This window comes from Sminthopsis crassicaudata, chromosome 1 (assembly GCF_048593235.1).
Source record: "Sminthopsis crassicaudata isolate SCR6 chromosome 1, ASM4859323v1, whole genome shotgun sequence".
Classification (NCBI taxonomy): Eukaryota; Metazoa; Chordata; class Mammalia; order Dasyuromorphia; family Dasyuridae; genus Sminthopsis; species Sminthopsis crassicaudata.
In genome coordinates, this window is record NC_133617.1 from 693,582,314 (window position 1) to 693,726,492 (window position 144,179).

General features: G+C 36.2%; 3 protein-coding genes and 2 long non-coding RNA genes across 12 annotated transcripts in view; 2 read left to right on the forward strand and 3 right to left on the reverse strand.

The window, feature by feature from the left end:
• The first annotated feature begins 20,304 nt into the window (after positions 1 to 20,304).
• On the forward strand, positions 20,305 to 89,998 carry PTPDC1 (protein tyrosine phosphatase domain containing 1). Of its 4 annotated transcripts, none has more exons than XM_074283661.1 (10): positions 20,305 to 20,433; positions 67,143 to 67,229; positions 75,062 to 75,233; positions 76,417 to 76,497; positions 76,712 to 76,830; positions 78,274 to 78,411; positions 79,938 to 81,208; positions 83,994 to 84,179; positions 85,175 to 85,285; positions 87,653 to 89,998. In XM_074283661.1, exons 2-10 carry the CDS (start codon positions 67,151 to 67,153, stop codon positions 87,767 to 87,769), a joined length of 2,274 nt encoding a protein of 757 aa, XP_074139762.1. In that variant the 5' UTR covers positions 20,305 to 20,433; positions 67,143 to 67,150; the 3' UTR covers positions 87,770 to 89,998. The 4 variants fall into 4 exon arrangements, with proteins under 4 accessions (XP_074139762.1, XP_074139763.1, XP_074139761.1 ...); XM_074283662.1 differs by lacking the exon at positions 20,305 to 20,433 and adding an exon at positions 20,818 to 21,107; XM_074283660.1 differs by lacking the exon at positions 20,305 to 20,433 and adding an exon at positions 20,824 to 21,025.
• LOC141551716 (uncharacterized) lies at positions 70,722 to 74,209 on the reverse strand. Its single transcript, XR_012484941.1, has 3 exons — positions 73,941 to 74,209; positions 70,903 to 70,981; positions 70,722 to 70,769 (listed from the first exon to the last, which is right to left on the reverse strand). It is a non-coding gene; the product is annotated as an uncharacterized LOC141551716 (long non-coding RNA).
• On the reverse strand, positions 89,962 to 98,149 carry LOC141551715 (uncharacterized). The gene is made up of 3 exons (XR_012484940.1): positions 98,067 to 98,149; positions 97,037 to 97,110; positions 89,962 to 90,109 (listed from the first exon to the last, which is right to left on the reverse strand). It is a non-coding gene; the product is annotated as an uncharacterized LOC141551715 (long non-coding RNA).
• On the forward strand, positions 97,063 to 112,467 carry LOC141551714 (E3 ubiquitin-protein ligase TRIM63-like). The gene is made up of 4 exons (XM_074283663.1): positions 97,063 to 98,416; positions 100,301 to 100,459; positions 106,656 to 106,826; positions 111,722 to 112,467. Exons 1-4 carry the CDS (start codon positions 98,243 to 98,245, stop codon positions 112,370 to 112,372), a joined length of 1,155 nt encoding a protein of 384 aa, XP_074139764.1. The 5' UTR covers positions 97,063 to 98,242; the 3' UTR covers positions 112,373 to 112,467.
• Positions 112,468 to 138,535: 26,068 nt separating this feature from the next.
• Positions 138,536 to 144,179, reverse strand: part of FBXW12 (F-box and WD repeat domain containing 12) — a 71,998-nt gene continuing 66,354 nt past the window's right edge. For all 5 annotated transcript variants that reach the window (XM_074283667.1, XM_074283665.1, XM_074283666.1 and 2 more), the window contains 3 exons: positions 140,231 to 140,409; positions 140,018 to 140,145; positions 138,536 to 138,994 (listed from right to left, as the gene is read on the reverse strand). In XM_074283667.1, the coding sequence (XP_074139768.1) occupies positions 138,895 to 138,994; positions 140,018 to 140,145; positions 140,231 to 140,409 (407 nt within the window). In that variant the 3' untranslated portion in view covers positions 138,536 to 138,894. The remainder of the gene's footprint in view (positions 138,995 to 140,017; positions 140,146 to 140,230; positions 140,410 to 144,179) is intronic.

Genomic DNA, 144,179 nt, shown 5'->3' on the forward strand with positions numbered 1-144,179 from the left:
GAGGCTGAATTTGAACTCAGGTCCTGTGCTCTATCCACTGCTTCATCAAGCTGCCCCCTAATTAAGGATTCTTGGTCTCTCAGAAGATATGATAAGTCAGAAGTGTGAGACTTGTGGTAAACATGCTCAAAGGAAAATTCTGCCAATTCATATTTCATAGTTGGAGAATATAAGTACCAGCAAACAGTTGGAGCTTGTCTGTAGCGTTCTGCATTCCTTACAGGAAATAGGAAAAATATGAACAACATCCTAGTGATAACAGAACACTTCATATGGTAGATACAGGCATAGCCAAATGAGAACCAAAGTTTCTATAATTGCCAAACTGTTATGGAAGATGTATTACTCTACGCAAAAAAAAAAAAGAATCTTTCCATGCCAGGATTAATTTTGACTAATATAGAAAATTTAAGAGCAAGCTACTTAAGAAGGTGGGTTTGTTTTTTTTTTTTTTTTTACAACAGTCAAAAAATCCAACACCATGCCTTTGTATCCTCCAGGTTACCTATCGTAAGCATTTTCACTGTGCAGTATGAAATACATCATGGATTTTGAAAGTATGATAATGATGATGAGCATTCATATAGCACTTCAATACATGCAATTTAACACACCATATATCTTAACATCTGATCCTCACAACAATCCTGTGACGTAGGTACATTATCTCCACTTTATAAATGAGAACACTGAAGCTGGGAGACATTCAGTGACTTAACTGAAAACGTCACAAAGCAGATAAGTACCTGAGATAAAATTTTAATTAAGGTCTTCTTGACTTGTAGTTCAACATTCTATTCACTGAAGCACATAGATGCCTCTCAACAAAATCAACATGTGGTTCCTAGTGAAAGCACATAATGTTCACAAGAACTTGATGTTATTTAATATTGATAATCATTATTATTCTGCTTCAGTTTTTTATTTGATGGTGTTTGTTTGCTGAATTTTCATAGTTATACCGATGACATGTAAATTTCCCTCTAAAATTAGTCTATGGTCATCTTCTAAGTAGTTTGATTATAGCCTGATTTAGTTTATCTATAGAATCTATTTAACAATGTCTCAGAAGACATATGAGACTACGAATGCTTTTAGTTTTTGTGCCTCTCATCCCACTCCTTTGATGTCCTTTAAGGCAGACTATTATTCCATCCAGAAATCTCTAATAGATAAAGTGTTTAAATAAGCTATTGTGGGGGCTAAGCACCTCAGGATCAAAGGGGGAAATGTTACATTAAAAATAGTATGAATAACTCTATTTTGCCTTAATCTACCATTTTGTAAAGTTAAGTTCCAACTTCTTGTAAGTCATCTGATCATGAGAAAGTCACAAGATTACCTCACCTCTCACCTCAGTGTCTCCAAATTCCCTCCAACAATAAGGACGAAAGAGGTTCAATCATGTTTTTTTACTCCTTTAACAGTATATTAACTGTGTAGAAATCTTCATGCAGACTGAGCACTTTGGACCCAATTTGTTTCTGCAAATGCATACATTGTCAATTGTTATCTGGATGTTTTTTGGGGGAAGGGAACAATGCTATATCTTACCTGATACCTATTTATATTTGATCAAAAATCATCTTTGCCTTATGACTCAGTGCAACCTCTAATGAATTGATTGGATTATCTGATAAGCAGAAAGAAAAAAGTAATGGGAATTAATTCTAAAAAGAAGGATCCATTCATAAGTAGCACAGAGAATAATTAATTTCTCAGGAGATTATTCTTGATGTTGGTCCCTATTCATTGGTCAGAGTTGAATTATTTCCTTCTTAATACTCCAGCTAGTGGCAATTTGAAATTATGCCCAAAGGATTATAAAACTACATATCCATTGGACCAGCAGTGTCACTACAGGGTTTATATTCCAAAGAAATCATAAAGGACAGAAAGGACTGACGTGCAAAAATGTTTGTAGCAGCTCTTTTTGTGGTAGCAAAGAATTGGAAATTAGGGAATGGCTGAATAAGTTATGGTATATGAAAGTAATGGAATGTTACTGTTCTATAAAAAATGATGAACAAAACTGATTTCAGAAAAGCTTAGAAAGATTTATGTGAATTGACGCTGAGTAAAATAAGCATAACTAGGAATACACTGTACAGCAAGACTATGTAATGATCAACTATGATAGATATGGTTCTTCTCAATGGTTCAGTGATCCAAATCAATCCCAATAAACTTTGGATAGAAAACTCCATCCACATCCAGAGAGAGAGAGAACTATGGAGACTGAGTGTAAATCAACACTTGCTATGCTCACTTTTTTTCTTTCTATTTTCTTTTTCTTTCATGGTTTTTTATTTTTGTTCTGATTTTTTCTCTCCCAACATGATTCATAAGGAAACATGTAAAACCAAACCAAAGCAAAACAAAGAATATACATGTGTAACCCCCCCAAAAAAGGTTATTTTTACAAATAACTGGGAAAAAATATAAATAAATACATATTTTTTATAAATAAGCCAGCTAGTGGAGGTCCCTCAGTGTAATGTTCAGGCTAGTTCCCTGGAGGGCCTCAGGATCAGTCAGAGTCAGGATCAGTCAAAGTCCTTGGTCTTTAGGAGAAGTAAAAAAGGCAGACAAGCTTCCATGTGGCTTGTCAAAGATGTATCCTGGGCTCTGAAGTCTGAAGCCTGAAGTCTTCCCTGCTGATCATGCTGCAGCAGAGAGATTCTGACTCTCTCCCTCAGCCCTCCAATCCTTCCCTATGATTATCCCACCATAACACATTCATCAGGTGCCAATTGTGAGGAGAGCCATCACAATCACCATATTATCTAAGTATATGTTTATAGAACCATTATCTCACATTGAGTAAGTACTTAGCCTTAAGTACTCTGCTGTCTTAGATTCAAGTACATCTTTTCAGAGTTCCAGCCCTCTGCAATCATTCCAGCCTTCTACACCTCAGGAACAAAGACTAGACTTAGTGAATGAACAAGGACATAGCTCATTTAGGTAATTCACAAATTCATGTTTGATAAGCCAGTGAGACTTAGAATGGAGGAATCTCCTTGGACTATCAATAAACCTAAGAGTAGGACTATAGACCAACAGATATGATGAAACTAAGGGTACATAATTGACAACATGTCATGATAGGAAAAATAGGTAGACAGTGTTTTAGATAAAGTGCTGGGCTTGAAGTTAGAAAGACATGAATTTGAACCCTGCCATAGACACAAGTTTTGTGAAACAAAATATAGATAATAATAGCTCCTACTTCCAGGAATCAAAGGAGAGGATCCAATGAGATAATAAATGTAAAGTTATTTATAAATCATATAATAATATGTTCATATTAGCTTTTGTTGCTGTTGTTTAAAGTTTTAATATTTTATTTTCCAATTACATGTAAAAACAATTTTAAGTTTGTGAGAAAAGCAGAATTATAGTAGCTCAAAAGAAATATTTTCTCAGTTTTTTTTTTGAGCTAATGCAATTCTGCTTTACATATGGAAGCATAGCATTTATTATGGACTCTAGAATTTCAGTTTGGCAAGCAGTCTAATTCTTCTCTCCCATACTTTCCTTTGGGAGCCTTCCAAACACTGATTTAGGTTTAGCACCTACCACTACCAATGCTTTAGTACCAATCTTACCATTTATGTGTGTGTGTGTGTGTGTGTGTGTGTGTGTGTGTGTGTGTGTGTGTGTGTGTGGAAAGTTATTGCCATGCCAAGTGAACTTATCCACAGCATTAACAATTTCTGCATTTGCTGTAACCAATGGTTCCACATATGGATGGTGTGGTGTTGACTTATAAGAAAACCTCTGTTTTCTTGATGTTAATTGTTTTGGCTGAAATTAGCACAAGCAGCAGAGAAGTGTTCTATACTTTGTGGCAACTCCGCTTCAGACTGTATTGAATACACAATCATCTGCAAGGAAAAAAAAATGCACTAATTCTCTTTTTACTTTAGTCTAGTTTTGCAGCCTTTTCAGGTTAAATAATTTACTTTCACTGCAGTAACTGACCTTGCTGTTATTTTTCTTCTTATTGAAAACATCTGACAATACTGCTAAAAGCATGATGCTAAAAAGCAAGCACAAAGCCTTGCTTCACTCCATTGATCACTTGGAAAGTGTGAGAGCATCATCTATTATCCAAGCAATCAAATTTTGACAAAAATTTCCAGAAGCCTTCATTACTGACAGCATCAAAGTCCTTGATCAGATTGACAAATGTTGTATTCAGACCTTTGTTCTGCTCCTGGCATTTTTCCTGGAGTTGTCAGCTTGCAAACACTGTATCAAACTTTCCTCAGCCCTTTCTAAAGCCACACTGGTTTTCCAGTAGATGACTATCTTCCAAGTGAAGGATAAGCCTATTAGGAAAATTCTAACAAAAATCTTGCCAGCAATGATTAAGAGAAAGACATTCTTGTGATTTATTATAGGACAACCTTTTCCTTTATAGAAATGGACAATGGAGGCATCCATGAACTCCTGAGGGATACCTCTTCCAGCCATAGAATGCAGAACATTTCAGCCAGTTTTTGTATAAGCAGTGAACCACTTGCCTTATAAATCTCAGCTGCAATAGAATAAGATACTTTGCAACACAAGAGAAGCCTAATTGCATGCAAAATCTCTTTTTTCAGTTGAAAGTTTGAACAGGGAGAGACTGGCTTAAATCTGAGTATTTTATCAATGGCCTCAGCATAATTGATGATGGTCTGCTGAAAACACCATGAAAGTGTTTAGCTCATCTGTTTAGAATCACATCCTTATCACTAATCAATGTGGCTTCAACATCATTGAGTAGTTGAGATGCACCATAAGTCTCTGGCCCATAAATAGTCATCAAAACATATAAAAGCACTTTAGAATATTACTATCAGCATAAAACGGAATTTCATCTGACATCTTTTGACCCAAGCATAAGGTGAGTTTAACGGAGGCAGAATTGCATTAAATTTCTGGTCTCACTTTCTTTTCCAGAGTTACCAGAGTCCAGTGGCAAGACAAAAGTCAAACTGACTGGGGTAGCTCAGGATGCAGTGCATGAGTTTGCTGTCTTTAATATTTGACCAAACTCTTAAGCATCCACAGTGCTTCCTTCAGCAATTTCATAGCTGTTGGAACCAACTGTTGTTATCTGTCCATTCTGCTAAGGGGAGGTCTTCACATGTTTGGGGTAATCACCCTTCTAACTCAAGGATGGGTTTGAGAATCCTCAGTTACCCTCAACCTAGGTTAGCTTGTCTGCTGAAACAGTTTTATTGGAGTGTTGTCTTGGAGCCACTGGTGAGAGTTGATTAAATCGGGTAGACACCAAAGGTGGAAAGCATCCCTGAAAAGTTCCTGGAAGCTTTCATACCAGAGATACTAGTCTTCTCTGAATACTCCTACACCCCATCCACCACCTAACAAAAAAGGGATGGACTCAGAGTATAGATTGTGATGTGTGTGTGTGTGTGTGTGTGTGTGTGTGTGTGTGTGTGTGTTTTGATATGGCTAATTTAGTTTTGCTTGACAATACATGTTTATAACTGGAGGATTTTTTTTTTTTTTGTTATTCTTTTCCAATGCTTGTGGAGAAGATTTTGGTAGGCAGCAGAAAAAAACAGATTTAATTGAATTTAAAAATTCATTTTAAAAAGCTCAGAAATCATAAAGGTGGATTTTCAGCGTTGCTGCTTAGGTACACCCCCAAATTGACATTTCACTTATTCAGTGAGAACACATAAGTCCTTGCAGTGAATTTCTTCCTCAAATTATCAAAGTTGAGTAAATCTAAATCCATTCTAAATGAAGACTTAATATTCTTTTGGTGCTTGCTGTCACCATTAACTTCTTTTTGATAATTTGATGCTTATACGGAATAATTTTAGATTTGGCATATGAGAGCCGCAATGAGTGCCTCTTTTTTCTGAAGGAGCTTTAAACTCATACTGATGCAGCCCAAATGTGGCTAATTCTTTTCACCAAATTTAGAGGCCTAATCTCTACATGTTTTGTAGAGGCATATTACATCTTTCATAAAGTAAATGGAAAGAATTGTCACTTGGGAACCAGACTGCAAACTAGTCATACATGGCTTGGGAGCATCTCTAAATTTAGGCAGTATAGTGCCCTCATAATTTCCAGAATAAAATAATATCTTCACTTCTAGAAGAGTTCCAAGCCAATCTAAGTATTCATCTACCTAGGCAATTAATGGAGTATATAACTCCATGCTACAGTTTGTCATACTCTCAAATTACCTCTCAGAGTTTCTCCAGAATGCAAGTCCTGTCATTGATATCAATAGTTGATACTCCATTTCAATTTCAAAAACTGTAATTTCATCAATGTAGATATTTCCTCCAACAACCTAGATTACAAATATCCTAAAATTTAGCAGGTGAACAATTTTTAAGCTTTTACAAAGGGATGTTTACTTTAAAGATTTAGCAATAACAAAAGAACAAATATTTACACACATACCTAGGGGACATACTCTCTTATAACCAATCTCAATCTTTCAGTAAATCAGACTGAGATTTAACACAGTTTCTACATAGTCTAGCCTTCATCCCACCAAGTTCATACTCAAATCCAGCATGGATGACTTTTTGTTCCATATATACGTGAGCTAGTTCCAAAAGTCTCATTGATGTTAAGCTAAATTCAAAATCTATCATTCAGGCATTTGGAGCCTTGTTTTCCTAACCTTTTAGAACTCAAAAGACTGAAGCCTTGTTAATGAATTAGTCAATTATTTAATTAATAAACTTAACCACCTTCACACAAAACAGAAAAGAACAAACTGCAAAGCAAAAATACAAAGGTCCATCTTCATGTGGCCATACATCAGCCTCAGAAGAGACCTTCTCTCTATTCAACATCGTCTCTCACCAGATGCTATCAGTAATGAGTTAAGTCAAGAGAGAGTAGTCAAGGAGATTTTAGCAGATTGTCTTTGAGAATGGCTGTGAAGGAAAAATTAATCACTTCACAGTCAACTTGATGATGAGTTCCTCCATATCTGACTAGGCTAGTTTATGCAGATAAGAGACATTCAGTCTGTCACTGAGCCCATATTTGAAACCCGTCTAGTGAGACACAGCTTTTCAGAACTCTTCAGGAATAGCCTTAAAAGAATCATATCCCCATGTCACAATGACACTGTGGTGATATGGAATCCAATCATATTGTTCTCTTATTATTGAGGTATTTAGATATCTGTGTTTCCTAAAGAGAAAACAAGAAAATGCCTCAGGATCAGATATTATTCCCAATACCTCAAAAAATAAGAATAATTCAATTTGCCACATAGATCATCTCCTAAAACTCTCATATGATAGAAAACTCCTTTCCTTAGAGTCATGATGAGACCAAAGAGTCATAGGGACAGAAGTCTTTAAAAGTTCTCCTAAAAAGAAAACTCCTTGATAATATACTCTAATATTGTATAACTCTAACCTAAATTCCTTTTACTGTAATATAAATCCACTGTCTATATTGAAATAAAGGTTCAAGGGGATGGAGTACCAATTATTCGTTAGAAAAGTTCTTCATCATGCATTAGGGGCTTTATTGTATTTCTTTACAAAATTCAAAAACTATATTTGACTATCTACATGATGTCAAAAAAGGGGATAAAAATGATGTAAAACCCAGCTATTTTTAAATTTCTACACATTTGGAATTATAGACAAAACACTCAGATTATTGGATTAAATGTTTGTATTTTCTAAATGTATGTTTGTGTAGACATGACTATTTAGTACTCCAGCTCCATTCATTTGTACTGAAATTAGGAAAAGTAATAGTAACATTTTTCTTGTCTTTTACCCTTCTCCATAAAAGAAAAAAATTACTTTTTAAAGAAGGAACATCTGTGAAAATACAACTTAGATACATAATATCTTTAATGGAAGCATAATGAAAGCCTCAATCAAGTATGTGCCCACAACTTGCAAATATCATTCAATGATTTAATTCATTCAACCCCCCCCCAAAAAAATTAAATGTTTCCTGTATACTTTGTACTAGGATCTCTCTTAGTTTCTAAAAAGAAAAAAGAATTTGTATATAATTTAGTTGCCACAAGGTGGCACATGTTTCTACTATCGAATTCCCAACTGTATCAAAATGTGACATTCCAAGTAATTCATTTGATTTTTCTTCACTCATTATTCTAGTTAAGATGTTGCATTTTAAAACATTTTATAAATATCATTTAATTTGTTAATATATTACATATAGTTACACGATAACAAAACTTCAAATCAAAAGTACCACAGAAATCACCTAGTTCAACTCTCTAAAGAGTCCCCAGGGTGTGCAGGCCATAAATAGAACTGGGATTTCGACCCACATTCTAGGGCTCCAACTACAATGTAATGTCAAAGCTGGATCATCTCTTTTGGCTCTAAAAATCTAATCTAATAAACTAATCTAAGAAAAAAAGTCTTCATGTACCTATATCTACCTCCCTATGTTATCATCTTTTACTTGCCAGTAATATTTACAAATGATTAGTAAAAATGGGCAAGCAGAACTTTTAGTGAGATTGATGACAGCAAAAAGAAGACTGGAAACCTGGTCTGGGAAAAGTCCAAGTTCTACTTACTGTATGAACTTGGACAAGTCCCTTCTTCTCTCTAAGCTTCAGTTTCTCCATCTGTAAAATGAGGTTGATTCCCATATTAGCCCAAGACAGATAGAGAGCACATGTAATTTCCTCTATAGGATCAGAGAGTGATAATCAAATTAACATAAGATCTGGGTCCTGTTCTGTTGTCCAGGGAGAGTAAATAAATCAACTGTCTCCATAAGCAAAATAGATCCAGATACTAGGTCTCTTGCCACTTGGCCCATTAACCCTCCTTCTCCTCCCAATGAGAAAACTCATCATCCCTGGCATCTGAAGCACAAACTCCTTTGCTATTGGATAATGTATAACTCTGAGGAAAAATTATGATTTTCATAATTGTAACAAGATGAATGTGTAATGAATATGCTAAGAATTTAGATCTCTCAGAGTTGCCTTTTCTGGCTTGGGAATCAAAGTCTTACAATGTGACTTGAAATGATCAATCAATTCTTGACAATGTTCTCCTATGTATGTTAAATAAAGTGAATCAAAGATTGTAGAACTTGTTCCCATAACAGAACTATGGTCTCATCCCCCCACCAAGCTATGACCCCTGCAATTTGAAACAATCACTTATGAACTATTCCACAGGCCTGGAGAATAGCCATATTGTCCTACATTCGTGGGCTGTCAAGGGAAACCACTCAGACTCTGAAAATGATTTATATTGTAATCACCTTCCCTCTTCCTTCCCACTTATGATTTGTGTATAAAATCTTTGCCTTTCCTGCAGCAGAAAGAGGAGAACTTCCAGTGTGCAAACTGTATTCCTCGCTCTGAAAAATGACTAATTAAACTGCTACTTGATCTCTAAAACCTATAACTTGGCCCTGCTTTGTTCAGCTTCAGCTAGTCATAGTTTAGAGACCAAATCAGTAAAGTTTTGTTAACAAAATCTATTTTGTCATGGCTCACAAACTCTCCTTTGTAGATTCAGAAATTAAAGCTGTCTAAATAAGTCTCCTTCCTATACTACCATTCCCTATTCCTTCATTCCCAGCCAGCTCTTCCATTGCACCCTCTGAAATTCCAACACTATTAATAACAAATTGCACTTCCTATGTAACACATCTTCCTTTCACACTCCTTCTATATTCTTCCAATCAAACAATTTTAGCTTATCCCAGACGATGTGTTCTTAACCACCCTTTCCAATACTGGATACATCTTCTTTCAAGTCTCCCACACACTGGAGCAGGAATAGTTAATATTCTCCTTGCTTTGCATAGTTAATTCCCATTATATCCACAGTTCTGCTATCTACTTTTGTGAACTCCGGCAAGTTAGTTAGCTTTCAGGGGCCATATTTTCCTTGTCTGTAAAATGAAAAGTTGGATTCTGTGGCTATTAAGGTCATTTTAGACAGGGGCGGAATCAGGATGCTGAGAGCAGGAAAGGGACTCGGACAGGGTGGGGTGAGCCACTGGAGATGGGGGGAGGCATCTTGATAAGACAGTATCTGATATTCTGATAGCTTGGGATGGGAAGAGGCATTATGTTTTTCTAAAATATAAGATCTTTTATCCTTATCAAATATTCTAATTAAGAGGGAGGGATGGTTTTGCAAAATTGAGTAAAACAGTTATAAACTGAGGCAGAACAATTAGGGAAACCAAGGCAGGACAATTTAGGGAAACTGAGTCAGGACAATAAAAGAGAACTGTGGCATAACATTAGGCATGTAAAAGCCAGAGGGAATACCAAGGAACTAAGAGATGGAGTGTCCTCTCCAGTGTCACTGATTCAAAGAGTACATGTCAGAGTGTAAGGTATAAAAAGATTGGAAAGGTAGGAAGGGGTTAAGCTATAAAGAGCTTTGAATGCCAAATAGAGCATTTTGTATTTGATCTCAAAGGCAACAGGAAGCCACAGGAGTTTATTGAATAGGGAAGTGACATGATCATATCTAAACTTTAGGAAAATCATTATAGTGGATAATTGGAGAAGGATGAATTGAAGTGGAAAGAGACTTGAGTTAAGCTAATATACCAGTAGGTATTTCAGTAGTCTATATGTGAGGTGATGAGGGATTGCACTAAAATGATGGCAATGTCAGAGGGGAGAAAGAAGTATATTCAAGAAATACTTTAAGGTTGAAGCCATAGGCCTTGACAACAAACTGGCTATGAAGGGAGAAAGATAATGAGGAATTCAGGATGAGTCCTAGTTTGAGAATCTGAGAGGCTGAAAGTAAAAAAAAAAGTTATAGGAGAAGTAGGAGTTATAGGAGAGTTAGGAGGGTAAGAAGGTTTAGGGGGAAAAATAAGGGGTTCCATTTTAGATATAATGAGTGGAAGGGTTTAGGGGGAAAGATGATGCTAATAGTTTCCCACTCTTTCTCCCAGCCCTGATCCTGTCTCATTCATCTTTCACACAGCTGTCACATGCATATTCCCAATGCACAGGACTGACCATGTCAATTTTCTGCTCACAAAGCAAGATATACATTTTGGACATACTGAGTTTAAGATGTCTCCTGGACATCCACCTCAAGATGTCTGAAACGCATTTGGAGATGCAAGATTGAAGATCAGCCAAGAGATTGGGCACAATAAGATCTGAAAATTAACAGCATTTAGATGGTCATGAAATCCATGGCAACTAATGAAACCTCAAATAAAATAGTATAGGGGAAGAAGAGAAAAGCATGAAGGACAGAACTTCAGAGACACTGGAATCAGGAAGGTCATCTGGCCTCAGACACTTAATTAGCTGCATAAACCTGGGCAAATCACCTTACTCTGTTTCCTCATCTGTAAAGTGAACTGGAGAAAGCCAGTTTCTTTGCAAAGAAACCTCCAAATGCAGTTACAAAGAGTTGGACACACATAAAACAATTCAGCTATAACAACATGTATGAGGCACCATATGTATAAAGAAAAAAAAATTTAACAGTCCCTGGCTCCATTTTGCTTATAGTCTATCAAATGCATCTCAGCATATAAAAACATACAAAGTATAAGGGACTCTGTGTCTACTATGTGCCAGGCATTATGTTAAGTGCTAGAGATATATAAAAAGAAGCAAAAGACAGTCTCTGCCAAGAAGCTTAAAGTCTAATGGGAAAGACAATATGCAAACAAATATATTCAAGGCAGTTATATATAGGATAAATAAAACATAGGCTGCATCTGGGCCTATGATATCACTGGTATAGGAAATCTGAAGAGAGGAAACTCCCTTTACTAATGCAAGTTAGCATCTTTTTTGCAAGGTATAGTCTTAGAAATCTGCCTAGGAAAATCAAGTCTAAGTGACTAGCCCCAGGTCATACAAGTAATATCAAAGTTTTGAATTAGACCTTCTTTGTTTCAAGCACAATTTACTATCACCTTGGCAATCTGTTAAATAGGATACAATTTTGTTAGGATTTGAAAAGGGAATGAATCAAGAAAATCCCCATGTAGGAGAAGAGTTTAGAACAGAGGTGAAGAGGGAGGGAGTTCTAGACCAAGTTAGGGTGGGGTTAGCTCTTGCAAAGGCATAGAGATGGCACATGGCATGTTGTACTCCAGAGTACATAAAGGAGGAATATATGACCTAAGTACAACAAGGCAGGCTAACCTCAGGTTGGGAAGGGTTTTAAAAGTCAAACAGATGAGCCTATATTTTATCTAGAGCTACAGGAAGCCAGTCACTGGAGTTTTGTGATCAGGAAACTGACATGGTCAGGCCTGTGCATCAGGATTATGAATGTGGCATTTGTGTGAAAGATAAATTGGACAGAATTGGGGCTGAGAAAAAAAGTGGGAGGCTATTACAATAGAGCAGGCTAGAGGTAATTAGGACTTGAAATAAAGTGGTTACTATGTGAATAGAGAAAAAAGGGAGAGATGTGTATAATTCCATGGAGATGCAGGAGTTCTGAGCTAAAATGGGCTCAGCCAATCAGGAGGGACAAATTATCCTAGGTCAGAAATTAGAGCAAGTCAAAGCTCTGGGAAGGTCAGGAAAGGAACTGGCAAAATATGGCAGACACCCCTCCCCCATCCCCTAAATCAACAGCAAACCCCTTTTTCATGTGTTAAAAAGATAAAAATTAACGATTTTATTTTACTGATAAAAATGACCCTGATTAAAATGGGTCCCAAGAAAGTGTAGTCTTTAAATGCTAACTTCTATTTACAGGTAGGATGCAGGTTTGTTTTCCCATTTTATTTTGTATTTGGTGTTAATGTTGCACTTGTTCACCTCCTACAATGTTTATGAGATCCTATCATCAGGATGCCTTTTTTGTATAATAAAGTTTTTTCTGTAGGGAAAAAAATGGAATCTATAAGGAGGCATAATTAGGCTCATTGAGGCTCAATCTAAGGAAAAATTTCCTCATAGTTAGAACTTCTAGAAATGGAAATGCCTGTGTTGTAGGACAATGAATACCTCTATTATAAAATATTAGAGGAAATGTTTAGGCAATTACTTGTTCAGAAAGTTGCATTCTCTCTAAAATTCCTTTTCAGGTTCTAACAACGCCTGTCTGTGCTGTACACACATGACTTGGGATGTGTGATGCCTGCCCTGCTAAGAGTATGACTGACACACATGTTGGGAATCACATAAGCAAAGACAGACAGGGAGTTAGATCAGGCTCCATATGGGAGAAAGCTACTTTTGTCTGCATTTTAGCTTTTCTGAGGACTCAAAAACTCATGTCTTGGCTCTGGGGGAGGCTAAGTGTGCCAATTCCAACAGTCTCTGGAAATTCCAAGCTGGCTCAGAATGTTGCTGAAGACATCTCCAGAAATAGTACAGCACAGGAAGTGAGCAACAGATTAGTCTTCTGTCTCTTCTTGAGGGAGCTGGATTTCAAAAGATTCCAGGAGACCAAAAATTTCTCATGCAAATGGTCTTGCTATCTTTCAGCCTGGTCACAAGTTACTGGTACAGCACAGGTTACTGTAACTAGTTAATGGTTACAGTTTCATTTAAGAAGATTAAATGCCCCCAAATACTTACAGAATAAAAAACTTCAGATCTGGAAAAGACCTTAGATATGAGAAATAGTGTGGTGGAGTAGAAAGACCAATAGGATTGAAATCAGAGGACCTTGAATATAATTTTGGCTCTGTGGGCTTCAGTTTCTTCATCTAAAAAAAGACATGGGTAGACTAAATGATTTCTAAGGTCCTTCCCAATTCTAAATCCTATGATCCCTCTGGTAATTTTATACAAGCTCCAGAAGGCTGAAGCAAATTACCCAAAATTATATTTGAATTTATAATGTATTTATTTGTTTATTAGTAAGCAGTGTGGAAGGTAGAAACAATGCTCTTGTTACTATGTATCCATGTCACCTCCCTGAGCCTAAGTTTCCCTATCTATGAAATGGGCATAATAATATGTGCAGCATCCTACATGGTGCTATCTGGGTCCAATGAAGTAGTATATGTAGACACGTGCACACATATAATTTTAAAACTTCATCAATAAATTCAATAACACATTATTGCACCATTCTAGGGGCTCAAGGAATGTACATTTTTCTTGGAGGGAAATAATATATACTCTCATAAATACAAGGTCATTTAAGAGAAACTTCTAATAATTTGAGAGACTTAGGGAAGCTCCATGAAGGAAGTAGCACTTCAGTTGAGCCATGAAAAATATGTTAAAGATTTTAAGAGGGAGAGATGAAGAAGAAATGTAGGTCAGGCAGAAGGAACAGCAGGTGCAAATACAGAGGTGGAAAACAGACTGTTCACTTTGAAGAATAGTTATTAGACCAGTCTGGCTGGAATGCCAAGCATATAAAAATGACCAGTAACTCAACAGTGGAATGGCAAATTGGAGCCAAATCGTGGAAAACTTTAACATTTTAGTATTACATAAATGCCAGCTATTAATGTGTTACATATCTTAGATTGCCTACTAGATTATAAATTGTGAGGGTAGCAACTGTGTCAATATTATTTGCTCACATCTGTATAATATTTTTTTTTTAAATTCATCGCAATCCTTACATGAACTGATGCTTAGTGAAATGAGCAGGACCAGGAGGAGATCATTATGTATTTCAACAACAATACTATATGATGATCAATTCTGATGGACATGGCCCTCTTCAACAATAAGATGAACCAAATCAGTAATGAATTGAACCAGGTACACCCAGCAAAAGAACTCTGGAAATGAGTATGAACCACTACATAGAATTCTCCATCTCTCTATTTTTGTCCATCTGCATTTTTTATTTCCTTCACAGGTTAATTGTACATGATTTCAAAGTCTGATTATTTTTGTTCAGCAAAATAACTGTATGAACATGTATACATATTTTGTATTTAACATATATTTTAATATTTTTAACATGTATTGGTCAATCTGCCATCTGGGGAGGAGGTGGGAAGAAGGAGAAGGAAAATTGGAACAAAAGGTTTTGCAATTGTCAATGCTGAAAAATTACCCATGCATATATCTTGTAAATAAAAAGCTGTAATAAAAAAATTGTCTCAATATATTTTTGAATTTCTTCTAGCAATTAGAACCTATGTTAAATAGGTACAAAATATATGTTTAATGGATGAAAAAACACTGACAGACTGCTTGCTAATTTACAATGTGGTCATGAAATGAAATAACTAATGAATTTCATCTGCTTACTCAGGTAGAGGGGCAAACTGGACCAAAATAAGTAGCAGGTAGGTTTAAGTTTTTAATCATCAAAGAATGAGAAACCAACTTAAAGTTGGGCAGGACTTCTCTTATCCCTCCTTAAAAGCCTCCATCTTGTTTATTCATTCAAATATTTCTGTGATGGCTCTATCATTATATGGAAAAACAGAATTAGAATTGGAAGTGACTTTAGAAGTCATGTAGTCCAACTTGTATGTCAGTTTAGCTAAGTGATCATATAAATCTTTACTTAAAGACCAGACAGTCCTAAGAGCTAGAAAGTTTTTCCTAATCTCAACTCTGCATTTCTTCTACTTTCACCACTGTTTTATGTTCTGCCCTTGAGGGATAAGCAGATTAAGCAAATTTCTCTTCTACAGGATAACTCATCAGACACTTATATTTTAACTGTGCCATTTACTACTTGGTGAAATTCATGTCCAGCTTTATAAAATAAAACAACGTGGCATAACAGAAAAAGCAATGGATTTTGGAGTCAAAGGATTTGAATTAAGAATCCATCTCTGCTATTATTAATAGTGTAATCTTGGACAAGTTGTTTTCTGCACTCTTCCTTCCCCCACAACATACTCAACTATTTTTGCTCAAAGTGAAAATATTCCATTTACAACTCTGACAAGCACTTCATAAATGTTTGTTGAACAGAAGCACATTGTTGAACAGTGAAAAATGACCATGAATACTGTAAGGACAACACTCAAGTTTGAGATAAATCAGATTGGGGGAAAAAGATATGGCCTATATTTTTGTCAATACAGCATATCTCTGTTTATAAGAAGAAACCTCTGTCTGTGTATATATACGCTCGCGTGTGTGTATGTATGTTTAAAAGAGACATATGCACAGAGATATTAGGGACAATTTGTCAAAAAAAAAAAAACAAACTACTATCAAGGTCAAGGATCTGAGTTGACAACAATCTTGGAATGTATCTAGGCCAAGGGCAGCTAGGCATTGACATACTACATAGAGTACTGGGCCTGGAGTCTGGAAAACTCATCTTACTGAATTCAAATCTGGTGGCTTCAGACACTTCCTAGCTATGTGATTCTCTGCAAGTTACTAAACCTTGTTTGTCTCAGTTTTCTCATCAATAAAATGAGCTTGTTCGGGATGAAGATACCTACCCAAATTGACTACTCAGAAGTCATTCCAAGTGAAGTGCAGAAAATTTATTAGAATCTCAAGAAGTGGACCATCCTGTTCTGTGAGCCAAAAGGACAGTAAAGATGCTCACAGCAGGAAGGCCACTTGCTTGAAAGTGCTCACAATTTTTATACATTTCAGGCAACCCCCCCCCCCCAATCCCACCTTCTATATGTTGTGATTGGTTACATAAGTCTCTATTCACTATTTGGTCAGTTGAATGCAATAGATAAGGTGATGGCATAGCTTCTTTGGCCATGTATACTTTTTTTTAATCCCTTCTTTGGACAATAGAATGTAATCCAGGCCTTATCTAAAATCTCCAGTTACTCCAGGAGAAGCAGAAACTGAATCCTTAAGGCTTCAACTAATTTAGCTAACAATCACTGATCAATATGTGGTTGATCTGTAAGGTCTTCACCTTTTCCACACAAGCTGGAGAAGGAAATGGCAAAGGACTCATGTCTGACAAAACAACCCTAAAATGGGGTCACAAAGAGTCAGATATGACTGAAAACACACACAAAATGGATTTTGTAGGAAAAAGAAACATTCAAACTTGTCTTTCTTCCTTTTCACATCTAGTACTTCTTAGTAGTTATGAATTTCTAAAATTGGTTTGTGATTTGAATCTGTACTATCTTTAATATAGATTAGCTATTTCTTCCCAGGATAAGATACCAATGGGGCAAAGCATCTTCTGCAATTTACCAAGTGCTGCCTGATTATCAGGAACATAGAAGAAAAACTGAGCAGAAAATGAAAATGAAGTAACCAGGAAGCTACCCTTTGCCAAGATTTTAGATGATTTCTCTCTGAATTTGTCTGCCCTAGGGCAGGACAGAACAGCTGAGTCAAGAACTGACACATTAGTCAAATAAGAACTCAAGTTCATTCCTTTATCTTTTATGACAATTCCAAGTGTACATCTTTAAGAAGAGATTCCTCAGGCCTTAGGGGACTTGGATCTCAACTGTAGCTCTTCAAAAAATAATATCATTATGTGAAGAGATTAAGGGTAAGAGCCCAAGTGTTTTTAGAGCATTCTGTGCTAGTTTCCTGGCCAATCATGCAAATTTAATCCTCCCCCACTGCCACCCTCACCCCATAAATTATTATATTACTCAAAAGCCCTCTTACAGAATCTTATGATGTGATTACAATGGGAATGAATTTTGATGAAATTTTAGGCAAACAGGATATTACAGAAAAATACAGCTCTTGGGAGAAGTATGTAAAAAAGAAGATACTTTGAAGTTGTGATACTTTGAAATAGTGATCTGTTCATCCCAAATTCCCTATGATTAAAGTACTTGTTTGTCAGAGAGAAAGATTTGGGTTTTGTTTTCTTTAGTTCAAGAAGTTCACTTGTAGAATAAAAATCAAATTAAGAAACACTTAGCATTCATGGTCACCAAAGAATCATCATATAATTTCATTTAAATTCATCCTTTCAATAGCTCACATCCCACAACATTATGACTCAACAGCTCTAAAACCTTGAAAATCTTGGAAATGAAACAAGAGCCAGGGAGGTCAGTAAATTCAAACTTTTCATGACAACTAAAATTAATCTTACCATTGAGATTACTTTGAGATTTACTTGACTTAAAGTGCCAGGTGAACAATAATCTGAGAGCAAGAAGATTCAGATTCATAGGATTATAGATATTGAGCTAGAGAGATCTTAGAGGCCATCTAGTCCAATTGAGGCTCAAATTTTAAGTAATGTATCCTAGATCCTATAGTTAGTAAGCATTAGAGTTGGAATTTGAATCTGGATCCTTTGGCTCCTGTATCAGTGCTTTCCATTGCACTCTACTAGAAAGTCTAATTCTCTATTTTGTCACTAACTTCATATGATATTGAAGAAATAGCTTCATTTCCTGAGCTTCATTTTCCCCATCTATAAAATTAGTCTGAAAATAAACTTTAGGTTCCTTTCAACTTTAAAATGCAATATTTTAGATTCAAGACGAGGCATAACTGCTTTATAATGCTGTATAATTTAGCATTTGGGGACAATAATTAGCATTTATATAACACTTTAAAGTTTGCAGAGCGCTTTATATATGTTGTTTCATTTGACAAAGAACAAGGTAGACATTATGTCATAAGGTTGTATGAAATATAGTGAGAACAATTTTATCCTTAGGACAGGTTTGCTGGCGTTTGTCTAAGATACTGGTGTTTGAGCCAGTCAGTTCTGCTTCCTCTTCGTTCCCTTTTGGATATTTTTTCCCCAAGCAGCTCTGAGATAATTTGCAAACTCAACTTACTCAAGAGAAGACAGGTGAAGGTAAGACAAGGTAAAGGTGAAGGGAGAAATTCTCTAAACTCAAGGTCTCAATGGGACCCAACCCTTCTTAATTCTCCTGGTTCTTTTAGCCCCATTTGGAACTTAACCCCATTCAATTGGCATTACAATTACAATAAACTTTGCCCCTCAACTTGGAAAAGGGTTCAAGCCTGCAATTCTTTTGAGATATCTTGTAACTCCTGTCTTTGCCTCAAACTTTTGGGTCTCCTTTTGAACCTCAACACTCTGATTGACCTGGATGTCCCCCAGCATCTCAAATTCAACATCCCTAAAACAGAACCCTTCTTTCCCACAAACCTAACCTCTCTTTTAAACTCTCCTATTACAGACCAGGGCATACCCATCCTTTAAGAACCAGCTTTTTGTAACTGAAAGTGAGGGTCTTGAAATTATGACATTGTATGTCTATTTTATATATCTGTATGCCTAGGGTCACATATAAATTTCTTGGGGAGGAGGGGGAAGAATGAGTCACAAATAGAAAAAATTTTAGAAGCTTTGCTTTATTTAATTCAGATTCTAAAATACAATGTCATTTTCAACTCACACCCTTCTTCACCCCATATACCCAAAGTTGTCAAATATTGCCATTTTTTCTTTATTTCTAAAATACATATTTCTTTATAAATCATGTTGGATGAGGAAAAATCAGGACAAAAAAGTAAAACCACGAGAAAAAAAACATAAAAAATAAATGAACATAGCACGTGTTGATTTACATTCAATCTCCATAGTTCTTTTTTCTAGATGCAGATGACATTTGTGCCAGAATTTTTTATTGTTCTTCCTCAGTTTCTTTAAATGGTACTGCCTCAGTTTCCCTAAATTGTTCTGCCTTACTTCCTTGAATTGCTCTGCCTCAATCCCCCTGATTGCAACCCCTCCCCCTTTCCTGTTCATTTGGGCTGAATTAGGGCTGTGGAGACCTGGCAACTCTGGCATTCCAAAAGATGAAACTCCAGATGTCCTATCTCAGATAGGAAGGGCATCCTCCATCTCTAAGTTCCAGACTTTCTGTCTCTAACTACTCCCTTCACTCCCACTTTATCCCTCATTGCAATCTGCAGTGCAGTCTATTCCTCATATTATTCCATGCAGTCTCCTTTTCAGTGGCTTCCACATTTGGAATGCATTCATTACTCTTTACCTAGGACTCTAAATACTTCAGTTTCTTTCAAGACTTGGCTCAAGTGTTACCAGAAATATCTTCTGCTGCCTCCCTCAAGCTTCCACAACCTGTCCTATTTTAGATATATTTGTTGTCATTTTCCAACTGTGTCCGTTCTTTTTTTCCCTTAGGTAATTGGGGTTAAGAGACTTGCCCAGGGTCACACAGCTAGGATGTGTTAAGTGTCTGAGATCAGATTTGAACTCTGGTCCTCCTGACTTCAAGCCTGGTGCTCTATCCACTGCGCCACCTAGCTGCCCCAACTATTCTTAACTCCCCATTTGGGGTTTTCTTGGCTGGGTTAGTTTGGCTGTGACCACGTGCAGAATTAAGTTCTAGAAATAGCGGAGCTGTTCCCCAGAGAATGGCCCGAGTCTTCCCGGGCAAAGCTCCTTAAGCCAAGCATGATTTGTTATCAGTAACCGTTTCATTTGTTAGCCTGTCTAGCGGGGTCGCGAGGGGCGCCAGTTTGAGAAACCCTTCTGTGGGGCGCATTCCCTGGCGCACACACTGGCACTCGAATTCACTCTCAAGACCCAGGAAACAAGCTCGGATTAGCAAAATGTTGGGGTCAGTAACGCACATTTAGATTGGAGACCCAATCGCGGACGCCCCAAAATACAAGTACGAGCGAAGGGGCGGGGCCAACTCCCGCCAAAGAGAGGGGGCTTAGGTTTGTTGTAAGAATATTTGAGTTTGAATCCTGACTCTGCCACTTACTAGGTGTGTGACCTCAGACAAAGCCCCGAACTTCTCTGGGCCTCAGTTTCCCCATATGTACTGTTTGAAATCGAAGACCCTCCGAGTGCGACCCCACGTTAATTTGAAAACACCGAAGAATCCAGAGCTCGCTGTCTCGAGCTCGGCTGCGGCGAACCATTGGCCAGAGTGTAACACGTGCCCTTCCCCGGGGCCCTGATTGGCTACAAATTACATCATCACACCGTCCTGCCCGCTTTGCTCCCCGCCTCGGGCCCCGAAAGGGGGGGGCGGGCCTAGGGCCGGCGGGGACCTAGCTTCAAATGCGGGCGCTGGTGGCTAAGCCTGCGGGCGGCAGCTGTGACGGCGGAGACAGAGGAAGAGAAGGAGGAGGCGGCGGTGGCGGCGGCGGCGCCTCGCCGGTGGCGGCCCTGCCCTATGTAGCCCAATTGAGGCCGGGCGGGTGAGTCACTCGGCCTCCCGTCTATCCGTCAGTCACCCCGGCAGTTAGTTCGGCCGCACCCCTCGGGGGGAGGGGAGGGACGGTGCGTACAGTCTATCCGCCGACCCGGCGCGCGAGCCCCAGGAGGCAGAGAGGGAGGGGCGGGAGACTCCGGGGAGGGGAGAGGGAGAGAAGAGGTAGTGTGTAGGAGGGAGGGGCAGGGGGCGGTGCGTACGTCACTTGCCCATCCCTGCGCGCGATCCCGAGAAGGCAGGAGAAAGAAAGGCCCGGGAATGTAAAGAAAGGAAGGACGGGGGCGGGGAGGAGGGGGTGATCGGTACTTTTATCCCGCCCGGCTACGCTAGCTCGAAGAGAGGAAGGGAGGGAGGAAAGGAAGGAAAAAGGGAGAAGAAGGAGGGAGGGAAAAAAGGAGGGGGCGGAGCCTTGGCCTTTATGAGGACGCCGTCGCGGTACTCCCCTCTCGCCCTCCGTCCGTGCGCAGGCTCAGTAGCCTGCTCCCAGCTGGAGGAGATCAGCAGGGACAGCTCCTCCCGTCCTCCTTCCCGGCGGGCGGGGATTGATCCCAGAACTCCATCCCAACTGCGAGCTGCTGCTTCGGGCTGCAGGAGTCTCCGAGCTCCCGAGGGCCGGAAAAGCCGCCACCGCTTGTTTAAAAGCATAATGATCAATAAAATGTAATCACCGAAGTTCGCCCAATAGCCAAGCGGTAAATCTGGGCTAATTTCAGTAAGCGCTTTAATTTGTCTGTTTAGATAGAACGAGGCAGCGAGAATGTTTTGTCTAAGCTGTGGGGTCCCCCTGTTTATTGATGGGCCGAATCGCGGTTCAAAAATACGAAAAAGTCCGCTTCCGGGGCGCTCGTCTAATCAGACACCCTCTCTTTTAATATGGTTGTTCCTATCTCCCCTCCCCCGCGTGTGGAGTGGCCCCATCCTGGAGCTCGAACCATAGCTTAAAGAGTGGAGACGCTTTTAAGTGGTTACCTCGGTTTACTGTGGTACCCGAACTTTTCGTACAGCGAAAAAGATATATATTTAAATCATCTTCTACAGGAAGTCTTTCATTCCTCTTAATTCCAGCCCCTCTTAATTTCTATTTGTTGTTTGCAGTTAGGCCATCCTCGGATAGTTTTTTGATTTGTTTGTTTGTTTTTTTCAAAAATAACTAACTTAGATGTGCTAAGCAATGGCAGACCCCAGAATCTATTACTGAGAATCTCTTTCATCTCCATAGATTCATTTTCTGTTGTTGAGTCGTGTCTGATTTACCCATTTAGGGTTTTCTTGGCGAAGATACTGGAGTAGTTTGCCATTTCCTTCTCCACCTCATTTTACAAATGAGGAAATTGAGGCAAACTGGGTCAAGTGATTTGCCTAATATCACCCCAATAGTGAGAAGCTGAGTCTGGATTTGAACTCAGGTCTCTCTGACTCCTGCTCTATCCATTAGGTCACCTAGCTGTTCCATTTTTTCTTTCCAATTGCAGACTCCGCAGTGAATCATAGAAAGAACTGAAAATAAAACCTTCAAGACAAGATTTTCTTTCCTCTCTAGTGGTCCAATCCGTTTTTAGAAAATATATATCCTGTCTTTTTTTCCCAAGTGCTTCTAGTATTTACAACTCTAATCTCAAAATAGCCCAGGGAAGTAGGTGGAGGCGAATGTTATTTCTCCAGTTTCACAAGGATTGTCCAGGATCAGATGAGGTAGCATCTGATAATTGCTCTGCTTTATTGTTATTATCCTTCATCAAGAGGGACGATCTTTGGACAAGGGTCGTTTTTTCAGACAAGATGAGAAAAGATCTAGGACCTGTGTCATCTCATGAACTGATGAAACAGCTCATGCGTATTCTAAAAACAATCTTCAATTATTTTAAGGGCTATTATATAGAAGAAGGAGTGTTCTGTGGAGTTCCTATAAGATGGGACTAAAGCAATGGCCAGAACTCACTTCAAAGATCTGCAGTTGGAGCAGGCCAAAAGCAATGGCATATACTGAATGCCCCATTTCTGAAGCTTTCAAGTTAGAGCTGAATGGCATTTGTCAAAGAATGTTGAAGAGGAAATTTTTACATTGATTAGAAGATTGAGTTAGACTCCTGAGAACTTGTGCTCTAAAATTTTATTACTGTGTTTTGTTTAAAGAAAACATACAATGCATTTTAAAATTCGTTGGGAAAAGATTTTCTAAATCTGTCTCACTACCAGTGTGACTTTGTGCAAATGTCTCAGCAGTAAAGAATTGATTCAGCTTCCCCTGCCCCCCCCCCAAATCATCACAGTTTTGCTTTCTGAAAATTGCTGAGGCTAACTCCCAACTACAACCCATTGAAGCAGCTACTTGTAGCTTGGCCCCAATATGCTGGAACTTGCTCCACAGCAAGGTATCACTTTCAAGCACCCAGAGTTCATTTATTTATTTAAGCTTTTCTATACTTGTATGGGTTCTGTATTTTCTTTTTTCTTTTTATTAATTTTATAATTTTAACATTTTTAACAGTACATATTCTGTTCTGAATTTTTCCCCTCCTTCTCTCCACCCCCTCCCCTAGATGGCAGACATTCTCATACATATTAAATATGTTATAGTATGTCCTAGGTACAATATATATGTGCCGAACCAAATTTTGTTGTTGTTGCAAAGGAAGAATTGGATTTGGAAGGTAAAAATAACCTGGGGAGAAAAACAAAAAATGCTAACAGTTTACACTCATTTCCCAGTGTTTCTTCTCGAGTGTAGCTGATTCTGTCCATCATTGATCAATTGGAATTGGATTAGCTCTTCTCTATGTTGAAGATATCCACGTCCATCAGAATACATCCTCATATAGTATCATTGTTGAAGTGTATAATGATCTCCTAGTTCTACTCATTTCCCTCAGCATCAGTTCCTGTAAGTCTCTCCAAGCCTCTCTGTATTCCTCCTGCTGGTCATTTCTTACAGAGCAATAATATTCCATAACATTCATATACCATAATTTACCCAACCATTCTCCAATTGATGGACATCCATTCATTTTCCAATTTCTAGCCACTACAAAAAGAGCTGCCACAAACATTTTGGAACATACAGGTCCCTTTCCCCTCTTTAGTATTTCCTTGGGTTATAAGTCCAGTAGTAGCAATGCTGGATCAAAGGATATGCACAGTTTAATAACTTTTTGGGCATAGTTCCAAATTGCTCTCCAGAATGGTTGGATTCTTTCACAACTCCACTAACAACGTATCAGTGTCCCAGTTTTCTCACATCCCCTCCAACATTCATCATTATTTGTTCCTGTCATCTTAGCCAATCTGACAGGTGTGTAGTGGTATCTCAGAGTTGTCTTAATTTGCATTTCTCTGATCAATAGTGATTTGGAACACTCTTTCATATGAGTGGAAATAGTTTCAATTTCTTCCTCTGAGAATTGTCTGTTCATATCCTTTGACCGTTTATCAATTGGAGAATGGCTTGATTTCTTATAAATTAGAGAAGCACCCAGAGTTTAAATAGGACATTAGCAAGTGATGTGAAAAAAAATTAAGTTATGCATATTAATTTCTTGGAAAATTAGGGAAGATGTTACAGATTAGTTTTTATGGAAGGCAAAACACACATGAAATTAGTTTTAGATATTCTGTAGAGATTAGGTACTTAATATTTGACCTTCTATTAGAGGTCAGGTTTGACACAATCCTGCCCTGAAAGTAGCAATACCAGAAAAATAGCATGATTTTTATAATCATCCTCATCATGCTGTAATGATCTAATTACTTCTATATAAGAGAATTTAAATATGGAAAGGTTTAGTTGACATGGGAAAGAAACATTCAAACAATTTTTCTTCATTTTCACTGGCAACAATTCAACCATGATTTGTTGTCCATTTTAATCAATACTCTAAAGGACTTAGGGACATAAAGGCAAAAACCAAATGGTATCTGTTTTAAAGAAGCTTATACTATAATGGGATGTGGCATAGAGAGAAGCAATAGAAAATTATTTCAAGAGTAAAGAGCATTAACTACTGAATGGATAAGAAAGACTTCCTAGAGAAACTGACCTGAGCTGGGTTCAGGAAAGAAAATCTAAAAGAATTAATGTTACCTTAGAGGACCCCCTTTTTTTTAATGATTATCTTTTGAGATAAATAGTCCATGTTTGACTTAAGATTTCCATTTGAACTTTTTTGAATTCAATGATATTTCACACGGGAAAAAAAAAAGTCAACATTTTGTGAACCTGATCTATTTTATATAATCAGAATGGCTTTGAAAAGAAATGAAAGAAAATTTAGGAGACAGTCCATACAAATTTTTAATGAGATCCTGACTATTAAATTAGGGAAGGGAGCCTGCTGTTGACTATAGCAATAACTAACATTTCCCAGACAATTAACGTGTTTATTAGTCAGGAATACAAAAATGCCAGGCATTGCATCTACCATATTTGTATGTAGTTTGTAAATTCCTTGAGGACAGGAAATGTTTTACTTTTCTTTGTATCCGAAGCATTTTAGCTCGGAGCCAGGAACAATTTAAGGCCTCCTCAAACTTTTTAAATAGGGGGCCAGTTCACTGTCCCTCTGACTGTTGGAGGGCTAGACTATAGTAAAAACAAAAGCTCACACTCTGTCTCCGCCCCTCAGCCCATTTGCCATAACCCGGCAGGCCGCATAAACGTCCTCAGCGGCTACATCTGGTCTGCGGGCCATAGTTTGAGAACCCCTAAATTTAGGCACCTAATAAAATGGACTTTGACTTGACTTCACTGTGTTAATCATTAGGGATGCCAATGCAAAAGTGGAATGGTTCCTGCCTTGGGAAACTTAAGGTGTATTTATGTAGCTTTAAGGTTTGCAAACCATTTACATACATTAGATTATTTGATATTCACAACTCTTCTTTGGATACCATTATTACTATTTTACTCTTGGTAGAAACTTGGAGACTGAATGATTTATTTGCCCATATAGCCACGTCAGAGACCAGACTTGGCCTGGTGGCCATTCTGACTCTCAATCCAGCATGATTTCCACCATAACTTACTTTGTTATTGGAAGAATTCAAGGAAAGATTGGCTTTTTACATCTGTCAGAAATGTGGGAGGAAAAGGTTCTTTTCTATACTTTATTCACATGAAATGCTTTAAGAAGAGAACCTTTCACCTACTTCCCTGGGCTCTTTGAGGATTAAACTAGAAACATTTGGGCAAACTGAAGTGATGCTATTTAAAATATGTGTGTGTGTATGTATGTGTGTATATATCATACATACTTATATCCCCATTGAGAGGAAAGAAAAGCTTGGGAACTATTCTCGGATTTGCTTGGCCAGTCTATAGCTATTAGTAATTTTCAGAAAAATTCATAACAGAGTAACCTGATCTTTCTAGCAGCATTCTACATAAAAAATGTCTTCAATTAAACTGTAGCAGCAAAAGGGGGTGAATGCTACTATTTCTTATTGTTCTTGTCACAAAAGTTCTGATACTACCATAGCAAACTAAAGTATCTATCTAAAAATAACACCGCAAAGTTCCAGGTCCCTCTCCCTGCTTTAAAAAATAAAAGCTCTTAATAAAATTAAATTAACTCTGATTCACAAAAAGTATAAGGGAATCTTGGGAAGAATTTAAACTTCAATCTTCTTGATTCCAAGTCCATCATGCTTTTTACCATATCACCCAGCTACTTCAGAAGAATAGAACTAAATGTGATAGTCTACTAGATAAATACTGTAAAAATCCCTCAGAATTCTTGAAATGCTGAGAACCCCAAAGTATGACTTTTCCCACAAAACATTTGGGAAAAAAGTAACTTTTAACTATGTATAGTCTTTCAAAAATTATATACTAACAATTTGTAAGTCATTTAATCAAAGTTTACTTAGGACCAATGTTTTGGAGCCTTAGTCTAATCTTTTTTTTTTTTTTTTTTTTTAATAGTTAAGGGAACTGAGGTTCAATAATTTAAAGTCGTGTAGTTTAGTTTAGTCTCATAGATTAAAAACAAATGTGGTTTTTTTTTTTTGTTTGTTTTTGTTTTGTTTTTTGGTGGGTTTGTTTAGGAAGGTACCTTCATATACTTAAACCTGAAAATCATGTAAAAGCTGGAAAGATAACTTATTTTTGTATCTTGTAAACTTGTGACCGACTTTTTAAGTCTTAGATCTGTTTTACTTTTTCCAGTGCTTAATATAGAGTTTGGCATATAGTAGGCATTTAATAGATGTTTTTAATTGATTTTCCATCTGTATTTCCTACTTGCATCCTATTGCCCTTACTTAATCACTTCTGTGATTATGTCCCCATGCATATTTTACCTTTTTCTTAAGATGCCCTTTCTCCTGTCTAAATCCTTCCCATTTTCCAAGACCCCAATTCAAGTTCTTTCTTCTCAGTTACTTCTTTTGTGAACTTTTATATTGCACAATTTAGTGCTTAAGTTATCTGATATATTGTTTGATAATTGTTTCATTTGTTAGTTTTGTTTTTCCCAACTTACACTCCTTATAATCAGGGACTTCAATGGCAGATATTTATCTTGTTTTCTAATTGCTTCAGTAATTGGTCCTGTTTTCCATGGAATTTTAAAGCATAATATAATTTAGTTTTATATGGAAAATAAAGTTCTGTATCCCCTGCAGTATCTAGCACAATGCTGAGCACAAATAATCATTCAATAAATATTTTTTCAGTTGATTATTTTGGCAGTTATGACAAGGTAATTCCATTTTGGGTTTTTAAAATAACTATTAAGCTTTATGAGAGCCTTGTTATTATTTAAGATGATCTAAATTCCAAATTAAAAGTGATTAATTATTGTTTGCTGCACATCATCAGGCACAGAGACCTAATGTTAGAGTGCAGAGATCTTGGTCATTTTAATTTTATTAATTTACAGATCGATTCCCAGTGTGTAATGTTGCATAAATGATAGGAATTTTGGATTTCATGATGCAACTTAAAAGTTTGAAAGTAAATTATTTTTCTTAAGTGCAAAAAAAAAATCTATATTTTGAAGTCATGGGAGTAATTTAAAAATATTAATATGGATTTATCTTAGATAAATATTAATCTCAGATGTTTATCTTGATAATCTATTTGCTTTCATGATTGGTTCCACAGATACCCTAGTTTTCCATGGAATTTAAAATCTAATATAATTTTCTCTTGCGTGGGAAGTAAAGTTCATAATTGTAACTTGTGCCTTCTTAAGTAACAACTAAAACCACAAGGACAGCATGAGCCTTCAACAAAAAGACACTTGACCTTTTTGTTTTGTGTTGGGATGACCAAGGAGCAGCTTCTAGGACAATCTGGAAAAGGCACAAATGGCTGTTTTAGGCAAGCATTCCCCAGTGAATTATTTCAAGATGGTGCAGCCAGAGCAGAGTTGCTTATTCAGCCTGATACCTGTTTATCTGAAAGCTTGAGAAAGGTGTTTAGTTTTACATTGGGACCAGGAATAGCAGTGTTCAAGAAACTTAGTACAACACTGCAAAGCAAATATTTGTGCTTATGAGGTATCTAGGAATTTTTCCAGATCTTATGTAATCTTTTTCTTAACTAAAACAAAAACAGACCTTTATAGACTAGCCTTCTTGATAATTAACTGTACAACTTTGAGTGTCTGAAGTTTTCCTATATAGAAAGTTCCAGAGAGCAGAGATTTTTCTAATTTTCTATAATCTTTTTTTTTCAAAGAAATAAAATACAGCTAAAGTTCATTACTTGTATATTTTTGTTTTAATTTCTCACACTGGAATTCATTTTCCTATAGTGTATAGGTTCAATTAAATTTACTGAGCATCTGTGCTAGATGATAGAGATGTAACAACCTCACAGTGTATTGGTATGGACTCTATGACCTCTTAAACCTTTCTGATTCAGTGAATCTGAATCTACTCATAGCTCTTAAAAGATGAGCTGTTGCTTAAGGCATTCCTATAGTTATTACCCTTATATGGATTCTTTACAATAAGAATTCTCTGGCGGTTCAGAAGAAATGTCAGATGTTCTTTATGTGTTCACATAGTCTTTCCTGTTTTTAAACATAATTTTCTGTCACAATATCAAGATATTAGTATTAATTGAGCTCTGTTAATTCTACCTGGGCAAAATTTAAAAAGTAGACTTCTCCCAGCAAACCTTAGTCAAGTAAACATCTTTGCTGCTGTTATTTCACAAGCTTTCTTCCAACTTTATATTTTCTATTCTAGATTGTGCAAACAAATTGATTCCTGTTCTCCTCTTAGCACAGAGCATCCAGATTATATTTATGCATTATTTCTTTACCTTTAGCAAATGAACTCAAGCAGCTCCTTCAATTCTTTTGATGTAGTCTGTGTTTCTGGTTAAAAAAAACAAAAACAAAACAACTTTTTTATAGCAAATGTCTTAACTATATCCTGTAGTAGCATTTTTGCTAACAATTCAACGAATACTTTATGCTATTTCTTTATATTTCTTAGTAATATTGACCTACAGTGGGTTTTTTTTAATAACTGTGTTAAAGATCCTTTTGTTCCTATGTTTTTACTGTTGTTTTTTTTTTCCCGAGGCAATTGGGGGTTAACTGACTTGCCCAGGGTCACGGAGGTAGGAAGTGTCTGAAACTAGATTTGAACTCAGGTCCTCCTGACTTCAGGGCTGATGCTCTATCTACTGCCCCACCTAGTTGCCCCTTTTACTGTTATTTTAAAACAGAAATGGATATAGTATTTTGTTAAAACCCTTTTCTTCATAATTAATATAATCTTTTGCTTTTGGTTGTTATGTTTTGTTACCCAGTTTCTTAAGGGGTCATGAATGGAAAAAGTTTAAGAAGCCCTGATCTATTGTGTTTCCTAATATTGAACTAACCCTGCATTCCTGATTTAAATCTAATCTTAAGGAAGCCTATCCCAGCTTCTATGCTCTGACAGTGTTGTATATGTCTGTTTATACGTAGTTATTTGCATGTTGTCTCCTCTGTTAGAATGTGAACTCCTGGACAGTGGGAAATGTATTTCTGCATTTCCTTGTACCAACAATGTTTAGCACAGGCCCTGGAATATACTGATTAACAATCACTATTATTATTATTATTATTATTATTATTATTATTATTATTATTATTATTATTATTATTATTATTATTATTATTATTATTATTATTATGCAGGAGCTCGATGGTAGAGTGGGTAGGGCACTAGGCTACAATCAGGAAGATATCTTCCTGAGTTCCCTTCCTAGCTGTTTCCCTCAATTTCTTCAACTTTAAAAGAAGCTGGAGAAGAAAATGGCCAACTACTCCAGTATCTTTGCCAAGAAAACCCCAACTGGGGGTTACTGAAACTATTGAATAACAACTATAAATGCTTGTTGACTTATTGATTAATCTCATGTACTTCTTTGTTTTATAATTCTTTAATGTCCTATCATGCAATATAGTGTATTCTTGTTTTCTTTGTTTTTGTCTTATTCCATTTTAGTCAGGGAAGATACTTAGTGTCTTATATTTTTCCAATTATATATATTTTTATATATTATACCTTATATATTAATATATTATTATATATTACATTATATATTATATATTATCTATATATATCATCTATATATCTTATTATATTTTTCCAATGTTTAACACAGTTCTTTTCACAGAGGTAATTCATGTTTGTTCTGAAAATGAATAAATGAATGAACTGATTTAAAATGAAAGGATTGACCCTAAAAACTTATATTAGTCAAAAGAAAACTGTTACAGTGAAGAAATGTTATCCTCCCTTTTGCCCATGCCCTCCCCACCCCACCCCCAGTACTCTGTAATTTCTTTACTAAGAAGTTTGAGTATTAGGTCACTGTTTTATTTTTAAGATCTTCTTGACAATTTCATTGTCACCATAGGTGTCACTGCTGTCTGTAAGAACTTATGCAAAATTAATTCAGGTTAAAGATTCCATTTTTATTCCTTATATACATATACATATACATATATATATATATATATATATATATATTTAAAAGATGAAAATATTTTTAAAAAATACTAAAAAGCCCTTGCTTTGCGCAAGGCATTATGCTAGGTTTTGGTGTTATAAAGGTAAAAGCTAATTGATCCCTGCCCCCATGGAGCTAATGTTTCTATAATATGCAAACATAACATCATGAATTTATGATAATTAAATGACTAACTTGTTTCTGAATATTTTACCTTTAAAAATCTAATTAGGATCATCAGTTCTTTTTAAATTATATTTGGTCTTATAAACGAAGTCATAATTTAATTTTATGATCTTTTTCCTCAGTTCAGTTCCACAGATTTTTTATCAAATATCCACTATGTCTATCAGAAAAAAAAAACATTTTGAAGCACCCAATAGAAATAGAATAATCAGATTTTTTAAAAATCTAGGTCCTTTCCCTGGAAATGAATCTTTAGTGGATTATTGTAGAGATTTGGGCTTAGTTCTTAATTGTTTATATGTTTAATAATGCCATATGTAGAGATAGTGTCCTGGCGTTAGAAAGACCTTAATTAAGACATAGCCTCACACCTACTAGCAGTGTGACCAGGCATAAATTACTTGTCCTCTCTATCTCAGTTTCCTTATTTGTAAAATGGGGATAATAATATCTCAGAGTGCTGTTGTGTGGATCCAATGACGTATTATTTAGAAAATGATTTGTATATTCATAGCATATAATCAGTTTATAAATGTGTTCCCTTCTCCCTTATCTCCCCTAAAATCATTCTGCAGGAATAAGTATTAACTTTTTTGTGTATATTTTTCAGAGCTGTGCTTAGAAATGTTGGGTAGTTTCTTTCCTTTGGGCATTTGCCCAGTGGGACTAGAAAGTATGAGAGGAAAGCCATTGGGAAACTTTTCTTTACTCCATGATTGGGGAATGTATACTCCCTGGTGTACAATGAGCTCATTTAGAGGACTTCTTTATGTGACGCAAATGATTAGATATACCAAAACACAGAGAATGGTGTTCTAGTGCTGAATAACAAATCATCTGGCTAATGCTAAAGATGATTAACAAATTCAGACATGCAAAAGTAGCAATGGTGACATTTTAGTCACGACTCTATTTGGATTTTAAAAGTATAAATGCTCATGCCTTTTAAATTATTATAGAATTACTGTAGAGTAGTTTTGCTTTTCCCCTTAAGTCAATGGAAGATTTTCTTGACAGTCTTTGAAATTACACACAAAGGAAGACTGTTGATAAGGCTTTTTTGTAGAAACACTTATCTTTGAATTCATATTTAGGTAACCTAAAATTGAGCACATTTTATCTTATTCAAATAGATCTGGCTGTCCATCTATCATCCATACTTTACCTTGGCCATGTGACCAATCATCTTCTCTTTATATATGTTTGATTTATGGCATTTTTTACTTTTGGCCTTCTGTGAGTCTTCTTGATTCCAAGCTCTGTGCTCTATCCACTGCACCACTTAGCTGCCCCAAATAAAGTGTTATTTTAGTCTTTATATTTATGCCACAGTTCATTTTCTATTCAAAACTATTCAAAAACCATTTGAAATTTGTTTCTAATATGAAGTATATATACATACACTTTTTAGAAATAGTTTTTATGAAAATAAGATTCATTTTTCACCCATTTTAGGCATCAAAATATTAAATCTATGCAGCAATATCTCACATCTTTTAAGAATTGGTTTAAATCTTTTCCTTTACATAAAACTAAATTTTATGCCACCTTACCCCCTTTTTAGCACTAAACTTATCAACATGAAAAATGTCTTAAGGGGACAGGAATATTACATCTCACTGGCATATAACAACACAAGTAAAACAAAATTGGGTTTTTGTTTCAAGGAAACCTTAGGGTTATTAAAAAAAAAGGGGGGGGCTTTGTCTTTCCTAAAGGCAATCTAACCTGCTCTTCTATTCAGATTTGGTCCTGATTCATTTTCCAAATTACTGTCTGTATATACTGATATAAATACTGAGAGAAAAGGGATGTTATCCATCCAAATGAATGTCATTATCTGAGCAATAGATAATCCTTCATCCCCTTGGTCTTTTGTTTGTGGGTGGTAGGGACAAGTTCTTTTCAGTGATTCCATTTTATTTTAGTCATCAAGAAGATGTTTATCAACAATCTCTAATGAGAAATAATAGCATTCTTATTTTATGAGGTAAAATTAATTGGATTATAAATTATGTATTTAGTCTAAAGATAAAGGAGACAATTCTTAAAGATTGTTAATTTTAGGGCATTTGCTGATCTGCATTAATTGACATTTGTTGTTTTTACAGAGAATTCCTAATACCAGTAAAATCATAGGTCGAGACATAAAAAAGTTTGACTTTCTTAGTAGAGGTCTTTTTTTAATGAAGTTACTATTCCAGTGCAGCAAATCAGACTCCTAGGGTTAATAGTAATAATAACAATAAAATCATGTTTTTAAGTTTTTCAATGCACCTTACATTTGTTAATTCATTTGCCTGCCCCTCACGAAATCCCTGTGATTCAGGTGCTATTATCCTCAGTTTTACAGATGAGGTACAGAGAGGTTATATACTTTCCCAGGGTCACAGTTATCTGAAGCAGGATTTAAAATTCAGTCATCCTGACTCCAAATCCAGAGCTCTATTAACCCTGTTAAGAGTAAACTCAAAATAGAAGTCAGGGCCTTTGACTACAGTTTCAGCTATGTATTTGTGGTAATTTTAATACTAATTTTAAAAAGCAAAGCAAAAACAAATCTAACTCATTTTTTTAAGTACCAATCTACATATTAACATGTGTTCAGAGCTAAACTAAATATTAAACACACCTTCTGTCTTGGAAACATAATTTAAAGCACATAGTTGAAGTTGACTAACATAGCACTTTGGGGCTATGGCATAAAATCAAATATCTAGCATTTGTATCATCTGTTTTCATATTTGTGGTGTCCACGAGGAAGGAAAGGACAAAATAAGAATTTGTTAAGCACTTACAAGAGACCATATAATCAGAACATAGTTTTTGGGGAAAATACTATCTTCTAACTAATTGGATAAAGTTTTGCTAAGGAACTCAAGTCTTAGAAATTGGAATTTTAAAAGTCATTTCAAGCAATGAATATGGCCAGGAGAAGTCTTTCAGGTGGGATGTTTTCCTTAGGGTCTTTTTATTTCCCCTCAGGATTTTGAAGGAGACCCATTTAAGATCTCATTTATCTTTGTATTTTGTTGTCCCTTCTGGTAGGAAAAAAAAAAAGAAAATTTGTATGACAACTATTGGTCTTCAGAACAAACTGACCTGCTATGTAACCAAGATCTGTGTTCCTTTGTACAAGGCAGTGAATCACTATGACTGGAGCTCATGTTTCCTATTGTCTTAATACAAATGGGGATTTTATTAGTGAATATAGGAGAACAAATATAGTACATTTTTCATATAATAGACATATTTTATCACATTTTAAGAATTTAATTCATACTGATCCTGTTATATATATGTATATATATATATAATTGTTTTTAAAAATTATAACAATTAAGTTTGCAGGTTAGAAAAAAGTTAATTTCAATTATATTTGAAATATTAACATTCCTTATTTTATTCATGATATCCATAAAACAGACTAATTTTACAGTGATTGATTTATCCCTGAATCATATAAATTCATTCTACCCAACTCATTATTTTGTTTCAGAATATGATATCAAGGAACATTTTGTGTAGAAGAGTCTGTGTATATGGGGGGAGGGGAACAGATATTAAAATTTCATAAAAGAATTGTTTCTTTTTGTTCCAATGGGTTTAAAGCTTTTATTCTATACCTCTATTCCCCTATTTCCCTAAATTCCTAGAAAAAAAAGTTTTCTAACACTGTCTACTTTTTTTTCATTTCTGAATGCTTTTGCAGTCTGGTTTCCAACTTTATCACTCAACTTAAATTGCTGTCTCCAAAGTTATCAGAGATTTTATTAGTATTTTCTTGTCTCTCATTCTTCTTGCTTGGCTTTTCCTCCCTGTTTGACTATTTCTTCTTTGGCTACTTTGCTAGGTCCTTATCCATATTATGGCCCTTCACTGTGGACATATGCTCAAATTGTCTTATGTTCTGGACCCTCTTCTCATTTTTTTTTACAATACATTCCTTCATTTGGTGATCTCCAATTGCTCTCATAGGATTAATTTATGTGTCTGAGTTATACATCTTTGTATCTCACCTCAGTCTCTCTGTTGAGCTCAGGCCTATATCAGCAATTTCCTATTGGACATTTCAAAGTAGGTATCTCATAGACATCTCAAACTCAGCAAGTCCAAAATTGAATTGATTCTATTTTCCCTAAAACCCAATCTTTTTCTAAGCCTCCTATTCTATTGAAGGGATTTCCATTTTTCCAGTGCACTAAGTTTTCTTACTATCATCCTTGACTCTTCCCTCTCCCTAACATCTAGTTCTCAGAATTTAGCCATCCTTCTCTCTGTTTAACATCTACCCTCTTTATTTAGTCCATATCACCTCCAGTCTAGAGTATTGCAGTGGCTTCTTAATCAGTCTTCCGAGTTTGGGCCTCTTCCCTCCCCAAGTCATCCTTCATACAGCTGTCCATATGATTTTACTTAAGCCCAGTTCTGATCACATTGTTCCCATCCTCAAGAAGCTTTAGGTTCCCTATTGACTCCAGATCAAATATAAACCCTTCTGGTTGGCTTTGAAAAGCTTTTTCAATCTGATTTCAATCAACCTTTCCACCCTTGTTTAAATAGATATTCCTTGTCTTCCTGAATTCGCCAATCTAGCCAGATTGACCTTATCAATCAGTAAACATCTGTTAAGTCCCTAGTTTGTGCCAGACACTGTGCTTAATGCTAGGGATATAAAAACTGCCCATACCCCCAAGGAACTTACAATCTAATGGGGGGAGACAACATGCAAAGAAATATATGCAAAGCAAGCTCTAGACTGAATAAACAGGAAATAACAAAGGAAAAGCAGTGGAATTAGAAGGGGTTGGGGAAGGCTTCTTGTAGGAGGTGGAATTTTATTGGAACTTAAATGAAGCCAGGAAGATCAATTGTCCTAGAGGAGGAAAGAGAGCTTTCCTGGGTGACAGCCAAAGAAAATGCCTAGAGCTAAAAGGTGGAGTATTTTGTTCATATTGAACAGCCTGATGAAGGCCAGTGACATGGACTCAAAAAGTGGTGGAGAGTGTGTAAGAAGCCTGAAGAGGTAGATGGGAGGGCTAGCTTATAAAGGGCTTTGAATGCCAAATAAATCATTTTGTATTTGATCCTGGAGATGATAGGAAACCCCTGAAATTTTTTTGGGGGGGATAAATGAGCTGACATATTTAACCACTATGCTTTACCACTAGGTATACAACTCTTGATCCTTCTTGAACTGGCATAGGTACAGTGAGCACAGAATTAATCTGAGACAAATTTGGATTATTTGGGTTTTTTTTAGAATGCAGGGGAAAGCAAAAAAATATGGCAGAATAGAAATGACAGATTTTATCCTAAAACTATGGCCATAGATTAGCTTGACTAGCATAGGGTGCCCATTTCCTGTTCTTTACCTGATTATGCTTCCCAGATTTTAGACTATTTTATATTGATCTTGTGGTTGTTTTTTCACCTTTCTAGAGGTCTCATTTACTGACTTTGAAAATTCAATTTTTGGTTAAAATATCCACTTGTTAATTGTTAAAATTTTCCTACACTTAAATGATGCATGTTTGTGCTAGCACAGCACCTGGCACATAGCAAGTGTTTATACACACACATACACACACACACATATGTATATATACATACGCGCACACACACACGTGTTGTTGATTGATTTTTTGTCTTAGATTAGCACTTAACATAGTCTTTCTAACAACCTGACCTTATCATTTCTGGAACCTAGCTGTGATGTATATACTTCTTCCTGATTGGATGTTAGCCAGAAGCAGACTGCTCCTGACTCTTTTTTGAAAAATTTTCTGTTTTCCCACCATGAAGGGATGCCTCTGGATCTCTGTTTGCAGAGCAGAAAGCAGCACATTGTGAATGCTATAATGCTCCTAATTCTTTTCCTGTTCAAGTTAGTGGCTTTGTCTACTTTTCTATGTTCCTTTTATGATGTGTAGCTTGCAAGTGCTCAGGTGATGGATCTTCTAGAATTTTATCTTTGAAATTTTATAATCTCAAAAATATCTTTAAAACAATCATAAAGATAAATAATATCCTGCTAATAGTTATAGCATGGTTTATTTGATGGTTGTCAAGTCCTACCTCTGACTCTTACTGGGTCTGTGATTCTGGGCATCTCTTAGCCTCTCAGTGTCCAAACCAACTCTCTAAAACTGTGCAGGTTGGTTAGGGTTCAGTTTTCTTTGTGTCTGCTTCAGAAAGGAGGGCTGCAAAGCCTCTTCTCAGTTCTTCAAATCTTCCATTCTGTGAAGTGGTAAAGGTCTGTGCCTCCTGCTCCGGGCCTTCCCGCTGGCACTAAGGGAGTCTTCTGGCTCTAGGCCCACCCTGCACCCACTGCCCCATGGCCTGGATGCCTCCTCTGTCAAGCAGACCTGTCAGCAAACACAAATGTAACAGATCAGAATGTATTGTTAAGAATTATATGGGACAGGGGCAACTAGTTGGTGTAGTGGATAAAATACCAGCCCTGAAGTCAGGAGGACCTGAGTTCAAATCTGGCCTCAGGTACTTAACATGGTCCTAGCTGTGTGATCCTGGCTGGGCAAGTCACTTGACCCCAACTACCTCAGCAAAAACAAACAAATAAATAAAAGAAATTTTTTAAAAATTTAAAAATCAATCATATTTCCAGAGCAGGGGAGAGGGAGCATCCCTTGATACCTTGTGTCTTAAGTGAAACACTGCTTATAATTATTGGAAACAGTCTAGCAGTGCATCAGGATTGCCTCTGCATCCAGAGTGGGCCTTCTGAAGCTGTTTGCTGGATCTCTGCGGCACTTCTGTGCGTGTTATATTGGGGGCTTCTCCCTCAAAGAGAGTATCAAAGTGTATGTCTACCTTGAAGCCAGGTGTGGTGTGTGGCTTGCCTGTGGCACTCGCTGCTGGCCAGGCTGAGGCTGATAGGTTGTTGTCTGAGTTCCGGAGCTTTACGCTGTAACAGCCGAAGCCCAGCACGGTGCTTCCTCAAGAATAGGCCTCATGCCTGTCAGTGATGAGTGGTCCATGTGTCCCAGCCTGGGTGAGATCAGGAGAGGCAGAGGCCAAGACTGTTCTGGACAATATGCACGAAGGTTAATCAACACATTTGTAGCTTTAAAGTATGTAAGTAGCTGTGCCTGACTGCACACACAAGGGCCCCTTCCTCGGGACTCACCAGCTCTGTTGATGGCAAGACACCCCCCCTAACTTCCTTGATAGCTTGGAGTGAGTGGATTATTCCAGACTTCATCATGCCCCTCACTACCTTTGACCTGCACTTCTACCTCTATACCCTGGGGGTATGACCATCTTCTTTATGTCTTTTTCCATATAATTCCAGAGGGTTGAAGAAGAGTCAGAGAAGATACCGAATTCAGGCTTTAACTCTGCATCCCCAAATTTCTTATCTTCCTTTTAAGCTCAACTCATATTGCACCTTCTATGGGAAGATTTTGCTGATTTCCCTCCCTCCTTTCTGCCAGTGCTCCATTGTTAGCGCCCTTTATCCCCTCACCCTGATATTTCATGCATGAGAGACTGTGAACTGAGAGACAGGAGAGGGTGGGTCGAGAAAGAGGGCCTGAGAGTATTCCAGTTGGGCAATGCCACAGACTTCGGGACAGGGAATGGCAGGAGACAAGGTTAGTCAGGGAATTTGAAGTCAGATTATGGAGTGTAACGAGCTGTCGTCTCCAGAAGCTGCTGGATCGCTCTCTGGGAAGAGATCTGCTGTGTCTTCTACTCAAATCTCTCCGACAGATTCTTCTTCTTGTAACGAACCGTTGTCTCCAGGCAGTTGCTGTTAACTCTTGTCCAAAGAAGTGACTTCCCTTCCTGCAGAGAGCTCCGTCAAGCCTGATGCAATTCAGAGTGTCTTCTTTTTCTCTGAGAGTCCTCTTCTTTTATTCTCCCAGAGAATGGGCGTGGGATAATGCAAGGGCTTCTGGGAAGAACCACCCCAGCCAATGAGCTTGCCCCCTCTATCAAGTCAACCTGAGTTCTCACCTTGTAACTATCCAGACAACCTCAGTTCTCACTTAGTAATCCTAACATCTCCCCCTTTCTTTTGATTTAGAACATAGGACAGTCATGACCTTGAAACATAAATCCATCAATATGGGAAGTATTACAGATAATTACATAAATTACATAAGCACATAGTAACATAGTAACATAACACATGCTAGAAGTATATAACATAATCATAATCAAATAATCATAAATTGAAAATTTATAAATGTCCATAAGTCCATTGTCCATTAGTCTCATCTTGTGTGAGGAAGTCCAATGATTCCTGCTGGTTTTTAAAGTTCTTTAACAGTCTTCTTATTATCCATGATCTTTCAGTGTCAGATGTTTCTTAGATCTTCTCCTTTATTTTGAGGTCTTTCTCTTTTTCTGTCTCTCTCTGGTGGACAAGGCGAATATGACTCGTTGGCACCCATCTGATTCCTTCTCCTGCTGAAGAAATACAAGCAAACCCTCTCCCCCAGGCAGTTAACCTATCTGGTCCCTTCCATTCACCACTTTCTGGATCTCTCCACATCACCTGGCGATTATCTAAGGACAGTGGAGCTGCTCGCACTGGACACTGCCCTTCTGGTGGGTTATAAAACCTGTCTGCTGGAGCCAGTGCATCTTTGTCAAAAATTAGAAAATTAATGGTATAGAGAACTAAATTTAGAAGTTCTCTAGGGTTACCTGTGGCTCCCCCTTTCTTTTGTTTTTGGAGGAGTGTCTTAATATCTCTGTTTCTTCTCTCTACTATTGCCTGCCCTTGAGGATTAAAGGGTATGCCCGTGGTATGTAAAATCTTATACTGTGCACAAAAGTGTGTAAAATGTTTGGACGTATATGCAGGTCCATTGTCTGTTTTTATTGCTTGTGGCACACCCATAATTGCAAAAGCTTGTATAAGGAATTCAGTGACCACTCGGGCTGTCTCTTTTGCTGCTGGCATTGCAAATGTGAATCCTGAAAAGGTGTCTACCACGACATGAATAAAAGATAGACGACCAAAAGATTTATAATGGGTCACATCCATTTGCCAGATTTCATTGGGTCTCAAACCACGAGGATTCTTCCCTGGAGGGAGTGTAGGAGCATGGAAAGGAAGACAAGCTGTACAGCTTTTTACTATGCTCCTAGCTTCCTCTCTTGTGATTCCAAATTGTAAACGTAAAGCTCGAGCAGCCTGATGATATTTAGAATGAGATTCTTGTGCTTCCTGAAATAAAGGACTACTGGCTAACATGGTTAGAAGGCTATCTGCCTTTGAATTTCCATCAAAAATGGGACCTGGAAGTCCACTATGTGAGTGGACATGCAAGATATAAATCTTGCCTGGATGTTTTCTCACTTGCTCTTGAAGTTCCTTAAAGAGCTGATAAATATTGGAGGCTGCAAATTTTATTTGGGCTGTGGCAATTCTTTGTACTACACCTACTGAATAGGCTGAATCAGTAATTATATTTACGTCTCCTGGGTAATAAGTGAGAGCTAGCATGATAGCAAATAATTCATTCTGTTGAGTGGATTGAAAAGGAGTCCTGATTACTCTCTTTATGGTTAAATCATGAGAGTATATGGCACAAATATTTTCTTTGGAGGCATCTGTAAAGATTGTTGGTCCTTTAAGAGGAACCTTAGAAACCTTTTCTTCAAAAATCCATCGCCAATTATGTAGTAGCCGGGTAATCTTTAATGGAGATCCATGTGCAAAATTTGGAGCGGTGGCCAATAAAATTTGCCATTCTGGGATGTTCTCACAGCATACATTAATCTGTGCGTTAGTATAGAATGTGTATATTTTTTCAGGACTTATCCCAGATAATTGTGTTACTCTCTTAATAGCCTTTAATAAAATCCTAGCCACAAGCACTGGGTAAGGTGTAAGGCTTTGTTCTGGTTGTGCTGGGAGATTCACCCACTCAATCACTCTGTCTCCTTGATGAAGGACTGCTGTGGGTGCCTCTTTTGTAGCAAAAACTGATATTTCCAAGGGTTTTTGAGTGACTCTTTCAACCACATTGGATAAAGCCAGTTCAACTTCTCTCAAAGCCTTTTGTGCTTCTTTTGTAAGCTGGCGTGGTGAATTTAAAGCACTGTCTCCCCTTAAAATGTCATATAATGGTTGCAATTGACAGGTAGTCAAGCCTAGCACGGGACGCATCCATTGGATATCTCCTATCAATTTCTGGAAGTCATTTAAGGTGTTTAGCTTCTCTGTTCTTAAGGAGAGTTTTTGTACTGTAAGCACCTTAGGATATACTTCATATCCTAAATATTGAAAAGGAGCATGTCTTTGAATTTTTTCTGTAGCTATATGCAGTTTGTAGTACTTTAATGTTTCCATGGTCCTTTGTAGACATGCCTCTAACATTTGTTCCTCAGGTGCACATCCCAAAATATCATCCATATAATGTAACAATATTACTTTTGGAAAGGCTTTTCTTACTGGAGCAAGAGCAGCTGCAACATACATTTGGCACATAGTAGGGCTGTTTTTCATTCCCTGTGGCAAAACTGTCCATTCATATCTTTTATAAGGCTCAGCCAAATTAACACTAGGCACTGAAAAAGCAAATCTTTTCATATCCTCCTTATCTAGAGGAATAGAATAGAAACAATCCTTAATGTCTATAACCCATAGAGGCCATTCTCTTGGCAACTGAGTAGGAGATGGAAGTCCAGGCTGAAGAGTTCCCATAGTTTCCATCTGTTCATTTACTCTTCTTAGATCAGTTATCATCCTCCATTTTCCAGATTTCTTTTTCACCACAAATACTGGGGAATTCCAAGGACTTAGAGAAGGCCGCAAGTGTCCTTGGTCAAGTTGTTCTTGCACTATGTCTAATAAGGCCTGAATTTTATCACTTCTTAAGGGCCACTGTTCTACCCACACTGGTGAATCAGTTTTCCACTGAATAGGAACTGGTGAAAGTGCAGGTAGGCCTTCAACAGCAGCCCTGCCTAAAAAGCCGAAGTGCTTATTTGTAATCCTATCTGCTGTAAAATGTCTCTTCCCCACAGATTGATGGGGATTTTTTCAACCACAAAAGGAGTAAAAGCTCCTGTTTCTCCTTCAAATACCCATCTCAAAGGCCTAGCACTAACTTCTGCTGCTATTGATCCTCCCACCCCAGACATATAGGTGTCTGCTTTAATCTTTGGCCAGTGACCGGGCCAATTGGCACCTCTAATAACTGTACGATCTGCACCCGTGTCTACCAATCCTTCAAATGGTATTCCGTTTATATAAATAGTAAGCATAGGTCGGTCAGCTGTCACAGCTGCTGTCCAATATATTCCTGGATTTTGTTCATTGGAGTCAAAATCTAGGCGACTATCACTAGATTGCTTATTAGGGGTCCGTAACAATAAGGCTGATGCTACTACTTCTCCTGGTTGATAAATCACACGTTGTCTGCCTGTGTTAGTGACTGGGATATTAGATACACATTCTCCAGTCTCCCACATCAGTGTATGGATGGACACTGTTTTGTAGGCACTCCCAGAAGGTGAAATGGTCAAGCCTACTGTGCCTGGAGGCAAAGGATCCATAGGCTCAACAGGAACAGATTTCACTTCTCCAGGGAGTATCTCGGTAGTCTCTACTGCACACAACTCTATTTTTCCTAATTTCAATCCCTTTCTTCCATCTGATTGCCTTTTGGCTGATTGATCATGTCTTAAAATTCTCTGGATGTAACCTCGGCTGCCATCATGCCCCACTTGGGGGGCTGAAGCTGGGCCCCATCTGTCATTTCCCTGGGTCAATCTACATTCGGAGGCCCAGTGGAGGCCCTTGTGACATTTTGGACATGGAGTTTTAGGTCTTCTCTCACCCTGTCTTCTCACTGTATCTCCATATCTACACTGAGCTCTTAGATGCCCAATTTTTCCACATTGAAAACATCGCCGAGTTTCTCTAGAAGGCCCTTGCCAGGAGGGACCCTGCCTTTCCACATTCATCATAGTCCGGGTGTAAAAAGCATTTGTTCCCACTGTAGCACAGCGTCTTATGATCTCCTCTAAAGGAGCATCTTTGTCTAATCCCCATATAATTCTTTTGCAAATCTCATTGGCATTTTCCTTAGCCAGATGTCTGGTCATTATTTCTGTAGCTGAATTTTCTCCAATAGTTCTTTTGACAGCAGTTTGCAAACGTCCCACAAAATCTGCAAAAGGTTCATTGGGACCTTGCTGTATTTTAGTGAAAGCCTCTCCATGATCTTTCTGTCCAGGAAGGACACCCCAAGCTTTTATTGCAGCCTTAGCAATTTGTTCATATATTGTCATGGTATAATGAATCTGTTCCGAATTCTCTCCATACTGACCTTCACCAGCTAAGTGCTCAAAAGTGAATTGTGTGTTAACTCCTATTTCCAAATTGCATCTGACTTGAATTTTACATAATTCATGAAATTCCGCAAGCCATAATAAATTTTCTCCAGGTTCCAGACATGTCCTTGCTATGGATTTCCAATCATTCGGGGTTAGGACTTCATAAGACAAACCATCTAGTAACATTTTGACATAAGCTGATGTAGCCCCATAAAGGGTACAACCTTTTTTCAAATCCTTAATTTTATTCAAATCTAAAGGTGCATATCTTCTCCTTTTTTTACCTACAGAATCAATCTCTTCAATCACAGGATATGCATGTATAAAATCACTTATATCCTGTCCTTCTCTCTTAGCTTTAACCAATGCTTTTTCTAATCTTGTCATAGGCTTAGGCTGCTTCACAGGCAATTCTGTTTGTGTTTCTGCCTCTTCCCCTCTTTCTTCCTCCATCTCTGAAGGTGGGGTTGATGTGGGCCTGTCAATAATCTGTTCTCTAGGCAGGGTTGAAGCTTCTTCAAGAGAATCATACCATAATTCCTCATTTAAATCCTCTTGCTCTAGGGAAAGATCTTGATCTTTCCTTTTTTCCTCACACTTCCTCCTCTGTTCATTTTTAGAACTTTTCCTTCTCCTACAACTTGCTTGATAGTTTAAGGCTAATTGAACTATGTTGTAGATATAAAATACTTCTGCAGAAATTGAACGAGGCCCATTTTTTGCTTGAAATTCTTTCATTTCATATCCCACTAGCTTCCATTTATCTACATCTATCTTTTCTTCCTCTAAGAACCAAGGGGATGTGCGTCTTAATGCAGCCAAGAGTTTAGCAATCTGTACCCAGGTTACAAGTAAACTCTGCTCCTCAATTATGTTGATTATACTCTCTATAGTACCACTCCTGAATGGAGCTGAGGTTGCGTCTGGGGCTGAGGTTGAGTCGGCTGAGGTCCAGGGATTGAATATAGCTAACATCTGCCCCATTTCAGCTATAAGAGATTCCTGGTTTAGCCCTTAACAAGTTAAGTTCCTTATTTATCTATTAGCACGCTCACTTAATCTTTAACAAAGTTTCCTCGTTACTCACGGTTCTGGGTCAGAGAGACTGAGATCTAGATTGGAAGCTTTTCCACTGGAATCAGGACTGTGTCTGTCCCTGTTCGGGCGCCAAATTGCGAAGGTCTGGTCTAGCTCCTCTTGTCAGGATAAGCAAAAGTCCTTGCCCCACGTGTGGACGCCAATTGTAACGAGCTGTCGTCTCCAGAAGCTGCTGGATCGCTCTCTGGGAAGAGATCTGCTGTGTCTTCTACTCAAATCTCTCCGACAGATTCTTCTTCTTGTAACGAACCGTTGTCTCCAGGCAGTTGCTGTTAACTCTTGTCCAAAGAAGTGACTTCCCTTCCTGCAGAGAGCTCCGTCAAGCCTGATGCAATTCAGAGTGTCTTCTTTTTCTCTGAGAGTCCTCTTCTTTTATTCTCCCAGAGAATGGGCGTGGGATAATGCAAGGGCTTCTGGGAAGAACCACCCCAGCCAATGAGCTTGCCCCCTCTATCAAGTCAACCTGAGTTCTCACCTTGTAACTATCCAGACAACCTCAGTTCTCACTTAGTAATCCTAACAATGGAGAGCTTTGACTGCCAGGATCAGGAGTTTGTATTTTGTTTGGTAGGCAATGGGATGGGCTGAAGGTTTTTGAGTAGGAGTAACATTATCAGAGCAATGACTGTAGTTGAAATAAAAAAGAGAAAGAATGAATGAATATAAAAAAGCACATTATAGGAAGTAGGCTGCTTTGCAAAATGGGGAGCTGGCACTGGAAATGCCTGAGCAAAGACTAGCTGATCATTTTTCAGAAATTCATTGTATCCTTGTCTTAGATCTTCCTTTCAGCTCTTAAGTTTCTATTTCGTTCATAAATTCATGGCTATATTCTGCCCATTTAAGTACCTTAGTGTAAGGTGCTCTGCTATTTTCTGCCCATTTAAGTACCTTAGTGTAAGGTATTCTAGAACAGCATACCATACCAGAAAAGGTAGAGGACCTACGAACACCTGCTTCAGCATTTACTGATTATGTAACTATTGGCAAACCATTACCCTCTCTGAGCTTTATCATCTGCAAAACAAGAATAAAAATATGTACCCATAGATTATTATAAGGAAAATATAAATGAATTTATTAGTTTTATTATCTTTATTCTATTTTTGGATTGGGTTTAGAAAGGAATGACCATTGGACAAGTTGCTGTCCTACTATTATTCTTTTATATTTATTCTCGTATGGAGAGGTGGAGAAAATAACTGCCTTTTGTAATTAAATAAAGGTGGTAGGATAGAAGTTCATCCTCTGTTGACTGAAAGGATTCTCAATATAACTCCAGTAATAGACAGGGGAATAAGGATTATATCTACCTCCTCCAATTCTAACATTCATTTAAAAAATATTATTATTGTCATCACCACTAATTAAAGCTTGGAATTTCTCTAATTAAAAAAAGTTATTTTAGACTTTGGGAAGGAGTGATGCCTACTGCCTCTTTGTCATTGTCTGGAACAAAGACCTACATTTCTATCTTGCAGAAATTCTCATTTTGAAACCCTACTCACAGGCCAATTCTTTCCTGAAATCTTTCTTTATATAGCTAGAGAACAGTTGTGATGGCATTAAAATGTCATGTCTTTTGAACTCTTACAAGCATTTATTTTATTTGTATTATAGTTGTGCATACATCACATTGAACTATAAGCTTTTTGAGGACAGGGATTTTTTGAGTCTTTTCTTCCCAGGAACTTGCATGGTGCTTTTCAGAAAGCAGATGCTTAATAAATATTTGTTGAAGTATTCAATTTTAGATAATTTCTAATTTAGATAAATCCAGTCCCAGTACCAATTCCTATGGAAATTCAGTATTTTCTTTTCTTTACTCATTTTTTATTTCACATCTTAAAAAATTTCTTGTCCATAAGGCAATTATCTCTTATAAGACATTTTCCATAATTACATTGTTTGGTATTGTAATTTCTTTCACATTCTTTTCAATTTTTTATATATAACCACCTTATTGATAAGAATTTATTTCCCTTTATAAAAATATTGTTTTTGTTTGATTCAATTTATATTTTAGGGTACTTCTTAAAGGATTAATTTGGTTTTCATTTGTTCTTTTCGAATAAATAGAAGTAAGAATGTGCCTAGCATTGAATTGTTTTCTCTCTAAATCCACTTCATTGTTTTGGCCTGATTATAAGACTTGACCTTTAAGACATGGGGGTGGTCTCACCATTCATAGAATAATAGAACTACTTTTTCTAAATGCTGATTAAGTTTCATGCCCTTTATTTAGTTATAAATTTATTCACTTTATCCAAGTCTTCATATTTCTGTTTTTTAATTTGTTTAATTAATATATTCTAGTATTACTTCCAACCTGGACTTTTTTAGGGACATCTTTAGTTGTGCTGAGGAAGAGAAAGTATGTCTGAGACTGGAGAAGGATGGATAAATATGAAAAATGTGCTTAAAACAATTGCTCTCTTATTTTGGGCACAGACTGAAGTAATTGTGTGGTTTATTTTATTTTTAAGTCTTTGATTCACTCTGATTCCATTATATAGTGGAAATAACCCTGCCTTGGGAGCCAGAAGATATGGGGTCTAGACTTGTGGTACCATCTGTATTCACTTATTTGTAGATTGAAGGGATATGTGTCTTCTAGGGACCATTCTGACTTATAAAGTTCTGTGGCCTTTTTGTTTAATTAATATTGCATATTTTCAATAATATTCAATAACTATATCTTCAATATAGTCAATAGTATAGTCAGTATAGGAGATAAAATTTAAAACTGCCCCAGCCTAAGGGAAATTATGATGTAGTTGCAGATGTATCCACTATCTACCAAGTTACCTAAGTGCTTTTTCTTAAAGCTCAGGTCTGACTACATCATTCTCTAAGTTCAGGGAGCCAGACTGGCTTTCTTTTACCTCCAGAATCCAATATTGAGTTCTCTGTTTGGGATTTAAAACCCTTCCCAACCTGGCCTCTTTTTACCTTTCTAGTCTTCTTACACCTTACTCCCCTCCTTATATTTTATGAATTAGCTACACTAGCCACCTTGCTATTTTTGAAGGCACAAGACACTCATCTCTTGACTTCTTGTGCTTCTTCATTAGCAGTCTGTGCCTGATAAATACTCTCATTGCTTCTGCCTTCTAGCTTCCCTGGTTTCTTTCAAAACTGGGCTGAAATCCCACCTTTTAAAAGAGGTTTTTGCCAATGCCCTTGATTCTGGTATCTCCGGCACAGGAATGGGAAGCATCTGGCCTGAGGGCCATGGAAGCCCGCAAAATCATGTGGTCTGGCCCTGCCAAGGCAACCACAGGTGGGGCTTGAAATTAATAAAGCGAGGAGCTTTTTTCAAAGCAACATAAATTTATATTAAGTGAATAATAATTATTACATAGATGTTGAGGGATAAGCAAGGAATGACTATGACAGATAGATACATATATTACATGATGGGATAGACATGTATGCTTCTCATCAGCTGGCCTGTGTTGAGGTGACTCAGGATAGTTAGCGACAGGCGAGCTGGAGTGTACAGGTTGCAAAAGTGTTAGCACATGGTGGCAAAACTGATGATGGGAGGAGAAAGAAGTGAATTCTTTCCATCTTGATCCAAGTGACTCAATTACATGCTACTACATCATACACCAAGAAAGTCTCTGGGCACAGTTGTCGTGACCCAACAATGTGATGTCAACAACAGCGTGTCGTGCATAAATATTGTCAAAAGCAGAGGGTTTAACAATAGACATTTTAAAGAGTTATTAAATGATTTTGACTCTGAGCACAGTGATCTTGATTATATCACTGTGATCTGCAATGTCCAGGGAACATGCTCATGAGGCTTTACAAACTTGAGGGTGAAGTTAGGCAGTTCATGGAGGTGAAGGGAAAACTTGTCAGGAAACGCAGTGATAGCAAGTGACTGAATGACCTAATGGTCAATTAAGGCTGTGGAAAGTGCAACTGGAGAGGAATAACTCAGTGCATTTCCCTCTCTGGGAGAGCAAAAACCTTCTACAACACTTGAATATGCTAATTAATATGCCATGCAAATTGAGGCATTTATTGAAAGATTCAAGAATGTGAAAAGTAAAGAAATGGAACTGAACATCTTTGCTACACCATTCCATGTGCAATGAGCTGATGTGCCTGATAAAGTAGAACATGAAATCATTCAACTATGAAGCGATGATGAGCGGAAATCTAGGGACAACGACCTTGCACAGGCTGAGTCCTATAAAAATTACATAAGCAATGATGAAGTTTTCACTTTGAGGAGATATTCATTTAAATATCCAATTATGCTCAGAATAACTTAATGGTGAAAGCAGTTCTTCTCAAAACATAGCATTGCAAAGGTCAGCTGCCCTCAAGAATGACTGACAGAAACCCGGAAAAGCCATTGTGAGTAGCAACTTCATCAATACCAGCTAACATCACTCATCTCACCAAAGAGAAATGGCTCCCCAACTATCTCATTAAAGGGCTTTCTTCACGTGGGAGTTCTTTAGACCAAAGAAATCACAAGTCCAATTCCAATGTGTCAGGTATATGCTAGATCCTTGGGAATGGAAAGAAAAAAAATACAACAGTTGCTGCCCTTAGTAACATACGTTATTTTTATTGAAAAACAACAGAAAATATAAATATTGAATATTAACAAATTAATATGACATTAAACATACAATTATGTAGTATTATGTAGTCAAAAGAAGGCTAATAATTGAATAGTACTGGCTTAAACTGAAGACATTGGTATCTAGAAGGTCTGGTCTAGACAGGAAAGCAAATAGTCATGCACTGTAGGGATGCCAGTTGGGAAGTCTTGGGATAACTAAGGAATAGGAAGTTGTATAGATACATAACTTCCTTAGAAAGGGAATACCCATAAAGTAATGATACATATCTGTGCATGAAACATGCAAAAACAGCAAGTTTATTCACTATCTTATTCTAAAGAATAATCATTTAATTTTAAAGTTTTAATCCTATAAATCCTATAGATATTAACACTTCCTAATTTGTTTCAGATATTATAAATGGTGGCACATACTATATAATGCATTGGATAGAGGAATATAGGAATGGTCTTTTCCTATATTTTTAAGATTTTAAATTTTTTTATCTTTTCTTTTTACATCCCTTTCATTTTTGAATATAATCTTCCCCTTCCTTACTAATTGAATCATGACTTGTAACAAAAAAGTAAAAATAAGAAGGGGTTAGAAAGCAATTCAGCAAAACTTACCAACACATTAAATAAGTGTGACAGTATGTGTTTCATATCCACAATCCTTCACTTATAAAAAAAAAATTTAAAAGGTACATTGTTTATTCATTTTAGGAGTTGATGTAATTGCACAATGTTTAGTTTATTTTTTTCTTTCCATTTCCATTATATTGTTTTTCTGATTTTACTTAGTGTAATTTTTATCATTTTATATAGTTTTCCATGCTTTATTCTTATTTTATTATGCTTATTATTATTATGGCCTCTACAAAGAGTACAGCTATAAATATTTTTTTATTTCCAAGTCCTTACTTTCTTTGAACTTCTTGAGGGTATATGCCCAACAATGAGATCTTAAGAGTTAAAGCTTTGCATCAGTTTTCAGCTTCCCCAGTATCAAATTAGTGTGCTTGTCTTTCCACAGCCCCTGAAGTATTGACTATTCCCATCTTTGCCAATTTAATGGTGTCAGTTAAAAGCTCAGAATTACTTTTGAGTTTCTTTATTTGCTGTTGGTTTATCTGCTCATGTTCAAAGTCTTTTACAATTTTATTCTTCTTGAGATCTTTGATAATTTAGTCTTTTCCTCTTATTTTTTCATATTGCTTATTTTCTGACCGCTTTCCCTTTAATGGTGGTTAACTTGCGGTTGGAATCCCAGAGCTTTCTTAGTTTCTTCCTGTGCTGGAGAATTCATTTTTCATTGACCTCAGTCTTTGCCTCAAGTTATTTCTAAGGAGACAGAACTAGTTTTCTTGCTAGATAGACCCTTTCCGTCAGACTTAGTTGAGGGTCAAGTACATTGGTGCCCTGCTGCAGTTTCCTCTGTTCCTCAGTTCTCCAGTTGAAGACTTTTGCAGTATAACCTAGCTGTAGTTCCAGCTCCTGACTTTTGGTTTTCCCCAATACTGGGAGGAGATTCTGTTACAAACCTACTGAGTTAGCTTATGCAGCCCTTGGGAACCCAGTGGGGTAGATGTGCGGATAATATTAGAAGTTAGGGATTAGTCTTTTCTGCTCATAGTTTATCTGGTTTTTACCTCATTAGGGTTTTTGGTTCTTTAAACTGTAGACACACCAGAATGGTTTACCTCTTGCACATAATAGCTGTTTTGGAGAGTTTTAGAGGGCCTAAAGAGAAGTGTCTAGTCCTCCATCTTTTGGGTCATTGATCCAGAAGTCAGGACTTTGCAGGATTTTTAATAATTTGTTTTTACATTTATATAATCATTTGATTTTGACTGATTTTATTTTCAATATGTTATTTGGTTTTCTAAAGTTGAATCACTTTAGCATCTGTAGTAAAAATTCCTTAGTCTGGGTAAATCTTTTTGGTTATATCACTATAGAAAACATTTTTAAAGCTCCAATTTAACAAGAAATTTTGGTTTTGGCTAGATGTGTCTTTTTCCAGCACATTTAAAGCAAAAGCTAGCTAAATTAATTAGGAAATGAGGTAGACATTTAAAAGGAATGGGTATTCTCTGACAAACTTAAGTCCATTTCTCAGAATCTCCTTATTTTGAACCAATATTTAAAAAACTGTTTTTGTGGAAACAATCCATCCAGCCTTATGGGAAATGGCTATGGCTAGGGGAAAAACTGGATTGGACTTGCATCAGTAATCTGGAGGAGCTCATTATAATTACTGGGTTAAAAATGAAAGGAATAAAGTTCTTTGTTCGTTGCTATAAAGCTGTCTTTTCACATAAAGCTAGTGACTATAACCTGTCCTTTTTTTATTTTTCCTGAGTAAAGAGGTAAGGTGCAGGAAGCAGAAATGAATTACTTATGAAAAATGAACTATAGCAAATGAACACCATGATTGTGTTCTAATTACTATGTGTATTATTACAATAAGTTCAGTACATAGATTTACAGTTAGAAGGGACCTCAGAGGCCAATTAACACTCTTCATCTGAGAGTGTGTATTGCTTTTAAGTTGTACCAAATATAGAACAAAATAGCAAATTCAGGCTTTTAAAATGTAATTTGTGATGGGAAAAATTGAACTCTGCATGTATTATTCAGTGTTAGACTGATGAGAGAGTCAGTGCAACTGACGAGCATTTCACCAGTTCAGATTGGTTTGTCATATTTTTTGTAATATATGGGCAGTGACCTAAATATTGTGTCATAAGATCAGTTAGAGTCCATATTTGAAATATCTGATAGTAGCCATGGTGAAAATAGTTAAGAATTTAATGCTGAGCTGATGCCTGACTTAGAGTAGGATTTGATGTAGAGCCACCTTAAACCACACCTGTTTACTACCTTAAACCACACCTTCTTTTCTGTTGAGTTCAGTATCCTTTTGTTCTAGTTGAGTACCTTACTCTGTGTTACTTGAGATAATTACTATTCTCCAAAGAGATAATTACTATTCTAACGTGAAAGAAAGGTACAAATATGTATCAGTCCTGTTTTTTAATATTCCTCTTTTAAAATTGCACTTCCTCACTAGCATTACTTTGATGTAGCTGAATATTGCTTTTTATTTTTGCTGTGAACTACTGGAGAAGAAACTAGAAAAAAACTAAAGATAAAGGTCAGTAAGTTTATTGTTCTAAGCTAGAAATGCATTTTTTTTCTTTTTTTAGAAATGCAATTCTTGCTAAATACACCCATTATAAAAGTATTTCTTTTATAAATCTCTTGTCAAAATAATGTAACTCTTTAGAACGGTGATATTTGGGATATTTGGCTAATATTTAAAATATTTTTATTTTAGGCTAGAAATTAACTTAAAATGCAATGTATCTGCTTGTATTTTGAGAATAATTTTCAAAAGTAATAATTCTTGATATTTTAAAATATATTCTTTTAAGTTTTCTTTTAAAAAATTGGGTGCTTTGTAAATTCTTACATATTCTTTCTCTGAAGCAAAATTTACAATTTCCCCCCAAAATTTGATATCATTAACATTTTAAGAACACTGTGGTTACAATAAAGAACTCTCCTATTTGTGAGCAGTGATATAATTATTCTACTAAAGAGGAATGATCTTCATTAATCTGCATCTCCAGAGATATGTTATTTGCAGTTTTCAGCTGCTTTACTTAGAATCCAGGGTTAATGGACCTCCTTCAGGAGGTGATGGTTTGGTTAAGAGTTTTGTAAATTTTCAGTGATTGAGGCAGCTGCCTGGAACCAGAAAGATGACGTTAAGATAAACCTGATTCTAATTCTATCTCTGCCATTATGTGACTGTGGACAAATCATCTGAGTTTGTTTTTCTCCTGTCAAATATAAATAATGCATTTTAGTTATTCACTTCACTGTTAGGAGAATCAGTTGAGATACCGACAACTTTTTTATGCTATAAAATAATTGAACATTTATTAAGCAGTGTGTATGCACACATAAAAACTGTAATTGCTTTCAAGGCATTACACTATATGTTATTAGATTATTATTATTAAAGAAATAAGTGGAATTGTTTTGAGGCCCACAATTCTTCTTTGGAGGATATATTTCTTTTGATGGGAAGAAACTAGTGAGTCAATCTTTTTTGTACTGAGGAGTGCTGTAAAATATTCTCTAAGAGAAGCTCACTTGCCTGCTGTTAACTTTGGCTATATTACTGTTATTAAGGAAAATATTTGTCTAGCTTCTGGCAGACAAACTAGGAATTTTTGTGTCTGCAGCAAACAGCATGAAGTAAGCCCTGTGTTATGGCAAGGGCTGGAGTTAAAGGGGTAGGTTAGGAGGCCAGAGTAGGGTCTGGCAGTTATCATATATCAGCCTAATTGCTATCTGGTTTCCTATTGTAACTGGTTATTCTTGATAACTAAATGTTATTAAACATTCTTACATTTATACTGCTGAAGAAACACAAGTTCTCTAGTTTTAATGCTTTTTACCTTCCTTGTCATGAGAATACCCCACTAGTCCCACCATTTATAGCATTGCATATTTCAAGGGTGATAGTTTATTTCCAAAGACCACATACCTTCCTTCCTTGATGGTTTTAGTAAGTTTCCTATGTTCTCTTTTGGTCCTTTTGAATAAAATGCCAAAGAGATAGGTACCCAATGTGCTCTAGTGGGGTTGAACTAGATAGCTATATACGATGGTCGCCTCCAGTTCTCAAATTCTATGATTCTTTGAGTTTAAAATGCAGATAAATGATTAGTCCAATCAAAGGTGGAAGGGCTTTGATAGGTGGAAGGCTGCATTATGAAAAGAGCACCAGATGTCAGAGAGCCAGGCCAGGTACATTTGATGATATGGCTGTTTATTTACTGTGTTTACCTTGAGCAAATTACTTAATCTCTGATGTCAGTTTTCCCACCTTTAAAATGAAGGGATTGGATAAATTATAAGGTTGCTACTGACTCTAAAATTGCTCAGTTATGTCAATTATTTTCACCCTCCAAAGATTTTTCAGGTAGAACAAAGTGAGGTTCTCATAATGTTATCTTTTTCAACTAAAGACAGTTTAACTTTGATTGTATTAATGTTATATTGCATCATGCTTTTGGGGGGGCTATTATGTTGTTATTTAATTACTCTGTTATTGCCTTTAGCATCACACATGTTTGTCTTGTCTCTTTTACTCCCTTGAGGACAAAGACTGTGTCATATTTTGTTAATAACAACAACAACAATTATTATTGTCCTCGTACTATCTTTAATGAATTATTGAACAAAAAGCATTTACTAAGTGCTTTCTCTGTGCTTAATATTATACTAAATGCCAAAGGTACAAAAACAAAAGTGAGACTACTGCAAGCTACTCAAGTAGCTTATGTTCAAATGTAGGAGATATAAAAGGGAGTGGTAGCTATGAAAGGAAATTTTGATCTGGGCAAATGCAAAGATGGTGAATAGAACAATAAAACAATCCATTAACAGATTTCCTTTCCAGAATCAATTGTGGTTATTTGATTATAATCGTCAGAGAAGGAGGTGGAAACTGGGGAGGAGGTAAGAGGGTACTCAGAAGGTAACAAGGTAAAAGAATAACCAAGAGGATATGTAGTTCCAAGGAGTACAGAAGGGATTTAGCCCCTCCCAGGAATGACCTCTCGTGTATGATTTGAAAAGTGGAGTAACAACAGTAAAATGAAAAATGGTTGGAATGATTTAACTCCCCCTAGGCATGGCCTTGACCTCTGTCTCATCTTTGATTTAGATAATATTTAACTAGAAAGAAAGAATGCTTCAATCTGTATTCAGACACAATCAGTTCCTTCTCTGGATATGGATAGGATTTTTCATCATAAGTCTTTCAGAGCAGTCAGGTATGATTATAATAGTGAGAATAAATAACATTGTTCTGAGCTGACCTGCTATGAATGATTTTTCTATTTGTACTCAGTACATTTCACTTTGCTCAAGTTCATGGAAGACTTTCCAAGTTTTTTTTTCCCCTGAGAGCATCCTGCTCATCATTTCCTATAGAACAATAATATTCCATCATAAACATCATAAACACACACCACACTTTATTTAACTATTTCCCAATTGATGTTCATCCCCTCAATTTCCAACTTTTTTTAACTGAGAAGAGAGTTGTTATGACTATTTTTCATACATATAGGTCATTTTCCTTTTTTTCCCCCCCGAAAATCTTTTGGTATTTCTTTGTTAAGTAGCAGTGTTGTTAGGTCAAAAGAAATTATGGCCCTTTGGGCACAAATCACATCTTTTGATCATTTGTCAATTGAGGCATGACTTATTTTTTATAAATTTGACTCATTTTCCTTTATGTTAAACTTTATTTTGAAAAAAACTTTTGAGTTCCAAATTACTTCCCACTGAGAAAGCAAGTGATATATCAATTATACATATGAAATCATTTAAAAAAATTTCCATATTAGCCATATTGCAAAAAAATATATAAAGAAATGAGAAAATTATACACATCAATTTGCACTCAAGAGTTCATCAGTTTTCTCTCTGGTAGTAGATAAAATTTTTCATCTCAAATCCTTCAGAATTGTCTTGGATCATTACATTGATTAGAGTAGCAAGGTATTTCCCAGTTGATATCATTAAATATTGCTGCCACTGTGCTTGCCATCTCCATTTTTTGTCATAAATTATTTTTCCCATGAATCTTGACAGGTAAGATATTCCACGTTCCTCTATTTTGCTTACAGTATCACACTTTATACCTAAATCACGCACCTATTTTGATCTTATCTCGGTATACAATGTGAGATGTTGATCTATACCTAATTTCTGCCAACCTGTTTTCCAGTTTTTCTCTGCTTTTTTTTTTTTTAACTTCAGCTGAAGTATAATAGCTTCTCCCTTAGCTCCTGATTTTTACTCTATGTGTCTCTCTATTTCAAATATGTTTCTTATAAACAACATACTATTGGATTCTGGTTTTTAATCCATTTTGCTTATGGGAAAGTTCATCCAATTCACATTTATAGTTAGGATTATTAACTGTGATTTCCTCCTATTCTATTTTTCCCCCTACTTGTACTCCTTTCCTTTTTATCCTGTCTCTCTTTAAATTTGTTTTGTTTTCAAAATCCACTATTTAATCTACCTTCTTTTCTATTAGTCTCTCTTCTCTTTTTTATATTCCCTTCCCCTCCTACTTCCCTGTAAAACCGATTTCTATACCCAACTGAGTGTATATGTTATTCCCTCAGCCATTTTCAGTGAGGGTGAGGTTTAAGCATCGCCTGCTACAGCTACCACCCCCATCTTCCCCTTTATTTTAACAGCTCTTCCTTTCATGCCTCTTTTATGTGAGATAATTTTCTGTGTTCTTGTTTCCTTTCTTCCAGAGAATCTCTTTCTCACTCCTTAATTTAAAAAAATCATCCCATCAGAATTATCTCACACCATGCCTCTATGTGTTGATACTCTTTCTAACTGCTCTAATAATGATAAAATTCTTAGGAGTTATAATTATCATCTTCTCCTTTAGGAACATAAACATTTTAAACTTACTGAATGCCTTATGATTTCTCTTTACTTATTTACCTTGTAATGCTTCTCTTGAGTTTTGTAATTGAAAGTCAGATTTTCTATTCAGTTCTAGACTTTTCATCAGGAATGCTTGAAAGTCCTCTATTTAATAAATATACATTTTCCCCTGAAGAATTATACTCTTTTGCTGGATAGATTATTCTTTGTTGTAATCCTAACTCCTTTGCCTGCTAGAATATCATTATTCCAAACCCTCCTGCTGCTGAATCCTTTTTCTTTGAGGCTTTGCTTGTAGCTGCTTTGATGGAGTTTTTTTGAGCATGTGTCTTGATCTTCCTTGTCACCATGTTATTATTTTTTCTTTGTTGTTTGCTAATTTTTCCAGCCTTTTCCCTGATTTTTAACTTTGTTAAAGTTGGGCTCTGTTCCCAAGTTAAAGGGAGACATTCTTCCAACTTTGGCCTTTCTTGCTGCTTTTTTTCAGGGGTAGCTTTGGGAGTCTGTAGGTTTTTGATGTTTTCAAGGTGGTATGGAAGAAATGTAGTGGTTATTCTCTCTTGTCTATGCTCTAGTCTTTTCCCAGAAAGGAACCCTGTTCCCTTGCAGCACCAAGGCCAGCACTTCTGGCCCTGGGATTAATGACCAACTCCCCTGCTCCCATGCAGCCACAACTGCTTGAGCTCTCCTCTGCCCTGAATTGTGGTCAGCGTCCGTCCTCTGCCATGAGCAGCCAGAAGCACTTCCTCCCTGCTCTGGAAGGACCACCTCAAACCTCACCCCACTGGATAGCCAATCTTATTACTCCTTTTGGCCCAGCTCCAACAAAGGGTCCCTGGCAGCCTCCTTCATATCTAGCTCCAGCCTCCTTGCTGTCTGAGGGCCCAGCTCCCAGAGTTGCAATCCTGCCAGTGCAGCAGCCCACAAGGCAGGGTCTGTACTTCTCAGACCCACCACCAGCTGGCATGCAGATATTTCCTGCTGACCTCTTGTGGTGGAAAATAGCCTCACCTGACTTTGAGGTGATACTTCGGAGTTGTTTGGAAAGAATTGGGAGAGTTTGTTTGAATGCTTCTCAGCTCTGCCTCTATACACTTCTTCATTTTTAATGTGTTCACCCTAATAAGTTCTTAAGCAACTCTGAGCTTAGGAAATTATACAAGCCAAGACTTGGCTTTTTCCCAGTTTAAAATGTGAAATCATTGGATTGCACAAGATCATTAATAAATCCACTGAAATGTAATTCTCTGTCCATAGAAGAAAGCATTATGCTCAAATGAGATAATAGAGGAGAAAATATTTTGTCAGCTCAACAATTACTATACCAGGATGACAATGTTTTATTAGCATTGTCTCCATCCTTCACTAACTACTGCTTTGTTTGTGTAGCTTAAAGCTTATATGATTCCTCATTCTACCCCAGAGCCTGATTTCTTCTTTGAAGTAAACTTCTAGGCTGGAGGGGCTTCTCTCTTCTTACAGAGTATTACATAATTTATCATTTTAACAATGAATGTGTCTTATCTTTTACTTCCTCCCTATTATTTTGAACTTCACAGTATGAGTAATGTTCTAAGTACAATTACTTGAAAATATTAGGTTCCAATTAGTGAGCTTATGACTAAGCTTAAACAGATGAAAAAATAATGGGCTTTAAAAAATTGAAATGTAGTTTACAGGGGAAAAGAATTTTTATAATTTGAAACAGGAAGTTAAATTAAATAATGTGATTTGTATATACCAAGAATGATGAAGTTTATAGTGGTAATCCCCTTTTTACCACCTGGCAGCTTTAAAGTTAATTTAGTATATAAATGAAGACAATCTATGTTCAGTAAATCTTCAAGAGGAGCCCCAAGTGAAATAGCTAATTACCAGCTAGATTTTCCTACCATGCTGTTAAACATTTGGTCAATCTCAGGAGATGCCTTTTAAGATAAAAAACAAACAATTAATGGAGACATGAAGGAAACTTTTTCTTGATCTGTCTATTTTTATATAAAATGCATGAAGTCTATCTCTAAACTCAAATATTTTAACATTGCATGGGAAATGTAATTTCTAATAAGTATAACATCTGAGTTCACCATTGAGCCAATGTTGTGGAAAGTGCCAGGCTTAAAATCAGTAAAGACTTGGATGCAAACCATGTGTTCAAAATTTTGCTAGCTTTACTATCTTACAAAATTTTATAAAAAATTTTACTCATTGATGAGTTTCTGAATCTCAGTCTTATCTGAAAAAATGGGTATAATAACCCTGAAAGTTGATGTGAGACTCGAATATAATGTAGGTAGAGGGCTCTGTAAACTTAAAAGCACTAGAGCCCATTATTGATTCTGTCTCCGAAGCATCTTTCCCAACATATCCCTTCTCTCTTATTCAGATCCCTATCACCTCTATATGGACTGCTCGAGTATCCTCCTCCCATTCTTTTATTTAACCTTCTTCTAGAATAAAATATAAATTCCCCTTAGCATTGGAGGCTGCCTACAGGACAGTCCCACCTGACTTTACAACTTTATTTCATACTACTCACATCACAGACTCTATGTTCCTTTTTAGGTGGGCTGGCAATTGTTCCTTGACTTCCTTTTTGGTCTCATGTGCCTGCGGTACTCCACGCTCTGTAACCCCTCTCATGATCCTTGTCTTACTCCAAGGCTGCCACTTTCTCTAAGAAGCAACTTCTGATTGCCCCTCCCAAGTCACTAGTGCCCTTTCCCTCTTCAATTTTCCTTATACTATACTTACATGCTTACTTATTCTTATTGTACTATGCTTATTTATATGCTTCTTTCAAAAGAAAGTAGACTCCTTGAGGGACATACTGTTTCAGTTTTGTCTTTGCATCCCTAGCATCTTTAGTGCAGAACACGCTGTACAGTGCACTCAAATAAATGCTAATTGAATTAATGGTCCCTATTAAACTTAGTAAAGAATATTACTTTTAGAGAACATTTAAGAATTTTTTCTGAAAATAATGGAAATTTGGTAAACTGGAACCAAAATGCAGCAACTATAAGGATGATTGTATCCAATAAGGATGATTCTTCTATTATTCAGACTGTACTGAATCCCCGTTGAAGGATATGTTAAAGGCATCATATTTTAGGGCTAGAAGCAAGTGTAGAAGTCATGTAGGTTAGATTCTTAAGATAATTCAGGATCTATATCATTCCTTACAAGCAGCAAAGGAGAAATTCTGTGAATCAGTGGTTAATGCCTATTTGAGATACATGCTGAGTGAATAGTGGACAATTTACCATTTCCATGGGCTTCCTGATTCTGAGGAGATCAGTATTAATCACTACTCACTCTATATTTCAAGAGTTAGAAACAATTGTCAATAGACAATTTGTGGACATGATACATATATACATGCAAACATACATATACACACCCCCACACACATACATCTGTAATTATACATCACTTGGCAGACTGTCAACTTTATAGTAATGATACTCTATGAACTGAGATTAATCTTCAAATGACATAATCAGTACTGTATATAAAGCCTGGCTGGAATATGACCTTTCAGAGCTTCCATTCTTACTGGCAGTCTTTTAGAAACCAAGATCTCGTCTATCCCATAGTGTAGGTTTTAGAGTAGGATTTAGTAGAATAGGATTTCAGTAAAAGAACCATATAGTACATAAAATGTCCAACTAAAGAGTTGGGTATTGTAACACAGAGTTTTATGACATCAGAGGAAGTAAATTGGGTATATTACTTGATAAGGCAATAGATCAAATATATGGCCAATATGCTGGATTTCTAGGAATGTCACAAATATATATTAGATGGAACATTGCAATTCTTTAATGAGTAGTTTTTCTTACAGCAACTTTAAATCAAGTCAGAAAGCATTTGTTAAGTGTCTACTATTCTGCCAGGCATTGGATAAGTAGTGGGGTTATGAAGAAAAGCAAAAAGCCAACGGGAGCTCACAGTCTAAAGGGGAATCCAACATGTAAGTACAAACAAAATAATTAGGGGAAGGTCTAGCATTAATGGCTTTTAGAAGCGATTTCTGGGGTTGGTGAGATTTTAGCTAGTACTTTGAGAAAGTCGGGGAATCCCTGAGGCAGATAAAAAGGGGGAGAATTCCACATGTTGGACACAGGCAATGAAAATCCCCAGAGTTTGATTTTTCCCCCCCAAGGAAAGTAGAGAGAACAAATACTGTTGTTTTAAAAAAAAAAAATCAATGGTACTTCCAGCAAATGCTGTAAGAATTCAGGAGAGATTGGACTAGTAAGAGAAGACTTCATAGAGAAAGTGGAAGATTGTTTGGGCTTTCAGGGAAGGCAACTAAGAGAGGGCTCAGGGATTACAATAAAGAGAGCCCCAAATCTAGGCTAGACCCTCCTCACTTCCCCATCTCCTCCTTGAGCTTCCCGCATTCCATCCTTCCCTTTCCCACTTCATTTCCCACATACCTTTACAGTGGTCCTCCTAAAGTACCTATGTTCCAGAAGCTTCACTGGCTCCCTACTGCCTCTAGAACTAGTCCTTCACACTCTGTGCCCCCCCAGCCTTTCAGACTGATCATGCCTTACCTTCACCCCTGGTCATGTCCTCTGTGCTTTGGGCAGGCCCATGTGGTATCTCCCATATTCCCACCTCTGCATTTTTGCAGGTCTGCCTTTTGGATCTGTGGCTTCCCTTAAGACTCAGCTAAAGCACTATGTCCTTCAAGAGGCCTTTCTTAATTCCCTTGTTAGTACCCAACTACCCCAAATACCACATATTTATTTTGAATATATCTGATAGTTACACTTCTGTGAATATGATGCATCTTTGGTAGAATATAAGCTCTTGGCGCTTCTTTTTTACTCTTATCCCTAGTACTTAGTACAAATGCTGCTTTGCTGATTAATGAAGGATCCCTCACTTATGGTAGAGAAGAATGTGGGAACCATCAAAATCTTGGTGGGAAAATAAAAAGTATCCTGGAACTCAATCCTTTACCTTGCTGTTATTTGGCAGAGTGAGAGGTGGAAATTCCCTTAAGTGTCTAGGAAGATAGCTGGATGGTAGTAGGAGCATCGTTCCTGATCATTAATACAAATTTCTGTCCCTGTGCCCAGAGACTGAAGTACACTGAAATCAAAAAGAGTCATATACACAGGAAGACACAGACAGCTTTATTTATCACAAACATGGAGAGATCACCCCAATTTTAAGGTTAATCTCCTTGACATTTCCTTTGGATTAATGTTGGGGAAGGCACATGCAAATTTTTCATCATTAGACCTGCCTTCTTAACTGTACTTTATGGGGTTAGGGTTTGAAATTTTTCTTCAAACATATTTACCATCTAATGTAAGTAACACAGCAAGTTCTTCTCTGATTTTTTCCTTAGATTGAATTAGAAGAAGCTTCCCTGGAAGATACAGCTTTGATGTCTTAGCATTTTTCCAGGGGCCCAAAAGATTACATGAAGTTCAAAATGGAAACCTTTTGGTTTAAAATTGGACAATGTAAAAAGAAGCAGTTCTGTTTCAACAAATTTTTTATGCATTTCACCAGAACTGTAATTGAAACCTGATATGTTGTCTCCTCATCTTCCTGACTTTAAATTCAACTTCAGACATTTATTAGTTGTGTGACCCTGGGCAAGTCACTTAACCCTGTTTGCTTCAGGTTCTTTATAAAGTAAACTGGAGAAAGAAATGGCAAAACCTTCCAATATCTTTACCAGGAAAATCCCAGATGGGGTCACAGAGGGCCACACATGACTGAAAAAGACTGAATGACAACAAAACATATGTTTTTCCTTACCTCAAGCCAAAATATGCTGCTTTATAACTTCCCGAAATTATACCCGAGTCTTCCCTCTAGGGACAAACCACACAAATTTATCTTCCTTTTCACACAATTACTCTTCAGATGCTTGAAAGCAGTACTCCTTTCCCTACTCCCTCAGCATTCTGCATTGCCAGGGTAAATATCCCCAGTTGTTTTAGCCTAAGATTGAATTAATTTTCTTGACTGCTATATCCAGTTAACTCACATTGAGTTTTTAATCCTCTAAAATCATTAGATTCTTTCCAAGTGAAAAGTAATGCTATCTAGTTCATTCTGTATTTGTGAAACTACTTTTTTAATCTTAATATATGATCTTATATTTATCCCTAATTTAATTTTATTGGATCCAAATCTATAGTCTAGCCTGTCACTATCTTTTTAGAGCTTAATTTGTCCAATGTGTTAGCTATCACTGATCTATCATTTTTAATCTATAATTATGAAAGGCATTAATTTTTAAAGAATTGATCTATATGGAATATTAGTGTTCTTTGGGAAATGATGAGCAAAATGCTCTCAGAGAAATCTGGAAAGTCTTCCATGAACTCAAGCAAAGTGAAAGGTACAGTGTACAAAGTAATAGCAATATTATGGGGTGATGAGCTATGAATAACTGCTGTTCTTAGCAATACAATGACTACTCTGAAGGACATATGATGAAAAATGCTATCTGGTCCTTCTCTTTCACTCAGCATCAGTTAATGTAAGTCTCTCCAGGCCTCTCTGAAATCATCCTGCTGGTCATTTTTTACGGAACAATAATATTCCATAACATTCACATGCCATAACTTATTCAGCCATTCTCCAATTGATGGGCATCCTTTCAATTCCCAGTTTCTTGCCACTACAAAAAGGGCCATAAAAGACATTCTTTTTTTAAAAAAATTGAATTAATAAAAACTTTAGATGTCACAGGACCAAACAGATCTCTACACCAGAGACCTGTATACATTCTATTCATGCCATAGCAAAACTTTCCTATTCCCTATATTTAATTGAAAGGAAAATACTCAGTCTTTTTATTTTTTGTTACTAGCTTTCCTGAACCACAGCTATGTCATACTACCTTAGGGAATCTCAATACTAGAGTGACCATTCTACTTTTCCCATGGTACTTTGAAATTTGTACTCAACTTCCTTCCCCTTCTCTTACTAGCTTTTTATTTTATCTTGGCTTTGAAACTTGTTTTGTTTTCCCTTAGTTATCTTACCACTTTGTCTTCCTTTTTTTCCTCTTTTTATCTTTTTTCTTTTATCTTAAGTCCTTCTCCTTAAATCATTTATTTTTGTTAATCCTCATCAAGTTATTTCACTCAAGTTCTTCTCTTGCATAAGTCCTTCTTTTTTTCTTTAATGTTTATCTTCGAGTTCTCCTAATTTCTTCCTCCCTAAATTCAGTTTCTGGTCCTTATAATTCCAAAGCCCTCCAAATCACACTCACAATTCCTTTCATCATCTCAAGTCATTTTCTTCTTCCTTTATATAAACTCTTGCAGAATCTAGAAGAATAATTCTCAATTGCAAGATAAAAAATGTATTTTATGTAGCAGCCCTTTTTATTTTGGCAAGGAAGTGCAAACTGAGTAGATGCCCATCGATTAGGAATGGCTGAATAGGTTATGATATATGAATGTTATGGAATATCATTGTTCTATAAGAAACAATCAACAGGATGGTTTCAGAAAGGCCTAGAGAGACTTACATGAACTGATGCTAAGAGAAGTGACCTGAACCAGGAGAACATTGTACACAGCAACAGCAAGATTATGTAATGATCAAATGGGATAGAAGTGGTTCTTTTCAACCATCAAATGATTCAGGCCAGTTCCAATAGACATGATGAGGAGAGCTATCTGCACCCAGAGAGATGACCATGGGAACTAAATGTGGGCCACAACATAATATTTTTACGTTTTTTGTTATATTTATAAGTTTAGATTTGAGACAGTTCCCTGGCTTAGTACCTTGACTATATTAAATGCACAGTAGGGATTTAGTGATTATATTCATGAATGATTCAGTAGATAATAAGAAGTCACTATAAATACCATATAGTGAAAATAGTGCTTGAAGTAGAAAATTTTGAATTTATATGTAAAGTAGATTGGAATAGGTAGAAATGCTGGGAAAACTAGTTAGAAAACTGTTTCAGCAATCCAAGAAGATGACAGTAAGACTTCACCTGAACTACATTCATAGAAAGCTCCATGGGCTTCTTGTAGCTCTATCTTATTCTCTGTACTATCTTATATAATTGAGCATTACATTACTAATAGTCATTAAGCCCTCTCCACTCTGTTGTCCATTCAGCCACGAAAGCTTAAATGTGATCATATCACTCCGCTATTGGGTGACTCCCTATTGCCTCTAGAATCAAGTACAGAATACTGTTTGGTGTCCAACGCCTTTTCTAACCTAGACCTTCCCCCGAAGCCTATTCTAGGCTTCTTACATCTTACTTCCCAACATGTAGTCTTTGACTCTGTGACACTGGTCTCCCAGATGTTCCATGATGAAGACATTTCATCCCGCAGTCCCAAGCACTTTCTATGGTTGTCCCCCAAGCCTGTGATGCTTTCCCTCCTCCACTCCACCTGCTGACCTCCTTAGCTTTTCCTAAATCCCAACCAAAATCTCTTCTACTGAAAGCCTTCCTCAACCTCTCTCCATTCTAAAATCTTTCCTCTATTAATTATCACCTATTTGTGTCTTATGAAGCATTTAATATGTGCCAGGCCCCATTCTTAATGCTAGGGATACAAAGACCAAGGTCTTTACAAAGCAGTAAAACAAACTGCTTTCACGGAGCTTGCAGTCTAATGGGGAAAATAGTAGGCAAACAAACCTAAAAATACAGGATAATTTTGGGGTAGTATGTAAGTAAAGTTAAAGAGTTTTTGGGAAGGCTTCTTTTGAAGGTGGGACTTCAGCTGAGCCTAGGAGCTGGAAATGGGGAAAGATTCCAGGCATGGGTAACAGTAAGAGTTGGGAAATTTTTTAAATTCAATTTTATTTTAGGGTCAAATTCTCTCCCTTCCATCTTCCTTTCTCCTCCTCCCCCACAGAGAAGGCAGTAAACCTGTATGGTCAAGGAAAACAAATTCCCATGGAGGAAAAAATATAATCTCCTTCAGCATAATCCATCATTTCTCTATTTGCAAGTGGGTGACATTTCATCATTAATCTTTTGGAATCATATCTGGTTATTGTATAAATCAGAACTCCTGAGTCTTTCAAAGTTTTTTTGTCTTTACAATATGATTTCTATTGCATAATTTATGATAATTTTACCCATTTTCTCCCCCCTTTTCCCTATTCCCAATGTATTCCTTTTCCCTAACCTTTGTATCCTTTTTAAAAAACTTTTAAACTTTGTCACTTTTAGGAAATCTGTTTGGATTTGTGCACAAGCTAAATTTTTCTTTGAGGCTTTTAAATATTTTGGAAACCTTATTCAGAATTTGTTTTTTAAGCTTTTCTTTCATCACTGTCTGTCTATTCTTCTAGTTTATTTCTTGACTTTGAATTTTATATTAGGACTAAGCTCTATATGCTTCCAAGACATTTTTTGGAATGTCTGAGCTAAGCTTTTTTCCTCTTGGGTCATTCTGCTGATTTCTTGGGGCTATTAAATGTTGTATTATACCAGGTTCTCAGTGGTAACTCAGGCTGGGGAACCTGCAAACTTTTGGTGTTCCCAAAGTGATGAAATCTGCTCATTGCCTTCCCAGTCCAAGCTCAATATGTCCCTGACCCAAGTTTGGCTCTGAGTAAGACCATTCCTTATTCCTGGTTGCAAATAAGAACCTGCTTAGTAAGGGATTTTTGTCATAATTATTCCACTGCAGACTTCAACCTGGGCTAAATGCTAGAATTACATGGCTGCTGTGCTCCCAGGACCAGAGCCATACTGAAAAAATGACTATGATTTTTTTCTTGAAATTTCTCAACCAGAATTCAATCTGATACATCTTCTTGTTATCTATGGGAAAAAAATGGTGAGGGTAGCGAAGCTGGGTTGTACCTTTTCTTGTGTCCGTTCCATCTTGACTCTACCTACCCTGGATAACAGAGTTTTAATTAGCAATTTTTTACTATTTTACTACAATTTTAACTAGCAAATTAGTTACAAAAATGTCACAGGAGTAAGTAGCACTAAATATGCCTTTATTTTTTTTTAAAAAAAGCTAATTTAGTTGCTGTGTTGAGATGGGGAGTTCAAGTCACAAAACTCCATGGGAAGAAATCCTGAAACACTACACTTTCAGGGAATAATACCTCTGGACATCTTGGGGCACTAACCTGGCAAGAGATTAAAAAAAAACAAGGGAGAACATGGGTTTTTTCTAAAAGGAGTAAATGGGAAGGAGCTTACTTGTACAAGGTACTAAGACAATTCAATTGTTTGTACCTACAAAGGAATCCTAACTTTTGGGATCTTGGGTAAAGACCTATTTATTCTGACTTATTTATCGTTTTTGGTCAAAAGGCAACAATAGTAGGAATTGTTGAATGTCAGCATGAAGCTACAATTTCACTTGCCTTGTTTTTATGTATGTTCTATGAATTAAGTAAACAGTTGTCTTCAATAAACAAAAGAGATCAACTCAAAAATTACTACTATTTCAACAGGAACTGCAATGGCTACAGGAGTCTTGTCACAAAATGAACAGCTTTACTTCTCAGTGAACAATAATGTTCCTACAACAAGCATGGAAGGTAAGATTTCTTTCATTCCTTATTTGTTGTTTTTGCTAAAAAGGCTATAGGAGTTTCAAAAACGAAATCAATCTGAAATAAAAATAAAAGAAAAAATGCACTCAACCATCTCTTAATTGCAGGTTAATATTTTTTCTCTTAATTTACCTCTTCCATTCTAACTTGTCTTGAAATAATAGAAAAGATGATCTTTTGAGGAAGAAATTGAGTAACAATACCTGCATTCTGTATCTTCTTCTCAGAGTAAAACTATGCATTTGCCTCTTTAATCAAATGCCTGTACATGACTCAACCTCCAATTTCCTTATTATTCACTTTTAAGTGTCTCTTTTCAAGCATCCCCCACATTTAGCAGCTCTCTAACCCCACTCTTGCCAGATTTCTTATTCACGCTTTTGTCACCTTCCCACACTACTGGAATTCTTTCTTAGGAGGGAGGCTCTTGACGTCTGCTACCCCAGACTCTCTGGATGGCCAGAATCTGTCCAGGTTCTCTCTTGCATTTAGTTCCTGGGTCTCAGCTTTTCCACCACTATTCTAAATCTGATTGCAAAGGATGTGTACTACTTTTCACAGCAGGAAGTGTCAGGGACCTTAGAGGTCATCTAATTGGAAAACTGAAATCCAGAAATTTTCTAACCTCTCTGTTCTGGCCTATCATTGCTAGAATATTGGGGTTTCCTTAATATTTAATTCTAAGGAGAAAGAGATACAGATCTAGCCTACGAAGGGACCTTGGAGGTCACCTAGTCCCATACTCTCATTTTGCACACTCTGGACCTTGAGAGGGTAACAATAAATGGAAGAGCCAAAATTCCAACTAGGTCCTCTCACTTCAAATCCAAGAATCTTTACACTGTACATATTCTCCTGGCTTCAGGCTACCCTGTGTAGTAATGGCTAGTATGTCCATAGTATTTTAAGGTTTGCAAAACACTTTATAAATATCTTATTTTTTTCTCAAAATAACTCCATTAGGTAGGGAACCAAGGCTAACTGTGCCCAGGGTCACGCTGCCAGTGTACCAACGAGGCTGTAAGCTGCATCCCAGCTCCAGGTCCCGCCCTTACACCCACTGCACCTCATCTTGACAGTAGCCCTACAGATGTTTCTCTCTCCCTCTTGTTCTTGATGTGGTTCAAATGTTGTTTACAACGCAGGCCTTGCTTCTGTCCTATCAGGATGCCTTCATTATGTTCACTGTCAGTTCTTCTCTTTGGTTCCTCTCTGAGGGCTCAGGCCCACTTCTTTTGGCTTACACTGTGGTCTAATCCCAGTAGTATGCCCCTCTTTGGCCTGGGCTCCTACCACCTTCCAGAAAGAAGACCTTCCTGCTTTCCAGCATAAATTTGCATAAAGCAAATTTCTGGATGTATTTCTGCATTTTGTTGCTCTCTTGTATTTTGTTAGAATATTTACATTCACATTTAAGATTATGGTTTTCCCTCCTGTGTTTCTTTTGTGTTGATTTTTATCTCTCTACTTTTTTGAGTCAGTATTTTGTCACTACAATTAGTTTTGCTTACATGACTTATGCTAATCTATTTCCAAAGACTCCTTACTTCGCAATTTAACACTATACTCTAAGTCTCTAGAATTAAACTGACATTGTTCATTTCCCTTTCTTTTTGCTTATCTATGTCTTTCCCTCTTTTGACCCTTCTCTTTCCCTATCTGCACACATGTGACATCCTTCATTTTCCTTCCCACTCTCCAGCTTCTTGCCCTTTTCCAAGAAATGGTCCTTTGCTTTGCTCTTATTTTTCTTTCCTTTTAGTCTTTTCTGACTTTTCCCCTCCAGTTTGTGCACTATATATCCCCATATGTGTTTCTTTTTTATTGTGTCCTCATGAAAGGAGGGCTTCCAGTGGGCCAAACTGGAATTCAGTCCCCGTCCCATTTTGATGTTTTATTGCACAATATGCACACAAATATGTGCAAACAAGCTATGTACAGGATAAAGAGCATGTGATTAACAGAGGGGAAGCCTGGAATTCAGAAGGCTTGGGATGGCTTCTTGTAGGAGGTGAGACTTAGAAGGAAGCCAAGGAGGTCAGGAGTTGGAGAGGAGGAGGAGAGTGATCCAGGCTTGGGGGGCAGCCAGAGAATGCCTGGAGTAGAAAGGAGGGTCTTGTTTGTGCAACAGCCGGAAGGCCACTATCTATGGATGAAAGAGCACATAGCAGAGTGTAAGGCATTCAACTGGAAAAGGAGGAGGGTGCAAGTTGAGTAGGCGTCTCACAGTGAAATAATGTTAAATTCATACCAAGAAGTCCAAAGACCCAGAGAGGTTACTGAGGCTAACTTTCTCGTTTTACAGATGAGGAGCTGAAACCCTAAGTAGGTCAAGAAGTCTGCTCAGGTCCCAGAGTTATTATGTAAATAGGCAGCGCAGAAGACAGGGCACTGGGCCTGGAGTTCAAATCCAACCTGACTTACTAGCTGTGTGATCCTGGGCAAGTCACTTAACCCTGTTGGTCTCAATTTCCTAATCTGTAAAATGGGAATAATAATAGCACCTGTCTCCAAGTTATTGTAAAGATGAAATGAGATTATGTTGACCATCATCATTTTTATTTGAAATAGAATTTGACCCTGGTCCTCCTGACTCCCAGGGGTTTGGCATCCTATCCATAATACTACCCGATTTCTCAGTTGTTGGGCACCTAATTTGTTTCTGGTTTTTCTTTTACTATTACATATAATGCCTCCATAAATATTTTTGTACAAGTAGTTATTTTCTATTGTTAATCTTTTTATAGTATTACCCTAAAAATAGGATTGCTGTATAACTTCCTCTAACTTAAAAAAGTCAAATCTCTGCAAATTACTTCTTGATCTAAAAACAGCTTATCATAATACATAGTTAAACAGAAATTAAATAATTTTATCTATTGATATTTATCTAAACAGACCATGAGAATGCTATTTTTAAAGATGCTAATTTAAATTGAAATCATTATGTACAAAATATATTCACCGTTAACATCCACTCAGAATAATATTGTATCAGATTTTTCAACGAAAAGTGTTGACATTTATCTTCATAAAATTAACCCTAGAACTTCTGAAAGAAGACTAAAGAAGTTCAGGGAAGCAGAGGAGTAATATTTGTGTGTTCTTAGAAATAGGAAATAACCCCTTGGAAAGTAATTTGATTTTTACAAGATAATATGCTTTTGAAACTTATAGTTGATAAGTGGGCAGATGGTAGCTAATATATTAGTACATCCATGATCTTATCAACGTAAGCACTCCTACCACTTGTGCAGATCCTCCCACAGATTGAGAGCTATTCACATACTTTTGTCATGTGTAATTCTTGACCATGAGTAGAGGAAGCATCTACGATACTGGTGGTCTTAGGCTGTATTGAGAGGATTTAGACACCAAACATAATTTTCCTGAACTCTTCCCTGCTCAGATAACATCTAGAATGTTTTATTCCATTCTGGACACTAGGTGTTATGTTTTGATATCTTTTATTTTTATGTCACCTACATTTCTCAATGTAACTCTCCCCACTTCTAGAGCAATTCTCTGTAACAAAGCAAAAAGAATAAAAACAAAACAAAATCAATTTCAACAAAACTAACTCATATATCAGAAAGTCTGAGTATATGCAATACTCCACACCAATAGTTCCCCATTTCTACAAAGAGAGAGATGGTACCTTCTTATATGTCTTCAACCAAGCTTGGTCACAGCATTCATTTTCTTCCTATTGTTCATCTGTTTATATTGTCAGTCACCTGAAAATTTGATTTGATTTGGCTTATGTGATATTGGTTTCTATATCTTCCTCTGGCTTCTTTGTATTCAACATATTTATCCTTCCTTATACAGAATAATGTTCTTTTACATTCATGTATTCCTACTTGTTTAGCCCTTGCCCAATTAATAGGCTGCTTCTGTTTTTCCAGTTCTTTGGTGTTATCAAAAGTGCTGCAAAAACATTGTCATGCTTATGGAATCATTCTTTTCATCATTGATCCTTCTGGACATATGTCTAGCAGTGGAGGTTTGACTCTGTAATGTTTAAAAGTTCTTAACTTCAAGGAGTTCCTGAACAGAGGGAAAGAACTATGGATAAACCATATTTTTAAACGTTTTTTCCCTTCTATTCTCTGTATATATTTTATTGCATAGTTACTTTCATGTTGTCTTCCCTTATTAGAATGTGAGCTCCTTAATTCAAGAGCAGTGTTTTTGTCATTTTTTGGTGTCCTCAGCATTTATCATAATACATAGTAATCACTTGAAGTCTCTGAATATCGAAGTTAAACGTTGATTTTGTTTAAAGAGTCTTATCAAGTTATTCATAAAATTCCTCATCTTCAGAGTTTGAACTTTTCTTCATAGTTGTCTATATTAGTACTCTTCTTGAGTACTGCAAGGAGAAATGAGCCAATGAAATTTTTTTTTCCAATGGGCATATGATTAAATCAATTCCTTTCTTTATCTCTAATAGAAAAGCCTGTGAGTTATTTTTTCCATTTAGTTTCAACTTCTTTATATCTTCTGGATTCATTTAAAAAGCATTTAAAATTTTAAAATGATCCAGTTCCTTAGCTAGTTTCCCTATTTGTTGGCTCATAAAATTAAGAGTGCCAGAAATTAGAGGAATGTTTTTAGATGGTCTAAAAACTGATTTTTAGCACTCTCTGCCCACTTTTCTGGTACTCTGCCACCATCACAGGGGAAGTAGAAGAATGTTGCATGGAGACACTTTTAATCAATCTCTTTTCATGAATCATTTTGGCTAAAATGATTCATTTTCTAGTGTTCAACATTATGGCAATGAGTTTTTCCAAACTTAGCTATCAAGTCTTGGATAGTCTTTCATTGAAACAATATTTGAAGCCTTTCCAGCTTGGTGGAGCCTAGTAGCGCTTATGTGCTACTAGCATGTCCTTCAGAAACCTATCTTTTTGCTACAATGATGTTCTGGAATGCTTGTGGAGTCGACAACAAACATTAAGTTCCTACCATCTATCAAGTCCTGGGCTGAGTCCTGAGGGTACAAAGAAAGGCAAAAAAAAAAGAACCTCTGCTGTCAAGGAGTTCACAGTCTAATGGGGAAGAAAGCAAGGTATAGACAAGATAAATTAAGCATAGTGTCAGAGGGAAGACATAGTTGATAATGGAGGATAGTTAATAAAAAGTATTTTTAATATCAAAGGATTTGACTCAGCCAACTTATCAGAAACAAAAGCTACCTCTCCTGAACTCCTTTTTTCTCTTTCTGAATTTTCTGTACTTCCTTGTATGGTAGCTGGTAGTATATGGCTTTTCTGTATTCCTAGATCACAAGCTCTTTGATGAGATCACATCTAGATCACATCTTATTCATCTTGTGTCTTGAGCAGTTTTAGGAAAACTGTTGAATAGGGGGATAGGATGGTGCCTTTTAGAGCATATTCTGTTACCATTAGGTATGATGTGTTAACTTGAACATTATAAGTGAAAACTGCTTAGTTTAGGGGGGAAAAGTATCCTCCATGATCCATGTACTTTCAATTGACTTCTTAAGGGCTCATAACTGCACAGTCTAATATTCCACATATCCTTTTCTATTCTTTTATCTCCTAATTTTTTTTGTTGTTTGTTTTTTTTATAGGAAAGGGAAATGGGGAGTTCTTCAGTATGTCTGGAAGCAGACAATAGAGAATATATTCCAACATTTTATGTTCTACTAGGGGAAGTAATAAGTTTTCTAGCACTTAAAGTCTTACTAGATGCTGGTTGAATACTCATTAGAGATGTCTAGGGAGTTCTAGTCATATATGGGTTGACTGTAGGTGATTTCTGGAGTCCCATCTAGCTCTGGGATTCTGTGAAGGAAAAGCCAAGACTGTTCATTCAGCAGTCAGTCAATTCTTTCCTTATATCTTTCTCATATTAGAGTTCTCAAGTTTTTAGCTTTCTGAAAATGTAATGATTAGTAAATTTTGGGAAATGTATCTCTCTAAATTAAGAAGGTATTATTTAAATATCTTTCTTAGTATAGTAATAAAAGGCAAAAGATTATGTATATTTAACTATTAACTAACTATTAACATCATGGCAAGTACAAAAATTATCTATTTTGTTAAAAAAAAACAAACAGCCTATACTAGCCATATTTACAACCTTTGAGATTTTAATTCTAATATATGTTTATACCTGAATCAAAGTGCTTAGTGAATCAAGTGTGCTTGGTCAAGGAAATACCATTATGGGTTATTGTATGGCCCAGTAGAAAGCGTGCTGGATTTGGAGTTAGAGAAACTAGGCTCAATCTTGATGATGCTGATTGCTTTTGTGACCTCATCTGTAAAATTAGCAGGCTGGATTAGACAATTTCTAAGGTTCCCTGTAACTTTAAATCTATAATTCTATCATCTCTATAAATGACCCATCAGTTAATGGCCCGGGTTTTATAGTACATTGTATTGTATGCTAGTGAATTCTTCTTTGCTTTTGAAGAGTCAGCAGAAAAGTGGTGTTCTCTAGCATGTTCTAAAATAAGGTAAAGAAAAACAAATGGTTTGGGAGGAAAAAGGGGGAAATGTATGTGTATTTAAATAAATATGTATAAATGTATAAAAATTTATGTATAAAATTTTAGAAAAAACAATGTATTTTATAATTTCTAGATTTCTGACAGTAGTACCCAGGCTCAGAATCCCATTCTGATGCTGGACTTCTGTGATGGTGGACACATCTTACCTTTCAGGCCTTTAGTTTCCTCATCTGTAAAATGATGGCATAGACTAGATAATCTGGAATGTCCCGTGATTTATGGATGACCCTCTAACAGCCTTCTGTGCTCCTCTTATTATCCTCCTATGTGTATAAGAAGCAAAATAAAATAATCCAAATTTGGGCATGTTTCGTTTGAAATACAAATTATTACCAACATTTGAACAATTTGTCTAAAACTAAATCCATTCATATAGGATTTTGCTTCCACAGAGCTAATGGGAATCAGTGGTTTCATTGTTTGTCACTATGGAAACCAGTCAGCCTATCCTGAATCACTATTAGATCATACGGAATGATGCACATATCTCTGTGTAACTTCATCATTCAGCAAGTTGGTTTCATATACACTTGCTCCAACAGTGTGATCTGTCCATAGCAAGTGGGACAATGCAGGGTTCGCCTAGGAGGCTCTCAGCAGTGAATTTTCTGAGCACTTTTTTCCAAGGTCGAAGGCACTCTACTTCTGATCCTTTGCTTCGTTTGCACCAGAGACGACGAAATTCAGTTATAGAAGTGCTTTCTTCATCTTCCCATCGGGTTATGGTGGCTATATCTTCTGTCAGCACTGCAGAAATAAATCCAACTTTTCCTGAAAGAAAAAGTAAAGCCTTTTTCTTTTAGATTACTAGCATCATTGTATTTCAGTTTGCATGCTATGCTTTGCTGTTTTGTATATGTAAAATTTGAATATTGACTACATGTAATTCTTGTTTTCCATGATGTATATGTTTTAAAAGGATTTATGAGGAAGTGATAGAAGAGTTTGTAGCATTTTATAGATTCTCTTACTAATTACATTTCTTGAACTGAGCTCAATTTCTTGTGAAACATCTAGTTTTTTAAAAAAAAATTTTGTTTAAATGGCAATCTGAATGAGGTAATAAGTACTGCTGTAGGTAAAAGCCCTTTAATAGAAAAAATCCCGTACATTAAAGTTGAAAGGAACATAATTAAAACACAGCTAGATGTCTTAAATGTTGAAATATCAGTCTTTTTTTTCTATATTGCTACATCATTTGGTGAGCTAATATGAATTTTTTAGATAACTATTATGATGTGATATTTTCTTATGTTGGTTTTTATAGGAAGTTCACGACGTCCAACACCAAAATATACTAAAGTTGGGGAACGTTTACGACATGTTATTCCTGGACATGTGGCATGTTCAATGGCATGTGGTGGTCGAGCATGTAAATATGAGAATCCAGCACGCTGGAGTGAGCAGGAACAAGCCATCAAAGGGATTTATTCCTCCTGGTAATGTGGTGGGCTGGTTTTCTCAAAGCTGTCATTGAAGAAGAAGTCTAAATGCATTAACATAACCTTAATAGCTATTGTATTTTTAAAGCATAATGTCTTTGAAATTAAGTTCTTGGAGACGTTAACAGCCACTAGTTAGGAAATTTTGTTTTTGAAATTATTAGTAATATTATTAATGTCTAGACAGGAATTCGATAAAATCTTGAGGCATCTGCCCTAAGGATATTTTTTAATCTTTGAAATAGTGACTTTTATTTGATGTTAATTACCAAGTTAAAAGAATTTCCCTACTCCTCTACATTGAAGATGGCTTGACTTAATGGAGAGAGAGTATGTGATTAAAATCAGAGGTCTTGGGATCAGTTTCTAGTTTTGCCACTTACTTAATTTTTCTCTGAGCTTGTTTATAAATTGGATAATTCACTGTCTACCTTAGAGAGGTATTGTTAGGATCAAATGAAATCATCTTTCAAAAGTGTTAATGATATGTCATTTCTTATTATGCCTGAATATATATATATATATATATATATATATATATATATATATATATATATATATAAACATGTTGACATAGTTGGTAGTGTTTTTTATTCTTAAGAAATGACAATTACCGATACTTACTGCTCTTGTTAGGTAACAGAGAGATGTATGCAGATAGAAAGGTGGATGATTATACCTTGCTCTATGCATTAGCTACATAACTAAAGAGCTATGAATAGAACTTCTGTAAATTGAATAGCATACATGAATTACAGGAATATGTGGCATTTATTCTGTATGTGATATTTAATCATGATGAAACATAAGAGGCAGAGTGACTGGAGCTCTGAACTCGGAGTCAGGAAATCACTCCTCTAATCTCTCTGGGAATCACTGATGATGACCTCTGAGATCCCTTCTACCTTTAAAGTTCTGCTTATAGGAAAGGTTTCTGGGCTTGTTCTTTTTTCCCTTTTCCCCAGGATATTATGAAACTAAAATGTAAGATCTGGGTACATTTTGTCCTTTTCTAATCATTATGTAAAACTGAAATCAGATTGGCATAGGTAGCTTCTTGCCTAATGGGAGGAGGAAGGACTTGAAAAATGGGTTTGTAACTCTCTCTCTGGGGCTCTTTCCAGCTCTAAAATTTCTGGGTTCTCTGCATTTAATAATTGTCTTCCTCCTGCCTCTCCAGGGTCACAGATAACATACTTGCAATGGCCAGACCATCAACTGAGCTAATTGAAAAGTACAACATCATTGAACAGTTTCAAAGGTAAATGACCTCACTGCTCATAAATTCAGGCTCCTCAATTTGCCACCAACGTCACTTTTGATATGAGATAAAAAAGGTTCTCACAGGCAGTCAGAAGCTTCATTTCAAACAAACAAGAAATTAAAGATGCAAGGGTTACAGATCTTAAAGAATAAATAAGGAATTTTAAAAAAATTCCAGATCACAATATAATGATTTTTCTTTTCTGCTTAAGCTATGGCATAAAAACAGTAATTAACCTTCAGCGACCTGGAGAGCATGCAAGCTGTGGGAACACACTAGAACCAGAAAGTGGCTTCACTTACCTCCCTGAAGCTTTCATGGAAGCTGGCAGTAAGTTCATTCCTGCTGATTTTCTTCATTAATTAGCAAATATAATGTTTATAGAATCTTTGTTATGTTCCTTAGTTAAGAGAAGCTTGGAAAATGCTGCTTATACACAAGATCTGGAAAAAAAAAAAGAAAGAAAATAAATGCTTCTATCTTTGAGATGCTACTGTTGGGAGCCCAAGCTCATTTTCACATGTGAGAGAGATTTCTTTAGGCTAAGCCCATTAAAGATAACAACCATAATTACATAGTCATATTTACTGTGTTTTTCTAAGAGAACCAGAAAATGTACTGCTTAAAACTGACAGAAATGTAGTTTCAAAATTGCATTCTCTTGAGCGTTTGCATGTAACAACTACTTTTTTTTTTTTTTAAAGATTTGCTGAAAGTAGAAATAAAATGTCTTTTAGTAATATCTGATTCTTCATGACCCATTTGAGATTTTCTTGATAAAGATACTGGAGTGGCTTGTGATTTCCTTCTCTACATTTTACTGATAGGAAACTGAGGCAGACAGGGTTAAGTGACTTGTCTAAAGTCACCTAAGGAAGTATCTAAGGCCAAATTTGAACTCAAGAAAATGAGTTCAACAGTCTATTCACTGCATCAGCTAGCCATCCAGATTTATACTAGGTTGTCTCTTATGGCCTCTTGTGTTTTCATGGTGAGACAGCATAAAACATTTTCTGCCTATTCATTTTTGAATGAACCACTTCACTTGTTAATTCATAGTTCCACCTTTTCCTAAGTTATTTCAACAGAGCTTCAATTGGACAAGTCCTTTTTTTTTTTTTTTTTTTTTTTTGCTGAGGCAATTGGTGTTAAGTGACTTGCCCAGGGTCACACAGCTAGGAAGCATTAAGTGTCTGAGGTCAGAATTCAACTCAGGTACTCCTGACTTCAGGGTGCTCTATCCACTGTACCACTTAGCTGCCCTGACAAGTTCTTTAAAAAAAAAACCAACAACACAGTATTTTTTCCAATTACTCAATATTTAACATCCATTTAAAATTTTTTTTGAGTTCTAAATTTTTTCCTCTTCCTCTCCCCATCCCTAAAATATTAAGCAATTTTATATAGTCTATGTCAATCATATAAAACATTTCCATATTAGACATGTTATATAAAAAAAAAACAGGCCAAAAGAAAAAAAATACAAAAAATAAAAATTAAAAAGACATTATTTTCATTCTGTATTCAGACTCTCATCAGTTCTTTCTCTGGATATGGATAACATTTTTCTTCATAAGTCCTTTGGAACTGTAATAGGACATGTCTTAAGCAAGACCAAAAAAAAACCTATCAGGACGACATACATGTTAAATGTAAATCTAATAAGACAGCTTCAAGATCATACTTTGTCCTGGTTTAATTTTTATCAGAAATCTTCATAAGTAGTTGATTTCTTCCTTCTTTTTTTTTTTTTTTTTTTTTTTTTTTTTTTAGTTTACTTCTACAATTTTGGCTGGAAGGACTATGGTGTAGCATCTCTTACTACCATCTTAGATATGGTGAAGGTGATGACATTTGCCTTACAGGAAGGGAAAGTAGCTATTCATTGTCATGCTGGGCTTGGTCGAACAGGTAAATTGATGTCAATGAATGTTATGATTTTAAATATATCCATATAGATATTACTGTGATATTTTCTAAGTATAAAAATACTCTTTAAGAATGCTTCCAAATTTTCACTGCATTTTACCTAAAAGGTCAAATGATGATGTCTGATGCATTCAATATAATCTTATTGCCTAAAATATCTAGAACTTTGGGACCTTTTATAGAATCATAAAACTCCCTTGCAGCAGATTGTTTTTCTTTGTCTTTGCTCCGAACACTGTCTAACATTTGCACTCTGCCTATGACCAGATTAAATCATTTCATAAGTATGAGTCTAATGGGTCTTTAAGTGATGGGACTAAGAGCTTGCTTTTTGTAATAAAGGACCATAGAATCTAGAAAAAGCTAATTTCTAATTTTTTTATTCCTATAAAAAAGAGCTTCTGAGCTTCATAACCTTCTCAGTGAAAACTTTGTGTTTCATTTCAGTAGTCTTCTTTTAAAACATGTCTTTCCTTGTAAATGCTCTCTTTGTTGTCTTTTCTGGGAATGAGGATTTTGTTTATGAGATGTGATTATTCCAAGAAGCAATAATTTTACTTAAAAATAGTTTAGAACCAGCTGGTAGCAGAGGGAATAAAGAACATTTGCACTGTAATCCAACCATCCATTACCATACCCTCTGGAGAAACAACTAGCCTTATAGCCTGAATTGATCACATTTACAGTAAGCAGCTTTAAGAGCATATGTTGGCATAGGATATAAAAGGTTTGTGTATGACAATTTGAAGGCCTTCCCTAAGGCAAAGTTTGTTTTATGCAGTTAAAACAAACTCATAGAACATGAAGAACCACAGTGATTGTTATCTCCTTTACAGAACAGGGTCAGAATTATGTGGGAGTCAAGAAACATGTATATTTTTTGAGAGAAATATATTCAGAAAAGTAAAGCAATGTGCTGATCCTAAAAGAAGGATAATGGGGATAAGCACGAGATGGCCTAATGGTCAGGAAAGAAAGTGGGTTGGGAATGTGACTAATCCAAAAGAAGCAGTGATAAGTGTGGGAAGGGTTAGAAAGTGGAATGTCTGAGCATCCTAAGTACAGTAGAAAGGGCAAGAAACCAGATGCATAGAATTCTCAAGAGACAGATTAGGGAACTATCAAGAAGAGACATTGGAGCTCAAAACCTCAGGAGACAAGAACAGAAGTCTAAATCAGATGGGGAGGTGCTAAATCTCTTCTTCATCCAGGGAAAGAAATGAGAAGATAAGAACTTAAACATTATGGCCCAGTAGTTTTGTTAGCTATTTGTCATGCCCATCATAAGTATTTGATGTTGGTTAGTAAAAGACCAACATTTATAACTAAATTTACATAGTTATCATTATTATTACATATGTAATGATAATTATAACTCTAAATTATCCTTAAAATGTTTACATATATGTTTCTTTAAATATATTATTTATGTTTTAAGTTTTAAAATGTGGTAAATAAATGGTTAAGGTTTCAAATGTTAAATAATTCTTTTCCCTCACTTTTTTTAGGTGTTTTAATAGCTTGTTATTTAGTTTTTGCAACAAGAATGACTGCAGATCAAGCAATTATTTTTGTTCGGGCAAAAAGACCAAATTCGATACAAACAAGGGGCCAGTTATTATGCATAAGAGAGTTCACTCAGTTTTTGATTCCTCTTCGCAACGTGTTTTCTTGCTGTGAGCCCAAAGCTCATGCTGTTACTTTATCACAGTACTTAATTCGCCAGCGTCATTTGCTTCATGGTTATGAAGCTCGACTTCTAAAGCACGTGCCAAAAATTATTCATCTGGTTTGCAAACTGCTATTGGACTTAGCTGAAAACAGACAGGTGATAAAAGAGGACATTTTAAAGATACCTGATCTCTCTGCTGAAATTGAAAAGACCGTTTCAGAGATGGTCACAATGCAGCTAGATAAAGAGTTAATGAGACGTGTGAATGATGCATCCCTTCCATTCACTCCCTCATCAGTGGCAGTAGCTTTTGAGAACCAGGATGCTGTTTTCTCCAGTGAACATGATTTTGATCCTCTTTGGAAGAGGCGGAATGTTGAATGCCTTCAGCCTCTGACTCATCTGAAAAGACGGCTCAGCTACAGTGACTCAGACCTAAAAAGAGCTGAATTTCTTTTGGAGCAGGGAGAGACTCCATGGACAGTGCCTACCCAAGTAGTCCTGTGTTGTGACCTCAAGCAGCAGCAACAGCAGCAGCAGCCACTGCCGCCACCGCCGCCGCAGCCCGTGAGCCAAGCTTGTGTTCAGCCATCGCCTCCTCTGGACTTTAGTAAAGAAGCTTTGGTCCGCAATACATTTACTTTCTGGAATCAACCTAAATGTGGTGGTCTAGAGGGATCCAGAGATGAGGGATCACCCCTTTTCCTTAGGCGAAAGATTCCAAAAGAAATCCAGCGGAGTAGAACCTTTTCTTCGGGTTTTTCAGGTGTACACAACACTGGGGAGTCAGTCCCAGCCAAGGTTGCCAATGTACCTGGGCCACCAAGCAGTCTGTCCCAGAAAGCTGACCACTGTAGGTATGACCCAGACAGTAACTGGGGACAAGACCCTATGGCTTGTGGTGGGAATTACTGTGTCCCTCAGAATTGTGACGTTGCTCCTGGGGCAGAATGCTTTGTCAAATCTGAAAACCAAGAGAGTAATACCCCACCACAAGCAATGCCCCTGAGCGTGGAAGCTCGAAGAGTGTTGGCGGCAAAAGCCCTGGCAAATTTGAATGAATTTATAGAAGAGGCAGAAATAAAACAGAAGGTGGAAATGTGGCAGGTATTTTTAATCTTCTTTCTTCCCTACATGAAATAAATTTAGCATCAAAGAAGAATTCTTTTCTGTTTTCACAGTAGCCCCTTCAAATCCTCTTCTGAGTTTGGGAGACAGATTAATCATACTTAGTACTGATTTGAGAGACAAGGCTGTAATGTGAAGTCGGCTTTACTACATTGTGTTCATTATGTGCTGCCTGGCAAAAATTACATAAACACTCTTTTATGTCTTGAGTAAGTTTAAGAAAGATAGTCAAGAATTCAAGGATTCTTTTTCCACTCATGACCCCTTTTCGTCCAAGAAATTTTTACTTGATCCTGGGTATATAAAATTGCTATACAAATCAACCATTTACTGATAATAAATCATAATTTCACAACTCCCATATTCAGTCATAAGACCCTTTGTGGTGTCGAGAATCATAGTTTAAGAAGCTAAGTTCTTGATAACTGAATAAATTCCTACTCCAGGCCTTCTCCAGGTGTTCTCAGTGTACTCACAACCTGTCATAGCAAGAAACAAGGGTTCAGATCACCCTCATAATGCTCTGAAGGTAAATTGAGGTTTCAGCAGAAGGACCCTTCCTTTTTAAAAGTTTTCTAGGATTTTAACTTTGGTCTTAGTTTATTGTACTTTTCTGTAAACTTTCACAATGTGAATTTTAAATTTCTATAATGTAACTATAAAAATTCAATAGCAAACAATAGCTAATGTTAAATCACATCAGCTTGGTTTATCACCTTACAGTCAGTGTGATATAAATTATTCTTTCATAGAGTTATTTTTCCATAAGTAGGGTTGTATATTAACATTAAAAACTTACTTAAAATCACTAAGTAGATTGATAAGTAGGTGGGTAGAGCATTTATAAAGTGCTTACCATGTACAAGGTACTATACTAAGTACATATATATGTCATTTTGCTTTAAAGTGTCAGTATCATTTTATACCCCTAGATTTCAGAAATAGGCATAACTTAATGTGTGGCCTCAATGAAACACATTAATAATTAAAGCAGTCCTAATAAAACTAATGGGTTTGAAAAAGCACTTGCTGAAGTGAAGCTTTCTTCATTAATTAGAAGGGGCAGTTTCTTTGATTATATGAACCACCATCTTAACAAATTAATTATTTAAGTTTAGAGTCATCTTTATTTCCTATTCTAATCATCTTGTTAAATTGTAGTTTTGCCTAGAACTCCCTTATTTTTTCCTTAGCCCCATTGCTCATTATTTCTTCAAGTGACATCATGAGAGATTTAGGGATTGGGAAGAGTTATGGAAAGACTTTCCCAAATATGGCTATGTGGCATTGACACCCCACTGAAGATCTGTTGGGGGGTATTGCTGTTTCCTTTGCTTCAGCATCTAACTAGTCCTTTCTTGAACTGAAGAGAAAGTAGAAAAGGCATTCTGTTCAAAGGATAATTTAATGTGATTTAATTTATTATGATTTGGGGGGATTGTTTTTTAAACTAAAATCAAGATGTTTGACAGATTTTAAAAATAGATTTAATAATATATTTTTAGCTAACAAATCCAGTTCCATTTCAAAAAATTTCAGAATATATCATAACTGTATTAAATTTGCCAGGAAAATTACTTGGTAAAAATAACCACTTGGTTCTTTTAGTTGATTTGATTCTTTGGAAATTGATATTTTATTTCTGGCTTATTAACTAGGCTAGATTTCTTACCATCTTTATGATACTGAATGAAGAGATTAATAGATTAAAGCTAAATAATTAACAATGAGTTTTTTAAAAATTGGAAAGTGTGAGAGTAATTAAAGAAGAACCCAGTACTGTAAAACTGAATTTTATTTCCTAAAAATATTTGGATGCTGTTAAAAATATATTGAAATTTGTATATCACTTATTTCTAATGTGCTCTCCTTCACACTCTATCCTCATACTCATGTCCCCAAATGGAATAAGGTATAAAGCCTTCCATTTAGGTTGTTTCCAAATTTATGCAGCTTTTTCTGTCAAGGTTTTCAAGTTGTTTTCATCCTGTGAGAATATGGTGTGATTTTCATCATGTTCTACATGACTACATTATGATTCTTTAAAAAAAAATTAGTACACAAAGATTTGCTACACTCCCGAAGCATTATTAATTGAAACTTAATTAATTTGCTGTTATTTTTATTCACACTCAAAAGCTATTCCATAAATTCCACTATAATTTACAGACTCTCTTAATTTTTAATACTCCTTCAATATGACTTCCATTTGGAGAAATTTTATACTCTCCAGAATTCTACATAGAGAAGGAACAGTTTCTTCTTGAAAGCCTTTAATCAACATATGTCAGAGTAACAAAGGATGTGGACAGAACTATAATTTGGAGTCCAGAACCTTTGGGCTTAATCCTAGAGTATGAAATTTAGAGGATATTGAAAGCACTTAGGTAGAAACAGTTGATTTATCACCAAGTTAGCAAGAAGAATTAATTGAAATAAGGATTCACATTGTACTATTCTTCCCCTTCCAATGGATACCTCTCATTCTCCTATCTCCCTTTGGATGCTTGAAGGTATCCCACAGTTCCAATCTATAGGGCCCACAATTAAGGCCAATGTATATCCCACTAGAGAAATGTACGTCTCAAGGTCTGAGAATCCCTCCTGCCCACTCATTCATTTGAATTTGTCTTAAAAATTGATTTGAAGGGAGTCTTTCATTTTTTTGACTTTGCTGTAGGCTCTAGAATTCTTTGTTATAGATCCAAAAACTAGATTATTAAACTTCAATCATTTTCCCATTTCCCTTGTTTTCCTTTTTTAGAAAGAATTAAATTCTCGAGATGGGGCTTGGGAAAGAATATGTGGAGAAAAAGATCCTTTCATACTGTGTGGCTTGATGTGGTCCTGGGTAGAGCAACTAAAGGAACCTGTTATAACCAAAGAGGATGTCGACCTACTAGTCAACAACTGTGCTGATGCCTCAGAAGCACTTTCCTTATTAGAAAAGGTAATGTGGCCTTTGTGTCCATTTCACTGACTGTTTATCACAGAATCCCAGACCTGGAATGGACCTCAAAACCTAATAGCCTCTCCCACAAACTGCTGGCCTCCGCCTTTCGGTGGTTTACTGGGCATATAATGTTCTCTCAAGTAATTTATAAGCATCGGGGAAAGAGTGGTTTCTTTCTTTCCTAACCCATTTCACCTGTGTTCTCCCTAATTCCTTTCCTTCCTAATCATAGCACCTGGTTCAATCACACAGGCACTTCAAACATATTAACTGATTAAACATGAGGTCTATATGTAATTTTAGTAATCTGCATCCTAATAATCACTTAACTGGAATAATTACACCCACAAAAAATAAGAATGGGGAAGGGGGAAAAATCAAATTCATAGGGGAAACTTAAAATTCAGTGCAACTCAGTAAATATGTTAAGCACCTACTATGTGTAAAGCAATGTATGCTAGGCACTGAATATAGAAAATGAAACCATCGCCCTCAAGGACTGTTTTGGGTATTTTTTAATGGATAATTATTTATCTTCATATTGTTTTGGAATTTTTAAATAATATTCAGTCTCATTATTGATCAAACTAGCACATACTCTTCAAATTACATTGAAAAATATTAACTACTTAATATCACTAGCCAAATGGAAGAAGTGATAGAGCAGTAGGCCTGACATTAGGAAGGCCTCAGGTGAAATCTAGTGACAGGCATTGTCCAGGTGAGCAAGTCATTGAACATGTTCCAGCTTCATTTTCCTCTTGTGCAGTGAGAATAATAATCCATCTACCTGACAAAGTTGTACATACCAAAGGTTAATGTATAAAGTACATTGAAAACTTTAAAGACCAATACTGGCTAGATAACACTCATGGTTTTTTTTAATTTTTTAGAAGGTAAGGTTTGGTTACAGGCTTAATCACATCTCTGCCACTAATTTGTTTTCTTGAAGATTTTTAAACAAATCTTGCATCTGTTTTTGCTACAAACAGGGGCAACACCAGACAATTCTTTGTGTCTTGCACTGTATAGTGAATTTGCAGACCATTCCAGCTGATGTAGAGGAAGCCTTTCTTGCCCATGCCATTAAATCATTCACCAAGGTAAATGGTACTCCTTCTACTCCCTGCCAAGTAATTCATTTTTGTTCAACTCATATCAGATGAATAGTAGGGTCTTTGAAGTGATATTTAGGAATTTGTCATTAGTTATATTCACCTTAATGGAAATATGTTTAAAATTTGTAGTCACTATTATTCAAACTTTTGGCCAAAGAATAGGTAATTAACATTAGGAAAGCCTTGAAGTGTAAAGATAGAGAACTTTAAGCAAATAGATATTCAGGATTTTGAAAATACATTGAAAATAATGTGCTCTACAGAAGTCAGAATCTTGTTGATCCCATTCTGCCTTGGATTGAAACAAAAAATAATTTTTTTGAGTATTTCATATTCAACATTGATTAAGCAATATTTTGTTTTGGTCTGGAAAATCTTAATTAAAAAAAAAAAAAGACTTTCCTGATCACACAGATCCTTTTTGTCTTTGAAGAGGAGACTGCTTTATCTACTTACAGGGGAATGTCTCAGAAATAAAGGGGGAAATTTTTTTTTTTTTTCTTTCTCAAATTATCTGGTGCCTCCTAGTGGTTGATATTAAAAATTATATTTTATACTATCTACATCCAGAGAAAGAATTGTAGAGTTTAAATGCAGATCAAAGCATACTATTTTCACTTTTTTGTTTTTTTTCTTTATGTTTTTACCCTTTTATTCTGATTCTTCTTTCATGACATGACTAATTGGAAATATTTTTAACATGATTGTATATGTATAACATATCAGATTGATTGTCTTGGAGAGGGGGAAAGGAAAGGGGAAGGAAGAAAACTTTGGAATTCAAAATCTCACAAAAAGAAATGTTGAAAACTATCTTTACATTTAATTGGAAAAAATGCCATTAAATGCAAAAAAGAGAGAATAAAGTTTTAAAGAAAGGAAACCCTTGGTGTTGCTATGGTAGATAATTTCTAAACATTATATATTTGGGGAAACATGTAATAAATGAATTTATACATATACTGGTCATTCTTTAAAGTATGTATATCTTTATTTTTAAAAATCACTTTTGTTAAAAATTGAAAATTTTACCAAAAACATGTATCCCTCAATTTTTATGAATGACTTCTCTAAGGTCATTAGTTAACTGAGTAATTCTGAGAAAGTCATGAAAGCTCTCTGGATCTGAGCTTCCTTATCTGGACACTTAGTTGTATTAGTTAAGCTTATATTCAAAATTCTTTCCAGCTATAACATTATCTATTTCTGTTCATATTTAAACTTTAGAAAACTTTCAGATCATCTGTTATACATGGACAGTTATGTTTTGAATTAAAACGGTAAACAGAACCAGATTGAATCAAACCTAAATGATAACACAAGGGAAAGTAGAGAGGAAGGTGGTCAGTAGTAGTCAATAAGGATTAAGTGCCTGCTTAGTGCTGGGCACTGTGGTTAGTGTAGGGCATATAAAGTTAAAAGACAGTCTGAGGAGTCACAATCTGACTGGGAAGACAACATGCAAGTAGCAATATGTGAATAAATACCAGATATATGAATATATACCAAATAAACTGGAAATCAGCAGAGAGAAGTTACTAAAAGTAAGACAGACTGGAGAGACTTCCTGATAGAAAAGAACCTTTTAGCTGTGATTTCAGGGAAGCCAAGAGGTAGAGAAAAGGTAAGATAGAGAAGGAGAGGATAACTTTGTATAGGGGGGGGAGGGCAGCCAGGAAAAATGATTAGACAGGAGAGCTGAGGTGTCTGGTTCAAGAAACAAGTTATGATTGTTAAGGTCTAACTTTCATTTGGAGTATTAAGTCAAAGAATTCATAATCTTTAAACAATCACCTATATGCTCAGTGCTATTTATTCTCTGCTATCCATGTGGTGCTAAACATATTAGATTAGGTTTTTTAGTTTTCATCCAAATGTTTGCTCTTTTAAGAAACCTAATCTGGTATAGTTTTTGATTTAAAATGAGTATGTGCTGGTACCTCTCTGACTGGTCATAGACTGGTTGTGAGATACAGATGAAGTCATTTCACCTTGGGAAGCTTCAAGCTATTCCTGAAGAGGCCTGAGTAACTGTTAGGGAGCCTGCAATAATTGACCTTCGTTATTGCAGGGAGCTTTTTACCCAAAGCTCTCTCTTCCATTGAAGATCATAGGTATTCTCTAACTCCCCTGTATCCCCCCCAAAAAAAAACCAGAATCTGTGAAATTCATTCTATTTATACTTTAGGAAAATTGTATATAATTTTGTATGAGATTTGCAAATAGGTTAGAAAAGCATTTTCTTCATCTCAAATAATTTAAAGGCAGAATATATTTTTTTCCTTCATTGGTCTTAACTAAGAAAACATTTTATAAATGAGCTCTATTAATAAAGTTTTTCTTTGTTACCAGATTAATTTTGATTCTGAAAATGGACCAGTGGTTTACCACACTCTGAAAAAAATATTTAAGCACGCATTAGAAGAAAAAAGAAAGATTACAAAAGAAGGATCAGAACACACCTCTTAATGTTTACAGTTCTATGTTGGGGGTCTTCTGTGGATCCCAAGAAGGATCTGTTTAATCAGCTACTTTTTCGCCCTTCAATGTTTATTTTAACTTAACTTGAAGACCATGATAACATTTATGTTCCTATGTGAATATGTTGAAGTTCTTAAGAGCTGCTTTTTTGTGGTTTTATTGTGGCATTTCATTTAAAGTGATATCATTTTATATTATGTATGATATTATTTTGAGGCTATTTATTGATTCTGAAAAATACAACCACAAGCTTTATTTTTATTTTTGAACAATTGCCATAAAGTCAGTGCCATTTCCTTTTATTTAGTGAATTGAACTAATGTTATTGTATTAACATTTGAAGTACATGATGTTTACATTAATGTTTTTCTGTTTTATATTGTTGTAGATAACTGACTCTACTTTCCAAAACTATTGTCTTGATGACTAAAATGTCTTTGGAATTTAAAAAATAGATACCTTAATAGTAAAACAACACTATATAGCCATTCCTTCCTGATATGTAACTTAAATAAGTCACCAAGTGTCTTGAAATGTTGTTTTATATTTGTGACTACCTATGTTTCTGTGGCAAGATTTTTAAAGAATTTTTTTTTCATTTGTTTGAGTTTCTTTCTCTTGTTTTTAATATGGCAAAATATTTCAAGGTATATTTTTCCAATATAAGTACGTTGATGTTAAAAGATTGAATGTAATTTGGTTTGGTAATTTTGTATTTGGGAAAAGTAGATCCGCTTTATTTGTCAGGACCATGGATGAACTTTGCCGCACACCAGCCTTTGCCATCCTAGGAAGGCAGTATCCATTCTCAGGACCTAAAGCCTTATTTCCTCCGTACTGGGTAACTGCTTAGCCAAATAGCCACAATCTTATCTTCAAATTATCTTTAATAAGAAAATAGGATAAGGAACTGATTTGACAGTAAGAGACAGCTATGTTTTCATAAAATGTGTAGGCCCATGACCACTGAGAGCATTTTTCATAGTAAAGAAAATTGTGGTTCAGAAATTTCTTATAGGAATTATGGAGTCCTAAAGGAATTTCATTAATCCCAGCATATTCTGTTCTTTTGAGTGAGGGCATGATTGGAAGACTTTTTTGCTCTAGAAGTATGGTTACTCCACGTCATCTAGAACTCCTTTTATAAATCCCTAGTTCCATTATGGAAACTCCCATATCTTAAGATAGGAGGTAATAGGCTGAGAAGATGATGATGGGACTGAGAATATTAGGCACAATGGAAGAGATATTAAAGGAAATCTAGCAGCAAAGCTTTCTTGACTTATCATCATTGTCTTCTATACCATTTCTAGTTCTAGGGCTTTATGGACCCTATCTCATCAGGACCACATAGTTCCAAAGGTTTGCCCTATTAAGATTTTATCATTTTGGGATTATAATGGCTTAAATTTGGTCCAAACAAGAGTACTGTTCTTCAGTTATCAATTGAGCTATGTTATGTAGAATAAGTTGACTTCTTGCCCTAGTTCCTAGCAAAGCAAATTGTCAGGGTTGTAGAAATGTCAGTTATCAACTGGCATTGTAATGAAGACAAGAATTAAAGTGGCATCCAGGAGAAACTACCCCTGACTTCATTGATATTCCAAGGGGGAGGATACTACCTATCTTGAAGACAATTTCAGGGAAAGCTCAATTGAATTACAGTAGTTGAAATATGCCCTCTGACTTTTATGTTACAAATTTACTGTTCTTCAGAAATAATGGTCATTTCCCATATTACTAACTTAGTTGTTGGATGTTAAATTTCTTGAAGGGACATTCCAGTAATTTTTAATGAACTGGATTTGTCTCCATTTGTGTAGACCAAGTCATGCCTGAAATTCCTCATTTTTAAGTGCCTGAAAAGTGGGAAGAACAACCAAAAATAACTTCTGTTTTACTTAAAAGGAGTAGCAAGATTATAGAAGAATAAATTTTTAAATCAAAATGTTGTAAGCCCTATTCTGTCTATACGTAAATATATATATATAGGCAAATGACAACTATGACTCATTTCACAAATTGATCATTTACAAACACAATGTTAATTTCAATTTGAAGAGCAAGTATGGTATGTTCCTGATGCTATTATAGTATTCTGTGGTTAAAAACAGTTGTGAAAATTAGCATATGCCAAGGACTTGAAAGAAATGAATAGCTAAAAGAAATCAGGCTGTAGATAGAGTATTGTATTAATTTTAATAAAAATGGAAAATAGAACCCCAAATAGTAGCAGTGTACTTCTTTAGTCTCCTGATGTTTCCTTTCACAATGAGCATCATGATGACACTGGTAAGCTCAAGATGGCGATGGGAAAGTTGGTAAAACCTTTAAGGGGATACAAAATGATTTGGGATTAAAAAAATTAGCCAAGATAATGGAAACATCCTCGGTCCTAACTGTACCTTTTAAAATATTATCTTAATTGTCAACATAGAGACAATATTTACCCACTATCTACATGACCTTTTTGTTATGTCTGCCTCTAAAGTCACTTCCTCTCATGGGCTTCAATGTACTTATCTGCAAAATAGGGATAGGAGTACAAATAGTAGCTATAAAGTTCAAGGAATCATCAGCTGGAAAGTTTTCAGCTGGGAGGGATATTAAAGATTATCTAGTACAAATATCTTACTTTACAAATGAGAAAACTGAGGCCAGAAAGGTAAATCATTTGCCCAGGGTCATAATAGTAAGCAGCAGCAGAGGGAAAATGACAGAAGTAGGCTTCTTCCATCACATTCAATCATCACCCCATTATACTCCACCAAATGTGAAAATATCTCATTTTTTGACCAAAAGGGGAAAGTTTGTATTTTGTTTGCAAAGGCCTTCAGCATATCCCTTTTGTTGTAACTGATAGAACTTTCTCCTTTTCCTGGGGTGATTATTGAGCTATACTTCCAGAATTTGCGGTTGCCTCTATGACAAACCACCTCTATTTTAAACATTCCAATCAAGAATCCATTCAATGACTGCTTATCTCTGCTGTTAGCTTAGCTCAAAAGCACTAACAGCTCTGCTGCTGATATTTTTAGTCCTATCGAGATTGGCCTTGAGAAACAGTCTGTAAATTTTGGATTAGTTTCACTATAAAACATGAACTACCATTCACTCTTTTACACAAATACCACAAGCCAATTTAGACATAATTTCTCCATTTTCTTATTAAGTAGAGAATGCTTATAGATAAGCTCTGGTCCTATTCTATTTCAAACTAGTCCTAAGTTGTTTTAAGATATTTTTCTCTTGAGTTGTCCATGCTGTCTCCTTTTAAAACTCACTGGGAGCTTTGTGAGTACATTGCAAATAGCCTGTCTTCTGTACCTTCAGCTCCCTTACAATCTCTCTGTGTACCATCATTCCTAAACAATTCTGAGCAAAAAGCTTAGTTATGGAATTCATTCAAAATGAGAGTGTACAGAATCTTTTTTTGTGTCTGTTCCAAATTAGCTAGCAATAATAAAGTTTGAATGCAGATAAGCTCAAGAATGTAGTTTAAATGTCCTTAATGCTTTATCGGTAAATTGGCAGAAGATTAGTTCTGTAGTAGAAGGAAGTTAAGTAGCCATTCACAATGCTAGATGGCTGACCATTATTTACTGATAAAAATGGCAGGAGAAGAATTCAGCCAATCATAAGCTTTCTTATTTACAGTGCTGATTATATTTTAATTGTGCTTTTATGGATGAGCTGATCTCTGATTAGCTGAAATACACACAGTAAGACTGATTTATAAGCAATCACAATGGAGCAATTATTCATAATGGTCCTGTGGTCAACCTTCTTTCCACTATGCTAACATCCATTAAAACAACATGATTGAATCTATTTCAGCCATTTTAGAGAGGTAAAAATAGAGTCCCTCTAAGAGAATAGTGTCATAAGATACCTTTCATTGAAAATGAAAAGTTTCATATATCCTTTGGAATTTACATAGCAATAAAAAACCATTATCTTATGCTCCATTCTACTGGCATTCTTTCTTAATTAAATGCTTTCTTTTAGGAAAGATGATTTACTCAGGGAATCCGAGGAGGGAAGAATTATTTTATACAAACTCCACAACAGTTTCTTTACAAAGAATATACCAACACAAGGTATTGTAACTGATAGTTCCTATTAGGGGGTCACAGAATCGCAGAATTTCAGAGTTGAAAGAGTTCTTACATGGTCATTTAATCCAAACCTGAAAGAGAATCCCTTCTCTACAAGATAGCTGACAACTGATCATCCAGCTTTTGCCAGAAATTCTCCAGTGAGATAAAACCACTCTCCACTAAGGCAGTTCATTCTATTTTTGGATAGCCCTAATTGCAGAATTACTGAGTTTGAAAGTTGGAAGAGGTCTTAGCAGCCATCTAGGGTAAATCCTATCCAAGTTGAGCTCCCACTTTAACAGACCCACAAGTAACTATCCAAGAATCTCAAGTGACAGGTAACTTACCACCTCTAGAGGAAGCCCATTCTATTTTTGAAAAGCTCTAATTGATAGGAAGTTTTTCCTTATAGCCAGCCTAAATTTTCCTTTTTTGTTTTTAAATCACTGCTACCTTATTGCTCTCTGCCCTCTGAAGTTAAGCAGAAAAAAAATTTTCATTCCCCTTTCATGTGGTACTCCTTCAAGGTACTTGAATATATCTATCCTGTCTGTCTCTTGTCTTTCAGGCTATATAGTTCTCTTTATTTTCATCTGAATTCATGACTTAGATCCAGGATCCTTCACAATCCTACTTGCCTTTTGAACTCCTCTGTCAAATTGCTTGTTGCCTTCTTAAACTGTGGCACCCAGAACTCAGGACAGTGTTCCACATGGGGTCTGACTATGGCCTGGAATATAGAGCTCTCAACATAGCCCAAAGTTGCATTTTCTTTTTTGATTCAACTAGATTCAATCCAGTGTTCTGGCCTGTCATGATCTCTTTGGAACCTAATATATGTAATCTCTGTAATCATTCCCAGTTTTCTGTCATTTGCACATTTTTTTATTCATATAATTATTTTTTTTTTTGAAAACCTAAACAGCACAGAGCCAAGCACGGGTAATTGTGATATTCCACCAGTCCTCCTTCCAAATTAACATGAAAATGTTTAGTGGATTACTCTTGAGTTTCTTCATTCAACCAGGACTGAATCCATCTAATTGTATTATCATCATCCAGTCTATATCTTTCCACAAGAATATGAAACACTGTCAAAAGCTTTGCCAAAATCTAAGTAAATGATATCTCTAGCATTCTTCCAGTCTACCAATCTAGGAAACTTGTTACTTAAAAAATTGGAGAAAATCATATAATACTTCTGAGAGGATCTACTACAAATGTGTTTGTTACAGAATGTCAACTGGGCCTTCACTGCTGTTAGGCAATCCTGATCCCTCCCATATCAACCACTGTCGCTCTTTTCATACCAGCTCTTTCAAATCTTTTCCTTTCTTCATAAGCCTCCCAAGGTTCCCCTATTCTCTCTTCTTTACTTGACCAAATTATCCCATTCCTTACTGTCTCCTACAACAGATTATCAATCCCTCCATCATCCCCATTCTCAATTATTTTCAGTCTCTACCTCTCTGCAACCTCATCTCCTACTGCCTACAAGCACAAAAATCCTCATTTGATCCTTCTATCCTCACTAATTGTCATCTTCTATCTCTTCTGCCCTTTGTAGCTAAACTCCCCAAAAAGGCTATTTATAACAGGTACCTTTACTAACTCTTTCTCTTGATCCATTACAATCCAGCTTCCAACTTTATTATTCCACCAAAGCTGTTCTCTCCAAAGTTGGAGAGAACTGTTAAATCATTCTATTTTCATATGCCCTTCAAGGAGACATATAGCAGCAAAACAATAGCATGTCCAGATGATGGGAATCTTCTGGGCCCAAAACATTACTTCTCTTCCTTGTCTAATGGATAAGAGTAAATATATTTTTGACCTTGTCTGGGTACTCTTAGGGACACCATTTTATTGTGATTGTGGAGCTCTTTGTCCCCTAGGCTGTTGTGTTGTGTTAATTTCTTTTGCCTGCCTTTTTTAGGATCATCTTTTCCATGACCAATTTCATTTCTTGCTTCTAGGAGTGTATCTATCTCAACACTTTCCTTTTCCTCCTTTCTCCTTCCAACCCAATTCTAATTCAATACTAAGATTTTTTAAATTTGGCAATCAGATTACCAAAGTGATTAGGATTAGACTCTTAGAAGAGTCTTGTCCTTAAAAAAAATCAACCTAGACTTGACTGCTCAGGATCTTTTTGCTTCAACAATTAGACAAACACTGTGCTAGACAAGAGGGGATTAGCCAAAGTTTAAGTAATACTCAGATTTCCATGTCCTTATGGAGTCTCGATAAGAGCTATTGTAGTTGTTTACAATGTTCTATATAAACATTCTCCATAAAACTGCAGTATACTGTACTTTCCCTAATTTTAACAGTGAAAAATTGCTGAAATTAGTAACTTTAGATTGACCTAGGTTAGTCAGCCCAAAACCTTCTCAATTCTGAATCCAAATTAATTATAGTCAAAACCTTGTCAATGGAAGAAAGGCAGTCTGAGATCAGAAATGAAAAAATTCAATCTAAAATCAATATCTTAGGAATGATTAATTGATTCAAAGATTTATTCACTAATATAGCTCTTCACTTAACATGAGAATGTAAACACCATGAAAAGGTGTTCTAAGAAATTTCTTAATGCATTTCTTACATGTTGCTTTCAGTAGAGAAATAAGTTGGGATATTTATTGAGAGTTTTATAATCTTCTCCTCAGGTATTTTGATTTAGTCTTAGGAAATTTAGATACATTTTTTTTTCCTTTTCTAAATACTAATTCTGCATGTTACATTATGAACCAAAGTGTCTTTAAGTAATCTTGCACTAGGTATTAAATATCCAGATTTTTTATTTGCTACTGAGACTTTAAGATGCTATGTATGAGAAAAAAGAAAATCTGTTCTTTTGCAGATGCCACCAAACATGCTCCTCAATTCTCTCTCTAAATATTACTAGTTAGAAGTAAAACATTTTTCCTAGCTTCTGACTAATGCTTGTATTTTGTGTTGGTTTTTTTTTTTTTTGGGGGGGGGGCCACCACCCATTCAAAATACAAAATAATTCACCAGATGTTTGTTTTCTATATTTAAAGGTTAAAAAGAAATTTGTTGGTCACAGCCACATAATAAGCCACATGCTTATTTTTGTTCACGGATTTCTTTATTTGGCAAATGGCTTTTATTAACTGCTAATTATAAGACGTAAAAATTTAGATTTTTAACCTACAGTTTTATTGAAAGCTTTCTGTTCATTTAACTTAAATTTTTAAAAGAGACTTACTCTTGTTGGAGGTTCCAGTTAGAATAGTCTACAAATTCTTAGACATAAAAAAGGTTAGATATGATATGATACCTAATGATTAGAGGGCCAGCCCTGTATCTAGGAACATCTAGGTTCTAGGCTTATCTTTGAGATATAGTGTTTTCTAATTGTGAACAAGTCACTTAATGTCTTGATTCCAAGCAACTCTCTAAAACCATAACTTATGAAGAAGTCGCCTATCTGAATCAGTGTCCACAGAGAATTCTTCCAGTAAAATCACAGTTTCTAACCAAAGGTGGGAAACATTATGCCCAACAGTTATGGCTCGTGAGAAATTCCCTTGCGTCAAATAAACCCTCTAATAAGGAAATGTGGAGTGACATTTTGGTAAATATTAAGCAAGAGATTATAAACTTCTTTTAATCCATATAAATAAACCAAATTCTTTCTTTGTGGAGCCACATAAATCAGGGTTCATGAAACCAAATGGGATGAAAAAGATGATCATTATTTTTATGTTTTTTAATTGACTAAGGGGAAACGTCTTCAGGAGCTAGCCCTGTGGCACATATTTTTCTACACTGGTTTGGGGGAGAGGAAGCAATCTGAAAGAATCTCTTGAAATGCATAATCCTTTGCTCCTATCTTCACAGAATCATAGAATTTCAGTCCTAGAAGGGATCTTAGTGATCATCTAATCTAAACCATGTCAGAAAAAAGACTTCCCTCTTCAACATGCCTCCAAAGTAGTCATCCAGACTTTATGTGAAGACCTTCAATGGGGGGAATGGGGTAAAATCATTACATATTTAATCATGAACAAGTTATCTATGAGACTTTTATCACTCTTTCAAGATGCAAACATCCACCTGAAAAGCCCTTATCTTCCTTTACACAGACATATGAAAGAGACCAGAGAGAGTTAAGTCAAATCTGAGAAGATTAATGAAATGCAATTTCAAAAGTTCTTGGAGTTTTGAAAGATAAGTGGTGGTGAAAATATCTTTAAATGTGTGAATTAGCAAGAACAAGGAATGAGAGTTTCTTATGGATATCTGAGTGGCTTACAAGAAGACAAAATGGTGGGTAGATATATGAGAGAAACATCTCAGAAACGAGACAAGAAATGGGACAAGTGAGGAAAGAAGTTATCATAATAGGGTGAAAAGTAAGGGAAGGGGGGGGAGGATTACATATAATACAAAATCAAAAACAACTACCTTAACTAACTAACCTTGGGTTAAGAGAGAAGAGATCTCATTTGTATTTTATGGAATCATGAGATTTTAAAGTAGGAATCTGGGAAGTTATCTGGTCGTACTCATAGCCAAAGCTTGAATACCATCTACAGAGTTCTTGACAGCCATAGAGCTTTCCACTTGAAGCTCTCCAGTGACAGGAAACTTGCCATCTTTCAAAATAGCACATGATATTTTTGCAATAATTTCGGAAAAGTTCTTCCTGACACATAGTAAGTGTTTAATAAATGCTCACTTTATCAAAAAATCTGCCTCCCCTTGATTTCTAATCATTGGTTCTAGGTTTCTGATGTCCAGAACAGAACACAATAAATCGCATCATTTTACCTATAACTCTTTAGGTAAGGTGTTCTTAACCTGGGGCCTGTGAATTTGTTTTTTGTTAAAATACCTTGGTATCTATTTATTTTGTAACCCCATGTATTTAATTTTTTTTGCATTTAGAAATCTTATTTTTAGGAGTCTCTGGGTTTCATCATATTGCTAAAGAGATCCATAATCATGAAAAATCCAGTGAAGAATCCCTGATTTTGTAATTTGAAGGTGGTGATAATATGAACATGCTTTATATCCCCTATTCCCAAGTATTCACTTTTTCAGCTAAACATCTCTAGTATCCTCAGCTGATTCTCCTACCACATGATTTCTAATTTCCTAATTGTTTTAAAGATATGTTTATTACTTTAGTTAAGATGGTCAGAGTTAGATAATTCAGTGGATGCATGGTGAAGTTTTGCTCCTTTTTTTTCCTTCCACCTGTGAACACAGAAAGAAAAGTAATACTGAAAAAAAAATCTTTGCAGAAAATTACTCTGACAAAAATCTCATTTTGAGAATATTCAGGGGAAATGATTCGAATTTATAAGAGCCATTCCCAAACTGGCAAAGAGATAGATCCCAAGCTATCAATAGCCATATGAAAAAATGTTTTAAATCCCTAAAAGTTCAAGAAATGCACATTTAAACAACTCTGAGATTGGTATCTCATTCCGTTCATCAGATTGGCAAAATTGACAAAAATGGAAAACGACAGGTGCTGAAGAGGGTGTGGGAAAGCAGGTCATTCAAGGCACTATTCCTGAAACTGAACTGGTCCAGTCATTCTAAAAAGTAATTTGGAACTATTCCCAAAAAGCTACTAAAAATATGCATAGCCTTTGACCCAGTGATACTTTTTCTAGATCTACATATACTCCAAATATATCAAATATGTTAAACATGTAATATATCAACATATAATTATGTATTCTATATCACATATATCATTTAATATAATCAAAAACTGAACAAATATAGTATTTGAATAAGACGGAATATCACTACACTGAAAGGAAGGATGAAAGGGATGGTTTTTGAGAAACCTGATATTTGTATTGAAACAGACTTAGAAGTTCTGATCAACAGAATGATCAACCACAGTTCCAAAGGACTCAAGATGCTACTTACCTCTAGAGAACTGATCAGTTTAGAATACAGACTGAGACATTGGGGGTGGGGGGATAGAGGAAGGGGCATGACCAGCATTTGTTTGCTTGACTGTATATGTTTAGAGCTTGTTTTGTTTTTCTTGTTTTCTCAGGAGGAGAAAAAAATGCAGACCTTAAAATAAAGTAAAATAAATCTTAAAAAAAAGTAACAGTTACCTAAAAAAAGTAGGGAATTGGGTTGGGATTCCATTTTATAGCGGATATGAGAAAAAAGAAAAATTCTACCTCCCCAGCTGAGTCTGAGAAGCCTATCAGGGTTCTTCTAAACTTCAAGCTTTGGTATCTGGTCCTGCCGTTACACTGTTATTGCCAGTCTCCGTGGAGATGCATCCCAACCCTATTCTAGAACCCTAGATCATGACAGGGCCACTTGGTAGAGAGAATTGACTTCTAGGTATGTCATGGAGGCTTTGGGGAAGGTACTCTCCTGTCCAGTGTGTTTGGATCTATTCACCCCACCTGTTCTTGTCCTTTCCTGTTCTCACAACTTCTGCAAACAGTGCCTGGAGCAAATCCTTCTCTGCCAGAATTGCACCCACGTGAATGGGCAGTTTTGCTGTCCAGTGTGCAGGAAAGTAAGATCCACCTTTTTCTGAACTACTTTTAACTTTAAGCTAATTTTCTCACTCATATTTAATACAACAGGGAGCCCAAGACAGCGTAAAGGTGATACTGTTCTTTTTGTAAAGTTGCTAGAAACCAAAAATGTCATTCCCACTTAAGTGGAGACATGGTACTTGGAGAAGTAGCTCTGTGAGTTTGTTAGCTTGTGAATGATGTTTATTAAGTACTCAGATGTGTGGTTACCAGGCCTCGGAGTACAATGTTCTCCTCTAACCCAGAAAGTGGGTGTAAAAGACTAAGCGGACTGAGTCATGCTGAGACCAATAATTTCCATCAGCCACACCTTGGTAGAGAGATGAGAGCAGCTGTGGGTCTCTGTGCCAACTAACTACTGTTTCTTTCCCTGCTTTATAAGGATTTGGAAAATAGATTCACACTGGAATATTGGAGATAAGGAGTTACGGCTGCAGAGATTAAGAATGGAGTTTGGAAATTAAATTGCATATGGCAATGAAGATGAGCAATATGATTTTCCCAATGGAAAAAAAACATACAACATAAAATAGATTTACTGAGCATAAAATAATGTAATAACTTATTAGATTTACTACCTATGTTCTATAGTATAAAGTTTGTCTAAATCATGTTTTCCTTGGAATCTATTTCCCTAAATCCTAAACTTCCAAAATATTTACATCTATCTCCTAGAATGACCCAATATATGGAATCTGTCATTCTATGCCATTATTATTCAGCCAAAAATCTTGAAGGCAGAGTTGGTGGGGGAAGGGGATTGGCAGCCATATTGCTTATTCATAAGTCTCCTTTTTATATTTATATATGTGTGTATAATATATATATTATATATACTAATATATTTATTAAGTACAATAGCCCAGGAGATGGAGACTAATAGAACCTACTAGTCTCCATCTCCTGGGTTATTGTACTTAATAAATACTTCATTCATTCAATAAATACTTAATTTTTCTTCTATCAAACAAAAAACAGTTCTCTTTCTCCTATTTGATACTGTAACCTCATAATTCCTTGACTTCCTCAAAGTATCTTGCATAATGAATGGCATGTAGCAAGCTGTGTTGTTTGAACTCCAGGTACCTTTATCCCTACTCATCTGCTGACAGTGTCATTAAAACTACTTCACTTAGGTCTCAATCTCTGGCCATAACCTCCCTCACCAAATTCTTCTATCTCTCTAGTCCAGCAAATTTCTTTACCACTTTCTCAGCCATCTTACAAAATACCTAGCTGTCAATATAGTACACATGGAATAGGAAGAAAGTTCTTTTCAGCAACCTGAATAGACAGACCAATTTTTTAATTAAAAAATTATAAAGTATATGGACAGAATTCGTGCATTCATTCAATTTTATATAGTACAGCAAGGGGTCCTCATATAACCTTAAAAATGTTTTAGGACAAATAAAAAAATCAGTACTTAACATACAGACAACAAACACCATTCAGAGAGTCTTATAATGATAGATTTGGGAAGGACTATTTTGGATATAATTATGTCCAATTCCCTCATTTTAAAAGAAAAAGTGGAGGGACAAAATGGGGAGACAACTTGACTAAGGTCACATAGTATGAAGTAGTACTGGGAATCAAATTCCACAAATATTTTGATTCCTAGGCTGGTGATCAATTTCTACACCACATCACTTTTCCAGCAGCTGATAAAATAGAGTTACTTGAGGGAAAGATGCTGCAGTGCTGTGATGTATAATTTCAATAGCATTTGTTTTCTGAAGTGTTTAGGCATTCTAAAAGATGAAGAATGCAGGTACATTTTTCTATCTTGTCCATATTGTGTTTGAATTTTTCAAGAAGAGATGTAGTAGAGCAAACTCATGATGTTTTTTGTGTTTTAGGTCATATATTTGAGAGGAAGGGGGACAAATGGATTGCAGAGGAACATTCTGGCAGAAAACATACTGGAAAAATTTAAAGATGAACTGGAGACTATCCATGCCAAGGAGCAAAACCAGCTTGCTCAAATGTGTGAAAAACATGGAGAAATTATGAATCTGGTATCATCTTACGTTTTCCTTTTACACAGCTGCCCAACTAATCAATCTTTAACCGGTAATTTTACTAATTTCAAAGAGGTCTGATATTTGCCAGGAATTATAGGAGAATTGGACTTTCCCAAATAAACTAATTCTCCATTTTCTACTTTTTAAGTAGATCCCAGTATTTATAAGAGAAACCCATCCTTCAAGTTCCAGTTTGAATACTACCTCCTCCTTTAATCCTCTCCTTAATCACCACCATCAGAAATGATCCATGCTTCCTCCAAACTCCCAATGTGGTGCTCAGAATTTCAGAATAGGATAGGATCCTAAAATCATCTTGAATTTCCATTTCCCATATGAGGAAATAAACCCAGAGAGAGTAAATAACTTGCCCAATTTTCATATGTAGTCATGACAAAACTGATTTTAAGACTAAATGTTTTTACTCCCATTTTGGCTCTTTTCCCAGCCTTCCTAACTTATTAGACAATGCCTTATATTGATTTCTTATATACACCCTAATTTCTATCTTAGAGTAGAAGAGACTCCTATACTAGAGAGCAGAGGACAACTTTTATTTTTTTAATATCTTCAGCATTTAGCACAAAGTCTTTATATAATAGTAAATATTTATTAAATGAATGAATGTACCTGAAAAGCTTTGCTACTGAAAGAAGTTGAAGAAATATTTATAAATAATTATCAGAGCCAGGCACAGTGGCCAAAGTTTATGATTCCTGCTACTATGCTGGTGAGTCACTTGAATATGGAGGTTTTGAGCTGCAGAAAATATAAAGCCTGTTATGTGTCCACATTGAATCCAGCATGAATATGATGAATTCTCTGAAGCAGAGAGCTACAAGGCTGCCTGAGGAGGAGCAAATCAGCTCAGGTCAGGGAAAAAAGGAACAGGCTAAAGTTTCTGTAAAGCTTCTGTGTAGATCAGTACTAGGATTCGCTTGTGATGTCTCAAAGGAGGAAAGAGGGAGGAAAGGAATGAGGGAGGAAGTCAGACAAATGGAGAAATATCAGAGCCTTCTGGTCCCCTTAAAGATACATTTGAACATAATAAAAAGTTTAACTAAATCCTTTCAACTTCCAAAGACAAAATTATCCAAGATAAATGGCTCAGGAGTACTAGTCTACTTAGGAAAAGTAAAAAAGTTAACAGAGAAACCATAGTTACTAAAGAATTGTTATTAATAAGAACTTCCTATGTCTTTCTCCTCAGGCCACAGCATAATACAACCTAATATGTCAGTACTAAGGCACATGATAAAAACAAAGTTCTATAACTGCAAAGAAGGAAGAGAAAGAAATCTGTATAGCTGGAGTAGTTGAGAAAGGTTTCATGGAGAAGAAAGATTTAAATTGGCTTTTGATGGACAAGATTTAAGAGATGGAAGATCAGAGGGGCTATTTAAGTAGAGGGAACAGAATGAGGATAAAAATGAGACATTGATGGAAATGGATGATGAATATATAGCTAGGGCTTATGAAAAGATTAAGGAGATGGAATTTTAACTCAGAATAGACACTAGGCTTTGGATACCTCAGGCAAACTTTGAAAATGTGGGTCCCCACCCACTGTTTCTTGTCCACTAAAAGCTTTGAGACATTATTGTACACACTTGATTTATCATAAGATAAAATGCTATATGCCAGAGAGGAATTTTCCAGTATTAAAAACATGTGCATGTATAAAAATTAATTGCATAGTGTCCCTCATTGTTTCCCCAGTTCCTTCACATTCTGTGTATTAGGCAGCTACATACCTGGCTTGCCCCTAACCCCTGCTTGGTTATGACTGAATGAAGCACAAGATTCACTATGCGGATAATATGTACATGGAAGCTCAAAAGTGTTTACAAAAAAAATTTTTTTTTAAGTAGGATTGAAAAGGTAGAGTGGGGTTAAATTATGGTGGGTCTGCTTGGAAAGCTACAAAGATGTTCAAACTGTAGCATTCAGAGCTGGAAAAGACCTTAAAGACCTCGAATTCAGTCCCTTTATTTTGTAGAGAAGGAAATTGAGAGCCAGGTAAGTTGTGTTCTTCCCAAGGTCACTCAAGTAGTTAAAAGCTAGGATTCAAACCCAGATTCTTTGCTTCCAAAATCAGTATTTTTTCCTGACCTTATGAGCCACAGGAAGTTGTTATGGGATTTAATTCAATTCAACACATATATTTGTATCACAATGAAGAGCACTGTAGTTTGAGGAAATAGTGATAGGAAGATGAAAAAGGCATAGTACCTATACTCAGAAACCTTATAAACTATTAATATCTTAAGCAGAGTAGAATAAAAATGAGTAGTAGCATGGGATTGAATCAATAATGAGAATACTCTCTGAAGTGCCAGAGTGAAGAATTGAGCAAAATATTTGTTTTCTAAATATTACATTTGCCATTCTTGTAGTCAGTAACTAAATATTCATGTTCCTGACTTAAAACCACCACCCAAGTTGGCCACCTAAGTACATCTACAGCCTTTCCCTGGAAGCAGAAGCCAAGATATTTCTATTGTAATAACTGGGAAATCACAAAATCTGCTTTTCTTCTCTGTTCCTAACACTTAGCATAGTGTTTGGCACATATTAGTCTTTAATTAATCTTGTTGATTGATTGATTGACTCCCATTACATATAGTAAGTACATCCATGGCTCTTTAGAACAAAAACTTGGCAAGGAAAGAGAACTCTGAGCAAATCAAACTGTACCTTAAGCCAGTAGTTCTTTGTCAATTAGTCTTTATACAGTTAGTTTCAGGTCATTTGCCTGTGCCCTGATTTAGCAAATGTAAAAAAAAATAATAAATTTATAAATGACTTTATTGTGTTTCATAGTATATGATAAGTTGACATAGGGATGATTATTTTCATTTTATACATATAAAATGTGAAGTTCTGAAAGGATGGCATATGTAAGGTCATTTAGCCAGTGGGAGATCAAGAACTCTAACTTGGGATTTCCTTATTCTAAGTCCATTATATGTTGTTGATATAATAACCCCAAATGTTTTGCAGCAACATGATGGCAGTTAATATGTCATAGTAAGTGGCAAGTAGGACAAGAAGGCCAGTTAGAAAAAGTGTAGCTTGGGGGTAAAAGAGTAAAATAATTGGCCTTACAATCACACTTTTATATTAAAGTATATTTTGTAAGAATATATGTTATTACATATACATGTTATTACATTTCTACATATACAGTTTTGTTTAGATACCATTTCTCCCCTAAAATCAATTATAAGATTTTTTCCAATCAGTTTCATGTTTAAAAACAAAGAAACAAAACAGTATAAATTGGTTGCTTAGAATTTTGAATGCATTCTCTCATAGATATGCCTTAAAACGGTGGTTCTCAAGCCATTAGCCAGGGTTTCTGAAGGAAAGTCAAGTTATTGTAAAGGGTATATACAGTTAATCAAATGATTCACTACAGTAAACAATCGTCTCCCCCCCAAAAAAGAAAATGCTGACCTTAGTCCATTATGATAAAGACAACTAAGGCTGTCTTGTCTCAAGTCAAGCTAGCAAATACCATTTACTTTCTGTTCTTTTTTCAAAAAATAAAAGCTTATTGATATCTTTTGTTTTTCCATCACTTAAATTTCTCAGTTCTTTCCCCCTCCTCCTTCCCAGAGAGCCATCACACATAACAAAAAGAATGTCTTTTTAAAGAAAAAGAAGAAGATTAAAAATAATCAGCAAAATCAATACATCAAAAAAGTCCAAACATACACTCAATGTTACATATTTTTGGACCTCTAATCTCTGCAAATGACTGGTAAAAGTTACCTACTCATAGTTCTTTGGGGCCATGCTAGGGTTTTGTTTTGTTTTTTTCCTTTCTGCAACATTCACTTTCAATTGTTTTATTCCTGTTCTTTTCATTAACATGTAGCTACATATATTGGGTTTTTTTGGTTTTACTTATTTCAGTCTGTATCAGTTTATTTAAGTCTATCTATGCTTCTCTGTCTTCATCATATTCATGGGTTCTTGAAACACTGTAACATAAGTGCCACAATTATTTATCCATTCCTCAATCAATAGGCACCTACTTAAGTTTCCTGTTCTTTGTTACCACAAAAAGTGCTGCTATAAATACTTAGATTTCAGGGAAGAAAGTTCAGGGAAATTTCTTCTTACTGATATCCTCCTTGAGTGATATATACCTACTAGTGCAATCTCTCCATTCTCAGGGAAATTGTGTTTAGCCTTAATGCTTTCATTTAAATGTGTTATTACTTAAATCAGCTTCAAAAATATAATAACACTGATTTCCCAAGACAAAGGCAGAGAATACCCATTGATTATCAAACTGAGGACTGATTTTTGGCAACATTTTGTAGGCAGATAAAGGAGTAGAGACAAAATCAAGAGCCAATTCATCTTCAGCCTCCCCCTTGGACCCTTATTTTAGAGCTGAGTTCTAAAGGCCCCCAAACAGCTGCAACTCTTAAGCAAGAAGGAAGATGCTGAATTTGAAATGTTTTCTTTTTGAGTGATGGGGCCTCAGAAATACCTGTACATATTTTAGGGTATTAGTCTTTAAGGTAAAGAAATTAAATTGAATCTATCATTTTATACTTGATTCTATGTTGTAATCGATTCCATTTTGTGTTATTGCCTTACTTTGTATGATTGCTCAAGCCACATTTCTTTGTCTCAGCCTATGAGCTAAGTTTAGAAGTTCAGTTCTCCTGTTACTCACTGTTGCAGTCTTGCCTTAAGAAAATTTGTTATCTTTGAGGAATACAGGTGCCCACCAGAAGTTTGGTCTAGTGTCTTTACATCACAAAGCTACCCTTCAAGGATGTCTGATTTGTTATCCAAAGAAGCTTGGTCCACGATCTCTCTTCTTACAGACAGATTCAAAAAATGAACATTTCTTAATCACTGGAGGAAAGGAGGGAGTTGTTGCCAGACCCTCATGCCCAGTTTTCAACCAATTGTGTTGTCCTTATTTCCACATGCTGCCAGTCATGTTATCAATTATATTTTTTCCCTCACCTTTCAGTTCTGTGTTCTGTGTTTATAAAAAGGAGCCTCCTTCTCTGGATCATTGACCTAATTGAGGTAGCCATTTGACCCACTTTGTTAACAGTTCATACTCTGCTAATAAACTGATAAAACTCAGAATTCTGCACCTCAGTTTGTTAGTTCCATAAAGAAAAAGTTAGCACTCCCTCAGGCCAAAACTATAGTTCATGCTGACTATATCTCTTGTAAAGAACCTTGCAGATTTGCCTCTTTGGTCTAAGATCTTAACCAGAAATACTGGTGGTCAATAAGAACAATGAAGAATAAAGGAATGAGGGTAGAAAACATAAGACTTGCGACTAAAAGGCAGTGGTCATTTACCAGCACATCTGTAGTAGCCTCTTTAATTGCTTCTGGGGTAAGGTGGTATTCTGATTTGGCTTGGATGGTTTGGGGTTTTGTTCATGTGATAAGTAGATTTACTGAGAAATGTCCTGCAAGACACTCAATGTTCTTTTAACTAACCATAGCGATATAGACACCCTATGAGGTGACTAATTATGCTTTGTAATTCCCTGTGTATGAATCAAGCTGTAATAAGCTTAGAAACCAAAGGTTAGTGAAAATAAAAATATCCATCTCCCTATCCTCCCCAATCCAAATTCATGGAATTGGTGAAATTGATTCATAGATAGAGCCCTAGACACTTATTACCAAATATTGACATAAGGGTTGGGGAAGATATATGGCTTAAATTCACATTTTAATAGTTATCCTATAGAATGGCAGCCATGTTAAACTTGTGTTCTGAACCAAAATGTTTTTTATCAAGTTTTTGACCTTACAAACGGCTTTCTTCCCAATATCCTGAGCAAGTATTCATCAAGGGATTATTATTCCCATTACACGAATGTGTATGAAGAAGCTGAGGCCCACAGAGGCTAAATGGTTTGTCTATATAGGCCCATAGCTGGTAGGGGGCAAAGCTGGGATGCAAACCTTGATCTTCTAATTCCCAAACCAGTGATCTTTCACCCACTTCACAAGTCTTGGCAGGCCTCCATATTTCCTGTTCAGTAACATTCATAGTATATGGTACACAGGAAAACCTCATCTCAGGGTCAAACTGTCTCCCATTCACTGATGGAATCTTTTAAGGGGAAACGGACTCTGACTCAGAGATGAATCAAGGATTTGACGGCAGTTTCTTTTCTCAAAATCTCAGATGTGCCTGAATGACGATGAACCAATATGTGGAATCTGTAAACTCTTTGGTGACCATAAACCTCACAGGATTGCAAAAATTTCAGAAGCATATTCAGCAAGGAAAATTACTTTTGCTGAGGATATACAGCTGGTACTTCAGAAATCTGAAAGCACAACTCAAGCAACAGAGGTAGGGGACTATGTGACTTGTTCCCCTGAGCTCACAGACACAGCCAGATCACATTTTGTTCAAGTTTAAACAAGTATTCTAGTTGGGGCACGGAGGTGAAGGGAGAGGGAGGAGGGCCAAACCTAAGGAAAGAATAACATAGCATAGGCTATGCAAATTGTTGGGGTTTTTTGTTTGTTTGTTTTTTTTTGGTAGAGAATGGTTTTTATTTTTATTTTTTTATAAAGCTTTTTATTTTCAAGACATATGTACAGATAATTTGACAACATCGACCCTTGCATAGCCTTGTGTTTCAGATTTTCTCTTCCTTCCTCCCCTACATGGCAAGCAATTGAATATATGTTAAATATATGTGAAATCCAATATGTGTAAACATATTTATACAATTTTCTTGCTGCACAAGAGAAATCAGATCCAAAAAAGAAAGTAAATGAGTCAGAAAACAAAATGCAAGTGAACAACAACAAAAAGAGTGAGAATATTTATGTTGTGATGTACTTTCAGTTCCCACAGTTCTCTCTCTGGGTGTAGATGGCTCTCTTCATCACAAGATCATTGAAACTGGTATCAATCATCTCATTCTTAGAGTCACATTCATCAGAATCCATAGTCGTATAATATTGTCACATACAATGATCTCCTGGTTCTGCTCATTTCACTTAGCAGCAAATTGTTTTTCATCAGGTTGATCTAAAATGTGTCATTTTTATGTACAAAAGACCATGGTTTGTAGAAAAAGCTATAGACAACTCTTGATTAATTCTCCAGTGAGTTATGCTATTTCAAGTCCAAATTATTAGCCACATCTCAAGCTTCCATGTAGGTTTTTTTTTCCCTTGTTAGCCATGTTCAATGCAAATCTGGAAAGCATATATTGATAACCAAAGAAAATGATCAAAGTTATAAATCTCTATGGAGAACTATGTTGTCATCTGGCAATAGACACTGTGGGTTTAAACTTTCATCCTAAACATAACAAAGCACATCTTTAGATAATAATTTGTGCCTAATGTATCTAATTTGATCCCCATAACCCTGTGAAGTACAACAGTAAATACTTCTATTTAACAGATGAGGAAAGTGAGGCATAGGGAATTAAATCAATTTGTCCAATACGACACAATTAGAATATGGCAGAACTGTGGTCTTATACTAGGTGTTTGGATGCTAAAGTCAATTACCTACCTCTATCCCCAAGTGAATTTGCCTCAGGGACAAGAATTTCTATTTACAGTTCTGTGGTAGTCAGGATTTGAAATTGGGATTCCTGACTGCAAATCTGGACTTCTCTCTATACTAGTTGTTGTTTAGTCATTCAGTAGTGTTCAACTCTGCATGACCATGTGGGCCATGCTGTCCATGGGGTTTTCTTGGCAAAAATACTGGAATACTTTTCCATTTCTTTCTCCAGTGGATTAAGGCAACAGGGTTAAGTGATTTGCCCAGGGTCACACAGCTAGTGAGTGTCTAAGGCCACATTTGAACTCGTTTTCCTGACTCTAGGCCTAGGACTCTGTCCACTGACCACTGACCACTTAACACTCTAGTGTCCTCTCCTAAATGACAAAATGCATAATTCAGTCAAACCAAAGACATGTGAGTATATTTACTTGTACTATACCAAAAATTATGAAGATATTTTGAAACTTGGGAATAAGTAAAGCCAGGCATTCTTCTTCATGTCAGACTGTCCAGTGAAGACTGTCCTAATTCTGAAAGTTTGTGACTGCCTTTTTTTTTCCTATCTTTTTTTTTTTTACCCAGTAGCATTTCATTTTTCCAAATACATCTAGTTTCCAACATTCATTTTTGTAAGACTTTTGTGTTCCAAATTTCTTCTTCCTCTCCTCCTCTCCAAGATAGCAAACAGCAAATCTGATATAGGTTAAGCATGTGCAATCCTTTTAAATATATTTCATAGTTGTCATGTTGCACAAGTAAAATCAGACCAAAAGGGAAAAAAGAAACACGAGAAAGAAAAATCAAACAAAAAAGGTGAAATATATTGAGATTTATTATATGAATATGCACAACATTATTTTACACACATATATTAAATTGTATCATTACAGTGTCAATTAGAAAGGACTTAGGACATAAAATTTTGTCACCATTGGAAAGGATCCAGAACACAGGATGCTCAGTGTTAGAAAACCTTCAATTCTAACCAAAAAGCTTTGAATTTCATGAGCAATAGAAACCCTAAAGGGTTTTGTTTAGAAGAATGACATAGCCAGGTCTATTCTGGAAATAGTTTGAAGGTTAAACTGGCGCGCGTGTGTGTGTGTGTGTGTGTGTGTGTGTGTGTGTGTATGGTTCATCTCCTGAATGTTCACCAAATGCTCAGCATAAACTTCCAATGTTGAACCAACCAGAACATTGTTCTATAGTCTCATGCTCCAGAGCTGTTAGGTTAGAATGATTATTTCAGATAAATGAGCAAACCACCAACTATATTTCTGTACTGCCTCCTGGGGTTCTAGTTCTCATATATATATCTATTGAGCCTGCTGCATTGTGGAGTTACATCTCTAGCTGGAGAGATAGACTGCAATTCTAGCAATTTCCATGAATAGAAAAGAGATTTTTTTTTTTTAGATGTTATTTTATATCCGTGGGAAGCCCCTAGGTGGCTTCCCACAACCCACAATAGAATTACAGGACTTTGAGACGGCAGTGATTTTTGAGATTTTGTCCAACCCCAGCTCATTTTAGAGAAAATCAAGTCAGGGAAAAATGGGTCCTTTTCAAGATCATCAATAGCAGAGCTGATTTCTTCCTAGGTCCTTTGGTTTTAAATCCAGTGATCCAGCCATCACACCATGCTGCTTTGGACCCAATCCCCCAGTTTCCTCCATTTTATAGATAAGGATACATGACCCAGAATGGGCAGTGACCTTAACTAAACCAACATTTAATAAAGTTCTACTCTAGGCTGATGATAAAGACAAAAACAAGAGACCCTGACCTCAAGGAACTTTTCTTTTCTACTGCAGGAACAATAGATAAGTAAAGGTAAATGTAAAGTAATTCTAATGAAGAAGCACTAACATCTTTAGCTTAGGAGGTGGCATCTGGGCTGAGCCTTGAAGATAAAAACTTTAAGCAGTAGAGATGAGGTGGAGACATGGGAGAGTCGGACTCTCAGGTTCCATGGAGTTATCCTTGATTCCTCCTCCTTCTTCACCCCATGTAACCAATCAGTGTCTAAGTCATTTCTATTTCCATGACACTTCTCCAATCTAACTCCTTGAATCTACTCCCAGAGCTGCCAACTTCATTCAAGTCCTTATTTTTCACTTAAGATTATTGCAATGGTCTCTTAATTGACTTCCCAGACTGTCTACTTGTGATTTTCCTTAATCATGCCACTTTCCTACTTAATAAACTCCAGTGGCTCCCTATTGCCTCTAGGATAAAATATAAATGAGTAAAATCTTCTATTTATCTTTTAATGTCCTTTACAACTTAAACACATTCTTTCTAGTTTCATTATTACTTCCCTTCCCTGCATGCACTCTAAGGTCCAGCCAAACTAGCCTCCCTGTTCCTCCCACTTGGCTCTCCATTACCCTCCTCCACCCTCGTCTTTCCACTGACTATTCTCCATGTCTGAAGTGCACACCTTCCTCACTTCCCTGTTAGAATACCTAGCATTCTTCAAAATTCAGCTCAAGTGACCAACCCTTATGAGAAGTTTTGTGATCTCTCCAGCTGCTAAAATTTCCCCTCCCCCAACATGATCCAGTATTCATATTGTAGGTACTTATATATGTGCATGGATTTTCCCCAATAAAATGTTTCTTTGAAGGAGCAACTGCCATTTTTGTTTTTTAATCCCCTAATACCTAACACAGTAACCAGCATATAGAAGGGCTTGATAAGGACTTAACTGTCAACTGATCCAACAACTAGTTCTAATTATTAGGACCAAGGCTGAATTCAAGTCTATAGATTTTAAATCCAGCATTTTTTTCATCTTGTGCTCTGATACTTGCTACATGTGTGATCATTTTATTTTTTTTCTTAGGTGTCCTTTTTCCTATCTAAAAAATGAAGATATCAGTAGATGATCAGCTCTGGGTCCACTATGAATTGCTCCCAAATCTAAACAGGAATAATATTTCCTTCCCCATTCTCTCCCCCCACACACATACAATAAAGGATTCAAAACTAGAATAGAACATAGAACTCATAGCTCATATTTAAGTAAAGCTTTAATTTTGGAAAAGTTTATATAGATTTGGTTTTGTCTTCACAAGAACCTTACTAGATTTGTGCTATAATCATCCACATTTTACAGACAAGGAAACTGTGCCTGAGAGATGTTTGCCCTGGATCACAAAGTCTGAAATGGGATTCAAAGTTATGTCTTCTTCACATGTTTAGCAAGCACTTTATCCAAGATGATATTTTTTCTCCCCCAATCTTAAGTCAAGGATTCTTAACCTAGGATCTGTATGCTTTAAAAAAAAAAAAAAAAGATAACTATACTTCAATATATTTTATTTCCTTCGTAATACTATGTAATTTATTCCATGTATTTAAAAAACATTATTTTGAGAAGGGGTCCAGCAGACTTCAGACACACACAAAAAGTTAAGATCTCCTCCCATCTACTTTAACCTTCATTTAACAAATAAACCAAGGACACAGATAAGTGAATTTACCAAGAATATATAAGAACATACTTTATCAAACACAAAGAACAGAGCCTCAAAATTAGAACTCAGATCCTCTGCCTCTCTGAGGTCAGACAAACAGATCTCAACAGCAGTAATATTCTCCATGTCCATAACTCAGTACCTGAATACTGTATTCCTCACATGTTTGCTGATTAGGACAAAGAGATGTGGAAGTGACTCACTAAAAAAGTATATATGCCATTTTGACAGGAAACAGAAAAACTGATCAGCGAGCTCATTACCAGCACAGCAGACACTCGAGCTATGATCGACACTATTGGAAGCAGCCTATTAAATGGTATCAAATTTAGGATTGCCACTCTGAAAAAGAAATTAGACAATGAACATTCTACCAAGTTAGAGAAATTACAGCTTGTTGCCAGGGAACTTCAAGCCCCCAGACAGCTTTATCAACAGATGAAAACTCTTCTGGAGCAACATCTGAACGCAGTGCAATTCCTTCATGAAGATAAAAAGCTCAGGACAGAAATGGAGAGACTTATGGAAGGCAACTCTCTCCCAAAAGTGCCAATAAAAGATAACATTTCCATTAGGCACTATTTTCAAGAGCTCATAAAAGGCATGAACATCACTGATTTTGTTCTTTCTAAAACAGACCAGGTATTGGTGAATACTGCCGAACTGTGTGAAGCCTGGAGATCAGGGTGTCCAACACAAAGCACTTTGTCGGGAGATATACCAGATGAGATTTTCTGCAAGACTGTGCTGGGTTTGTTTCGAAAACCTAATGAAAAGGAGCTTAGCCTTCCTCGAAACCCATCCTGTTCAGCTTGTAGTCCATCTACTCCCATTAGCTCCCCACAAGAAAGTGATGCTGGGTCAAAAGAGTCAACAGTATAAGGCAATATTTAGTGCATGAAGATGAATGCTGTTTCTATCACTGCAAATGCAGTCAGAAAGACACAACTACATTAAAAAAAAAAAGGACTCTTCAAGTTGTGATTTTTTTTTCCTCTCTTTGAACCAAAGGGCTTCATTGGGAATATAGCTTATGAGAATTATTTTTTTAATGGAAACTACATGTAGATCTTTTTTCAAGTTTTACTTGTGGACTGATGTCTCAGGTCAGCATGTGAGTGCTTTCAATCTGGAAGGATTGGGAGCCCAGTTTTTGGCTAAGGAGAGGAGAAATTTGCCAGGACAAAAAAGCAGAGGAGGGTAGAGGAGTGATTATCTCTGATCACTTGCCATAGAATGTCAGTTCTTGGGTTTGGCCTAAGAACAGTTTTCATTGGTTAGAAATTCTATTAACACATTTCTTTCCACAGCAATGAAAGCCTTGGAGAGATCCCTGCTCCTGCTTTCTCCCCCTTTGTTTTCCCCTTCTATTGAATGAAGTTAACTGCTGGGAAAAGCCTCCCTTAGGAATTCTGTTGCAGTTCTGCAGAAGTGGAGGACATGCTTCTACCTCCTAAATTCTTATCAAAAGAAGAAGTCTCAATTAGTGGACAGCACAATACAATCCAAGGAGCATCAGAGTCTAGATTCCACTGCTGACTTTACCACTTATTACCTTTTGTGATCTTGGGGGAAAGTTACTTCCTTTTCTCTGGGCCTCAGATTTTTTCTGTAAAAACACTAGAATAATTCCAAGTTCTTCTAGTTCTACATTCTATTCCATTTAAAAACAAAAAACACCCATAAGATCTTCAGTCTAGGAAGGGGAAAAGTGATGGCTCACATTTCTCTAGTGGCTTCAAACACTTTCCTCCAAATAAAATAGTCTTGGGAGGTGGCTAGCGCTATCTTACAGAGGTAGAAGTTTAATAGAGGTGAAGGGGCTTGTCTCCAGTTACACAGTGAATGAGAAGCAGAGCCCAAAGTGGAACTGGGGTCTCCTGACTCCCCTTAATTCCCTTTCCACTGAAGCTTCTTTCTAGTGCATTTGGCATTGAGCTAGAGATTAAAGAGTCTATAAAAGAAATGTAAACTGTAATCCCTGCCATCCAAGAGTTTATAATCTACTTGGAAGCATCCATGTTCCTCCCACACAATGGTATTAAGAGGCTTTAAAGAAGTTTTAGTTGTTTTTTTCAAGGATTTTTTTAAAACTCGTAATTCTCTGTGAGAAGAAGGCTGTGTACTTTATAAGTCCAAGAGTCCCAAGAGTGAAAAGGGCAAATCTGTTAACCAGGAATGGAAAGTAACCCATTAATCTCTACAGCTACATTAGCACCTCCACCAAAATTATTCACGATTACCTTCGACTATGACATGTCCTAGCAAGCTAAAAAAGCTTTTGGCTCTGGGCTCAGGAACGGAGTGTGTCATCTGTGGACCAGCTTAGATATATATAGATTATCCTTAGAGTTGATCCTAGGGTAACTAACTTTTTCAGTTATAAGTACAGAGAAACTGTACTGATACAGAGGAGTAGTGACCAGCATCAGAGAAGGGAGCACCTGCACCAATGAAAGAAAAACTACGATTAGCTAAGCACAAATTGCAGAAGGAAAAGGACCTAGGAAAGGTAAGTCAATGAGGAGGGAGGAAAAGCCCTGGAATATGACTCAGCCAAGGAAGATAAGTGGAATGGGATACCACATGAGTGGTCAGATGCAACTTAAAGGTTCCAGGAGAGCAAAATACTCTAGGCGAGGGGAAGGTGGGAAAGGGAGATGGGGTGCAGGGAGGGAGAAAAAGGAAACTACAAGTAAACACATTTTACCATGTATGGGCTCTGGGGTTCCCACGTAGTCATTCTCTAAACTCTAGTTGAGTACTAACCTCGGTCCAGATCGCTCTCCTCTGCCTGCAAAAGCTGGGCCCTGCGGTTCTTTCGGAGAGCTGCTTGTTTCACAAACCTTTCAAGGAGGGACTAGGAAGAGTTGACTAGCAAAGGATACTATTTTTTTTAAAACCCTCCTCTGTAAAACCTTGTCTGGCCCCCGTCAGGCAGTGTGATCGTGCACGCCGTGGGCATTTTGGTTCATTAAGGAGAGCGTGCTGGGGCTCTCATTAGGGAAATTCCGCCCACGGGGACCCCCATGCAGTTCCGGTTCTTGTTGGGCTGGATTCACCATGGCACAAAGCAGCTGTTCTGCCAAGCTTTGTGCACCGTGCCTGTAGCCCTTTTAGAAGGCAAGCGTGTATCTCCTAAAGGCCTTTAAACATGCTCTAAACTCCTAAACAAATCAGTAATGAGTTAGGCGCCAAAGGTGTGTGCACGGGAGACCCGGGTCCGGCACTCTGCTCCGCCCGATCTGAGGGGTCCCTGGGCCTTTCCAACTTCACAAACCTCCCTGGTCACAACTTTGCACTAAAAGCTTCAGTTCCTTTCAAAGACGGCAGGATTCTCAGAGATTATTTTCACCAGCTATTTTTCAGCCAGAAGTGTCCCTGCCATGGCTGTAATTGTTTTTTTTCTTCTAGAACTTACTTTGGTGTGCACAGGGTATACAAAGCAGGGTTAGAAGCCAGATGTTCTGCTTTGTCTCCCTTCCCACATCTGGCCAAGTTCTATTTCAAACGTCTTAAGGGATCGGAAATAAGAACTAGGCGGCCTCCCTAGTGCTTCCACGCAGGCCGGCCCTGGGATAGCACAGCCCCGTGTACTGTGGGTGAGGGGGAGTGCCCCAGGCTGGCGGACCTCAGACCCCCTCCTTGCTAACTACAAGCTGACCGCTCCAGCCCGCGGGGCAGAAAATAGAGGCTCGTTAAGGCTCTCCCGCGGTAGGGGAATTGGGAAGGGGAGGAGGACCGAGAGAGACTCCCCTGCAAGGTGGGGCCGGAGCCCAGTTCTGAAGGAGGGGGTGGGGACACAGAGGCACGCCTGGGCTCCTCGGAAATGGGAGGCCTTGAGCCGGGTCTGGGCTGGATGGAGATCCCAAGGGTTAGGGCAGGGAGGGAGGGGAAACGGGGACGGAGCGCAGCGCTCCGCATCATCTAGAAGCTTCCTTCCTGCTCTACATCCTTGGCGGGAGGTTACCCCAAAGCTGGCCAAAGGCAGAACTTGGACAGAACATTGAGTCCTTCACCTCTGACCCCCCATTATTTCGTGGTCTGCCCCGTCCCGGAGCCAGCCAGACCTTGTCTCCATTGCCCACAGACTTTCCCAGGAGAGCTGCGAGGCTCAAGAGACTAATGCTCGAAACCTGGCCCTGCTGTGTGACCTTGGAGAAATCAATGAACCTCTCTGGGCCTCGGTTCCTCTGAAAAAAATGGAGAGTGAATGCTGGCTCTGGCTCTGCCGCTCCCTTTACAAAGAGATTTGGGAGGGAATTATCACAGAAAGCAAAATCTAGGCCGTCTTGGACTCTAGGAGCTGGCCGAGGAAAGCCCCCTCGGCGTGGGCCTCTTCCCGATCCTCAGCCCCAGTATCACAGAGGGCCTAACGGCTTCCCCGCGGCCACGTGACGGCGGGCCTGTCAATCTGCAGCGGGCGGGAGCGGAGCTGGGGACACGGCAGAGAGGGTGGCCACGAGGCCTGTCACTCCTCGGTTTACACAAATGGGAAAGGAGGATGGGATCCGGGGAAGGCGGGCTCAGCGTTCTCCCTTCACCAAAGGGAGTCGGGAATCTCAGCCTCGAGGTGGGCGGGCTCCTTTTGCTTTAGTCCAGTGGGAGCGGGAGAAAGTAGGCGCGGCGGGAAGGAATGGATCAGAGGGGCTGTCATTCCTTTCTTTTCTTCCAATGAGCGGCCGGGGAGCTGCCAGCTCCGCCAAGGGGCCCTACCTTCCTTCCCTCCTTCCCTTCCTTCCTTCCCGCGATGCCTTTACCTCGGGCTGCCGCGGCGGCGCTCGCCCCCGCGACTCCATCCGGGTCCTCGCCGCCGCGGGTTACCCCGTACGGCGCTCCGGGGAAGCGGCCGGCGCTGGGGACCCGAGGCCGGGACTGCAGGCGGTGGGCCCGGGCCTCGGTCCTCCCCTCAGCCCTGAGGTGGGTGAGGCAGGAGCGGCCGCCATTTTCCTCGCCCTCCGAGGCGGAGGAAGAGGTGGTGGTGGTGGCCTGTGGGGTGAGGCGAAAGGAGGGGGGAGCGGCTGTCGCGCCAGGCGGGGAGAGCTAGGGCCTGGCTGGGTGAGGAGCCGTGGCGGAGCCACTTCTTCCGTGGCATGCCTGGGACTGCCGGGCCGCTTCGGTGGGAGCGGGGGCGGGCTGGGCCCGGGCCCGTGGCAGCGCCCGCGGTGACAGGTGCCCGCAATGCTGGGCGTGGGGAAAGCGGGGACTAAGACCTCTCAAATGCGGCCTCCCGCACTGGGCCTGAAGTAGGCCCAAGGAGGTTACTCCAGCCGGGAGCAGGCGGCGGGGAGGGGGAGGGGAGTGTGGGGAAAGAGTGAGAGTGAGAGAGGGAGAGACACCTTTTCCCCTCCCCCTCCTCGCACTTCAATCAAACTTGAGGCGCCTGAAAATCCCTCCTCCCCGGCCGGCGCTCATTGGCTGGCGGTGCCCACTGCCCCAGCGTGAGAGGCCGCGGGGGCTGCTAGCTCTCCGTCACTTCCGCTATCAGGTTTGTGGGCCGGGGAGACCTTGGCCTTAGGGGTTGGGATGAAGGAGGGAAGGTAGGGAGTGCGAGGGGAGGGGAGTAGAGGAGAGGAGGGAAAACTTGAAGGGAAGGGGTGGGCCGGAGGTGGGGAGGATGGGGGAGGGTTCGGAGGGGCTGCTGCATTCCTTCTGACCTCCCTTTATCTATCGGGCTATTTGCATCCTCCAATCCCTGGAGCAGCAGCTGCTGCCGCTGAAGCTGAAGGTCTGCCGCCGCAGCCGTCCTTGGGGAGGAGGGAGGGGGAGGAGGAAAGGAAGGAGGAAATTGAGTTCGTGGGATGGGGCTCGCGGGTTTTGAGCTGCAGGTTTGCTTCGTTGAGTCACCGGAAACAGCTTTAAGTACCAGCCGTAGAGGTTTGCCTCTTCAGCTTTTTAAAACTAGATAAATTAATTTTATTGGGGGTCATTTTGGGTCATTTCTGTGAGCTCTTGAAATCGAAGCTCTTTCATATAGTTAGCTAATAAACTTACTATGGGATGCTCCAGTGTGAACAACGTATTAACCTCTATGTCCTTGGCCAGAATTTTTTTTTGCTAACCTGTTTTTCCCTTTGACTACCTACCTGCCTACTGCTTTAAAGGTGACAAAGTTTTTTATTGAGGTGGGGAATGATTTTTTTTTTTTTTTTTTTAACAATCTGAAGTTTGTGGACTGATATTTAAGAAATACCTTATGGATGAGTAAATGGGGCAGGTATAGATATAGGGCAGGTCAATTCTATTTGTACATAAGTGCTTAATTCTTGGTGGAATATTTAGCGATAAAAGGTTTTTTTCCCCTTACAACTTTTATTAGTTTTTTAATGCTCTACCTTAAATTCACAAACACTCAAAACTTGTGGTATGAAAACTCATTGTGAATTCACCTAAGTGACCACGGATACTTTTCTTTGTTTCCACATTTACTAATTGGCAACCTTGCAATTCCGAGACAGATTTGAAAGACTTTTTCATCTTAAGCATTTAACAAGCAATTTTCCAACTGTTTTTTCGGATCTTTAAAAATCGATTGCTCTCTCAATGTGTTTATAGTAAAATTCACATGCCACACTGGTGGGTCTGTGAGAAAGGGGGTTGGGATGTATGAAAAGTTTTTGCTTGAGAATAAAGGGAATTTCAAGATTAATTTTGTGCCATTTTAAAGTCACTAAACGTTGAAGTTGGAAAAATCATTCGAAAAATTCCTTTAGATTTGAGCTGATATTTTCGTATAGAATTGAAACTGCCCTGTACTGTTAACCATTTGCTTTAGTGTAAATTTTTCTGAAAATAGTTTGGCATCATCTGCATTCGGTTATAATTGATAAAGAAGGAATAAGTTGTTCTGCATCAAAAGGAGGAAGACATTAACTCTTAAAGAAACGGAAAGGGAAATTTGCAGGTTTTTTACCTGTTTTTTTTTTTTTTTTTTTTAATATTCCATTGAACCAATTTAGGGAAATACTTTTCTTTGTTTTAAAACAAGTTGGCTGAAAATTAGAAAGGTTAGCATTTATTGCCCACAGAATTGAGGAGAATTTAATGAAACTCTTTGGAATGTCTCAAATTTTTTGTGTAATTTTAGAGTGTGAAGAATGGATATCTAGGGGCTTAATCTAGTCTAGTTCATTGTGTAGAAGAAATTGAGGCCTGGAAAAAAGAAATGGAATGATTTTACCCATGGGCAGTCAGGTGGCAAAGTGGATAGAGAGCCTGGTTAGGAGTCAGAAAGACTAATGAATCTTACTGAATTAAATCTGGCCTCTTAAGCTTTATAGCTGTCACCCTGGATGAGTCATTTAACCCTGTTTGCCTCAGTTTCCTTATCTTTAAAATCAGCTGGAGAAGGAAATGGTAAACCACTCCATTATTTCTTCCAAGAAAACTCCAAATGAAGTCATGAAAAGTTGGGGGGAGCTAAAATGATTGACCACCACCATATGGAACTAGTTAGTGGTAGTACTGAAGTTAGAACCGAATTGCTAGACCAGTTCTCACATACCCCAAAGTCTTTTTTTTTTTTTTTTTTTTTTTTTTTTTGTAATAGTATTTATATAGTTGCCACTGAGATTTCTAGGCCATGACTGTTTAGTGAGATGTCTTTCTATATTCACATATTTTTTATCTTGTTTATTCAGTATTCTCTAGATATTTCCATTTTGTGGATTCAGGAAAGTAGTTTTTTGAAATTTTTTTCTTTCTATTTCCAGCTTATAGCCCTGGTCTTTTCCGGTATTAAAAAACATTGTGTTTCAGTCTGTGAAACATACTTTGGTGTTTGTCGAAGTTAATTTTTTTTTTTATTAATGACCAACATGTATATAATATAGAAAGAATAGTAATCTTGTTTTTGAAGGCAAGGTTCTTCTAGTCTTGGTTGCCACTGATTTCATCCTGGGCTAGTCATTTCCTCTTTAGACCTGAGGAGGAGGGTTTATATACATTTAATGTTTGTAGGAGTGATTTTTTTATTTGAGTGCTAAAAGTTTTGTTTTTTGTTCTATCCTGGAATTAGCCATTTAATTCTAGTCTAAATGGCTTTGTAAAATACCGTATTCCTGAATAAGCTATCAAAATTACTTTACATAACTTTAGAATTAAGCTCTTCTGAAATCTTGTTCATAAATATACTAGGTTTATTGTTGGGGGGGGGGAGAAGACTGCTTTTTTTTTTTTTTTTTTTTTAACTTTGTTCTGACTTTGTAACTTTATAAGTAACTTTATAATCTCCTTGCCTGGAATTCTTATCTTGTGAATAACTCTTCCTTTGTTTCCCAAGGTTATTAAAATGACTAATAAAATAGAGTATAATGTACTTTACTTCAGAAATATATTCTACATGATGCAAATTATTTTGCCACAACAGAAAATTCAAATTAGTTAACTAATTTTTTTTTCAAAAAGTAAAGTTATATGTAAATTTAAATATCTACAGATTTCACTGTTTACTCCTATAAAATTAAGGAGTTGAATGAGATGATATCCTAGAGTGTCTTCAGATTCTCGAATTATGTGATGATATGCTACGATTAGCAGCTTTTATGAAATTAGTCTTTGCAAAACATTTTCATTCTTTCTCCATATTTTAAGGATTAAAGATTTGCTTCCTCTTTTTTAAAAAAAAAAAAAAAGGCCGTTTGGAATTCTGAGATCTAGGATATATTCTGAGAAAATGCATATCAAAATGATAACTATATAGTTTTAACAAATTTTTTAGGGAATATTTTAAGAACTTTAAATAGTGTTAAAGTGAGTAATGGTAATGATTCCAGTTGACAGCTATTTTAGTTAGTTGTTTTTTTTTTTTTTTAATTTATTTTTATTTAATATTTTAGTATTTTTTCATCATTGAAATAATTTTACAGCTTTTATGTTAATACAGTTAACTGTTAAATTTTGGTTTTACTTTTTCTTGGAGGTGAGTGATACACGAAAAATACTGCCTCAACTTCCCAGTAAATCTAGAAGCATCTAGAAAATTAATTGATTACCAGAAATGAAGCTAAATGTACTTAAGTTGTTTTTCTGGAAACTAAATTGTAAAAGGTGAGACAACCAAAATTTTTCTATGGGCACTAAAATAAAATTGAAAAGATACTAGATATAGTCAAGTGTTTTGACTTCAAATTCTGACTATTCTATATGGCTCTGGTTTGTCTCTAGTTTCCTCTGGATCTAAATCTTGTGATAATTTAGATAGTCATAATGATAATCTTTTTGAATCATTAGATTTAGTCCAGAAGAGTTTAAATGTGCACTATCCTAGCTTTTCAAACACATTAGTTGTAGTTATAGTCCTTAACACTATTCCAAATTTGAAATCGGGATATCATCAATTTAAATCAATTCAAGTGTACTCTTTATAATGACCAAGGATATTATTGTCTTTCAGAACTTAGAAAAATAGTTTTGAATAATATGTTTGTGTGTTAAGAGTTGAAGACCAAAATAAAATTTTGTTCACTTTCACTCATATAAAGTTTGTGGAGAAAGTTAAAAACTTTTTGGGGTTTTGGGTTTATTTTGGAATTATAAGGCAGGTCAGTAATCTGATGCTTAAACATACCATTGTATGGTACTGTGAATTTCAGAAAAGAAATAGCACTTGATTATCTATGGAAAAGCTAGATAGAGTATTATATTCAGATAAATCATCTAGTTAATATTTGACAGTGTCATAGAAATCTTTAACATCCAGTACATAGATTTAAATAAGTTTATTTAGTAACACTTTGAGTAAGTAAAACTGAGCCGATTCTGTTTACTTTTAAGAAAGCTCCATTTTTAAACATTTAATTCTTGTTAATTTCATTTTAACCATAATAGGAAACCTGATGATCAGAGTGCAATATTTTTGAATTAAAATTTGATGGAATATTTTCTGATATATGAATAAACAAATTTATTGTTTGAAAGATCAAAAACTGTACTTTTCTTTGCTCTTTTCTAAGAATTCTAAGAAAATATACACACACCAGTATGTGTATATAATTTTAAGACTTAACTCCCTGGGAGGTAGGTTTATATCATACCTGTTTTACAGGTAAGGGAGGACAAGGAATCTAAGCCCTAGATCAATAATTTTGTGGTTTAACTATTTGAATACATCTTTGTACCACTGGAGAATTAACACATAAGTCCACATAGAGGTGGGTGGAAGTAACTAGTACTTTTGTTTTAGTTACCTATATGAAAGTGTTTCTATTTTTTTTTCTTTATTAAAGTTATTTATTTTCTAAAACATGTGTGGATAATTCTTCAACATTAACCCTTGCAAAACATGTTCCAGTTCACCCCCTCCCCTAGATGGCAAGTAGTCCAATACATGTTAAACATGGTAGAAATATATAACAAGTATTTTTTGAAGTTTTAAATCTTTAAAATCATGTAATCCTATATTTTGTTGAATTAATCACAATATTTTCTGCTTCCTGCATACATTTTTGAATGCTTTTGAAATATTTTGTAAATGCAGCCTTGTGAATTAGTTATACTTTTTAATACTAGAAATAACAAGTGCAGAAATAGTGTTTTTTAGAACTGACTAGATTGCCTATATTGAGTTTCCTATAATTGAGGAACTCTTTGAAGGTTATATAATTTTATGAAAAGAATGATAAATAAAAATGAGTAATATGACATTCATTTTATATATATTCACTATAATTTTGACCTTTGTAAACAGCATCATTAAATCCAAATGAAATTGGCTACCAGACTTTCACTGATCCCTTCCATTAAGAATTTTAAAATAGTACAATAAAACTTGAATGCTCAGGGAATGATATTTCCTTAACTCCTTTAATTTTCACATTATTAGAAATTTTACTAATGTACTAATCATTTGTCTTTAGCCTGTTCTGAACATCATTCTTTGCTTTGTGATTGAGGTCATCATTCTAAATATTCTTTTATCCTAATTTGCAGGCAGTCTGAATATCTGGGATTCAGGACATCTTGAAAGTTTATTTTTTAAAAATCTAAATAGTGTTTTTCTAAAGATAAATTGTTTCAAATGGGAGTAGAATGGTAGAATTCTGGTTAATTTTGTTTTATTTACATCCTTTATTTTGTTCTCCACCCCGAACACAATGGTTCAAAGGTGATGCTAATAGGCAGTTTATAAAGATGATATAGTCCACTGTATTTTCTGGAAGAATCAGATCAAAAATATTACTTAAAAATTGACAAAGCTAATTTGTAGAATTAAGAATAACTCTTATCTTTCTATCCTTTCTATTATACTGTACTATCTGTATCAATATCCATTTACTATTTAAATCCCAAGTTCATAGACTTTGAGGGAAAAGAGAATTTTGAGACCATCTAGACCAACCCCTATATTTTACAGATGAGGATACTGGGGTCCAAAGAAGCAGTATGCCCGAGATCACTTAGTGGTTGGGCCAAAATTTGAACCAAATTCTTTTTACTCTTTTAAATTCAGCATTCTTCCCTGCCATTCTGTTTTCCGAACCCTTTGCATCCAGTTTCATATTAGGAATTGATCGAGTGAAATGAATTCTTCAATTTCCATTCCTCTTTCTAATGATCTATTTTGGCATGAAGGATATACTTGACAGAATGTCTATTAGAATTTTGAAATTGGAATACAAATGATCAAAGCAAAAAAGTTTACCAACGTATCATATTTTACAAAAGTTGAGAGAGAAATCTCTGTTTTTTTATTGGTTTTGACTTAATAAAAAAAAAAACAACCTTAAGATCCTCTAGCTTGTATAAGACCTTTTTGATTCTGTACCCTGATTTCAAATTAGATTTAGTTGCATAACTAAGTTCTCTGCTTCACCAGCAATTTAATTTATAATGGAACTTTTCCAAAGAATGTCAGCTGTAGTCATTTAAAAAATGACAAGTTTCTTTATTGTTTCTTAGTTTCCTAGATAAGTAAAAATGATGGGAGTAAAATGAGGCTCTCCTTTATTATGTAGCTTTCTGATTAACTTATAACGTAGAATGTTAATGGTTTTAAATTTTCGATTAATAAATATTTTTAAAAATAAGGCAGCTCCTAAAGTAAAGCATGGTGTTAAGTCTTTTATTCCTTGAAGTCTTTAACATAGCTTTATTTTGTTGTCTTAATCCTCTGTTATTTCCACAGCAGCCTATTATGATGTTGGAAACAGAATTTCCAGTTATTAAGTCATCATAAGCAAGTAAGATTATTAATACTTTTTTTCTTTAATGTAGCTTTTGACAGAAAAGTATGTTTAATAATGTAGTAGATATCTTTTATTTAGAATAAAGGCAGAACCACTAAAAATGAGAGTCTTGGAGAAGATTAAGATTGAGGAGAGACTCATACAAGCTTTAGATGTGAAAATGTTAATACGTGGTTGACAACTGCTTACTAAGCAATGAATGGAATGGGCCTGCCATTGTGGCCTTTTTCTCATTCTTTTGCATACTTGAGATTTATTTAGAGCTATGGGATTTGTGTGTAGTTTTGTTTTTGATTTTTGTTGTTTGGTAGCAGTGCTTATGTAGTAACAGACACAGAACCCCCCTATACATTATGTAATTTTCTAATATATTTTTTAGGAATTGTGCTGGAGAAAGAGAAACTTGAATACGCACGTGCGAGTGTGTGTGTGTGTGTTTGTACCATGATGAGAGATGCACAACCTTTTTTGTGGTTCTCCATATGCACAAAGCTATGAAATACATAATATCAATGTACTCATTTTTCATATGATGCTGAACCTTGCCAAGATTGTGATTTGAGATCCTATAGCTAATGACAGCCAGAATTTAATTTGACCAGATCCCTTGATTTTTCAAAAGTCAGTGCTTTATTTGCATTTGTTAAATGTCACCCCTGTGAAAATTTAATTTTTAAGCACAAGGGGGAAATATAGAAGAAATGGTTTAATTCAAGGCACTTATATATACATCCAGTCATGTCATTTTTCTGCACTCTTAAGGTTTTGAAAAAGTTATGTTCAGCACAAGAGGAAATATTATCAATTAGATGCTGAATCCACTAAACTATTCTCAATAAATAATACATATGTACTATGTGCCTAGGACAGTTACAAACTGAGATATGATGTGTTGAGATGTTTAAATAAAGATGGTTTTAACAGTAGGTCTTCAACATTCTTTCTCACTCTAATTATGATCTTATGGTCTGTTCCTCTGTAGAGATTTTATAGTTTAGTAATAAACTCCTTTGAAATTAAAATCTTGGTTGTTCAGCTTCCCCAGATTTATGTGGTTCTTTAAAGAACTTTAAGTTAACACTGGGAAATAATAATTGATTTAATTAGTCATTTATTTGGAAATCAGCAAGCACTTGTTTATCTTAGCAGAGATAAAATGGCTGATTTAACTAGGTATTTCTTATGTTTTTAGCAAAGCTTTTGCCTAGTAAAATATTTCCTAACTAGCTTGTTTTTGTTATTAATTTATCAATTAGTTTTTCTTTAAAGGCTATTTGAATTCTATTTATCCTGGAAAATTAGTTTAAAATTGAAAATACCCTATATCAGATTGCTTGCTGTCTTTGGGAGCTTATAGTATTGAAAAAAGAAATGTTTTAAAAATTAAAGGTAACCATACCTTGGGTTTACGTGTGCCTTCCAAATTATATTATGAAAAATAAAATATTGCTAAGTCTATATTAGCAGATAGACTCAAAATATCTGCATGTGAATGTCATAGGTTTTTTTTTTTAACTGCCAAATTACTCCCAAGTTTCTGTTACCTGCTCAAGTGCAGTGTCTGATCTTTTCTATCACTAGTGATAAATTGTAAATTTAAAAAATCAGGATTTTAATATTTATAGTCACTTGTCAAAGTTAATCATTTTACTTAAGCTAATGATGTCCTGCCTTGATTTTTGGCTTCTTGAAGACTAAATTGTGTTTTGATTTCCAGCACAGGAAACCAAAGTTTATTTAAACTTTCCCTAATACCCCTTATTAAGGCTGAAGGGTCTTCCTTAACTAATAAATTACTATTCTTAACAACAGTACGCTCTTTAAAATCAGTTTGTGTGTATTTAATTTAGTGACTGCCTATTGTAATAATGTGTATTATGAAGTCTATCAAAGCAACATTTATTAGATTATATAGTCCTGAATTTTGTTATTATACACTTAACACTTAGCATTTGCTGCTAGGAATACAGATATCTTTATTATTTAAAAAGGAAGGAAATTTCTAGGTTCAGGCCCTTGTCCCTAATCGTTAATCTCTACAACAAGTTTTTTGTTGCAGTGAATTATTGTAATGATACTGATTTAGCTGATCATCTTGCTTTTCCTTATGTATTCCTTGAACTGGATAGATGAATAGTATATTTTTTCAAGGTAATTTTGAGGGTCAGTCCAAGTACAAATTATGCCAGGTCCTAATATTAATATGTTTTCCTTTTCCTATTTATCTTGACTTTCTATTCTTCTCTGGTCTTTCCATTAGAAATGCTTGAAAGTCCTGTTTCATTAAATACCTAATTTTTCTCTTGAAAGGTTATACTCAGTTTTGCACGATAGGTTATTCTTCGTTGTAATTCTAGCTCCTTTTCCTTGAGGAATATCTCTCCCAACTCCTCCCAACTCCTTCTTTAAAGTGGAAGTTCTAAGTCTTGTGTGATCCTGACAATAGCTCTTAGACATTTAAATTATTTCTTTCCAGATGCTTTACAGTATTTTCTCATTAACCCAAGAGATCTAGAACTTCAGTTTATTTCTTTTAGAAGGTGATTGGTAGATTATTTCCATTTCTAGATTACCCTCCAGTTCTAGATTATTTGGGGCAGTAAATTTGATGTTTAAGCTTTTTTTTTTTTTTTTTTCCCCCATTTTTTTGATTTTTGTTTCTTGATGTCTCATGGAATCATTAGCTTCCAGTTACCTAATTCTAATTTTTAAAGAATTCTTTTCTTTGGCGAATTTTTGTACCTCTTTTTTTTCCATTTATCTTTTTCTGTTTTTTAAAGATGTTACTTGCCTTCAGTATTTTGTACTTTTACCATATTATTGATTTTTCCCCCCCATAATTTTCTTGCATCAATCTCATTTATTTTTCTGATTTTTTTCCTTTACCCCTTATTTGCTTTTTAAAGTTCTTCCAGGAATTCTTGTTGGCATTGTCAGTTCACATTTTTTTCCTTTGGGTCTTGGTTTATCCATTGTTAAGTTAGTAACCTGGTATTACCTATTACCATCATAATTTTTTATGGCCAGGTTTCCTTTTTTATTGTTTGCTCATTTTTACAGCTTATTTCTTGACTTTTACTTTTTTGTTAAAATAGGTATCTGTTCCCCATGTGCATAAGGCACTATCCCAAGCTTCAGGTTTTTTATACTGCTGTTTTCAGAACTAGATCTGGGGTCTGTAAGTTTTCAGTGCTCCCAAGGTGGTATTAATTAAGGTAAGGTATAGTCACTGTCCCCTTAGCCTGGTCTTTACCCAGAAAGGGACCTTGTTTTTCAGTAGCAGGTTCCTTTTGACCCTGAAAATGCAACCAGTTCCCCTGATCCCCTACAGCCTCGAGCACTAGTGCTCCTTTCACCCTTGAAACAGACCAGGACCCTTATTCCCTTGTGAGCAACCATTAGCACTCTTCCCCATCTTGGAAGTATGATCAGAGTCCTTGCTCCCTTGCCACCACAAGTAAGTACTATTGTTCTTCTTTGCTCTGGAACTGCTTCTGGCCAATGCAAGAGTCCTAAATCCAAAGCCACCAAAGAGTTCCCTGTGTTCTCTCTCTGATCAGGTATCCAGCCCAATGAGATGGACTTTCTCAGTAGTCTTAGTCTGGTAAACTTCACCCCAACCTTTTATTTGATTCTGCTTCTGTAGGATTTGGTTTGAGAAGTTATTTAATTTGGAAGGGAATTTGGGAGAAGTCAAGTGAGTTCCTGCCCCCTCTTGGCTGTGCCCCCATGCCAGGTTTTAACAGTGTTAAGAATGTTTTAAAATTTAATTTGATATTAAGATATAACAAATTTACAGAATGGAAAAAGTTAGAATTCTTATTTTGGTATAATATAAGTTTGATGGTTTCTTTATTCAATGATATGCTGCAATTTTACATTTCAAGTTAATTTTTTAAACTTAATTTGTTCATTAACAGTTTAAAATCACACACAGGAAAGCAACAGGATCACATCAGCAGAAGAGAACACCATTATTTGTTTTTTTTTTTTCCTTGATCTTTTGACTTGGCTGAATTGAGATTCTTTCTCAGCAACTACGACTAAAACAATCTCCACTGTGGGATGAGGTAGTAGGTTGTATAGTTTTAGGGTCACACCCACCACTGGGAGATAACTATACAATCTACTGTCTTTCTTAAAGTGGGAGGAAATCTTCAGCAGTATTTTTATTTGAAATTAATAACTAAAAGGCATTGAATAGTTTGATCATAACTTGCTATAATGTGCATGATGTAAATTTCATATGAAAGTGCAGCATCAATTTGTTTTCACATTAAAAAGAAATTTTGATAGCTGGGGTAATGGGAAAATTTACTTTGCCACATTTATGTCTTTAAAATTCATGGGTTTATATTTTTTCCTAAATGTATCATGTTATTTTACCTCTATTTGGATGAGTTATAAAGAAATAAAAATAAAGCAATTACTAGACATAATTTCTATCTGCTTGAGTGTGGGGGGGGAGCACCTATGTTACATAGTTTCTTGTCTCTGTTGAATTGAGCAGTTATTTCAACATTGTAATTATCAACTTAAAATTTAAGTGATTTAGGTGCCCAAGTTACCGTATAAAGCAGTTTGAGAACAGTGAATATAACATTTGATTTTGTACTTTCTCTTTATATTTTTTGTAACTGTACATTTGGTCTAAGCAAAAAACATTTTTATATTGTGTATATTAAAAATATTTTTAATGTATAAAATTATAAATATAGCTATGTTAATATAAATGGTTTTATACTTGTCATCTTTTTGAAAGGTTTGATCGCCATTGCTAAATATTGCTCTGTCAGAGTGAGGTAGTAGATTGTATAGTTGTGGGGTAGTGATTTTACCCTGTTCAGGAGATAACTATACAATCTATTGCCTTCCCTGAGGAGTAGACATTCTACTATTTGCTGTGGTTTGTATCTGCTCAGTTCTTCAAAGTTGGGAATATTTCAATTCATAATCCTATTGTATTTTTTAATTTCTAGGAAATTTCTTAAAATGTTAATTTTGCAGGTGCAGTCAATATCAAGAGCATATTCTACACTAGCTACTTAAAAGGCTGTATTTACCTGATGTGGGATGTTGGTTTCAGTCATGGGACACCACATTTTAGAAAGGACATTGATACACTGGAAAACCTCCAGAAGGAGGCAAACAGAATGGTGAGTTGATATCATATTAGATTAAGTTTAGCCTGTCAAAAAGATAAGTAAAATGATAAGTATTTGAGGAGCTGTTATTTGGAAAGATTGGGGGTGAGGGGACAACCGGACTTAGTCTCTTTAGTTCAGAGAACAAAATTAGGAACAGTAGACTTAGAATTAGGAAAATAGCCTGCTTAAACAGGATTGACAGATTTTTTTTATTGTCTTTGTACAAACAAAGGACTATCTAAAGATGTAAAATATTTGCATATAGCCACTGAAAGTAAATGTTTCTATACTTTTTCTTCCTCACCTGTCCAATATCCCTCAAAAAGCCAAGGAGAATCAAAATAACACAGTATTTTTCTATTCGCAGAAGTAAAAGTACATTATACATGACTTGATTTGCTCGTAAAATTATGTATTTTTGAAGTATCATATTCTTGGATTTGCTCTTTAAATATTAAACATTATAAAATTGTATAAAAGTTGCTAACCTTAAGAAATATATCATCTTAGATTTTTTTCCCTAATTTTTAAGAAGCAAAAGTTTGAACAGATAAAAATAAATTGATAATATTTTAACAAAGTTACATGTTTTTGAACTTGGTGTTCTTCTTTAGTTCAAGAATATAGAGCAATAAGAAAAAATTAACTAATCTGAAAATTGTGCCACATATAGTGTGTGTTTTTTTATCATAATCTTTTCGAACTTTAAGGTTTGTTGGAATTAAAACAATTATGCAGTCCATTCAGTTTTTCTTCACATATGGTATATTTCTAAGTATACCAACCTGAGCATATTTCAGAAAAATAAAGCCAATTTGTAAAGAAAATATTAGACTCTGCACTGAATGTTATATCTGAATCCCAGTGAAAAATTACGAGTTTTGTTCTATATCCTTTAGAAAATTGTTCCTTTTATTGTTGGTTGAAGATCTTTGTTAGTGCTTTCAAAGCACAGTGCTTTTTTTGCTTGTTGCATTTTTATAGTATTTAAATAATTATTTTGTTCTTTAAATATATTTTATTGATGACAAGTTTTTACATTCATTTATTTCAAACTTCCCCCACCATACCTTTTCTTGGACACAAAGAAAAACCAAGTAAACAAAAGCATCTAGTATACGTCTAATGATGTGTGTATCAATCGACCTTAATAATCTCGTACTTTCCTATGATGATATTTCATTATTTATTCTCTGTTGTATCTTCATTAGTTTTTTCATTAATTAAGAATCAACCTATATTTGAAATGCTTTGTGAGAAACTAAAGTGCATGCTTTAGAGAACTTTTCATTTAAATTTCAGTTTATATACTTTTGTTTTGCTTATTTCCATACATGTAGAGACCTTCCCATGTTCCTCCGAATTTGTGTGCCATTTTTCCTGAATGTTCCTCAATCCACATTCATTTAGTTTGCAGTTTTCGCTAATACAGAATGCTATTACAGAATATATAGACTTCATTTTTCTCTGATTTCCCTAGTGAATGTCCCAGTAAATTCTGAGATTATCAAGTTAAGGGTGAGGAAATTGTCACTTTTTTTTTTCCCCCCATAATTCCAAATTGAAATATCCTTTCTTGTTTTCAAGTATATCAGTATGCTTGTTCTATATCATTGCCTCTCTTTGCTGGGTATGAGTTGTCTGAAATCTGTTACCTTGTATTTCTCATTGTGATTTCGAACATATTTTTATGTGGTCATTTACAGCTTAAAATTCTTATTTTAAAACTTTATATCCTTTGTATTCATTTCACAACAATGAAGGAACAACATTCCACAACAATGGAAGGTTGTGAAGGAGACCTAGCTTTTTCAGTCTAGTTCTCCTGATTAGGTAGGTAGGTACATTTCATTTTCATTGGGAAAATTGACTTAGGCTTAAGCTATCCCAGGTATCCCTTCTAGCACTGAAAATTGATTTTTATAAAGCAAATACTATTTTAGTCCCCTTTATATGTTTTATAATTCTTTGGGATGTTCAGTCATTTTGAAATTTTATATTAGATCATGGAGTGGACAAGCTATTATAGTACTAAATGGTTGCATGATTGTTCTCCTGTGCTGCTGTCATGTTATTTGTATTCCTGACAAAGCAAATATTGTGTAATTCCTTATTTACTATTGAACTAAGTATTTTGAGCCAATATATTTTACTTGGGCTTCTTTCTGTTCCATTTCCATTTTTTAAAAAACTGATGTTTACCCACAAATTTTGATTCCTTTTACAAGCAAGTTTGGCCATTTATCTGTGAATACTCTTAATATAGAAGGTCTCGTTGATTCTTTGCAAAGATTCCATTACCAGTTCATATTTGTACTGTCAGAAAATGTCTATTTGTAATGCTCTGGTGGTCTTGATGATGTAAAAACTTATTGCCACTGCATTTTCTTGAATTGACAGTGGTTTTCTGGAAGAATATTGCATTTTTAAGGACTTCAGTCAATTTTTAATGTGTATATATGTTATTTATATTATACTTATATTTTATGCTTTTATTGACTTAGACGGCTTATCATCTTGTCTACCCAAGAGCTTTGGTGTAAATAACTAGTTATGATGTTTGATTATTTGATGTTTGTTAGATGCTTGTTTTTCTTAACTTTATAAATATCAAGAATTAAAGGCCAAGAGGAAGTGATATTGCAACTGTCTTCCAACTCTTTCTGACCAAGCCCAACATAAGCTCCTTGTTTCTAATCTCTTGAAGAATAAATGGATGCTAGTGCTCTTGACTGTATTTCCGTTTGTTTGAGAATTAACCCTACAACCTCTAAAGTAGACTTGAAGCTATTAATCAGAGAGGAAGTACTGAATCTCCTGAAAAAGGCTGTGGCTCCTCCAGGCAGAAATACTTCTTGTTCTTTCATTTGATCGTACTATACATTCTGTCAATATCCTGAAATTGTAAAGATCGCCCAGTTCTCCAGTTTTCCCCAAACTTTGGTGTGCCCAGGATGACCAAGAACATTTGCTATTCCTTGCTGAGGAAGCAAAGCCCAGAATTTCAAGCACATTGGTACAAATTTGAAAGGAGGATTTGTTCAATTTTCTAGTTCAAATCTATAAAGGTCAAAGGGAAGAAAACACTGAACCCTCTCTAGTGTGTCTAATTTTCCAAAAAGATCTGGGAAAAAATCTTTGTACTGTTTGATTAAATTTCTGACAGATGCTTTTGCCCTTCATAGGATTTTATTATTTAATTAGGAGGGATAAGTTGGGTGATCTATATACCATTATTATAACTTTTATTCAAAATTTGTTCATGAGTCATTAAACTCAAGAATGCAGTGCAGTTTTAGTATTATAATTGTCCGGAATATGTGAAGCAACAAAATCAGTAAGTGTGCTTGAAAAATTGATAAGTACTTTTTTCCTTCCTTGCTCTAGGCTTAAGTAATTTTTTTTAAAAGAGCCTTGAAAAGTTATTATAAAGGATATTCTCTGTACAAGATTTATTAGTACTGTCAAATATATATAATACTGCCTACTGTGCTTGATTGAATTATTTTCTTTATAACATTTTTGAATATTTGGTTAAAAATAATTCTATAAATTTAACAAGTATAAATGTTTGTAATCTTAAGTACAGTATGAATGGAAGGAATATTTGGTCTAAATTTCAGGAACTAAATATTATGTGGCCTAAGCTAACAGGTTGGTTCACAGTACAGCCGCCAAATAGAAGAACTGCAGAAGAATGAATGGGCTCCTAGGAAGAGGTAGTAGGTTGCATAGTTTTAGGGCAGGGATTTTGCCCACAAGGAGTTAACTATACAACCTGCTGCCTTTCTTAGGGCTCTATTATTACAACGGAACCTGTTTTTGGCTCAGTTAAAGTAGATGTCTACAAGTTAAGTGGAGTGAGAATGGGAGGAAAACAGCTATGCAAAAAGTACAAATATATAATTAGTGATGTATTTTTAAGTAACAGCAGGTTTGGTCACAGCCTGCAATTATTAGAATTCCTCAGTAAAAATAACTACTAGATTTATTTTATTATTAAAAATATTAGCCCAACAATCTAAAAATGGCATTTGGTCTCGTTCACAAGATGAACTTGGACCAAAAATTTGTTTAGTTGTTTTATAAACTTCCACTTCTCTTTTTCTCATTGTTTAATTTTGGTTTTTTTTTGTTGCCTCTTCAAAATATTGTGTATTTCCTTAGAAAATCAGAATGTTGAACTTGGGTACTCAACTTTAATACCATAAAGAGAATTAATGCTAAAAATTGTTTTTAGGACGTTTAGAAATTTTTTTAGTGATGTAATGCTTATTACCTTTTTTAGTAGTAAATGGGAGTAGATGACCTTGGAGCTTTGCAGTAGATTCACTGAAAACCAACCAGGTGCATGTAAATGTTAACATTCTCTATTCTCATTTCCTTAAAGCCTCTCTTAATTTGTTGGGCTTTAAAAAAAAAAAATGTTAATTGAGTCAAAGCTGTAGAATAAAAATGTTGGATGTTCAATTTAATTTTTTTTCCACCACACAATTTTGTGTTAACTACCTTAATTTGCTTATTGTGGACTCTTGTTTACATGTAAAAGAGAATGAGCTATCAGCAAATAAAATTCTGTTCCAAATCTGCTTTTTTGTAGTTGACTCATATAAGATCTCCAGATTTACAAAAATGCATAAATGATTTGAAATGGGTGGGTGGGGACTGAGTAAGTGTAAGTGTAAGGATTTTCTTTGTACAGATAAGGAACTTGGAAATCGTCAACAGTCCTGCCCCATAATTTACAGATGGAGAAACAAATGCAAATGTAATATGACTTGCTCTGCATTACTCGGTAGCTAGTGTCTTTAAGTGGGCTTTGAAAACTGGTCTTACTCAGTCCTGTGCTCTATAGACAGTTTCTTAAAAGATTTGTAGCCATTAAAGTGACATCAGAGTAATATGTCATGGATAAAACTTGAACAGAATATTCTGGATTGAGGTTAGCTCATCCATATGCCATTTTAATTCTTTGGTCTTCAGATGGAATGGCATGGAATAGCTTTTTAAATATGGTTTGGGAGTTTTCCACCCAAAATTTTTGGGGACACCATTTTAGGCATGAAACTTTTTATTTTATCAAGTGCTTACTACATGCCAGGAACTGTTGACCATTCATAACATGAAGAATGAAATAATTCATACTATCCAATAACTTTTGTCTTTTAAAATATCACATCTACTTTTATAAAATTCTGCTTTTAGTGTCAATAGTACATTTGGACAAGCTAGGGGGAAAAGAGCTATACTAAATCTTTTAAAATAATTTGCTATAAGAGTATATCCCACCACACCCTGCCTTACTGACCTACTTGCATTTAGCTTGGTTTTGTAATATCTAGCCTAGAGACTTGAGATTAAATTTAATAAACATTGATCAAGCATCTGCTCTGTATTTGCTGGGTGCTGGGATAAAACTACTGCATTGGAAGCTCTTAGAGTTTGTGGCAAAGCAAAGATGGTGACAAATATAGGTAGGAAATATTATTTAAGGACCTAAGAGTTCATTTTCAGTAGTGATTGTCAGTAATGACATTTCTGCTAATAAGACATTGGGTCATTTGATAAAAGATTAAATTGGAGAACTCCAAAGATATGTTCCCTTTTAAAAATTTACCTAAGAAGATAGATTTCACAACATGATACAAATTAGTCATTAATGTATCAGTACAAATTGAGAAAGATTACTGAGGAAACTCTGTTTTTCAGTTTATCCCAATATTAAATGTCAAATTTTTTCTTTTAACATCTTGGGTCAACAATTACAATTTGTTTCTGGAAGACATTGGATACTGATAAACTTGACAAAGCACTTTTGAGCCTTTTAAAAATACTATGAAGTAGATACCAGAATTAATCTCTATTTTTAAAATTTAGCAGAATGAGGTTTGGTTAAGACATAATTTGCTTATGGTGACAGCTATCATCAGAAATTTCAAACCCATGACCTTTCTGACCTCCAAATAAAATGTTCCATCAACACCACACAACCAAAATCAAGTTTGCTTTCTTTAAAGTGGAAAAAAAAAAATAACTTTGCTAAACTAGCCCAGTGATCCCTCTGGCTGTTGAGGTTTACGTAAATATCCCTTCTATTAGCTAAATATTTTCTGTAACTGATTGGCATTTGTCTTTGTTTTGAAAAAAGTACCCCCATATAAATAGATACTTTACCTATCAGGGGAAATGGTTGTTCTATTTGTCCAAACTACCTCTCAGTCTTAACTAAAGAAAAATCCCTAGTTTTTGTGCATAGCAGAATTTGGTTAACAAGTTTGTGATTGCTTTGTTTAAAGAAGGACGGCTTGTATAATTCCATTAGATTTAGTGTTTTTTAGGCCCTCCGAGGTCTCTGATTCTTGGTTGCCCATTTCCAGCCTTATTAAATTTTCATGGCTATTCATACAATAGGACAAACCTTGGTTTTTGTTTCGTTGCCTACTAATGCCCAACATTTTGTAGATTTCTCTTTGGTCTTAGCAATACATAAATTCATTGCCATCAGTGAATCTGGCCTTTAATAGTAATTGATTTAGACTGGGAGGCTTTCAGGATCCTACTAATTCCTCACTAAAGTGATAAATGTCAGTCATTAAATGCTTACTAGGTGCCAGGCATGGGATACAAAGAAAGGTAGAAATGAGCTGCCCAAGCCATTCATGGAGACAACCTGCAAATTATAGGCAAAAGCAACTTTGGGGCTGGAAGAACTAGGTAATGCTTATAGCAGCATATGGGATTTGAGGCTGAGCCTTAAAGTTAGGAGTCTAAAGTTTGGGGGGAACAGCCTGTGCATATACAAAAGGGTTATTGTTAAGCCCTAAGTGCCAAATAAGGAAATTACTTGATTCTGGAAGACAACAGGGAGTCACTGGATTTTGTTGAAGGCGGCAATCATCTGTGGGAAATTCAGGTTGGGGGCAAATTCTCTTAGCTTCATCAGCTCATTTTCATATAGCCTGCAAGCAAAAAATGGGTTTCTACATTCTTAAATAAAATTTTAAAAATCTTACTTGCCTTACAAAGACCTTATGAAAAACATTGGTAAAGGGCTAAATAGGCTGTAGTTGTCTAATTCCTGAACTAGCAGGCTATTTTTGGAATAGTTAAGATGAGGTCTATACAAAGGGTGATAGTTGCAGTGAAAAAGAGATGAGAAGTAATTAAAGTTAAAAACAACTGAACAGATTTGTTATACAGGGTGAATTCAAATGAGTCAAAGCTGACAGATAGTAGACCTGGGTGAATAGGAAGATAGTACTTTCAAAGGTAAAAGGAAAGTTAAGATGGGAAGGTTGGCTTAGAAGGGAAAAATATATAGGTCATTGAACTGCTTTGGGGAATTTTATATCGGAAGAGTCAATTGGTGATTGGGACTAGCTCAAGTGGGATATTATGATTATCCACATATAGGTAGATGTGGGTATTTGGTCTGTGTAAGAAACAAGTGAACCCATGTGAAATGATTAGCTCCCCAAGCAAGATGGAGGGAGAAGAGGTACCAGGACAGCCACAGATAGTAGATGAGACCAATTAAATAGCGTTTCACACAATAAGACTGCTGAAGACCCATGTAACAACAAAAAGTGTATATCTTGAACTTCAGGTACCATGTGCACAATACACAATAATAATTGACCATAGTAATCTAGTGTTTGATAAACAAAAGATTCAAGCTTTTGGAACAAGAACTCACTATTGGACAAAAACTACTGGGGAAACTGGAAAACAGTCTGGCAGAAACAAGGTATAGACTAATATCTCACACCATATATCAAGAAAAGGTCAAAATGGGTACATGATTTAGACATAAAAGGGTGATTCCATGGACAAATTAAAGGAGCATGGAATAGTTTACCTGTTAGATCTATGGATAAGGGAAGAATTTATGACCAAGATAGGACATTACAAGATATAAAATGGGCTATTTTGATTGCATTAAATTTAAGAGGTTTTGCACAAATAAAACCAATGCAGCCAAGATTAAAAGAGCTGAAAACTAGGGGACTTTTTTTTTTTTTTTTTTTTTTTTTTTTTTACAGCAAGTGTCTGATAAAGGCCTTATTTCTCAGATATTTAGATAACTGAGTCAGATTTATAAGAATACAAGTTGTTTCCCAAATTGATAAATCATATCAAAGGATATGAACAGGCAGCTTTCAGATGAAAAGTCCAAAGCTATCTATAATCATAAGGGAAAGAATGCTCAACCACTAGTGTTTGTTTACAGAAATGTAAATTAATACTCTGAGGTACCCTTTCACATCTATTAGATTGACATTAGACAAAAAAAAAAAAATGGAAGTTGGAGGGAATATGGAAAAATTGGGGTATTAATCCACTATTGATGGATTCCCATCATTCTGGAGAGCAATTTGAAACTATACCCAACTATACACATGCCCTTTGACCCAGTAAATTACTAGATTTTTATCCCAAAGAGCTTTTTTAAAAGCTAGTATAGGGGAAGGGAGAGAGAACTTACTGTACATTAAAATATTTTTAGGTCTTTTTTGTTGTAGCAAAGAATTAGAAATTGAGGATTTCCATCAATTGGGGAATGGTTAAACATGTAGTAAATGATTATAACGTGCTATAAGAAGTGATAAGTGGAATGCTTTCAGAAAAACTTGGAAAGATGCATGAACTGATACAAAACGAAGTGAGCAGAACCAGGAGAACATTGTACACAGAAATAGCAATATTGTACAATGATCAACTGAATAACAATTCTCAGCAATACAATGCTCTGCAACAATTCCAAAGGACTTGTGATGAAAGATGCTCTCCACCTCCAGAGAAAGAATTGATAAAAGACTCCAAACGTATGCTGAAGCATACTGTTTTTCACCTTTTTGTGAAGTTTGGTTTTTTTTTTTTTTTTTTGGGGGGGGGAAGATCTGTTTTTTTTTCCCCCACAACATAATTAATATGGAAATGTATTTTGCATGATTGCACATATGTAACATATCAAATTGCTTACCCTCTCAAGAAAGGAGAAAGAGAAAAAGAGGGAGAAAATTTGGAACTCAAAATTTGTTTTTAAATGTTAAAAAAATTCTCTGTCTACAATTGGGAAATAATAAAATAGTTTTAAAAGGTTGAATAAAAGAGGAATCATGTAAAATTATGTAGAAATAGGTAAACCAGTTCCTCTTACTAGAAAAGCAATTTAAATTACATCTCACTATCAAGTGGAATAATACCATTTTATGCAAAATGCAAAAGACATCTAGGGAAAAAACTAGTGGTGACATACAACTTCAGGAGTTTCAACCTAAAGAAGAAAAAAAAGTATCAGGCTTTTTCCTGGACAAAAAAATTAAGACCACCTTACATACATATCATTGCTAACATTCAAACTCTTCCATTTCTGTACTGCTTTTAAAATAAAAGGGATTAGGAAAACACTTGCTAGGAGAAATCAGAAGAAAGGCTTCTTTCCCAGGCACTTTAAAGAGAACTTGGCAGCAGAAATACATCACTTACAATACCTAGGCAACTTTGTGGGTCAAGTGTTTGGTAAATGTACTGGAGTGAGGCAGTTGGAATGGTCACATTAGCATGCATAGTAAACTCTTTTGAAGTGGGTAATGATGAGTTGTACTTTCCCTTAACAAAAAGAACCTTCAGTAATTGAATTATTCATTGCCTAGTTGAAGGAGGGAGTACTGAGTTTGCATATGGATCTCAAGGAATACTAGATCTAGCCATTAAAACAGAAGACATTTATCACATTACACACTTTTAAGTTGCCCAACTTCTACAGATTCAAATTAAAAAAAAAAAAAAAAAAAGTTCCAAGGATTCAATCACATAGGTACATGCTTAAGTAATACATGCTACTAACAGAAAACAGAAAATGCAGTTCTTTACATAACATAAAATCTTACGCACTTTACATCCTTTGTACATACAGCCTCAGATATAGCACAGAAGCAAATATTTGTTTAAATGAATGTTATCACGATTTCTTTCCAATTTATTGGTCAAGATTTTTTCTAATTTTTAATGTTCCTTACTAAAGGCAGAATGGAAAGACAAAACTATAACTACTCTCATGGTAAATATGTTATAGGTTGAAGAGATAAGCTTTTAAAATGTTCATGCCACATTTTCTGGACTCCACAGCCACGATGCTCACATTGTCACATACCACATCTGTGAATCCACTGTAGGGAGGAAAGAGAAAATCCTTGTAAGTGAAAAAAAATTTTAATGTTACTTAATATTTTCTAGAGTGAGTCACTTCTGTAAAGATAGTTTCATCTTTCCAAGGGTTTCTGGCTCTTGATGGATACCTGGACCTGGGACACTAGATGTGAGATTCTGAGAACCCAAGTGGCTACTATGGAGCAAGAGAGCATTGTTGGGATGTTTCAGACTGAGTGGCAATCACAACTTTTTATACTAAGATATCCAATCTTAGGCACTAAAATCTCAAGGGGCACTCACTCACTGAATCTTTGCCAAACAAAGGCTGCTTTCTATTGAATTTGTAAGGTTCACTGGTTCAGTAACTAAGGTAGTATTCATTCAAATGAAAAGCAGCATTCCACAATGCTTCAGAGTATCAAAATGAAGTGTACCAAAGAGCTGAAATTTCAAGATTTATATGAAAATTCATGAAGTGATTCTAAGTTCTCTTGGAAGATCCTATTCCTATCCCTAGGTGACAACCCATTTTAAAGCAAGCCTCAAAACAACAAAATTCCAAAGCCTCCACATGATTGAAGATAGTTCCTTGAAGCTGCTATAAAGAACATCTGAACCATACACAAAACTGCCCCAGGTTACATCTTACTGAATGTGGGAATAAAAGCAGGAAACAGTTAAGTCCCCATAAAAATTTTAATTCTCCTAAAGGCATCACCACTTTAAACAGATTTATTCATTTCTACTGCCTTTGAGTCTAGGTCTCAGACCATTGATATTTCAAGTGGCTTATCCAGAGGTCTGTATGGCCTTCATCAACCCCTTGTTTTTGTGAAGCTAATCTTGCTATCCAAGTTGAACTCACAAGAATGGATACTAACAAAAAGATGATGAAATGGCTATTATTAGTAAATTTATATCTCTAGGTCATTTAAAGGTTTTCAAAACTCTTTCCTATTGTTTAATCTTCACATCAATTTTGAAGGATAGTTTAGTTAACATCTATTTTCCAGAAGAAGAAACAGACAATGAGAAATTACCTGGACCACCTGTGAGATCCCCCTAGTAAATGATAGCAGCTTTTAAGAACAACAGTGTTCTTTTCCCTTTTCCATGTATACACTCGCAGAGAGATGTCCTGGGAGGAGGTGACAACACGGAAACTGTCCTTAAAATGAGAAGATAGGAAGTGAGTTTACCCAAAATTAAAAAAGAAAAGGGAGAATGATGGTTAAGTACCTGAATCATCATACCACCCATATGGATGTGATTGTCTGGTGATGGTCTAGAAAGGATGCCAACAGGTTGCCAGTCATTGAAAAGATTGTCAGCTCTGATCCACATCCTAGAAGAATGATGTCAGTACCATGGCTTTCCAGTATATGAGGTGTTCTGATGGATTCTGGCAATGTGAAACTTGCAACCTGTTGTGCTTTTATCATCAAAACAAAACAAAAATAGTCAATAGTTCCCATAGTTATTAAAGCTTTTAGTATCTAAAAATTACTGGTTCTAGAGCAACTAATGAATCACAAACACATTTATTGCAAAAGATAACTAAGTTTAATGGAAGAAGGGACCAAAGTAGAATGAGGTATTGAACATTTTTAAAGCTTGACTCATTTTCATTAATATCAGTGTTTCCTAGCCATCATTTTTCAGAGAGCAAAAACTGAGAAACTTTCTTTTCACTGGTGAGAATGGTGGTAAGAATGAGCTAAAGTGAGAAAGAACACTATTTTACTTGTCCTCAGTTTTCACCTAGGGTCTACCACAGAGCACTGAAAATATTATGTACTTAATAATCAGATGAAGAAAGTTTAAAGATAAGCTCTGGGAGGCATCATAGTACAGAAGTGTTAGGTTCTTACTAAGTGCTAATGAGATAATGAGATATTAGGTTCTTACTAAGTGCTAAGTCGGTACTTAACAATTCTCTAGTTCAGGCCTTTAGGGGAGTTTTACCCCAGTGAACTTTTGGGGAGGAGCTTGCATGCTTAGGAGGAGCAAGTTCATTGGTTGAAGTAATTTTTCCCAGAAGCCCTTGCATTATCCCATACCCATTCTCTGGGAGGATAAAAGAAGACACCATTGAGCAAGGAGAGAGTCTTGTCTGGGCCAGAGTTGGGGCGGCTCTCTGGAAGAAGTCTCTACTCTAGGCCAGAGAGCAATCGGCTCTCTACAGGAAGAAGAATCTGGCAGAGAGATTGAGTGGAGACAGCAGATCTCCTCCCAGAGAGCGATTGGCAGTTTCTGGAGACAACAGAACTTTACATATTGGCGCCCACAACGTGGGGCAAGGACTTTTGATTATCCTGACAAGGACTGATTCTGAGCCCTTCAGAGGAGCTAGACCGGACCTTTGCATATTGGCGCCCGAACAGGGATAAGACAAGAACAGACAAGATCCTGATTCCAGTGGAAAAGCCTTCGATCCAGATCTCATTGGAAAAGTCTCTCCAGAAGCGTGAGTAACAAGGAAACTTTGTTAAAGAACTAAAGTTGAATTTCAGTGAAATGGGACAAATGCCTTCTGTTCAAGGAAAATATTTGGAGAGCATTATCAAGGTTATGAAAAGCCAAGGATTGATTATAATTTTGGAGGAGATTACTGAACTTTTAAAAACTGTACAGGTCATATGTTTTTCTCTGGAAGAAGAATTGGATCTAGATGAAAGAGAATTTAGTAGGAAAGAAATTAGGTGAACACTATAATTCCAAACCAAACTCAATTTCCAAAGATACATTTCATACCTACAATTTAATCCAAATGGCTTTAAAAATTGTTATTCTAAAGGAAGAGAAGAAGGAGCAAAATGGGGAAGTTAAGTACAATTCTGAGCAACAGGAGCATTTCCTGTCTCCTCCCTCAATTAACCCTTCAGGGGTGGAACAAGAAGGAGGAGGGTAAGAGGCAGAAATATAAACAGAATCACCTATGAAGCAGCCTATGACAAGATTAGAAAAAGCATTGGTTAAAGCTAAGAGAGAAGGACAGGATATAAGTGATTTTATACATGCATATCCTGTGATTGAAGATATTGACTCTGTAGGTCAAAAAAGGAGAAGATATATACCTTTAGATTTGAATAAAATTAAAGATTTGAAAAAAGGTTGTACCCTTTATGGGGCTACATCAGCTTATGTTAAAATGTTACTAGATGGTTTGTCTTATGACATGCGTAGAACCTGGACAAAATTTGTTATGGCTTGCGAAGTTTCATGAATTATGTAAAATTCAAGTCAGATGCAATTTGGAAATAGGAGTTAACACACAGTTCACTTTTGAGCAATTAGCTGGTGAAGGTCACTATGGAGAGAATTCAGAACAGGTTAAATATCCCATGACAGTGTATGAGCAAATTGCTAAGGCTGCAATAAAAGCTTGGGGCTCCCTCCCTGGACAGAAAGATCGGGGGGGGAGGCTTTCACTAAAATAGAGCAAGGTCCCAATGAACCTTTTGCAGATTTTGTGGGACGTCTGCAAACTGCTGTCAAAAGAACTATTGGAAAAAATGCAGCTACAGAAATAATGACCAGACATCTGGCTAAGGAAAATGCCAATGAGATTTGCTAAAGAATTATATGGGGATTAGACAAAGATGCTCCTTTAGAGGAAATCATAAGACACTGTGCTACAGTGGGAACAAATGCTTTTTACACTCAGACTATGATGAACATGGAACAACAGGGTCCCTCCTGGCAAGGTTCTTCTAGAGAAATTCGTCAGTTGTTTCCAATGTGGACAAATTGGACATCTAAGAGCTCAGTGTACATATGGAGATAGAGTGAGAAGACAGTGTAGGAGAACAAGACCCAATACCCCATGTCCAAAATGCAACAGAGGACTCCATTGGGCATCAGAGTGTAGACTAATTCAGGGAAATGGGATGAGGGGCCCAAGTCCAGGGCCCCAGGCAAAAAAGACTTGGGGCATGATGGCAGCTGATGTTAAACCCAAAGAGCCTTTAGAAGGTCAGGATTCTGATTTGATCAACCAGCAGAAAAGCAATCACATGGCAGAAAGGGATTACCTAATCAGTCAGCCAAAAGGCAATCAGATTGCAAAAATGGATTATACTTGGGAAGAATTTTAAACCAACAGGGCTGTGTCCAGTGCAAACAACTCTAATGTAATTGCCAGATGATGAGAAGAGATTTAGAAAGTGGTAAATGGGAGGAAATTAGATAGGTTAATTGCCTGGCAGAGAGGGTTTGCTTGTATTTTAACAGACAGAAGGAAACAGATGAAGAAGGAAACAGATGGGTGGCAACAAGCACTTGGAGAGAAACAGAAAAAGAGAAAAACCTCATAACAAAGGAGAAAATCTAAGAAACATCTGACACTGAAAGAGCATGGCTGATAAGAAGACTGTCAAAGATTCCCTAACACAAGATAGACTGTTAAAGAACTTTAAAACCAGCAGGAATCACTGGATTTCCTAACATAAGATGAGACTAATGAACAATGGACTTATGGACATTTATAAATTCTCAATTTATGATTATTTGATCATGTTATTTGTTACATACTTCTAGCATGTATAATGCTACTATGTTACTATGTTTATGTAATCTATGTAATTATGTGTAATGCCTCCCATATTGATGGATTTATGTTTCAAGGTCATGACCACCCTATGTTCTAAATCAAAAGAAAGGGGGAGAGCATATATGTAAAGTTCTGTTGTCTCCAGAAACTGCCAATCACTCTCTGGGAGGAGATCTGCTGTCTCCACTCAATCTCTCTGCCAGATTCTTCTTCCTGTAGAGAGCCGATTGCTCTCTGGCCTAGAGTAGAGACTTCTTCCAGAGAGCCGCCCCAACTCTGGCCCAGACAAGACTCTCTCCTTGCTCAATGGTATGTTCTTTTATCCTCCCAGAGAATGGGCGTGGGATAACGCAAGGGTTTCTGGGAAAAATTACTTCAACCAATGAACTTGCTCCTCCTAAGCATGCAAGCTCCTCCCCAAGAGTTCACTGGGGTAAAACTCCCCTAAAGGCCTGAACTAGAGAATTGTTAAGTACCGACTTAGCACTTAGTACCTAATATCTCATTATCTCATTAGCACTTAGTAAGAACCTAACACAGAAGGAAGACTATTTCTGGAATCAAAGGACCTGGGTTGTAATTCTTAACTTACTACTACTTTCATGTCTTACAACATCTTTTTCCTCATCTGTAATAGAATGAAGGAATTG

Coding starts and splice junctions, on each gene's coding strand:
- PTPDC1 (XM_074283659.1), top strand. CDS start 74,364: ATGCAGGGTTCGCCTAGGAGGCTCTCAGCAGTGAATTTTCTGAGCACT. Junction 75,234..76,416: donor AAAGGGATTTATTCCTCCTG/GTAATGTGGTGG, acceptor CTGCCTCTCCAG/GGTCACAGATAACATACTTG. Junction 76,498..76,711: donor ATCATTGAACAGTTTCAAAG/GTAAATGACCTC, acceptor TTTCTGCTTAAG/CTATGGCATAAAAACAGTAA.
- LOC141551714 (XM_074283663.1), top strand. CDS start 98,243: ATGGAGGCTTTGGGGAAGGTACTCTCCTGTCCAGTGTGTTTGGATCTA. Junction 100,460..106,655: donor ATGGAGAAATTATGAATCTG/GTATCATCTTAC, acceptor TCAAAATCTCAG/ATGTGCCTGAATGACGATGA. Junction 106,827..111,721: donor GCACAACTCAAGCAACAGAG/GTAGGGGACTAT, acceptor CCATTTTGACAG/GAAACAGAAAAACTGATCAG.